This window comes from Strongylocentrotus purpuratus, unplaced genomic scaffold (assembly GCF_000002235.5).
Source record: "Strongylocentrotus purpuratus isolate Spur 01 unplaced genomic scaffold, Spur_5.0 spur5_scaffold_5, whole genome shotgun sequence".
In the NCBI taxonomy this organism is placed as follows: domain Eukaryota; kingdom Metazoa; phylum Echinodermata; class Echinoidea; order Camarodonta; family Strongylocentrotidae; genus Strongylocentrotus; species Strongylocentrotus purpuratus.
The window spans coordinates 8,824,537-8,946,432 of record NW_022145611.1 but is presented as its reverse complement, the minus strand read 5'-3'; the positions used below and the strand labels follow the sequence as shown (position 1 = coordinate 8,946,432).

The following is a 121,896-nucleotide window of genomic DNA, read 5'->3' as shown; positions in this document are numbered from 1 at the left end:
AATCGAGCTCTGATAGGTGCAAAGCGCATGCGTAAACGTCGCGCTACCACCGTGACCTCATGATGCTACGCTATAGGCATATCCACGCTCTAGCTTTCATTGGGTAGAGATTTACTGCGTTCTGATTGGCTTAAAGTTTTCCTCGATGACGACATAATGGTTGGTATAGGTGCGCGTTGATGGTCTCTTTAGACAACAAACCGTTGCGCTTTGTGTTCAGTTTTGATCTAGCTTCCGAGTGCACATGTTGCTTCTTCTGAAGTGCTTTCGAAACTTTTTTCATTGAATCAGCGAATTCAATCACTTTCTTCAAGAGAGATTTCTTCCGAGATTTCTACTTTGTTATCAGGTAATTCAGTCAAAATTCCCTCTTTTCCACACACTAATCAGGGGCGGATCTAGCTTTTTGCTAAGGGGGGGGGGGTTGACCAAAATAATGACGATGCAGAGCATCGTCCACGAGCCGCGAAGCGGCGAGCCGATTTTTTGGGGGGTGTTTATTTGAACCCCGTAAGTGATGTTTTCCTGGCATCTATTAACACAATGGAGACCATAAAAAGCAGTGCATGATAACGTCTTTTTAAATCAAGTAACAGTTAAATACACAGTTATATCCAGAGTTATCATGTGTTTGGTTAAGTTACCAGATGAGTTGAAAATCTTCTCACAATATTTGCACTTGAAAGGGTTTCTCTCCAGCGTGCGTTCTTTTTTCTTTCTTTTTTTTTTCACTTCGGCGGTGGCCCGTGTCCTCAAAAAAGCTGATGGGGGGGGGGGGGGCAAGGGACTCTGTGACATTTGTTCGCCCAACCCCCCCCCCCCCCCAAAAAAAAAAGAAATAATAATAATAATAATAATAATAATAATAATAATAATAATAATAAAAATAATAATAATAATAATAATAATAATAATAATAAATGAAATAAATACATAGAAATAGAATAAAATAAAATTACAAGTTTAAAAAAAAAAGATAAGATTTAAAAAAATGGTCCCCGGATTTTTTTTTTTGGGGGGGGGTTGCAACCCCCCCAACCCCCCCTCTAGATCCGCTTCTGCTAATGGATTGGAATAAACTGTATAGTAATATATAGTAACCATAAAATTCAAATTCTCATAAATTTTATATCATAGGTGTTGTATGAATTTTATCCAAAGGCCAATGTTACGCGAATTTAATGATATACCTACTTCAAGTTTAAATCCAGTATGACTGGTAGGCCTAAGCCAAATTAAGAAAAATTATGTACGGACAAAAAATCAAAGAAATATGGATGAAATAAATGTGATGGAATATTTGAGAACCGTTGCTTAAAAAAATAAAGATTCATTCCAGAACTGAATAATTATGAATTTGTTCGTAGATAAATCGTACAGTCTCTGACAATGGTAGACATCGGTATGTCAGCTCAGAGAAAGCGGAGGGCTCAACGGATGGCAAATCGCCGTCAAAGACTAGCCCTAGGACCAGTGTCCGACCACGGGGATGAGATCCTTCAAGCCATTGAGATAGTCAAAGCCGTACTGGTCAAAGCTAAGCAAGAAGCCCAAGCTTACCCCGGCGGAGATTTCCCCGAGGAGTCGAAAGACCAGCAAACCGACTCTTCTGCAATCTCAACGTCCATCCCAAAACAGAGGTGCAGCAAATATTTCTCTCTTTTCCCCCCTTCCAAACATGTAAATCTGGAATTCAATTTGTTTATGATACATACATGAAGTACCGTCGAGTAGAAGTGTTGTAATTAATTATAATGATGCCCACAATATTTGAAAGCCATCATGCCTATTGATGAGTAAAAAGATCTCAATACATTTTTACATGAAATGAATTCGGTGATCATGCACTTAAGGATCTTCAAGTGCCTTAGTATCCACCCTTTACACATTTATATTCATTTTAAAAGTGAAACCTTTTGATTTTGGTGGCATTTATTTATAACCTTTAAGTTTAAAATTTCTTGTCCCTTTTATTCAAAACAGTTATACTCTTGAGCCAGAGATATCGGCCCATCAGAACAAGAGTGTTGATGACGAGGTCATCCACATGCTGCAACCTAAGGTCTCATGTCAGGCTCTCAAACTCGATGAGCTCGTGACCTTTGACATGGGATGGACTGTAAAGGTATGAAAGTCAAAGTTCTTTTTGTTTGTAATAGAAAAGTTGCATCATGATCCGTGATGGCCTAAAGAGAGAGATAGATGGGGAGATTTCCTAGCAAGAACCGATATATCCACTGAAACATTGGATGGACTTATAGTTAGTTTTTAAGTCCTTATTAAAGAATCCCTAAGAAGTTATAGAGTGCAAGCTAAAAGATTTTGGAAAACAATATTAATTTTCATCCCTTCTCAGCGATGTTGGAAAACTGATGACAAACTCATGGAATATACTGCTCTCTTATATAAAGTTTTGATAATAAAGAAGCTTGCTTTAAATTTCAATATACTTTTTTCGTTTCACAGAGCATCATTACGCTCAAAGAAATTGGAAGGGGCAGCTATGGTCGGGTTGTGATAGCACGTCATCGTTCCACAGGCGTTCCTCTTGCCATCAAAGAGCCGTCATGGTCAGACGACTTCGCTTCGCCTGGTGAAATGGTTGAAAACCTCAAGGCTACCAGGACCAGAGCAACAAAGGAGGCAATGATCCAACAGTTGATGTCAGGCAGCCCTTACTTTCCCAAGTTCTGGGGTACCCTTGATCTCGGTAACGAACTCTGCCAGGCCGTCGAGTTCGTGGGGTGTAAGAAGACGGGTACCGGCTACCCTCTCCACGAACCGCCATCGCTGTCGATGTGCAACGTTGTCAAGATCGCAGAGGACATCGTCAAGGGCATGATGGAGTTCCATGATCACGGACTTCTCCATAATGACCTCAAGAATGACAACGTGCTCCTGGAAAAACACGGCAAGCGATACAAAGCCGTCATCATCGACTTCGGGATGGCAAGTACGATCACCGCCCCAGCGAAAATGGTCGGAGTTGCCAAAGAACTCAAAATGGCGTATGTACATGGAGGAGAGGCAGACTATATAGCACCCAGGTTGTTTTGGATGAGCAGCCAACATCCATCGCTTCAGATGTGTTTTCAGTCGGCCGTATCCTCTCCGATAGGGGAGAGATATTTGGAGGTAAAAACGAATTTCATACTTAGTGTAAATTCGTAATTATAGTTATCTTTTTCATAAAAAGAGATGGGTTTACAAAAAAAAGCATATGCAGTATTCTAATCCTTTGTAAGAAAGCTGCTCAGTCTGAATAAATTTCCTCACAGTTCTTTTTCTATAAAATTTCAAGATGGCGCTGTATTGTAGGGGCTGCAAGCACATCCAGCTTTGATGTTCATATCTAAATTATGTTAATAATTAAGCAGGATATGAAGTATAGAAACAGTGGCAAAATATAATGTAACGCCTCTTTTTTTTTTCTTCTATTTTCTATTTCTTTCTTTCTGCAGGTCACCGTTCTCCCGCGGTTCGAGAACTGTCCAAGCTAGGAGCTCAGTGCATGGCTGATAATCCCGACCATCGCCCAAGCCTCGATACCATCCAAAGTCAAATCACCAAACTCCATCGGCCCAGTAGATGGAGGCGTGTCAAGCGATGGGTTGCTAAGAAACTGCATCTACGTCGAAAGTAATCTGGAAATAAAAAAAAAATTTCGGACAAATAATTTATTGTAGCTTTCATTGAAATAAATCATATCATTTTACAAAAAAATATTTGTGAGTCTGAGATAGGGAGTGAAAATAGATATACAGAGAAAGAGAGAGAGAGAGAGAGAGAGAGAAAGAATGAGATAACAAGCTTGTTTCCAAATTCTAAAACTTATTAATTAAAGAGGTGAGAAACAATTTTTTTAAATCAATAAACATTAAATTTTGTCTAATTTTCTCAAATGTGGGATTGCCCAGCGAGGGATTTTCACCTCCTTGTGATATATATTTTATGTCTTATTGAGTAAAATTAGAATCACAATATTTACTTATAATTGGAGAGTAACACAATACATAAAATAAGACAAATAAATATCAGAACGTTAATCGTAATATGATAATGATACATAAATACAGCGGAATGCAGGCAGCCAACTAAAGGTATTTTATTTCAAACCTCCATTCAGCAAAGACGGGTTACCAGTTAGTATTCTTCTTTGGCTTTACGGTATTCAAGATCTTTAGTTCTAGCTCTATAAGCTTTAGAACCTTGAAAACTGGGGAATTCTTTTTGAAATTTGCACATATAAATATAATATTTAATCAGAAGAAACAAATATGTTAGATTTATCTTGGTCATGACCCCTATATGTTTGTCACATAGTTATAGACATGTATAATCAGAAGCACTGTATTTGTCAATCGAGATATTTGCCTTGATTTAATTGGTTTTAAATCAAGGGGGAACATTACCCTATCGACCCTCCAATAATCAATTACCCTGGGTATTTCTACCCGAAATTCCATTCAATATGCCAATCGAGCTCTGATAGGTGCAAAGCGCATGCGTAAAAGTCGCGCTACCACTGTGACCTCATGATGCTACGCTAGGCATACATCCACACTCTAGCTTTCACTTGGTAGAGATTTACTGCGTTCTGATTGGCTTAAAGTTTTCCTCGATGACGACATAATGGTTGGTATGGGTGCGCGTTGAATGGTCTCTTTAGACAACAAACCGTTGCGCTTTGTGTTCAGTTTTGATCTAGCTTCCGAGTGCACATGTTGCTTCTTCTGAAGTGCTTTCGAAACTTTCTTCATTGAATCAGCGAATTCAATCACTTTCTTCAAAAGAGATTTCTCCCGAGATTTCTACTTTGTTATCAGGTAATTCAGTTAAAAATCCCTCTTTTCTACACACTAATGGATTGGAATAAACTGAATAGTATTAGGCCTATATAGTTACACAAAAATTCAAATTCTCATAAATTTTATATCATAAGTGTTGTACGTATTTTATCCAAAGGCCAATGTTACGCGAATTTAATGATATACCTACTTCAAGTTTAAATCCAGTATGACTGGTAGGCCTTAGCCAAATTAAGAAAAAATTATGTACGGACAAAAAAATCGAAGAAATATGGATTAAATAAATGTGATCGAATATTTGAGAACCGTTGCTTTAAAAGAATTAACATTCATTCCAGAACTAAATATTAATTTGTTCGTAGATAAATCGTAAAGTCTCTGACAATGGTAGACATCGGTATGTCAGCTCAGAGAAAGCGGAGGGCTCAACGCATGGCAAATCGCCGTCAAAGACTAGCCCTGGGACCAGTGTCCGACCACGGGGATGAGATCCTTCAAGCCATTGAGATAGTCAAAGCCGTACTGGTCAAAGCTAAGCAAGAAGCCCAAGCTTACCCCGGCGGAGATTTCCCCGAGGAGTCGAAAGACCAGCAAACCGACTCTTCTGCAATCTCAACGTTCATCCCAAAACAGAGGTGCAACAAATATTTCTCTCTTCCCCCCCCCCCCCTCCAAACATTAAATCTGGAATTCAATTTGTTTACGATACATAAATGAAGTACCGTCGAGTAGAAGTGTTGTAATTAAGTATAATGATGCCCACAATATTTGAAAGCCATCATGCATATTGATGAGTAAAAAGATCTCAATACATTTTTACATGAAATGAATTCGATGATCATGCACTTAAGGATCTTCAAGTGCCTTAGTATCCACCCTTAACACACTTATATTCATTTTAAAAGTGAAACCTTTTGATTTTGGTGGCATTTATTTATAACCTTTAAGTTTAAAGTTTCTTGTCCCTTTTATTCAAAACAGTTATACTCTTGAGCCAGAGATATCGGCCCATCAGAACAAGAGTGTTGATAAGGAGGTTATCCACATGCTGCAACCTAAGGTCTCATGTCAGGCTCTCAAACTCGATGAGCTCGTGACCTTTGACTTGGGATGGACTGTAAAGGTATGAAAGTCAAATTTCTTCTTTTGTAATAGAAAAGTTGCATCATGATCCGTGATGGCCTAAAGAGAGAGATAGAGGGGGAGATTTCTTAGCAAGAACCGATATATCCACTGAAACATTGGATGGACTTATAGTTTTTAAGTCCTTATTAAAGAATCCCTCAGAAGTTTTAGAGTGCAAGCTAAAAGATTTTGGAAAACAATATTAATTTTCATCCCTTCTCAGCGATGTTGGAAAACTGATGACCAACTCATGGAATTTACTGCTCTATTATATAAAGTTTTGATCATAAGAAGCTTGCTTTAAATTTCAATACACTTTTTTCTTTTCACAGAGCATCATTACGCTCAAAGAAATTGGAAGGGGCAGCTATGGTCGCGTTGTGATAGCACGTCATCGTTCCACAGGCGTTCCTCTTGCCATCAAAGAGCCGTCATGGTCTGACGACTTCGCCTCGCCTGGTGAAATGGTTGAAAACCTCAAGGCAACCAGGACCAGAGCAACAAAGGAGGCAATGATCCAACAGTTGATATCAGGCAGCCCTTACTTTCCCAAGTTCTGGGGTACCCTTGATCTCGGTAACGAACTCTGCCAGGCCGTCGAGTTCGTGGGGTGTAAGAAGACGGGTACCGGCTACCCTCTCCACGAACCGCCATCGCTGTCGATTTGCAACGTTGTCAAGATCGCAGAGGACATCGTCAAGGGCATGATGGAGTTCCATGATCACGGACTTCTTCATAATGACCTCAAGAATGACAACGTGCTCCTGGAAAAACGCGGCAAGCGATACAACGCCGTCATCATCGACTTCGGGATGGCAAGTACGATCACCGCCCCACTGAAAATGGTCGGAGTTACCAAAGAACTCAAAATGGCGTATGTACATGGAGGAGAGGCAGACTATATAGCACCTGAGGTTGTTTTGGATGAGCAGCCAACATCTATCGCTTCAGATGTGTTTTCAGTCGGCCGTATCCTCTCCGATATGGGAGAGATATTTGCAGGTAAAACCGAATTTCATACTTACTGTAAGTTCGTAATTATACTTATCTTTTTCATAAAAAGAGATAGGTTTACGAAAAAATTCATATGCATTATTCTAATCCTTTGTAAGAAAGCTGATCATTCTGAATACATTTCTTCACAGTTCTTTTTCTATAAAATTTCAAGATGGCGCTGTGTCATATAGGGCTGCAAGCACATCCAGCTTTGATGTTCATATCTAAATTATGTTAATAATTAAGCAGTATATGAAGTATAGAAACAGTGGCAAAATATACTGTAACGCCTCTTTTCTTTACTATTTTCTATTTCTTTCTTTCTGCAGGTCACCGTTCTCCCGCGGTTCGAGAACTGTCCAAGCTAGGAGCTCAGTGCATGGCTGATAATCCTGACCGTCGCCCTAGTCTCGAAACCATCCAAAGTCAAATCACCAAACTCCATCGGCCCAGTAGATGGAGACGTGTCAAGCGATGGGTTGCTAAGAAACTGCATCTACGTCGAAAGTGATCTGGAAATAAAAACATTTTGGAAAAATAATTTATTGCAGCTTTCATTGAAATAAATCATATCATTAAACACAAAATATTTGTATGTGCATTTGTTTTTCAAAAATACTTCTCTTGATGAACGATAATTATATAAAGACAGAGAAAATAGAGATAGGGTAAAGGCAGAAAGAGAGACTTGAAGTGAGAGATTTTGTTTGTTTGTTTTGTAGCATTTGTTTATTTATTCATTCAGTACAAAATATATTGAAAAAAACATACAGCTTCATTGATTTACATAACATTTCAAAATATAAAGAAAATTGTACATCCCTCAAAAAATACATAAGATAGTTTAATACACAGTACATGTTTTCAAATTAATTATACTGAATTAATATTATAAATCAAAGCCTTACGCACAGACAGACACACCACACACGCTCACATACTCAGACACACATACAAACTTACATATCCCCCCCCCTTCATTCCAAAGCTCAACAAATCCCCCTCCCTTCCCGAGCATTCACATTTACACATATTTTGTTGGAAATCCTGTCTTTTCCTTTTCCTTATGACCAAATTATACTAAACTTAATTTGAAAATCGATATACAGAGTGAGAGAGAGAGAGAGAGAGAGAGAGAGTGAGAGAGAGACAGAGAGAGGGGGAGAGAGTGAGAGAGGGAGAGAGAGAGAGAGAGAGAGAGAGAACAAGCTTGTTTCCAAATTCTAAAACCCTATTTATTAAACACTTATTTCAAAAGTGATTTACAATGTTGCATTGCACCATTTTTAGGCTTTATAGATAAACAATGACAATGGAGTCCATAATATCGTACATATGCCAATTATGATATTTAAGACTATTGTATTACTTAAAAATAAATATTGGTGTCATAAATAAATTCCTTGTCATAGAGAACTCTTGAAAAGTCGTATTATCTATGTTTTCAGGCTTCCTGGATTGAGATTAGCAACATTATTGCACATTGCACATATGCTAATTTGATGATTATGCTAATATGGCTATTAAAAAAGTTGCCCAAGGTTGCCAAGCTCTCAACCAAGCTGAATTTACTCCAATACCCATCTAGAACACAAATAAATAAAAAAACCTTGTACTTAACAAGTTTTTCGGGTCTGAAAAATTTCTACAGGACTACAGAGAGACTTGGAGTGAGAGATAGAGAGTGAAAATAGATATACAGAGAGAGAGAAAGAGAGAGAGAGAGAGAGAGCACAAGCTTGTTTCCAAATTCGAAAACTTGTTTATTAAAGAGGTGAGATACAATTTTTTTTTAATCAATGAAAATTTGTCTAATTTCCTCAAATGTAGGATTGCCTTCCGAGGGATCTTAACCCCTTGTGATATAATTTTATGTCTTATTGAGTCAAAACAGAATCACAATATTTACAAATAATCGGAGAGTATCACAATACATAAAATAAGACAAATAAATATCAGAACGTTAATCAAAAATGATAATGAAACATATGATACAGCAGGAATGCATCTGGCCACAAAGTTTGTTTTTTTATTTCAAACCTCCATTTAGCAAAAATGAGTTACCAGTTAGTATTCGTCTTTGGCTTTACGGTATTCAAGATCTTTAGTTGTAGCACTATGAGCTTTAGAACCTTGAAAACTGGGGAATTCTTTTTGAAAGTTGCCCATATAATTATAATATTTAATCAGAAGAAACAAATATGTTAGATTTATCTTGGTCATGACCCCTGAGATTGAATTATTTTCTGGCCTTTGGGCGGGATGCATGCACAGTAGGTGCGTGGTAGATGCAAGGCGAGGACAATTTAGGCCTGATGGATTTCCTTTTTAGGCACATTTTTGGCGAGGGTAGCTGTTGTCGTTTGCACGATTACCAACCATCATCTTTCTACAAATAAAGATAACATTATTACAAGATGAATTTCATTTGTCATCAAAATATACTAAATATCATGTTATGTCCGAGCCGTAACCAACTAACCAAACTGTTTTTTAATTTTGCTGGAGAGCGAAGCAAGCGAGGAAAAAAACTATAAAAATGTTATTTTGTCATCATAGATCAGACCTTACAATCATGTCAGATTACATTCGGGCATCTCGCTGCCCGAAACAATCATTTTACGATCATTCAGACACATCGCTGCCCAAATACGAGGTGAGGGTTACCCGAATAACATATTTTGCTAGTTGAGCCTAGCTGTGCACCCCCCCCCACCCCCACCCACCCCCGCCGGCGAACCCCTAAGTTACAGGATGACAGTGAAAAGTATCAAAATAAATCATTCAATTTTATTCTAGGCCTATAGTTTTTTTAAGCCTTCTTTGACATAATTATAAATAAGTCAGCAAATTCCATTATTCTAGGTAAAAGACAATCCCAGCGCATTGTAGTTGATAAAGTAAGTATTAGAAAGTAAGAAATTACGGTACAGAACAAGAATTTTTTTTTTACAATTTATCTGATCAAACTGAGCTAAATGCTATATATATATGTAGGTCATAACCCGCGCCCCCTTAATGACGCGCATCTACTTCATAGCGCGTCATGGCAACCCAAAAGTTTGTTATCAATTACGCGCCAAATTTGATGCAGGGTTTTATTTCTCAAACTTGCGATTTCCTGCGAAACGTTTATTTACATTCCTCTTTGTTGTCTATTCCACATCGAACGAATCTGCCGACATGCCAAAAACACGGAAACAGTTGGATCTGAACACCTGTACGGTGGACGAACTGGAATCCGTCGACGGGGTGACGAGATCATTGGCAAAACGGATCGCCGATTATAGAAGCCGAGCAGGATACTTTAACAACATCAACGAGTTGGGCAAAGTGCGAGGAGTAGGTGATCACACGTTGTCAATTATTTCTAAACACGTCTACATTCTTCCCTCTTCGCCGAGATCCCGTCGTTCAAGTCTTGCATCGTCAAGGGCCAACTCGCCTCAACGTAGACGATCTCGGAGAAACGCTTCACGGGTGTCGTTCAGCAGTTCTCCAAGCCCGATTCGCCGCAAGTCGCCCAAGCAAGAAGTTGCTCCACCGATCCGGAGGTCGGAGCGCGTTTTATCAAGGTCGACTCTCTCCCGGAGATCGTCACAAAGCTCGCCTTCTCGTCGGAGCTCTCCCCGCCATACGTCACCAAAACGCCAAGCTAGTAAGCAAAATCGTTCGACCAAAAAGAATTCAAAATCTAGATATAGAAGTGGGCCAGTTTTCGTGGACTCCGCACAAAATGTCAGCATCGATATCGGCAAACTTGCGAAAGAAGGCTGCAATCTGACTCTGCATAACGGTGCTGTCGACGGGCAGTTGTGTCACCTCATGACCATTAACGTCAAGGAACTGGATGGTCCTGGTCCAAGTATTGGTTTATCAATACCAGCTCCTGGTCGAGCCATTACCGAACAACAACGATCTTCCTCTCCAGAACGTCTTAGCCGAGCGTCATCCGTTGTCGACGAGAACGTCAGGGAATACATGGTGATGCGTGAAACCAAGAGAGCGACCGAAAATTTCTCTGAGGAACCGGGAATCGCAGAGGAACTTCCTAGGCTTACGACAAAGAAATTTCCAGGACTTTCTCAGAAAAAGATAAGTCCTCGAAAAGATCAGAAAAATTGGAATAGCAGCGGGGACAATCGCAGAAGGTCCAGATCTAGAACTCGAACTGTGTCTCGGTCTGTATCTCGATCTGCGTCGCCGCAGAAAGGCAGTCTCCGAATATCGAGATCTAGAAGTGGAAGTCGAAAGCGTTCTGCACCTCGATCACGAAGACGAAACGAGTCAAAGGCGAATGAACGTCTGTCCCGATCTGACATCGAGAACTGGTTGCAAGAGGGGGCGGCACCACTTCGGATTGACAGAGGTGGGTTTAAAAAAATGATTTTGCAATCACGTTGTTACGTTTGAAACAGAGCTTAATTTGGGCATCGGGTCACTGATATGGATTTAAAAAATCTTGCTTTATGCCGTTTATGGTTTAGTCTAGATCTAGGCCTATGTTAATTGAGTTTCTTGCTGTGACTTTCTCAAAATGTGTGAAAGTGTAATTTAACAGACGATACATCAGGGACGTTTTTAGAACACCTTCAATGAAGGGGGATCCTTAGCTTACGGTGTAAAAAACAATTTCCCAAGGAGCCATCAAAATAATGGTTGGTCCTCACAGAATTGATGATTCGAAGATATGGGGCAAATTCTGGTCGCATCTTTTAAAAGTTAACAACGGATGAGTTGATAGAATATTCAAACGGAGGGGATGTTTGATCAACCCCAGTTAAGACCCGCGGTTATGATTGTCTTAATATATTTACTATCTATTCTTTGGTTCTGTCACATCGTAGGAGAGGTAAATGGACCCTTGGCGTCTTCTACACCAAGACGCAGAAGAGAACGACGAAGTCAATCTCCAACCAGAAGACGAGATGTCGCTGGTCCATCGAGGATTGAAGACGATGGACGGAATGAGCCAGTAGTCCTAAACAGGTCCGGGGCTAAACAGGTTCGTCAACCCGCCGTTCAAGATCCTCGTCGATCTCGGAAAGAAGACGAGGAGCAGTTTACGGGAAGAAGGAAAAGAAATCGTGATAGCGGGTCGCCACGACGAAAGTTGGATTTGGATGACGATGTCGGCAACGCTCGTGGTCAGCAACATGATACCGTAGTCATTGACCAGGGAATCCAAACCACGGATAGAGATCGTAGTCGTTCTCGCGGTCGCCAGTCCTCTACTCGACCAGCTAAAGATGAAGGCGGAGACGAGCTGGCACGTCGACAACGCAGTCGTGAGCCACGTCATCGAGATTCGCATCGTCGTCGAAGGCACGAAGAGACGGCTTCGTACGCTATGGGATCATGGTGTTCAATCGCATGAAAATAAAATGTATTCGAAGTAGACTATGATCATTAGTAGCTGGAAAACTAACTGCACTGATTTTGGCAAGTTCAAGGGATTTAATTTTCGGGGCTCATGCGGTTCTAAAAAGTTTGTAAGTGATCTCCAACTTCCTGTTATCTCCATGATGCGTATAAATATAGGCCTATAATTATATTCATATTAATCATGAAGAAATATTTATTTGTTTTTAACAGTGGTTTAATGATAAACACATCGTTTGAAATCGAAAGGAATATATATCGCTTTCAGCAAATGGTATGACATTTAAAAACACCCATGACGTTAAGTAGTAATTCACTTTGTCCAAAATTGCCTTTGGTTAAGTCGAAATAAAGAGAATACATAATCTTGGAATACTTAATCATTGGATCGGGGGCGTCTATTCCGCGGCAGCTGCGCCCTATAATGTCGGAATATCTGTGAATCCTTTATGAATTGAAAGGCTCCTGTTATTTCACCACGCCCTCCCCCCTCCCGGTCCACTTTGAATGCGGATTGACGCCCCTGTTTTTTACAGTTAATCTCCATTTTAACTCTTTCCTTTGATTTATTGGTATTCATGATTTACAAGCAGTGGACTTATTTTTTGTTCTCAAAATGGGGAAGCCGCTAAAACATGTGAAATGGGAAGGATTTGCAAGTGGTTTGTCAAGAAGAAATTGAGAAGAAAATTGCCCAAAGGAAATGTACAGTTGCGTCAATTACTACAGACATTGACGACACGCTTTTGAAAAAGAAAAAAAAGGGGGGGGGGGGACTTTGGATTTACTGACATGAAACTCACCCCACCCCCTCTTTTTTTCTAGCGACATTCCTGCTATAAAACGATTTACGTGCGTGCACTTCAAAATTTTCCCATTTCATAGGCGGTTCCAGGGGATCAGAGGGCTAGTGGCCCCAATATTATGAAAATGAACATCGTATACGCCGAGTTAAAATGTGCTAACTTACGGATTGGAGCTAATTCTTTTGGTTATGTCTGGAAAAAAATACTGAATTCAAATCACATTCCAGTTAAGAAAAATCATGCCGAAATGGTCTAATGATCTCCCCCCCCCCCCCCCCTATCCAGCAGAGAGACGATGAGAGGGTCGGCGGGATTTAAAATCATATTATTATAATAAGGCCATCTAGAGAAGTTATTCTTCTCCGCATTTGTTTTGAAAAATTATGAATACATAATCAACTGGAACGCGCATGGAATATTCAAGAGTGGAAAATAAAAGAAATATAACAAATTTGCTTTTAATCAATACTTGACTTAACAATTAATTATCAATTTGCGTTAAATAATTTGAAATTTTAAAACATATCATTTTTGGAACTTTATTTTACTTGATAACTTGAATTAAAACTCCGAAGCATGGATTTTAAAAAGATATACAATTCAAAATTTCATTTAAGTAATACGTGTACAAATAAAATATAACTTGACTTGCATGGTGATGGTATTGTTTTCTTCCATTTTTCAGACCAAATAATATGCTGTGAAACACTTTTTATGTGAGTGCGGAAACAGAGAAGGTAAAAAAGGAGGAAAGTGAGGGAGAAGGAGGCTGGAGAGAGAGAGAGAGAGCGGGTCATATGTGTGGGTGTGCGTTCAAAGTTCTGTAAAAATGTTCAATTGAATTTTCCTTTTTAATGATAAATATTCCTAATACGCGCAGTTGGTGTAATTTGATCATTCCATTGCAGCTGGTGTAATTTGATCATTCCATTTCGGAATAATTTTTTAATCAAATTTGTGTTGATCAATTCACTCTAATGACATCAAGGTGATCAAATATTCTAGCAATTTCAAATAATCAAAGGCTTTGTGTATATTGATATAAAGATGGTTGTGCCACATATAACAGATCTAGCTTTCAATTCTTCTGATAAGTTTAAGACGAAAGTTTTACTTTGCCTTTGGTCAAAGCCATTCTCCGGCTTTTGTAGTTTCAATTAAACTAGACAAATATATGCGACTGCGTCTCCTATATGCCTCGGCTCTTAATGCAGTATAGGAAACTCGACCCCCCCCCCCCCTAATAACAACAAAAATGTGCTCTTACACGCCCCCCCCCTATTCAGAGGCTGGCTGAGTCGTTGCGAAATTTTCGGCGCAATTTTCACATTTTAAAACATCCCCCTTGAAAAAATCCTGCGCCAGCCACTGAGTCCATTTGTCCCTTATAAATCGTGTAGATCAACGACCAATATCTTTGTGCCTTCGTTTATAATATCTGAACTCTAGACTTATTTGTAAATCAATTATGAAAGATAAACGGTGATGATTCATATTGTACATCAGGGGCGGATCATGCCGGCGGCAGGGGAGGGGGGGGGGGGGCCAATTCGTGAGAAAGTATTTAGCGGTTAAACAGCCGGCCGATAAGTCGGGGTAGTGAGCACCAATTTTTTTTGGGGGTCCTCGAAAATCTGAAAAATCGCACCCCTCCCCCTATAAGCATATTGTTTGACTGTTCAGGGTTTGCTCCATCGACCCTCACCTTCCTCGTGACATGTTTGAAATGGAGGGGAAAAATACCATAATACCGTAATATCAAAAATCAGTGGCGTTGCTTAAGGGGGAGGCACGGGGGGCGGGGGGGGGGGGGCTATCAATCAATCAAAATAATCAATCAAAAAATGCTCTTCAAAATGCTCTTCATAAGGACCGCTATTTATAATTTGAGAAAAGGGTCATATTCTTAAGGACCGCTGTTCATAATCGAAGAAGAGGGTCGCTATTCATAATACAAAACCGGGGTCGTTAGTCATAGTGGTCCCTAATCATACGAAAAGAGGGACGCTAGTCATTCTATACGTTTTATGACTATCGACCCCATTTTTTATTATGAATAGCTGTCCTTATGAGAAGTGACCCCCAAATAATCGGGTTTGATATTCGTAGGCATGAAGAAGGATAGCATGCCTACGAATATCAACCCCGATTTCGCATTATGAATAGCGGTCCTTAAGAGTAATGACCTTCGATGTGAATCGTGGATAGCGACCCTCATCTCACGTTATGAATAGCGGTCCTTACGAATAACGGTTCCATACGCCTTTATGAATAGTGAACCCCTTTCCGTTTTATGAACAGCGGTCCTTCAGGTATGGGAGGTTTCACGTTATGAATAACGGTCCTTATGACTAGCGAGGTTACCGCGATTGACTAGGCCGGAGGAATATTTTAAATGTTAAAGTGAAAAAGACACACAAATATAATCTCTTCCAGTCTCTTTACCCATTTGACTTCTACATTTTTTTCTCATCACAATTTCTTTTTGTTCCCTGCTGTACGCTACATCAAGGGCGCAGATCGGATCATCCCAAACATTTTTTGATAATCGTTTAATGGACCTCTTTTGAACAGATTTCATTTAAGATTTATCCTGTTGTCCCCACTTAACTGAGTCATATAATATTATAATCTTTGAGGACGTTTTCGAGCAGTCCATCTAATAGTCTCACGTTCTTTTTTTATTTTCCCTCATCTCTCCCCTCGCTCTCACCTCTTTATTAGTATTTGTTTGCCATTCGATAGGGGGAGGGGTCGTGCCCCACCCCTTAGATACGCCAATGACTCACACACTGTAAAAAAGAATTTGTTCATTGGTAATTTTTACGTATTTTTTCCATGTAGAATTTACTTGAAAACATTAGTTTTGCCACTTACGCACTAAATTTAAGTCTTGCTAACTCAAACTTTCAATTTAGTAGAACATACGTGGAATATTTAAGTAAAATCAAATAGATAAGAACTTTAAGTAATTTCAGCTTGTATTAATTTAGTAATTTTAACTCAAAATCAGAAATTATACGTATTACTCAAACAATTTATGTTGATTATTCTTATCTTTTTAAAGTAAGGACCGATGCAGTGCGTAACAGAAATATTTACATAATTTATGAATATTCATTAAGACCAAATTAAACTCTTTTTTAATTTTTTTTTTTTTTTTTTTTGTGGTTGAATGAAAATTTAAGGACTTTAAAACATTTACTAATTCATTTAACATGGCTAAGCAAAGACAAGACAATTTTAATTGTTACCCAGTTCAAAAACTTGATATTTCAGGAAATTGTCAACCAATTTTCCTTTTAAGATGCTGCGATCAAGTATATATATAATTTGGAGCCTTTCAATATGTGTCGAATTGAAGCGTATGTAATAGTTTGTGATGGTGGTAGATATATATATATTATATACGGTTAAATCTTAAATAGAAGTAGTGTTAGTGATTAGTGATTAATCTTAAATAGAAGTAGTGAATGATTAGTGGATGTTACTTGTTAGATTAGATGGGTACCAAATCGTGCAATATGTAATCCTATCATAGCTTTTTTTTAATTATCTAAAATGATTACAATACTTAAATTATTTACGTTAATGTAACTCGATTTAACTGAGTAAAAATTTATTCAGCAAAATAAGTAAATTCTACTTAAGATGCCGTAGGTAATATTTACTTAATAAAAATAAGGCAATTCTTTTCCTCAATTTTATTGAGTTATTTCGACTATCATTGTTTTACAGTGCACTATAGACTCTGATCATGTCTCACAAGGCATTGGTGATAAATGGTTATGATATCAAATATTAAAGTAAACATCATACTGAATTCAAGCATTTATTCCAGGTATAATCATGTGCAGAGGCGTTGTTTGAACAGTTGGAAGGGACTGTATGTATGTCTGTGTGGGCAAGGGAGGTGTATAGGGTATTGGACCAGGGGGGTGTTTCACAAAGATCCTAAGTTGAACTTATCTCTAAGTTGGACTTAACAATTATGGAAAGCTGCTAGCATCTTTGAAAATATTTTGTAAAAGCTATTTTAAAAGGCATAAATTGTTGATTCAAATCATGCACATTTGCTATTATCATGGGAGATTTCATGTTCTTGATGTGGAATTTATGAAAAGTCTAAAATACTTGAATTTTTGCTTTTGAATATATTTTATTTTAAGGCTACAAATGGCTCTCCATAGTTCTTAAGTCCGACTTAAAATCTTTGTGGAACACTTCCCAGGACCCTGTATAATTAAACAAAAACTACCTTTTAATAATCATATTTCCTTCAATCTTAGTAACCTATGATTATTATCATGTCACAGATAGGTACAATCCATAGTAAGACTATGTTTAATTGCATCAATATTGGAGATACATTAAATTCTAAGATTGATAGTAAATCGATTTTTATAATTCAATCATTGTTTGAACGCAACCTCTAACGCTAGAGGCCCGGATTTTTCCAATAATTATATCAATAAACTAATTTAACAAGCAGTGTATATACCCCCCCCCCCCCCGGTTTTTAAAAAAAATCTCCGACAAAAGTTTATGGGATTTGCGAGCAGAATTTCACGCGGGATGTGACATACCCACCCAACACCCTATAACTACGCCGCTGAGCAAAGATAAGATCTGGATATCCAAATAAATCCGTTAACATTAATTGCTCTGTGGACAAATTGCTCATCATGGCGGTTAAAATAGCATTGGCTGTGGGATTATTCTTTGTAGTCTGTGTGCTACCTGGTGAGTGATAGCAAAGTTTCATTGATCAAGAATAATTGTATAAAATGGCTTTTTGAAATGAAATATCTATACAGTCAACTTTATTATTGAATCACTAATTCGTTCGGTTTAAATGTTCTATGGAAAACAACGGCAAAAGAAAAACTTAAACGATTGCTATGCACTCTACGCTGTGAAATTTAGCAGAATTGTATTAAAGTAGCAATCCCTGAAAGTAGGGGGCAAACCCGAACATCCCAGTAGACCGACATCTCACGAGACAGACGGCCCAAGAGATCGACAGCTTACGATACCGACAGTCAAAATGGCCGACATTCGCAAGAGGCCGACAACGGCGGTCTTTCAAACCTACAATTTAATTGTCAGAAAGCTCACGGACCGACCATGACCAAAATGTTGGTCTCGTGGGTCGTCTTTCTCGTGGGCTTTGTTATTTTCTCTCTTAAAAAAGAAACTCTTGTAAGTTTCTCCCAAATAATGTTCATGTTAGTTACTTAGCGTTTTTAGTAGGTACTTCAATTTGTTTGATGCAGCTCTAACAGCATCCCAGGTAGTTCCCGATGGTCTGGTTTACACCGAAGTCAAGAAGACACTGGTCCGAGGAGTGCAGGGTCTTCTCACATGTCGCTTCTATGGAGTCCCATTGGCAGTCTACTGGAGAAGGGGCCTTGATCCTGACGATCTCACCACCATGGTGGTATGGTATGATGGAGAAGTATCAGGTCCAAGATTCGATGATGGGAGGTGCGACGTCGACGACAATTATTCCTTGATCATCAACAATGTCTCGACGGCAGATGCTGGGAGGATATACTGCACAATTTCTAACTACAATGGCATTTTGATTGATAACTACACTGATATTGCGATCACAGGTAGGTTCCCGAGACAAAGCAAAGCAAAGCATAATAATTTTAACTCACAGGGCAATATAGTTTAAAGCACTTTTGCTTTCTTTACATTATATTTCGATCATTCGAGTCTTCTGTGATTTAATCGGAATATGTTTTATGCATATCACGATATTATTTTTCCAAGGAGCTACTATTTTTATACTTAATATCATAATAGAGAAGTTAGCGCTTAAAAACTTCGGTGGAAAGCGGTTTAAAAGCACCATTTTATTATTATTATTGATTGAAAAAGATAAGTATATAATAGGGATTGTCTTATGAAATCACCGTATTTTTTAATTACTTAAAGAAATCTCCGTCATCATCACCATCGTCATCATCATGAAATTGACACGAAAATGGAGTTATGACGTTTCAAGTCATCTTTAATATTGTCTCATCATCGGCTTTTGCAGATACTTTTCAGAATGAATACAATACATTATTTTAAGCGTAATACATTTAAGCGTATAAATACAGTTTTTTTTATACTAAAATTCTCTTTGAACAAGATACTGCAATCACGACAGACCCACGAGTCACTTTAAAGATGCGTCAAGCCACTCATAGTATCCTGCAATGCACTGTTTACATCAAGGCCAGAGGAGTCTCTTGGAAAAAAGGAACTACTTTTTCAGCAAACGAAAGTCTTGTTGTCCTCGAAAACAACAAAGATGTTGTTGAAAGAAGTGGAACAGGATACGACGAAGGCTTGTACAACATCACCGAAGATTACTCGCTGGTTATCAAGGAGGTACAGGTCCACTACGAAGGTCTTTACATTTGTGAGGTGACCGACTTTGACACTGGGATATCTTTTCGGAATCAGTCATTTGTCAATGTGGTTGGTAAGCAGCATTTTACATCTGAAATAGATCCATGTATTTTCGAACTCTATCGGTTGAACCAGGTAGTAATGATTTCTGCATTCCTCAATTAAAGTAATTACATGCAGTATGCATAGTTTATACCAGATATTTATGACAAGCCCAAAACACTTCACACTTTCATGATCATGCAGTATTCTCCGGGTTTATATTTTGTTCAGACGAAACCTGCTGTTTAGTGGGATTGGATCAATTGATGGATCGATTGATAGAGAGAGAGAAAGAGAGAAAGTGAGAGGCGAATTTAAAATGAGAGATGAAGAAACAAATAATTTAGAGGCCGAAGTGGTTTGTGAGTAAAATTGTGGTCGAAAGAGAGAAAGAGAGCGTGAGCTTGTGTGCAACTGTGTGAGTGTTAAAGAGAGAAAAGGTGAAGGAGTGTGAAAGAAAGAATTCTGTCATATTCCTGTTAGAGGAACAACTTTTTAAATATCCAGTTTCATTTATATATGGAACATAAATCCTGAAATAACTATTAAAGTAAAATGGAAATATATTATTGAACTCATTTGAGGTCTTGATAGAAGAGATGAAAAAGAAATTCAAATTATAACAAGCGCCTTTTTGCTTGTTTGTATTTCAAATTTAGCTCAGCCACTGAAACCGTTTCCAACGATCCAGGAATGTCTGAATACCGACCAATACGACTCAAACTACTGCACCCTCGTCTCTGAATCCGGCATGACTCTTACATGTGAAGTCATGAAGTACTACCCAACTGTGCATCTAATATTTCTGCATGGATCCAGAATAGTAGAGCCATTAGACACACGAGAATGGAATAACACAGACGGGACAAAAACGAAAACACTCACGATTGCTGCAAGAGGAAGCAAAGAACTGTATACCTGCGTAGCTTCCAATATTCCTGGAACTTCTGATAATAAATCTACATCTGTCCTACTCCATGATGAAGACAAATTCAAATCCGGTGTTCTGATGATAATACTAATTCGTAAGTGATTTCAGATATGAAACATGTAGATTAAGAATTATTGTGAAGAAAACCGAGAAAATATTTATAAAATTATGCAATGATATGAATAAATCGCAATCCCTTGCCCACTCAAAAATAGGTTAGTTTTAAAATGAGTACCGGTAATTGTGTTTCTTATTGTTACATTCTCTTTTGTTCAGCGTTTGCTGCACTCATCTCTTCAGTGGCCTGTGTCATTTGGAAAAAGAAACACAGTAAGTTACTTTATATCATGATATGTTACATGGTGCAAACTACAAGTAATTTGAAAATAATACTAAATAATTTTAAAATGTCCAGATTATCTTAATCTAAAATTCATGTGGGTGATATCAAAGTTTGTAGTCCTATGTAGTAATCGGTTAACATGGTAAAATTGAGTAGCTTTGGATTTACTAGCACTGTAAAATAACCGAAAGGTGCAGTCGTACATTTTTTAATGCGTGAAAATTGGTTTAAAGTGCATTAAGTGCTTACATTACATACTCTGTACTAATTTACTAATTATGTCACGTATACCTTTTCCAGTTAACTATTCTCCCGTCCCACGAAGTGCTCCACACCTGGAACTGGAAGGTAAAGGTAAACAAGAATTTAACACACACACACACAACAAAAATAATCATGATTTATGTATCACTGTAAGCAAAAGTAAACTATAGATGCATATTGGATTATAATAAATTGAATAATAATTAAACGTTCTTAAGTAGCGCATATCATATTATGATGTTACATTCCGATGTGCTTCCAAATAGGTTAGGATATAACTACCCTTGTTTTAGCTCTGGCAGCCGCAATCAGCACACGTGTATTTCAAGGAATAAATCCTGCCAGGTATCCATGTAATAACTGGGTGGAGAGATGGGCTATTTGGACAGGCAAAACTTTACTCAACTAAACGAAATTCACAGGATAATTAAAATGCACACCTTTAGATACCGCGTGTTATTTCTGTGGTTTAAAGATCTTTCTTTAACAAATACTCGGCTATCATGCATCTTCGACTAAAGTTTATTTGACAGAATATCATCGAGTTTTAGAGGTTTTGCTATATGCTATCTGGATATACATAATATTATGTAGAAGAAATTGGTATAATGAAACATCAATGTGATCTTGGACGACACCGATTTATGGCAAACGTCATTTTACCCTAAGTCAATAAATTTGATTTTAGTATTATGTTAAAGATGATGAAAAAAGAATGTGAATCAAAAACACCTTGAACAGTGATTTCTAATAAATTTTCTAGTTGACCTTCAAAATTAATGAAACATCAGCGTGATCTTGGACAATACCAATTCCTGGAAAATGTAATTTTCAGTGAAGTCGGTGAAGTAGATTTATTATTAATAGTTATTTAAATGAGGATGAAAAAATGATGTAAATCTGCGACATTTGGAACAACGATTTCTATCTTAAATCTTCCATGACTTTCAGCTGTCGATGTAGAGGACATAACTGAAAGGGAATTGCAAGTACTTGAAGAGCTTGTGGACGTGGAATTGATGAAGCACTACCGGAGGATTTATGATGCGATCGAAACTAAATCTTTTGAGGCTGAGAAAATTATCCATGAAAACAGGAGTGCTCTCTTTGATACTCACCGAATGCTCACTGATTGGCAGCAGAGACCAGCATCTACATATAGTCAATACATGGGAGTGGTTAAAGAAGCCTCCATTGTATCAAATGAGTCAGGTAACACAGGAAAGTCCGCGTCAACAGTGATCTGTTTATTTCAGCAAAAAAAAAATCACTATCTTGGTCCTAATTCATGCGGAAGTGGGGGGGGGGGGAGGGTGTTCTAGGGCGATGCAGGTTTCTCTTTGTCGTTTCTTCTTCACTAATGTATACATTTTATGAATTGATTTTGATATGATATTGAATTCAAGTTATTAACTGTAACGCTGTTTGGTGGACTTTCAAAAGTATATGTAAGTTTTTTAAAACCTTTTTCTTTGAATGTCTAAAAGAAATCACGTTGCTTTTCATGTGGTTTAAGAACTGATTACTGTCTGTTCAAAAGTAGAATAGCCAATGATATGTTCTTGAAAAGTCCACATTTATTTTACAAGGATACTTAAGAATTTGTTTCATAATGTATTCCCTTCCATTTTTTGCTGTTCCTGTAGGTGGTATGAGTTTATATCAATAATACTCACGTGATCCCTTAGAAGACCACAACCATAGGAGAAAAATCTTACATTTAGTTCATTTTACAAAGGTTTTTGATGAACACGAAAACATGATTACGTCTACATAAAAGTTTCTTCAAACTAAAAATAATATATGACTAATTGCAATACCCTTTTTTTTTTAAAGCTGATGGTCTGATTCAATTGTCTGATTACGAAATTTCGGTTTGTTCTTATCTCCAAATTTGTATTACAATGGTCAGATCATGCCTTAGATCACACATGGCCTTATAACGAGGAACTCAAATCGATCTCACGTCATCTCACTCCCGAATCTATGACGAAAATATGCCAGAAACTAAAAATTGGTAGCAAATATAATGATAATAATGACGAAGGGAAAAGGTTTGACAGTCTACGGGAATGGAGAAACAAGGTCGCAGAGAAAAGTGTAAAGAAGAAACACGAGCAACTTTCCTCAGCATTGGAATCCAACAACCTTAAAGGTATATAATGCTTTCCTAAAGCATGCGTTATGTTCTTACTTTTCATAACTACTAAATCAACTTAAACAAATAATTGTTGCGGATTTTTACAGTGTGGAAAATACCCTCTGAATTAGATCATTTTATAATGGATGAATAGTTCTGTTACATCAGGCCCATTCCTTAAGGGATGACTACTTGTTATACTATTACTTCTTTAAAATATTTATTGATTGATTGCAAATGGAGTAAAAATGTTAATCTATTAGGGTAAGACCTATGAAGCAATTTCATTTCCTATAGTTTGATGCTTCAAATAGGCACTAGGTTGGACAAATTTTTGTCATGGAAGTGTATTTTTTAATGATAAACCTATTGTATGTGCGTAATGTTTGGACATTAAATTATTACATTTTATATTTTCTTATTCCAAGGCTTGCTGCCGCCATTGAAGGGACAGTTTATATACAAAGCCGAGCTCGTGGATATGGCTTTGCAGATTTTCATGCATGATCTTCTACCAATCGCTGAAGCACTGGGTATCCACTTCACAAAACTGATTACGTATAGGCCAGCATTCGATCCATCACACTTTGAAATAGGTACCACCGACTTACTTTCAAAGCTTCTGATAAAAATCAAGGCTGACACGTCCAAAGGCCTTGAAAAGGGGACCACGCGACCTCTGTTCTGCACTAAAATGAGTAAACTCCAATACCGAAACGTCGCTACTCTTGAAACGTGTGGTAAGATAAAAACTTATTCCATCTTCTGAATTGTGGGACTGTATCAGCTAATCAAAATTTGTGTAAAAGAAAATATTATGGTGAAATGTATTGATAAAAACCATGGCAACGAATATCAAGGCTGATTGGTTTAAAGACTTAATACCAAGTAACATTTATACATGTATTTAATTTTGGGGCATTTTGCATTTTGTTACTGTAGTGAAAGGTTTAATAAGAATTAGTCATCGCACACGTGTATTACCGTTTCCACACGACTCGTTGTAAAATGCGAAATTATGAAGACCATGCCGATCATCCTGATCATCCCCGATCTGAATAATATCAAATCGCGTCATTATAAATCGCTGCCAAAATCCAGCAATTTGGCAAATTAAATAATACATGCACCACGACTGTACTGCGATGCTTCTACGTCAAAAGCGCTGCTGACTCGCTGCCACTTCGATTACACCTAGACCAATATAAACCAAGCGGTCGTTTGTTCATACTACGTTGCCGCTAATACGACGTAGATGACCATACTACGTTATGACACAGACCTAGAAGACTGTAGGACGATGTCGCTACGCTGGTGCTGACCAGTATACGCTTCTAGTATACGCTTCTAGTATACGCTTTTTGTACGATTTGTGGTGATGTCTCTATAAATCGGGGGGTGTTCAAGCATTTCAAGTGTTCAAGTGTTCAAGCATTTCTTCATTTCTTTCCCAACTTCGAAGGTAAACAGACCTGATGCTCGAAATAGTTGCCGATGGTGCTGTGTTTTTATTACAACCACAGATATCTCCCCACGATGCTACCACACTGTTTGTACGATAATGGATTTCCCACTACGTTCTTAATAAGACTTTCCCAGCTATGGTCACGATCGAAAAAGCTAGAGGGCGTATCCAGTTAAAAATATATGTATTTATCTGTTTTAATATTGAAGTGTACGAGATGAGCTATGGGGAACTATTTCGCATCGCAGAAGCAATGACGCAAAACACAAGAGAAAAGAATACTGTTGAAGGTAAGAAGTTGTTTGATTGAAAAAATTCGTTTTTTGTTTAATTTTGTTGGTTTGACCTTGGCAAATGTTCAATTCTGTTCGCAAACACATTTTGTTGGCAACTGAAATCTTGTAAATATTAAAAAGGTTAACAAAAGCCTTTTCAATGTGTGCAAAGTTGGATGAAACTAAAAGGAAACTGAACGTACAGTTAAATGACGTGTTGGTGAATTTGCCAGCAGATTCTAATTTGAAAATGATATATGTTAGTTATCAAGATAGATATTGGGCAATCGTTTCAAGGATTATTACTCGGTGATTTCAAAGCAAATATAATCCCTACAGATATACAAGAGGGTGCATCGCAGTTTGATGAACCTGCTGCTGCGTCAGAGATCGGCCCTAGCGAGGAAGAAAGTTCTCTTGGCGCCCCATCAACTTTACCTCAAGGTGAAGACATGGAAGAGCCCGACATTGAGAAGGCTGAGAGGGTTCCGGTACAGCTGAAAGAGCCGAAGGATGAAGAATCAAAGATGGAGCTGCCCGCCGAATTAAATAACCTTCGACGTGTTCTCGAACTAACAGATGAAGACATAGCTAATGGTCTCGATCTTGAAGCATCCGACCCAGTGACCGCATACATGCTGTTGAGGCTATGGAAAGAGAAGCCACGCCAGACCGTTTTCAACTATCGTGCAACTTTAGCTCGTGAACTTCGAAGAAACGAGATGCCTGGCATAGCAGACGAAGTCATTGCAGGTCCGTCAATATTTCTTGAGAAATTGTACAAATAATAATAGTATTGGTGTCGTGTCGAGGAACAGAAGGACGTTAACTTTGGAAAATAAGTGCGCCCTTCCGGTTCCCACTGCCATTAGCTTTTAAGTTGAAAAGAATTTCTCCTGGCATGATTTCCTTTATATTTGCATCTATCAAAATGTGATGATAATGACATTGGTTTCTTTTTTGACAGGCAATTACATCAAGGAACAGAACAATTTTGAATTCGTTCAGAGCACAATTCAGAGATTGAATCAAGATCAACTGGAAGACCTTGGGGAGCTTCTCAAGCTGAGTAAAGGAAAGGAAGACTGGCACAAGACGACACCGTTGAATGTGATCTCCAAACAAATCTTTGACTGGGTGGCACACTGGACAAAGGAAATGAAAGGTTCGTCGAAAGCAACATTGAAAGAAGATTTAGCCGAGGTATTTTCCATAAAAACGACATCCAAGGGCAAGGAACACAGGGATCTGAATGATAGCCTTGTAGAGCATGGCTTTCTAGGCCTAGCACGTGAAGTTATGATCATAGAGCAACAACTCGCTTGGTTGTAAATACTCTATACTTAGAGCTGTGCATGTTTTAATCCAACCGAATGATGTTATTCATTTATAGAACTATTTCCAATGGTAAACGGTGTCAAAAGTAAATTTAAAAAAAGCCAACTTCTACATGCACTGAATTTTGTTTCATACATACCAAGATCATGAGTTTTCTTAATACAATCATGAGACACAAGTTATAAATCTTCTGGGCTTTGCATAATCCAAGACGTCACTTAACATTATGTAAAGATCAAGCATTCTAAAGCAAGTAATTCCCAAACGAAGTTATCCTTTTTTTAAACTGTCGGCATGATTGCGGAAAGAGAAACACGATCCCAACTCTGTTGTCAGTTTTCTGTTGTCTTGTGTTGGTCAATGGCAAAGCTAGTTTGGAGTTGGTTTGACGGTGTGACTGAGAAAGTTAATAAGTAAATGTACCTTGAGCTTTAGGATTGTGCCTGGATTCCGCTAGACTGAAAGAATTCAGATATTAAATGTTGATATATTAATGTACATATTTTACATTTGTGTGACTTTCTTAAGATTACGTTGTGATTTAACATTGCTACGCATAGCTCATTGTAATCTCTTGTACACTTTTGTGTTTTCAAGTTCATTTATATTCTCACATGGTGTCCCAAACTGGATTGTACTTAGGACGAATCTGATAAAATGTATTTTCAATTCGTTTTTAAAAGAAATATATTCTGTCAGTAATTCGCTATCGTAATTAAACTACAACTGGATTCAATCTCATTCTCTCATGAATTAGTTCCTGTGAATCGATGAACTCATGTTAAACTGGACTTTTATCATGATAATACTGTACTTTAATTTATAACAGAACATGTATTAGGAAATAATTTAAGTTCCAAATGAACACAATTTTCAATAACTTTGTTAAAATGAATGAAGCATCGTAAGAATTCAGTATTTTCTGGGTTATAGACTATTGAAAGAAAAAGTAATTTTTCAGATATTTCCTTAGACACTAAATAATTCTGTCGGAAGCGACAGTTACGAAGTTTATTGCCCACATAGGCCTACTTGTAGACTGTGTAATAGAGAATACAATCACACATTATATTTTACATTATATTTCTTGTATCAACACATTCAAATGCAAACCAATCTTTCTTGTAAATATGTTAACAGTGTGTAATTATCGAGATCTTTATGCATGTTTATATGATAACTTCAAATGTCAAAATGATTATCTCACCATTCCCACATCATGATCATGATGGAAATAAATCATATGCCTTTAAATATATCTTGATGAACATGACATTTTCATCATTTTTTATAAATATCTGTAAGGCAGTGCAACCAAATTCCCCGTGAAGAGTCTACTTTTAGTTTACACCCAAGATCTTTTTCTTTGATTATCACATAAAGGTATCCCAAAGGGCGCCATTTTTTCCCGCACCTGAGCGACATAGAGATTTTTTTTTCTTCCCTTAAAAATAAAATCTGAGAAGCCCTCGTATTGTACGACGGGTTTTTCAGGATGGTGCCGAATACGAGTGGACCGGATTTAGTAACCTGGCATGATATCATAATAATAATAGTAATACAGTAAAACCTGTCTAAAGCGACCGCCCAAGGGAAACAAAAATGTTGTCTTTTAAACAGGTGGTCATTAAAGCAGGTTTGACTGTTTTGAAATAAAAAAAAACACAAAAATGCAGGGAAACCAACAAAAAAGGCGAATTAATTATTTAGAATACAAATTATTAGGCCTACCAAGACAGGTGGTCTTTCTATACAGTTGGTCGTTATTAAAAGCAGGTTTGACTGTATAACTAGATACATGTGGTACTTAAAAAAAAAAAAAGTTAAAATCAAAATCGTCTGGTAATAAAATAGAATGCAGGCAATAATGTCATCGAAATATTTAGTATCAGAACTCGGTCAGGTTTTTTGGGCTGTAAAGAAGTTTCAATTTGAAATTATTTTACAACCAGTAACTTAATGCGTGTTAGAATGTGGGGTGCATGTGTGTGTGAGTGTGCGTGCGTGTGTGTATGTGCAATGGCCTGCTACCCCAAACCTGCCCAGAGAAATACAACCTGTACAACGCAAGAAGGGAGAAGGGAATCTGCTTGTGGCCCACTCCCTGTCTTACAGATCACATGAGGACCAGCAGGATTCTCAAAATCATATTCTTAGGAGTACATTGAGGAGAAAATATATGTTTGTTTTTCCATCATACACCATTCACGCAGCAGTATCTAACAATAAACAATTAAAAAAATATACACACATGCTGCAATCTCTTCAATTGATCAAAATGTTTTTATTACAAAAAATATTAACATATAATACAGGCTTCAAGCAATGTACAAGAAAGGCATAAAGTTGAGTTGGTTACTATGACATTAACAAGCTGCTAGCTATCACACATCTTGATTTAAATAACACCTTCCAAAATACTATCAATATCATCTCACATAATATTATATAACACATTCAAATATTAGATGGATAATAGTCTTCCACATAACAGTCTAAATATGTGGATTAATGATGTAAAATGCAAAACGATATTATAGCAATGGAAATTAGATTAAAATTTAGATATGTAACAATTACAATGGAGTATTACTTCATGGTCATTAATATAATACTGAGGCATGAGTATAATTATCCAGCCTCTTAAAAATCTTAAAAAGAAGTTCAAACACCATCAACTTGCCACGGGTGTTGGACTATTACAAATGTACAGCCGGCCTGGATAATTCTTACTAATGCACTAACTGATGTATATCATTTGTATGGTCATATTGTCCGTTTGGAGCCAGAAGTGCTTTAACTCTATCTTGAAATATCATGAGTTAATGCCCTTTTAGCTCCAAACTGATGATGTAATGTCTACTGGAATAATATTACTTTTTTTGAATTCACAATACCACATATGAATGTCAAATTTGATCCATAGAATACTATCTCTCATCTGTATTAGAAATGAATTGAAAAGAGATGAGAATTGAGGGACAGATTTTTGAATACTATTATCTCTGTTTAATTTGTTTCAGGATAACTTTCCAATATTGGAATAATACCATGAGATTTTTGGGTGATCGTATTAGGACTGAATATATCTCCTGTTGAGAAACAGAAGGGCATTATCTCTATGTTAAAGAATATGACTTAACGTCCTTCTTGCTCTGAGCAGTCAACAAAACACAATCACAAACATTTTTTTAAAATTACCTACGGTACAGGTATTAATTTTCTAGCACTCTGGAAGTGCATAGGGCTGTTCTAATGCAATACGGTATGTGCCATTACAACAACAAAAAAACATAATATTTTACTGATATCTGTTGAGAGCCAGATAGGCGATAACTCCTTGTTGAAGCATGAGTTAATGCCCTTCAGGCCCTCAGCAGATTAATACTTTCATTATATGGTGTGAAGGGCAACTTCATACCTATTAAAAGGTGAAAAACATTTAAACAAGTTCTTACACCACACATTCACTGTTTTAAGGGCCAATATAACAAGGTATTGAAACTGAATTATTTGAAAATGATCTCTATTGCAAAGATTAGCTATTGCTACATGGGAAAAGCCTCACACAAATTTGTGACTCTTGGGGAAAGAGAAAATGGTTTATAGAAAATAAACAGATTGTGTTCAAATTGAATTTGATAATTCACATATTGGTTTAAAAACTTTTGTGAAATATACGAATGTACTAGCTACTGCTATGGGAACAATATTAGTTTTAAATATACATTTGAATAGACCAATTACATCATTATCGGCTCTCAAAGAGAGTACTTAACATACAAAAATGCAACTGTTATTATTATTATTATTCAAAATCAACAATTAATAAATATATTAATGAATCATTTACATCATTATTGGCAATCAAACAGGGTTGTATTTCACAAAAAGAAAAATTTCATGAAAGAAAATGCAATGGCTTGGTGTTTTTGTCTTTTTCACAAAAAAAGAACTCTTGTTTCAAGGTTTGTAAAACAATAATGTTCTGTTTTCTAAAATTCAAAATATTTCTTGAAATGCATAAATATGATACCTAATCAAGAACATAAGAGTATTATACAATTCACTCCTAGATCCTAATCAGTGGCTTGGTCATACGCAGTCACATGTGCTTCTTTTACTAAGACTATCCCATGTTTTTTCATTAAAAAGTGTGCAATAGTTTCCAGTACTATCCAACGATTTTTAAGTTTTAGGAGTTTCATTGTATAATACAAACGATGCATGTTTTCATTCCTTAATTACAATGTCTATCCGCTCTTGTCAGGCTGTTAAAGCACCTCAACTCGAGTGCAGATAGATCATATAATGAACTCATTTGCTTGCATAATTTGTATACTAATAAATATGCAATCAGACTTTTTTTGTAACAAATTACAATTTGAAAACAATTCAAATTCTTAATAAGGATGTATTTTAGTCCTTACAGATTTATTTTGCTCCCTTTCTTCCTATTTTAGAGTAAACTTATCTCACAATTCCTATTAATCTGTTTATAATGAATATGGATTAATTTCAAACAAACTTTTAATATCTGTCACTCCTATATTAATTAACAAAATCAAGCATGTGCTTTTATTCCTATAGATCATAGCATTACAAAGTACTTTCAACATTATATATATATATATATATATGATTCAAAACGGTAAAAATATATGTTGACAACAAAGGCATAGTGAAAACCTGTCACAAATACTAGTTTCAGTAATATTACACATAAAATAAAAATGTCAAATGTTATTCTTTGTGAAAGCCTAAATTACGTTAAAAGTTCAGTACTTGATAATATACTCAAATCAGTTTCTGAAATAAATATAAAGACATATAATTATTGCAATCAACTTCTCCAACATGATGAACAATTTGGCATAAAAAAACGAGTTGTAAAATGAGGATATAATTGTGCGAATATATCTTACAGTGATAAAATTGATCATCTAATGATTTTGATCAAATGATATAATAATAATAATAATTTGATACTGACAAAAAATGAAGTTGGAATGTTGCTCGACCAAGCCATTACTTGGCAAATATGAACATTTTTGTACAAATTTGACCTTCTGATCGTACAATCCTAAGCATATTTTCGAACTGGTACTCGATGCTGTAAAAAGATAGTGCACACAAAATTGAACTTTTGTAAAATCAATTTTCTACATGCTTTGGTCTATACTATTATTATGAAAACCCACAATTATCTAAATACATGTAGTAGATAAATGTATTTCCTAAGAACTGACATCACAGAACTGAAATATTCATGAGAAATTTTTGATATTTTCAGTCTGTGTCTTGTGTGCAGCCAGTAGAAGTAATATAGTCACTTTGAATGGTATGGTATCCTTAAAGAGACATACAATATCACAGGGGAAAAAGGGGGAAATTCTTCTTGATGAAAACAATGTTAGAAAAGAAGGAGATGATGATGGTGGTGATGATGATGATGATAATGATGGATAGAACATGGATGATAGTGATGATGATAACGATGCTGATGAAGATGATGATGATGATGGTGATGTTGATGATAACAACGATAAACATGGTAATTAAATGCCCAACTGGCATAGAACTGCTTTTAAAAATCTGATCAGAAACCCATGGACATCACACATTACATTGTTTCATCAATAGAAATATAAAGTCTTGTAGAAGAAATAGAAATGTGATCACTTGCAGGAGAATACTAAGAAATTGCACTCATCTATATGGAAATATAATCAATGTCTATAGTAATGTGAGTGCATGGAATACTCCATCTGATAAAAGCTTCTCATTTTTAAAGCTGGATTTCTGAAACATGGACAAGTTGAAACTCACAAGCTCTAACTATTTCTTTCCTATGACTAAATCCTCTTATGTGAGGTGTCTGCATAAATTTGCAAAGACAAGTCTCTCAGATTATTCTCATTTTGGAATTAAAATTACCATTTTTTCTTATAACACCATTGGCAAATCTTGAAAGAAGGGATTTATTCAAACAGATGATGGAAATTAAAAGTTTCATCAACCCACACATAATCCCAAACTTTAGAACATGCAAAGCCTCTTTCGCACGCGACATAGTAAACTGCCTTGAGTAAAAGCTGTGGTAAAATAAAAACAAACTAATGTAAAGGCTCGTTAACATATGACATGGTAAACTGCCGCAAAAACCTCCACGTTTTTTAACGTTTAAATAAACTACCAATGACAACAAAGGTCCCGTGCGTATTCACTGAGTTTTGTGTTCAAGATACTTTAATGTGACGTGTATATCACTCAGCGTCATCGTCAAAAACTACCACGGTTTATCCGCACATATCTGAACAGGGCCTTTATGGTAAATCTCAACTGTCTAAGTACAGATAAATATAGTCGTCAGACTTAATGTTTGGAATTCTGTCTACCGGTACACTGATCTACAGGTTTATTCTCATTATGTCTCTTCAAATAAAAAAAGGTTGCATTCGTATTTGAAAGAACTAAACATTTATTCCTCAATACATCAAGGAAGAACAAATACACTGTAGATAATGAAATAATAAGATATATCTTTAAAAAACCATATTCACATATTGAGTTATAAGAAAATTAAAATTAAATGTGAACACATCTTCATCACCTAGGCAACCAGACATCCTCCACCTGTGAGGACCTGTTTGGTACGATTGCTTCCTCCGGCTCTATTGGCTCTATCGACTCAGTCTTGGGTGAGGGGTGACATACCCGTGTAACAAAGTCTGACCCTTCTAGTACCACCTGAGTTGATATAAGGGGAGAGGGGGGCTTGGACGAGACCAGAGTAGGTCCATGGGCAGGGGAGGGGGGTTTATGGGCGGGGGAGAAACCATTGATACTAGTGTTTGAGGTTGTGGGTATTGTTTTATGAAAGGCAGCACTCCGCCCTGGACTGCAGAGGGCGTAACGCTCTGCCATGTTTGCTAGTGGTTCTCTTCGGGGGCTGAAGTCCGATCTGCAATACGACGACCCCCTGTTCGTGCTCATGTGTGAGCAGTACCCTGACTCCAAAGCGGTAGAGCTGTTCTCCACATTGAGCGGCTCGAGTTCATGGGATTCCCCACTTTGTAGGGTGGACGAATGAAAGGACATGCTGACTTCTGATTCCTCAACCCCGACGTTGCCGCAGGAGTTGGCGTACTTGAAGTGAGCACTGAAGCAACAGCAGCAGCAGCAGCAACAGCAGCATATGCGATCCAGACAGTAGCAGATACAAGAAGGCACGGGAATCTGGCCCACGTTGCCCTCTGGTCCAATCACGCGACACAGGGACTGGAAGAAGAGCGTGGAGTAGAGCCAGCTGATGATCATGATCAACATCAAGAACGTGCCCATCTGAGTGTAGGAGAGGATGCTCGCAGGCATCATCAAAGCACCTGCCACAAAGGTTGTCAGGGCAGCCATGCTGATGGCCGATCCCATGTGAGCAAGGGAGTACACGACGCGAGATTCGCGATCTGGCTCTGGTGCGATGCGATATGCCACCCCGTAGTGCACCGTGAAGTCGATCGAGAGACCCACTGATACGGAGAGGATGACAGACTCCAGGATGTTGAGTTGCCATCCAAGGAGGACTAGGGCACCAATGGTCACACAAATAGTGCCAGATATGGACAGAATGGCAAATAGGCTGATCACAAAGTTTTGTGTTGTAAGGAACATGACCACCATTGCGATGATGATGGAGAGACCTAGAGAGAGGGGTGTCCCTCTCGCCAGGTTGTCTTGAAGATTGTAGAAGTCCAGATAGCTGATAAACCACCCCTCTCCTAGACCTGGTGGAGCTGTCTTCAGAACAGGCTTCATCCAGCTCTCAAGCTTGGTCCAGAACTCTTTCATTTCTTCGTAAGAATGCGAGAAAGCGTAGGAACTGTCAAATTCAATGATCACTGCCTTCACAGCATTGTCTTGGCTACCGAATCTTGGTCCAGGTTTCCACTTGTCAAAGTATGACGGAGAGAACTGATGCAGTTCCGTTACTGCAGTCTGTAGGCACTGATTGAAAACTGATCTAGAGTAGGGGAAGCGAGACCCCTTGCAGCAGGGAGCATTGTTCATACCCGTCCCCACATCTATGCAACTCCTACTATCCATCCACTCACTAAACGTCTCTATAAAACAGTTTTCAATCTTTAAACTAGGTGTTGAAGAAAAAAACGTTTGATTTCTGAGTAATTTGCAGAATCTCAGAAGCCAGAGCTGTGATTTTGGTGACGCCATGTCAAAGTCAGGGTTAAGGACTAGGTTTCCAATGTCGTCAGGGTCTAATGGGTTTCCGCTGTCTATAGGCTCCACACCCCAAACCACTGTAATTGGGAGGTGGGCGTAGAGTGAACCACGATTCACTTTTTCGAACCAAAAGAGGTCTTTGAACACAAAGTCGTAGCGCTCAAATGGATGCATAGACCTGAAGAGCTGGAACTCGGGGAGGGTGGGGAGCTGAAGGCGTGGATCTAAAAAGATAAGGCAAAAGCCACCAAGCATGACGATGCCAAGCAGCAGTAACCACAGTAAACGGGGTTTAATGACAACACATGGCAAAATCTTTTGGAAAAATACTCGCGCCCAATCACTGAACCATTCCGTGCACCTTCTATAAATATCTACCAAATGATTGAAGAAAGATTTTTGCGTTTTGAATTTTTTCTCATGCTTCTGTGAACTGCAGTCTGTTAAGTCTTTGAAGTATATGTCCTCGATAACGACAGCTGCTGGAAGCCATGTGATGCTTAACACAAAGTGTAACAAAATAGCTGTGCCTGCATACAGACCAAAGCACTTGATGGCGGTAATGTTGCTGATGGTGTTGGCATAGAATGCTGAAGCAGTCGTCAAACTGGTGACGAACATAGACAAGGCTGCATGCCTGAGCGTCTCCATGACGACGATCACGCGAGGTGCGTTTGGGCGGTCCTTTCGCGACTGCTTCCAGATATCGCAGAAGACAAACGCGTCATCTGCGCCGATCCCCACGAGAAGAATGACGCTGGTGAGGTTCATGAAAGGGAAGAAGGGTATCCTAAAGACTGCAAAGTAGACAAAGTAGGCACAGATGAGGGACATTCCCATGCTAAGGACGGTCATGACAGTGACAAACAAGGATCCTATGTACATCCACATCAACAGCACCACAAACACAACTCCCAGGCAGGGATAGATGGCATCAGTCGTTAGGTACTCGCTGAATAAATCTTGCTTAATCCCAAAATACAATCCGGAGATTTTTGTTGTCTGGTCCCGTACGTCACCTGCTTTGAATTCATCATCATAGATAGCCCTGACGTCATTTCCTGCGTACACCGGCAGCACCGACAGGGCATAGGTCACTCGCTCGTTGTTAGGCCTCTCCACGCACATAAAGTCCACGTCGACCAGGTAGTGGAGTATGTGATACACCGCGTCAAATCTCGTGCACTTCCCCGGCACGTTCGCGCAGCTGTTGCTGAGAGATGCGCCCCCGTGGGAGCAGTCGTGGCGCAACTCTCTCGTCCGGTAAAAATGGGAGCACGTCCTTAGCAACTGCAGCGTTGCTCTCACGTCAGCGTTTGTGATGTTGAAGCAATTTGACTTGTTGTTGAGGAGGGCGACATAGTTTGGGAGAGACCAACTAGGGCAGCAGGCATTGGTGACATTGCTGGTATAGCAAGCCTTCATGAACTGGACGTGAGATCGGATGGTCTGTAGCTCCAGTCGGCACATGGAGTGAAGGGCCTCGGCATTGAAGAGGTTCTCTCCCTGGAGGGGTTCAAATACCATCCGTGCATAGAGTTTCTCTGGAACGACAAAAGAGAGAAAAAAAGGGAGTGAAAATTCCTAAAAGTCTGAAAGATATGAGTCACATTGTACAGTAGAATTATTCAGAATTCAAAATGTACTATTGTTCCTTCAGTAATATACCGTACACGTATTGAGTCATGTATGCTACTCTACATAAAATTTCAAATCACTCAGCAAATATATCATACAATAATAGGTATACGCAGTTCTATTGAAAGAATATATTGAATCTTTCCTTTATCTTGCCAAACCTATATTAAAAAGTAAGAAAATGTCCTGCACCAATTTTCTGGCGAAGAACAATAACAAGCTCTTTTATTACATAAGACATATATTTTACAGAGTTTTTATATATATATATATATATATATATATATATATATATAGTAATTTTCTTTCCAACCACCTATAGACCAGTGTCTTGTCATATCTTTTGCTGATATTGTTGTTGCATGAATACAGTCTTTTATCTGGTTTTCATGCTAGTTCTTCTGCTATCTTTTTTTCATATCAACATTTTTATACGGTCTGTCTCCGTTATAAGAATTTAGCAACCCTTAAGGAAAGCAACATTACCCAAATAATTACAGAACCAATCATATCATCTTGTAATTGGCACTACTCACAAAGGTAAGTTTTAATAATGTTTCATTCTTGCTACCTGAAAATACACTATTGCACTACTGGCATGAAGCTCCTCTCAAAGCTAAGACAAGTAATTTGAGATCTTGAATTTTAAATCTTAAAGGGAAATCATTATTCAGGAATTAGTTGTATTTAAAAAAGCCATAGATGCAATCAACATAGGTGCTGAGAACAAAAATTTAGGGGATGGCTGAAGGCAAAACAAATTTCCATGACTACAGATGTTTTCTATCTGTCAAGACTCTCTTAATGATTAGAATTTGGTTGCTATGGGAACCCCTCCAGAGGCAAGCAAATTTAACCTGCTTAGAAGGGAAGATGACCTATTTACCAGGAACATTAAGACAAGGAGTTTTCAGATTAAAAGATAAAGTTCATCAACAAGATGCTTTGGAATTGTAAAAGAAAATGTTTCCAAGAAAGTGGGTATGGTTATTTATGTAATACATAAAAATAATTGAGTACTGCAAGGTTTTGTTATTGAAATGATAATGAATTAAATCGATCTTGGTGAAAATGACATACACTAAAAAGAACTACGAACAGATATGGGTATAATAACATCCATTGCTTCAAGACCAGGTCTACAGTTTTTTCAAATTTTCTGTAAACTATACTAATACACATTCCAAATATATGACTACCGGTATGTTTTTAGTCATATTTGAAATATAAGGACATTTCTAGAGCAATCCCATTCATGTGATATTGCGACTATGATGTTCTCCAACACAGAAATTACAAAAAATATGAAAGCTCACAAATTATATTTCATCTTGAACAGCCCTTCTCTTTAAATTAAAAGTTGGAGGATTCTCAATGTGTAATGATGGATGATAATGAGGTCGATAAAAATGCAGTTAATGCCCTAGACAAACATTTCATTACTGATTCAATTGTATGTTAATTCATGATATAAACATCAAAGGGATTTCCCCTAAACTCTTAAGTGGCTTAAGTGGCTGTGACAATGCTATATATATGCAATACGCAGTCACTTGGAAATGTAGTTTGATACGTAAAGTGATACTGCCACATCAGAAAAGAGGTGTGGCATATTTCCTGTGCAAAATTTGATATCATTGACTATCTCATGTGCTTAGATACATTCTATCAAGTGTTATGTATTATTATCATTGTACTACTTTGCTGGTTTATTTCAACCATGGTAATTGCACCACATAAGAATTTTCTATACACAGAAATTAATATTAATACTGTACCATATTTGTAGTTTTTAAAATCAATATTCTCTGATTCTCTGACCCTGTTGGGGTATATTTTCAATGTAGTAACATTTTTAAAGGACAAAGAAAAGCTATTTAGCTCAGTCGACCAGATACATGTTTATTTGTTTACATGTTTTCGTAAAAGCTATCATATTTCTAGAAGAAATCAAAACATAGAAATACAAGTAAAAAAAATTAGACTCTTAATTTAGTTCATTGCGTGACACTTGTTCAACTTTTTGCGCCAAGCCTGTTTTAATTGATCATTTACACTGAATACTCTCTCTCAGCGTATAGACTCATCAGACAATTAAATTTTTCAAGGACGGTCCAACACATCACTCTCTCTCAACGCACATTCCTTTGATGAATCTCACAGGTATTTGAAGCGGTTCCTACCGAGCAAAAGGCGTGAAAATTCCACAATAATCATCAACCTAGCCCGATACCCGCTTCTCTCTGTCCTTGACCGTCCCACGAAACAATGCACGTGTCTCTGTTCTCACGTTCTAACACATCTGGAGTAGCACCATAAGGCTCATATTCAAACAAACAACCTCCTTTAAACTTTACATTTGGTTAATCTTTTATCAAAACTCACAGCGAAATGCCTATTTGCATAACCCAAATCGAACATGATGGGGAGGGGGAGGGGGGGGGGGGGGGGGGGGATCGATACTGCACGGTGTGTGCATGCTCATGATATGGGGGGCTATCAGCACGATGAGCAAATATTCCATGGTTAGCTTAAAAGCCATGAAATGTCTTTTTTTTCCAGAGTAAAAATGTATAAGAAGCAATTGTTCTGTATTATCTCATTTTTATTTTGCATGTATTAATCTTTCTGCATGAATATGAGAACTGATACAATGCAAAAATGGAAAAAATTGTACCCTCAACAAGCAAATAATGTCTGATCAAAAGTGAAAGAAGCTAAGAACTGGGATACAAGATTGTCTATATCTTTAAATGAATAAAACAAAATCTACTTTCATCTATAAAGTCTTTATTGACAGGTAAGATTATATATATATATATATATATATATATATATATATATATATATAAATTGAGTACGGTAGCTTAAGTTTCCATTATGTAATATGAATAATGCATTTTATATTTTGTTTTGTTTTGTTTTTCTCCTGCAGTAACCATGACATTTCATATTAAGGAATTATCTAGTACTCCACAATTAAGGTTAAGAGAAATGGAGATCAAGAAAGGGAAATCCTACCCTTTTAAGAGATTTGGGTAATCCTCTGGATAAGATTATTGGAACTTAGTTGGTTTGAGAATGACTGAACGTTTCTGACTTAAAAAGAATTCTAAATTCATAAGAATTTGTGTTTTTGTATTGATACCTGTACTTGTCAAGACAACTTATTATCATTGGAAGTAATGGTGAAAGTCATAAGAATATATATTCAATTTATTATGATTTATGTCTTTTCTTGTAAATTCACTTGAAATCCAATGCTTAGAGAATTGAAAAGGGATGCAAAAACAGAAGAAAACAAAATGGAATTTTTAAAAATGGCCTCCAATCTCCATTCTTTTCTGTCCCTTTTTGCTCATTCATTCTTCACTTCAAATTTTGTTTAAATTGAGGCAGCTTAAATTTACAACTATTTGTGATATTGAAATCAGAAGGAGTCTGAAGAATCCAAGGGTGATAGTGAGCACTAAAAAAAAATAGGTTTTTTGTTTTCCCCTCAACCACGCCCCCCCTTGAGTAAAAAAAAAAAAAGAGGATTCGCAGGGGAAAAAATGGCATCTAACAACATTCCCCCTTTCAAGTAAGAAAATTGGGAAAAAAATAGGGCAAAATAGGGATGAATAGAGAAAATAAGAGGGAAATCGGGAAAAACAGGATAAACAAAAGGAAGAAAAAAAATTGGTAAAAAAAAATTAAAAAAATAAAAAATAAAAAAAAAATCAAAAAAAATCAGGAAACCGATTTAAATCAGGTTTTTATCAGGCCTGAGAATCACATTTTGGAGCTTATCAGAACTATGATGCATGGGCTGCTATTATCAAGGTATGGTTAGAAATATAGAATGGTAATCATCTTGAGTTTCATTCATGAAGTGCAAGATGGGAAATAGAGAGACTAACGGATACACCGTCTCCAAAATAAAAAATAGGACAGAGACATATAAGAAGCTGAACTGGTTCAACACAAATTACGAAGAAACAAAATTAGGTTAAGAAGGATAAGGAGGGAAAAGAGATGGAAGGAGTAGTTGAAATAAGAGCGGAAGGAAGAAATAAACAAAAACAAGGGGTAAAGAATACAGCATAAGAAACAAATAGAGAGTATAAGAATAATAAGAGGAAAGGAGAAAGAAAAATAATGGTTAGAGCACACCTTGGTCATCATTATTTTCCTTCCTGTGAAATTGGAAAATCATGCTCAATTCCTGTTGCTATGGTAACCACATCCAGTAGATAGCGGTCAAACATATTGTAGGTAATTGATGATTGCTGGATACTCAGCTGTGCTATCTGTGTCTATTTAGTGCTATGGCTTTCTCTTTCACTTCCCCTTCCCTTGTCACCCATTAAAAAAATCTATATCATCCTCTCCTTCACTATCTTCATCTCCTTTTATCTCTTTTTCTCTCCCTTCCTACTCTCCGCAATTTCCTTTCCCTCTTCTTACCCCCCCCCCTTTCCTTCCTTCATCCCCCTCCCCCTCTCTTTCTCTCTCTCTCTCTCTCTCCCTCTCTCTCTCTCCTCTTCTCTCCTATCTCTCTTGCTCTCCATGTCTGACCGTGTGTCTAAATATATATCCTCTGTTCCGAGCCAGAAGGGTGTTAACTCTGTGTTAGAGTATATGTATTAACCCCTTTCTGGCACCCAACAGACAATATCTTCCTTTATCCCTTCTTTTCTCCAGTTCTCTGATTCCCCCACCCCTTTCTCTCCCTCTCTGTGTCTGTCTCTCTCTCTCTCTCTCTGTCTCTCTCTCCCTTTCTCTGTCCATTCACATCTCTCTCCCATCGCCCCCCTCTCTCTCTCTATTTATATATCTATTTTGTCTCTCCTCTCCCTTCCGTTCAGTTGCATATCATCATTCCAATTCTCCCCTATTTCAATGGATGTCTCTCTGGAGAGATATGGAATCACCTGGCAAGGCGATGGACTATGTTGCTTCCATTTATCCTCAAGTTGAAGGACATTCCTGACGGTGCCTGGGGTCCAACACAATTCTATTATTTTTACCCTGACCTATCGATGATTGCCAAAGACGTCACTAAGAAGAAGCAACATCGTCTGATGATAGGAGATGCAGAGCAAATAATCAGACGTCTTCCTAATCACGCTTAATCCACTGACTTTTGAATACTCCCCTCCCCATACGCTTACTACAAGGACCATTCGGTTCCCGGAGGCAAGGGGTTAACTCTCATTCAGAATGCATTTACGGGAATCTCGATTAATGAAAATTCAATAGCGTATAAAATTTGACATTTCGATTTTGTTGCAAATAGGATTAAAGTCTTAGAATATGGGAATTAAAAAAAGTGGAAATATGATCTCGAGGCCACGATTCATGTTGGTATTTAGTATAGAAAAAATGTCATTGATCAGTCCTAAGTACAATATTGAATGACAGAAGGAGAAAAAACTGGCATGTGGACGAGGGCCACATAGAAGAGGAGCATCATGGATAGCATTGGTTTTCTCAGCTAATGCAAGGCTACATGTGTTTGAAAACATTTGAATTAGTTTTGAGAACATTTGTAGATGAACTGAATAAGTGATGCAGTTCAATATCAAAGTATAAAGATAAAGGCCCCTGATGTTTCCATGAAAGCAAGGAAATTTGAATTTGCTGTTGTGTACTCGAAAAATGCGATCAATGTGTACCATGAGAGAGAAATTACTTACTGGGTGTCCCACACAGAGGGCCTATGGTGGCGGTGGAGGGTGCGAGGTTGCCCCCCTCATTCCATGAAAGCTCACCCCCATCCAGTACCCCTTTCTCCTCATCATCATAGCTCAAGGTCGACTCCTCGTCGGCCGACTGCGACTGGTTCTGATCGCTGGCCACGGAGGGGCTTGGGGGTCTGGTCAAGCCCGGGTGGGGAATCCCCGGTGGCTCCTTGACCACCTCTGCTGGGGGTCTACCTCCGAGCTTGACGGGGTGCGTGGAGAGGGGCAGACCCGCCCCTGTCTGGTTCATCATGTTACTCCAGGCTATGGAACGCTCACTGATGGTGGTGCCGCGAGGTTCAAACCCCTGCAAGAAGGCAAAGAAAACATTGAAATGATCGATTAAATTGCGAAACCGTGGTAGTGATTTCTAAAGCACTTGGGAAGCACACTTAAGAATTTATATCATCATATATTTAATATACAAAAAGGAAATATCATTGAACAATGCATATACAAAGTATATACAAAAGTATCCCTTTTCATTCATATGAAAGGCAAATAGGTAAAATCAATAATCAGTGAAATAATTCTGATCAATGAACATTTTGTCTGAAAAGCATGCAATTTAAAAAAGCCACGTCTTATTCATTTAATATTTGAAGGAGATGACAAAATATAGTTTTAAAATATAATGCAATGGCAAACAAAATCCCCTAAAGTGCCTGTTAAACTATACTTACCCCCCCCCCCTTCCAAAAAAAAAGGACCTTAAAAATTATCTATGTATTATTTGTAGCATGTTTTGATATTCTAAATCAAATTGATATATCAGTTGATTTAATATTACATTAAAAACAAATGCTCATCTCAGAAAGAAGAAGTCGTTGCAAGTACACACTGAGTAGAAAGCAACTCTTTCTTAATAGAAAGTACAATGAACTGCTACAACCTTTTATGGGGCACTGAGTCAGGGTGATTAGACTTTCAAAGAGGAAGTCAACATTGAAACATAGTAAACAACTTTTAATGCAAGCTCAATTTAAGATGCAGTTTTGACAGACACTGTAAGTCCAAATCGAGTGTGAATTTCACCTTCCAAATCCACTTAAATGATCGCTTTCGCTTCGACCACCTCCTAAAGTGGGTCAATTGGTGTGAAAACTTTACAAGCATGAAGCTGAAAATCACTTAGCAGATTTTGTAATGGGATAAAGACTATCTCGCCTTATCGGCCTTGGAGAGAATATTGCATTATCTGCTGTCATAAACAGTCGATAAAATTAATGTGGGTGGGAGGTTGAATATAGCCGTATTGTAGCCCTGTTCAGACGGAACGACAACTATATGAAATGTGTAAAAAGAAACGTTGTGTAAAACATCATTGTATTACAAAAGGGAAGGATACTAGACATGCTAGACACAATTGTATAAAGAAATTTCATACACAAAAAGTACTTTTCAAGAGGTTAGTTGACATTACAGCTGGCCAATCATCGGTGCGCACTCACGATAAGCCCCGCCCAGTTATACAGTTCATACAATACAACATTCACATAAGAACAGGACCCCAATATTTTAATTATCATTTTTTTTTCAAATTATGTTCAAACACAAGTTTTGCTAAATATCCACTATAGAAATTAATTACTGATCACACCGCTATGTGGGATTTATACAGCCATAAGATGAATTTTGTAGTCTGAACAGGGGTTACTTTACACGAAATCGACACCTTACTATCGCTGAAATATTGGATTGGAATGGGGAATTGTGAGTCATACAGTTGAACGACTTTTAAAATCCAAATGTAACCAGACTTGGACGCGTCAAAGCCGGCTTTCGATCTAATCCTACATGACAAACAAGGCAATTCTAGTCAAAACCAATATTGGTAAGCAGCCAGGCCATTCAACTGAAAGTATAACCAACTATACTTCCACATTTTTTATGCTGGGAGGTTGAAATGCAGTGTACCGGTAGGTGTTTTAGGCACAACCAACAACCTCTTTCATTCTCCGCCCCCTCCATTCCAACAATGATGAATATATAGACAAAAAATATTTACAAATAATAAAGTTTACATCATATCATAAAATAAAGCCTTATATTTCATCGTATTTTTACTTTGATGCAATGGATATTGTACATAACAGCCAGATCATTATGTTACAAGCAAAAGGGCATTTGAACACAAATTGTTATGACAGCAATAAATATATGCCCATTCATATAGCACAGCTACAAATACACTCTTACTCTACTGTGCTTTATAATAAAAGGTATTATGATGATCAAATTTAAATTTTTCACTTTTGTAAAAAATGGATAAAGAAATTTAGCAAAGTTCAGGTGTTTATGCCCTTTCCCTGTTAAAAATACAGACTTTAATGTGTGGCCTGGATATATATATATAGTCAGAGAAAGATTGTTTCTTTGAAATTGATGGTTCTAGAAATATACACTTGCTAGCTGTGCATCCATTTGCACACTATTGCCGGGCAGGCACACAACAAGATCACGCGAGCATTTTTGTCTTTCTCTAGTACGGATTAAATAAGAGAGGGAAACAAGATAGCAATAACAACAAAATAAATGTTTACTAGGAGCACAAGGATAATTGATTGTAACATTTCAGTGAATGGTTCCCCGTAGGCTGGAGATACACACTAAACTTGGTATTACAGGAAGCGTAAACATGTTTAATGACTGGAAAATAATGTCAGGTATTTCATCATAGACCAGCTAGGGTTCGCTATTCCGGAAACGACAGAATAACCACTAGGAAGACTCATCGGGCGATGCAATCAATCACGCTCTAAAAATACATTTAATTTTTTTGTTGTCTGCTGCAGGGCCTTTTCTCCAAGAGTGGAGAGAACCTGAAAATAGAAACTCTTACTCGGACGTATAGGGAAAGAAGTGTATAATTTAATCTGGTGTTGTGGTCTAGTGGATAAGTCACCGGACTGTAGATCACAAGGTACAGGGTTCAAATCCCAGCCCGTCACTAACGTCCTATGGCAAGACATTAACTTACATTTGCCACTCTCTACCCAGGTTTACAAGGGTACCTGATATGTTTGAGCGCTAGTTACTTTGGCAGCTCGGCAATGACCAGGGTAATATTGAAAATGATAGCAATGGATGTTATAACATATTCTTGCAGTTACCACAACAATGCCGGACTAAACAACAGAACAAAACAATCTAATAAACAGTAGGCTTTAAAGGAACTTCTGAATCGCCTTACAGCCTGTTAATTTAATTACAGTGCAGTTATAACTATTTTTGGTCACCATAGTGGCAACAAATTCCCCTACCCTCAAAAGGAATGAAAAATGTAATGAATAATTTTCTTGGTCGACTGGTTTCTCATCAGTGGGTTGCATTACAATTACTTACCATTCATACCATTTGTATTCATTAAAATTTTAATCACCAGCTGGGGAACACAAAGCTGTAAAGAGTAATTTTCATGGGTTTGTTAGAGATTCAGGAAGATTAAAGATGAGTTTTTTTTTAAATAAAAAAAAAACACAGAGATGATTAGAACTGCAATGGGAAATGAGCAATAAATTCTGATAGATCAAATAATGACACACCGATGTCACCCTTTGTTGATGACATCAACAAATGGTAACCATGAAAGCAAAGGTCGTTTGACCTTTTCAAAACCTTTTAATTTTGTTTAATCTCATAATTTTTTCATGTAAAGCAACATTGAGTGCTTGTCTTGATGGCTTTGTCTGGAAAGGGTGTGTTGGGAAGGCAAGAGCAGAATAATAAGAGAGGGAGAGAAAGGAAAGGAGGGAGGGAAGGAGGGAGGGAGGGAAGGAGGGAGGGAAGGAGGGAGGGAAGGAGGGAGGGAAGGAGGGAGGGAAGGAGGGAGGGAAGGAAGAAGAGGGAAGAGAGGGAAGAGACACTGTGAGATGCAGAGCCAAGTGAGAGATGGAGGAATTCATACAGAGAGCAGAGTAACAGCAAAGTGGAGGTTGTTAAAGAGAACAGATACAGAGATGGAGAGAGAGGGAGAGAGAGAGGGAGGGAGAGAGAGGGAGGGAGAGAGTTATTGGGTGAGGGAGAGAGAGAGAGAGAGAAAAGTGTAACACAGAAAGTGAGAGAGAAAAAGAGAGAGAATGATTGAGTATTAAAGTGACAGTGAGAGAGAGAGAGAAGAGCAAAAGAGAAAGTGACAAAGAAAAGATGAGAGAGAGATGGAGAGAGAGAGAGGGGGGGGGGGAAGGAATCAAGAAACTTGCTGACAACATGAGTAATTGCAACATGAGTAATTCTTTAACCAGGAGGATCGATGAATAAACTGCCATCTCTAGGCAACTCGACAGCAAACATCAAACCTGAAAGAACATTGTGGCAGTATTCAAATGCATAATTCATCTCATCAAACACCACATAACAGCATGCAGAAAATAACAGAGAGCACCACAATGGGAATGTTGTATGAAAATTTTCAAGTTAAGTGTATTCCTGCAAAGGATACAAAACTAGATGGAATTCGACTGCGCGCAGTCGAAAATGATGCCTCCGTCATAGAGCAATTTTACAAACCGAAACGGAAGAAATTTTTCAAATTCAAGTTCAATTGTAATCCATTAACATGTTCTCAGAATATCGTGATTACAAGCAATTTCTCATAAACATATATGACCCTTTGATCTTTGACCTCATGACCCTAAAATCTACTCAGTTCATTGGCTCTGCAAGATTTCCTGAGTTAAATAGTAATCCATCTGTCAGTTCTAATGAGAATGCGTCCACAAGCTATTTTTGCATACATAATGAGCCCATGACCTTTGATCTTATGAACCATTCATTGGCTCTGCAAGATACATAAATGATCTAAGTTTGGCAGGAATCCATCAATCTGTTCTAATGATAATACGATCACAAGCTATTTTTGCATACATAATGAGCCGCATGACCTTGACCTTTACCTCATGACCCCAAAATCTAATCAGTTCATCAGCTCTGCAAGTAACATACATGACCAAAGTTTGGCAGGAATCCATCAATCGGTTGTTCAGATAACGCGATCACGAGCTATTTTTGCATACATAATGTGCGCTGTGACCTTTGACCTCGTGACCCCAAAATCTAATCAGTTCATTGGCTTTGCAAGATACATACATGACCAAAGTTTGGCAGGAATCCATCAATCGGTTGTTCAGATAACGCGATCACAAGCTGTTTTTGCATACATAATGAGCCCTGTGACCTTTGACCTTTGACCTACGTGCTCCAAAATGTAATCAGATTGTTTTCCTATAGTGATACACACTATCACTAAGTTTGAAGTTTAAATCTCCAGTGGTTCTTGAGATATCATGATAACAATCTCAATGTATATGTGCTTATGATGGGATAAGCACATATCTTTTGAAACAAGTTATAGGAAATATAATAACCCCACTAGTGCATATTTTTAATCTCTCTCTGACGACAGGTACATTTCCAGAAGCATTTAAGATTGCTAAGGTTGTTCCGATATACAAAAAGGATGACTCTTCCCAAGTCTCAAACTATCGCCCTGTTTCTATTCTCTCGAGTTTGTCCAAAGTATTGGAAAGACTTATATACAATAGGCTATATTGTTTTCTAACAGAAAATGACTTACTGAATCAGGATCAATATGGTTTCAGGAAATACCACTCAACCGATTTAGCCCTTGCACAATTATATGATAAGGTTTCGAATGCTTTGGCGTCTCGAAAGCATGTTATTGGTGTATTCATGGACTTAAGCAAAGCATTTGACACTCTTGATCACAAGGTACTATCAAGCAAACTTCATTATTACGGAGTAAGAGGAGTTGCTCTTGACTGGTTTAATGATTATTTGTCAGGTAGAAAGCAATATGTAAGCTACGAATCTGTAGATTCATCATTATTGCCTATGAAATGTGGTGTCCCACAAGGATCGATACTCGGTCCTTTATTGTTTCTACTGTATGTTAATGATATCTCGAACTCAACTACATCATTACAATATATTATATTTGCTGATGATACTAATGTGTTTTGCTCCAATTCCGATTTTCGATCACTTCAGAGAATTCTGAACACCGAGCTACCTAAGCTGTCTTTGTGGTTTAGGAGCAACAAATTGTCTCTGAATCTGAAAAAAACTAATTATATTCATTTTCAAAGCAGGAAAAATGCAACTGATAAACCTATACCTGAAATAGTCTTGGATGGTGAATATTTGGAGAAAAAACAAAATACTAAATTTCTTGGAACTATCATCAATGAAAATCTGAAATGGAGTGATCATGTACATTACGTTTCAAAGAGAGTGTCACGCACTGTTGGTTTACTGTATAAGTTAAAACATTATGTGCCTTTGAATATTCTATATATGCTATACAATTCCTTGATTCTTCCTTACATGTCTTATTGCAATATACTGTGGGCAGACTCAAAAGTATATACTGATAAAATGCTACTTTTACAAAAGAAAGCGATTCGTGTGTGTACCAATGCTGGATATCGCGATCACACTGATCCCCTATTCGCGAGGTTAAAAACTCTGAAAGTAACTGATATTAACTTTTTACAAAAAGCACTGTTCATGTTCCGTCTACATAATGATTCCCTACCTTCCCACTTCCCACCAATGTTTTGTTTGAATAGAAATATTCATACATACCCAACCAGACAATCAAATAAATACCATTTATGTAATCCTAAAACAACAATGGCTATGAAATCTATAAGACATTCTGGTCCGGATATTTGGAACTCACTGTCCGTTGACATCCGTAACTTGAAGTCAGTATATACTTTCAAGAAAAGTGTGAAATCAATTTTATTGAGCAAATATTGACAAATTTCTTAAATGAACACATGATATCATATATGTTTGTCAGCATTTCCTTGATATAGCAGGAAAATCCCCCTCCCATGCACCCTCTATCCAATTTTTTTTTTTGGTTGCAAGTCACTGTTTATTTTTTGTTATTTTCCCCCAATTATGTTCTGTAATTTACTTTACTTTACAATCGTTATGATTTTAAATGTTTCTGGGCTGCAAGCGTATCAAGCTGTCACGCTTAGGCTGTAGCCCTTCTGTATCATCACCTCTTCGAGCGTATGTATCTATGATTTACTGAATGTGGAAATGTAATTTAACTTATGTTTTATACTCATGTAAAGACATTGTCACATTATTGTTATAACCTATGATGATTCAGTAACCAATAAATATTTCAACTATATTTCAACTATAATGTATGGAATTTCATAAGTTGACCTCTGTGACCCTTGACCTTTGACATACGTGCTCCAAAATCTAATCAGATCGTCTTCCTATGGTGATACATACTATCCTTAAGTTTTAAGTTTAAATCTCAAATGGTTCTTGAGATATCGCGCTAACAAACTCAATACAAGGAATTTCATAAGTTGACCTCTGTGACCTGTGACCTTTGACCTACGTACTCCAAAATCTAATCAGATCGTCTTCCTATGGTGATAAATACTATTCCCGAGTCTTAAGTTTAAATCTTAAATGGTTCTTGAGATATTGTGATAACGGTCAAACGGGACGGACGGACGGACGTACGGACGTACGGACGTACGGACGGACAACCCGAAAACATGATGCCTCCGGCACCACCTTCGGTGGCGGAGGCATAAAAATAAAAGCCCTTTGAATTAATAGTCAAAGCCATCTACCAGTAGATGGAGAACTTCAATGGTTTTTTGTAAACAGGAAAAGTATGGATTATAGTCCTGACGTAATTGTGTAATCCATCTCGAGAAAGGCGATATGTCAGGGTAAGAGTCGTCAAATTTGAGGAGACTGGATATCTAATAGATGAAAAGTATGTTTTGAAGACGGCAAGTGGAAAAGGATGGAAGCAATTCAGGTTATCGCGTATCTAAAAAGTTACTAGTGTCATATGTCTTTTAAAACCTCATGACAAAAAAAAAAGAGATTTCGTAACTTTTATCTTCATTTATAGTTCAGCATAGATAAATGCAGAGGAAATAAAGTTCAAGTTTGTTCCAATGTCATACTATATTTTGACAATTGTAATAAATTGGTTGTTATTGGTAAAATTAACAAAATGAAAGGTTCTATTGATGCGCAAATTTCACACTTGAATGAGCATCAATTATTCTTCCAGCCCATCCCTCATGAAACCTAACTTAATCCATAAAAACAAGTTATATAAGCAATCATCATCAAGTTGTGGCGTATAGCAAGACATCACGCAAGCACTTCTGACTTTTGTCTGACCCTATAAATGTTTAATTCACTCAATCGGATTAATTTCAGTGATGCAATGATTACAGGCTCGTTTGTCAATGAAGCACCAGTACTCGATACGTTATCTTTAAAATGAAATTCAGCGCATGGTTAAGTCTGAATGGCCAAGCTGTTTAATCATTCATTGGTGTTATTATTCAATTTGTAATTAATTCTTTTGGATAAATTGTCATCACCCGGCCCCTGGGAGATATAAAAAGGTGGAGACAAATTGCAATGCTCTAAAAAGTACCTGATATTTCCGATGCCCTTTTCACCCCTAATGCATTATATTTTTATTGTCATTTATTATTTCCTAAGCCATGGATAGAGTTACACAATAACTGATGAGTAAAATAGTGACTGTAAAGGCCCGGTCACACAGGGAGGACGCATGGGGAACGCACGGCCAGCGCATTGGAAATTTGCAATTTTGGCCAGTGCGTTGTCGTGCGCCCAACTTTTGTCGAAGCTACAGCGAGCTGACACCAAATGCATAGCGTGTTGCTAGCGCGCTGAGTGCATACAGGGCACATACAGTGCGCATACAGACCGTACACAGAGCGCACATGATGTTAACTTCCATGAATGCATAGCGTGTTGCTAGCGCGCTGGACGAATGGTCCACGCATGCACCGCGTTCTACGACGCACGGCCAGCGCATTGGAAATCGGAAAAGAACGTGTGCCTAACTTCTGTCATAATTTTGGAAAAGCTAGCGAGCTGACACAAAATGCACGGCGTGTAGCTAGCGCGCTGTGCGTATACAGGGCGTGTGCTCCGCGTATGTCTGGCGCTGGTCTAGCGCGCTCCACGCATGTCTGGCGCTGGTCTAGCGCGCTCCACGCATGTCTGGCGTGCCTTTGGCGTGTATATTCATGTGTCGAGCTCAGCGCACGTTTTTGAGCATGCTCAAAAAATCCCGACGCACTCAGCGAATGACGACGCATGCATAGCGCTGGTCCAGCGTTGGTCCAGCGCGCTCGACGAACGAGTAACGAATGATGACGCACGCATAGCGAACGACAACGCACTGGCCCAAATTGCAAATTTCCAATGCGCTGGCCGTGCGTTCCCCATGCGTCCTCCCTGTGTGACCGGGCCTTAAATGAGGAGAAAATGATAATTTGACCTTATTTTCAACCCTACTTATTATCATATGAATGTCCAGTGAAAACAATTTCTTTGGAGCAATCATAAACACTGAGTACTTTGGCAAACATTGTATTCTGGCCATCTCCATATCATCTGTTGAGAGCCAGAAGGGTGTTAAAGATGAAGTTGAGTTATGGTCATGAGATTGCATTGTGAAAGAAACATTGTGGAATCCACCTGAAAAGGTTGATCATCTAGCATATAAGAATTTGTGTTTATTGCAAGGTTCTGGAATCATCAAAATGATAAGAAATTTGACCAAGTCTTGGTAAAGTTACAAACACTGTACACAGAAAGATGTATATGGACTACACAAACACGCGGCGTAAATATCCTACCCTGGACTTTTACAATGTCACATGACATATTTAGAATATGAAGGCATTTGAAGAGCCATGCTTTTCAGGGAACATGTCTTATCTGATGTTATTCCACACTTGCATAATAAGAATGATAACGCTCACAAATTATTTTTCACCTCTTCCCAGAACTCAACCTTCTCATAACCTTCTCTTTTACTCTGTAATAATGTATATGAGGTAACACCCTTCTGGCTCCAAACTGACGATGCACTCTCTTGTGGTACTTCTTACAACTATAGTCCAAAGGCTGATACAAACTAATTTATGGGTTTAGTCTACATAGCAGATTAAACAAAAGCAGAATGACAATAGCAGCAGCCCATTGACATGACAATTTATATCTTCCGTTTGGCTCCAGAAGGCCAATGAGGTATCGACAACAACAAAGTTTCGACCGTCTTTACCCTGGTGTAAAATTATCTGTAATTAAGGCTGTATGCACGGCGAACGCAAATGAAATTTTTCCATTATCTTAATAGGTCGTAAATATTATACGGTATGAGATATTCATTATTCTGTTTTGTACTTTTATGGGCCATTAAGCCGACTTTAGTTTGAAATAAGCACTGTAAGTTGGAGTTTGCACTGTAAAAGTTCATGTATAACAATCCTCCATGACTTGGTGGAACCAAAGGAGTTAAAGCCCATCTGTACTAGTTTAAAGGAGGGATTAGACCTCCCTGCAAAGTCACTGGACAGGTGGTTATCTCTCAATCAACATAAGAAAGAGGATCATGGGGGACCAATGGTCACCGATTAGGCATTGTTTGCTATAAAGAGGGCGCAAGTAGCTATAAGTAGTGCAGTGGGGCTTTAAATGGTACCTTTAATCTTCCTCAACTAAGTGCAATACAACTTTGGGGGAAAGGGCAGAGAAAGGTAACTCTTGCCCCGCATCCTCCCCTCCCCCCCCCCCCCATCTCATTAGGGTAACTCCTCCCAGCTCCTCCTCATAAATACATCCATCGCCTGAAAAAAAGGGAGAAATTAACAAGAAACAAGAACATCTTGCGAAGAAAAATTCATTATTCCGTTGAACGCCCAGAGGGGCCTTATCTTGGAGCTAGAATGCCATTACCGTTTGAAACGCGAGTCAAATAGAATTAGCTTCTGATGTTCGAGGCCCCCGCAAGTAAAAGGAAAAATGGGCGGATGTGAATTTTGTTCGATGAGGATTCGATTTCAGTTAAATTAGCGTTCTTGTATGGAGTATACAAGATGAACAACCCCTCAAACTGAACCCAATAGTGGAATGGCTGCAGCTGTATAATTAATTACCAGTGGGTAAACGACAGTGATGAATTGATGGTATTGAGAAGGCATCTTCTGTTGATCACCAGAAGGGCTTTAAATGAATGTGGCAATTTATATAATTCTTGTTGAGAGCTATAAGTTTTAAGAACTGTTTGGTCTAAAGTGAGATACACATTTTAAAAGCTCATTATTGGCTAATTTTATCTTGTAATCAAATGCCACAATCTCAGTAACTTATAACAGTTATTGCTACTTGTTTTTGTAACAGGTTTTATGAAACAGAACCATGTCGGTTGACACCACGTGAAAACAGACTGATGTGACCACAGTGTGCTGTATCTTGTGGTTGGCAACACATCATGAGAGAATCAATATCGATGGTTATAGACAGCAGATGGAGAAGGAACAGTTTGAAGGAAACTTTAGATTGCTAAATTGTATCCTTTCTAGAAAAACCTCCTCTTTTCGGACAAGCTTTGAATTTATGGCTCAATAATGAATCTCTACTAGATGCATTGTTAATAGCCCGATGTCTGATGGTAAATGTGATGTAGGATATAGAGAGCTGAATACATTTGCAAAACAAGTTATAGAGCATCTTTTCTACTGCGTTTCAACATTTCTAGGCCCCTTACAAAAAACAGCAGCAGAGCTCATTTGTGTGCTTCAATCACAGAAGCTAATAAGAAATACAAATCGAGATTACTTGTAATGTATAGCTACATGTTGCCTGGGTGTGCCTCAAGCTTCGAGGCACCTCCAAAGGGATTCACACTGCAGTTCCCAGGGATGCCAGTTAGAATTGATCAGAGGGCCTGAAAATCACCTAGAATGGGCTCTTTTGAATACAAAAAAAGCCTAAACTATGGTCTGAAAATAACTCGCCAGGGCCTGAAAACTGGCATCCCTGAGTTCCATTCAGACAGTTGACTGCTGGGATAAAACTGCCACAGCAAAATACTGTAATTATTAATAACAAGAAAAGCTACATTTATACATGTACTGTGAATACATCCATCTAAGGAGGTGCTCAAGGTACCTACAAAACACACATGTTTACCCTTGCTTTAATTATGAGCTAACAGGCAGTTGAGAAAACCACCTCCCTTCTTTAAATCACCATAAACACACAATTGAAAATTCTGTTTCAATATTAGCCTTTTCTTCTTTTCAAGTACGGGCGAGCACTCTCTAATATCTTCCATCATGAAAGCTAAGTTGTCAACTTGACTTCTCATAAACTTCTAGATAAACTTTGTATCAAGTCCAAAAGCGACACTTCCTTTCTAGAGCAAAGTGTTTTGACTTCTTCTCTTAAGCATACTCTCAAAATGGCAAACAATATCAAATGACAACCGATTGCCGTCTATTTCCCTTCTTTCTCCTGTTGAATTTGAACTCATCACAGACAGTGTGGCTGGTGTCATATTTCACTTGCGTATCCTCCTTGCCGCCCAACAAACAAATCCTACAAGAAAATTGCCCCGACGCCAAGTATGCCAAATATTCAGAAGCTGGGTATATTTGGATGACGATGTGGAGTTCTTCGGCCCTGCGATGGTGACGTGGGTAAAAACGACGGGTGAAACGATGGGCACATGTTGCTAGTTTTATGGATATCATACTTGCTTGAGGAGTATAGGATATTGATTGGGTATTACAAAATTACAAAGATATTTTTCTCACAAAATCTTGTTCTTCATGTACCAAATGGTTTTTGTTTGATGACAAAAAAGAAGTAAAGATGCCCAATATCAAACTACAGTTGCAGATATATGTCTGATGAATTTCCCTATTATTAAATAATTTTCTTGAATGATTTTGACAAGACTGATGGTGCTTTCTAAAAACCTACGCTAACATAGCAGCAAAAGTTACAAATAAAAATATGCTAATTAACCTGTAATTTACTATGATAAAATTGATGATAAGTTGTGATGTTGGAATGAAAAATGAAATTTTCTTCAAGAGCTAAGTTTTAGATAGCTGCAAGTGGTAATATCCAAAAGAAAAATGCAGAACTATGCTATAAAAGTAATCAGAGAAGCATTCATGAAATTATCAGTTTCCTCAAGATAAATTTACTGAATGATGGAGAAAGGGATGAGAGACAGAATGTCCACAGAAAGAAGAGAACCAACTGGAGAGAACAAGAGAAGGATAAAATGAAAGAACGGTGAAAGGAGTATGAAATATGTGGAAGCCTAGATGAGTGCTGTTTTAAATCTCTCCTCTATGTCTCAACACTAATTCATCAACATAACTCAGATGAAATATGATAAAAATGGACGACCCAGTTTCTATGAAAGTTTTCTAATCCCTCTCTCTCTCTCTCTCTCTCTCTCTCTGTCTCTGTCTCTCTCTCGCTCTCCCTCTCGCTCTCACACACAGCCATCTCCTTTGTCTCCATCTCTTCCTCATTGTCTATGTCTCTGCCCCTCTCACTCTTTACACATCCATCTTTCTCATTAATTCTCCTCCTTTTTCTCTTTCTCCTTCCTGTCCCTTTCTCTCCATCTCCCTGTGTGTGTTTCTTCCTCTCTCTCTATCTCTCTATCAATTATGATTTATAGATCATTATTCTATAAGGGGAAATTATTCACACATAATTTAAACTGCCATCTGATAATCTATCTGTCCAAAAGGAAATACATTTGATACATTCAGTGAAATAAATAGACCATGAGATTAGATTCTACCATGTCACATTCATGATTTTATGACAAGCTTAAATGCATGAATTGGACGAATGTGGCTACTGGAGCATTCATGAATGTACAAGCATTACCGGTAATTGGAAATTGCAAATGAAGATTTGACAAATTGTTTTTTGAATTTATGCATTTCAACTTATTTTTTCCTCTTCAGACTCACACCAAAAATACATTTCGCATCAATGTGGGTACTGTAGTGAAAAAAAGAAAATTGGGTAAAGCGAACTACATGATGGCTCAGTGGTAGAGCAGTGGTCTCGTAACCCAGAGGTCCAGGGTTCGAAACCAGGATGCAATCGTGCCCATTGGTAAGATTTGAATTCTCATTACCAAGTCCCTCGGAGAGGACTTAAAGCTGTTAGTCCCCTGGTTGCTTACTTAAAAGTATATACAAGATTTCTTAGCAGCCAGGTTAAGCAATCCTCAAGCAATAACTTTATCACTCAAAAATATGTGTGACACCATAAAATAAAATGCAAAATTTAATTTCTTCTCGAAAAGAAGTATCAAAGAACTTCTTTTTCCTCTATTATCCCTTTCCACAAACTGCAGCATGTAAATGCCTATTACTAGCAAAATGACAGATACGATTCCATCCATGAATTACTCTTCAACAGTCTATGCTCGATGCTCAAATTTCCTTTGGGACAAAATCTCCATGTAAAAAAGCCTATCGAACTACATCATCATGAAAAATCTCTAAGAAACACATTCACCGACATTACCTGGGGCCATCGAAATCAGGTACGTCGTCTAGGTCAAAAGATCATTCGCTACGGAAAACACATTTAAACGTTTGACAAATACACTCTCCGCTTTATTACACCGCGCTGTTGTTCAGTGCAAATAAAGCGGATGTGCTGTCGCCATGGAAACGGAAATTGCCAGAAGTTTGATACCCGCATGCTTGAGTGTTGGCCTACTCTATGAAACCATTTTGGGCTCTCTTGATAGCCCCCTCTCCTTTCTTTTGCTTTCTCACGATACGACAGTAACCTTTAAAAAGCAAAGTTTACCGATGCCAGGACAAACATGTATATCTGGCACATCGAATCATGACGGTCTTAGCCGCACTGCTCTAAATTAAGAGCAAGCATGTAATTTTAATGTCAATCGCGATAACTGCAATTAAGTTTTCAGTGGACAGTGCCATGTACAATTTTTTTATTGTTCAATGTACGCCTTCTCGTTTAAAGATGTTATTGAGTAATGGTCATGCGATTTGACTTAAAAAACAACAACTGACTACAAGTTATTATGAAGGGTTGATTATGTAGCAAATGGCAATATTGTGAATTATACATTTTTTGAATCATTCAAATTTCCACAAGACTGACTAAATCTCCACTAAATCTTGCTCAAAACCACAAAAAAAAACTTCACAAATATTTAGAATTTGGTTGAAAATTTTAAATTATTTTTAATACTATTTCAATATTTGACAGCTTTTTCAAGAACAACCCTTTTCATATGGCATTTCTACTAAGATATTCTTCCAAATGAGAATAAAAAAGAAGAAGAGTCGTCACAAATTATTCTTAGCCTCGATAAAAGGTTATTTGATACACAGTAAACTAGCTGAGAGTGTATGCACATCTTAAGAATGATCTTCCGTCACCATTAAAGATCTCACATGCCTCCCCGGTGTTTGTTGCCGCTCTATTGATTTGCTTTTTCGAGCTCATCTGTTGGAGGGGTTGAATTACAACTCTGATTTCCCGAAATAGACTTTACTCGAGATCTTAAAACGGTGGTCTTAAGGTGAACTTGATATCCTGTGTACGGCCACAAGTTGTTATGAATGCAGAGGGGAAGAGGAAGAGAAAGACAATGAATGACAGAGACCAGGAAACAGGCAGAGAGGGAGACAGAGAGAGAGAGAGAGAGACAGACACAGAGACATACAGACAGACAGATAAAAACATAAAGAGAGAGAAGGAAGAGAGAAAGAAAGAGGATAAAGAAAGAAAAAATAGGTAAGAAAGAAAGAGGAGAAAGAAAAAAAAAGAAAGGGGAGAAGAAAGGGGAGGGGAAAAAAAGGAAGAAAAAAGAAGAAAAAAAGGAAGAAAAAAGAAAGAAAAAAAAAAGAAAAAAAAAAAAGGAAGAAAAAAGAAAGAAAAAAGGAAAAAAGGAAGAAAAAAGAAAGAAAAAAGGAAAAAGGAAAAAAGGAAAAAAGGAAAAAAGGAAGAAAGAAAGAGAAAGAGAAAATAAGGTATAGAAATTTGAGGTAGAGAGAGACAAAGATCCACATGGTTATTTCGTATCTCACACATTTCATCTATGTTATTCATGTATTACTTCCTTAGTGTAAATTTATGTCAACTCATTTCTTCTATGCACTCTGTTTCTTTCTTAATTATATTGTTCATGTACTCTGTATGCAATTTACATCTTATTATAGTCTAATTTTTTCACGTACACTCTCAGCGCCTCAAGCTTTTTTTTTTGCGAAATGGATATGGCGCTTTACAAATAGTCATTATTGTTATTATATACATAGAGGGGAAAGGGGAGGTAAAAGAGGAAGAAAATGAGAGAAAAAGAGGGAGGGAGAGAGAGGGAGAGAGAGAGAGAGAGAGAGAGAGAGAGAGAAAGAGGGAGAGAGAGAGAGAGGGAGAGAGAGAGAGGGGGGGGGGGGGGGGGGGGAGAAAGAGAGAGGGAGAGAGAGATGGGTGGGGGGCACTACTAATAATATACCATATATCCTGCAAAAAATTGCTATTCTTGCTTCTAAGTCATCACAAAACGTGGTCCATCTTTTACAAGTAAAATAAATAGGATCCAGATGTATGGCGATCACAAAAAACTAACACATCAAAACACAAAAAATTCAGTGTTCAATGTGTCTCTGACTCGGGCCATAGCTAATAATTCACAGGACCAATGTGAAAAACAGGTTTGGCTGATATTGTCATCTTGTATAAATATTTTAAAATAAATAAATAAAAAATAAAATCAATTCATTGCTATCTAAGCAAGATGTGAATATAGCATATAGCACTGGGGGGCGTTTCACAAAACTTGTCATCGGTGACAAATGACAGTTTTTGTTATAAGCTACTGAAATCCTTGCTTCTCATTGGTTATCAGCAGATTTGTCACTGGTTTTTGTCATTTGTCATTGAAAAAAGGCTTTGGGAAACAGGGTCTAGATCTCTCTCTTATGCACTACTTCATCTGGTGAGAGGCAGACAGGCGTTGGCTTTTGAGACAGAATCAATCCCTTTCTGGCTCTCAACAGATTACATTTCTATCATTCATATTGGCAAAGGCACTGTGTGGTATTGAGTACGCCTAAACTTGGATAAACATTTATAGATTTCTTTAATCAGGTTAACTTGAAATAACCCTAGTATCATGCTGAGAGAAAATATTCCTAAGGTTATGACCCTTCTCTGTATTCAATCGGAATTATGAACAAAATGAATAATTAAAGATCTTCGAATCAAAATTACTTTTTATATATCTGTATAATGTTTTGAATAGTTTGAAGACAACTTGTACAATTCACCTACTAAACGGTGAACTCAAAAACACCTGACATGCCTTTAATCCTCCCAGATCTGACAGGGCTTTACCGATCATGTGAGATTTTTTAATAATGTATTACCTTCAATTGGCAACATGAAAAGGACATGTCAGTCTTAATTCCACCCTTGACTGCTGTGACATGCAATCTAATACTCGGCAGATGAAATACTGGGCTAAATGGCAGGTGTAATATTGGCCCCTTATTCTTTCTGCAATGTGTCAGGACATGTACATTGTATGCTAACGAAAGGTGTTTTGATGAATAAAGATCATGCAGTAAATCCTACAAGATGGAAAGGTGTAGGCTGTTTATAATTTTAATGAGAGCTTAAGCATAAATCCCGCTCACACTTGATGAAGTAAGCGGCTTTTAAAAGGAGCATGTAGGGGCAAATACAATGACATAAGCATTATTCACTTCCAAGTTTTGCACCTTATAACATGGAAATATAAAGCAAGTTTGATTTATAGGGGCCATTGTTGCACCCAGCTTTTCCACCACCACTATCATTCATTTACACATAACACAGTTTTATTTGGCCACCACAATCATTTTCATGTGATTTAGTGTGAATGTGGCATACTAAAAATACAACATTATATCATGACTTCCCTCAATTCATGCCCCATTTTTTTTCTGCAACACCCAAGACCTAATTTGTGGACCCGAGTGGAAATTTGATAACTGATCAAAGATATTGTATCAGTAGTCATTATGTATGATATCTAATTGGATGGAGGAAGCAAAATGTTCTCATTCTAAATTGTACACATTTTAAAATATTTTTTACAGGAACACTATGTAAATAGAAGAGTTTGCCAACAATACTTTTAACATTGAAACAGTTTTCTTCAAAATTTAGAGTTTCACAGGAAATGTTCTGCAAAAATCAATATTCGGTATCAAATCTGACTTTCTTGTTATGAAATTAGAGCTGACAGGAGCTGTAATAGTAATTTGCTGTCACTTTTTACATCCAATCTGCCTCTACATATCAGGAGACACACACAAAATTATGTGCAAAGTAGAAATGTAGGTCTCAGGTAAATGTCCGTTGTCCGCAATAAAGCCGTTATAAAAGCAAGGGCTTTATTGCAAAAGTCTTCTTTACAAGCAGGTGGGAGTCGGATAGAGTGACTAGACAGTTACCGTGGCAACCCATCCACTCTCTTCACCAATTATCCAATATTCATGTCTTCAAAAAAAATATAACCTCGACCACCTTCTCCTTCTATAAAGCCTTTTCACCCAATATACTCTACTTATCAACTATCTAATATTCAAGTTTGATATAAGATATATAATCTTACAAACCCGACTTCTCCGTTGAGGCATATTCACATGATACGCTCTATCTATTCAACGACTAGTTAACATTTATGTCTTCGTAACAGATCTAATATGACCACCTCCCTCCTTCTTTGCCTTTAATGCCTAACCACATAATACACTCTATTTACCAACTATCTAATATTTATCTCTTTATAGAAGATCTTAATCTCACCCACCCCCTCCTTCTCCTTTTAGGCATAATCACACAATACACTCTATTTACCAACTATCCAATATCTCTGCCTTCATCAAAAGATCTCATCTTGCCTCTTACCCACCCCCTCCTTCGTCTCCTTAAGGGGATTACAGATCTTAATATCATCGCCAGAGAAAAGACACTCAAGTTATCTTTAGAAAGCACAAGATTACCATCAAAATAGAGAGATTTTGTTTCATAATTTCACTCAAAAATATGTTCTGGATAATTTCTTTTCAGATAAGGCCAAGCATTACTTCAATGCAAGACTTTTATTGCAACCTTGCATGTTAGTTTCTGGTATTATCACACAAGCAGGAAATGCTCCAGAACATTGATGCAAAGAAAAGATAAGATGACCTACATAAGGGGAAATAGATGAAAATTTCACATGGAAGTTAACAAAAAATGACATATATCTAAATAACCTACTTCAGAAGTTTGAGTGGAGCGATGGAACGGAAAGATAATAAATAATGACCATGGGGGAAATGGGCAGAAATTCTACATGCAACTTTAACAAAGATGACATTTCAAAAAGGCCTACAACATCACAGTACAATTAGTGCCATAGATTGGTATAATGTAGGTGCGATTTGTTTGGCATACTTTTCACTTACTCAGAAATGCACTATGGTGGAATATTGCATTTCTTTCACACTTTTCCTGCTTTGTTCAACTAATGGAACAAACGGTGGGCTGCCACTGTCTTTTATCTCATGTACAGTATAAATATGCCAACGAGACAATAATGCAATCTAGCGTTTCGATGAATAGCAAATAAAGCATTAAAAAAAGGTACAAATATCAAAGGTAATGCACGTGGAGAATGGGTTTTTTTTAAAGCAAAAACATTAAAAAAAAAAAAATTTAAAAAGCAATTCTGTTTGCCTCACTGCTTCCCTCTTTGGTTCATACGAGAACTTTCTGTTGTTAAATGTCATTACTCATCATGAGGACAAGTTACACCACATCATGGTTTTTAAAGGGAAGCGGAAATGTGGCTGATAAGCAAGATAAGTCAACATGAATAAGTTTAACCAGAGGGAGAATGACAGCATTTATGACGCCTTGATGACAGTAGCACTGCATTCAATATCTTACACTCATCAACTTCAATCCCCGACCTTACATTAAACCTTGCCTTAACCCTACACTTGCTTGAAACCCTATTGCAACAATAACCTGAACTTTATCTTGAATACATAAACCTGGAGCAATGCTGCAGGAGCAATATCAGATAATCGCACAAACACTACTCCCTTAGATTGTTTAATTCATTTTTAGCTTTTAATACCACATTCCTTTGATTACTATGCATAATGCTTCTAACTACAAAGTATTGTATGTTTAAAGCCAGATAGGCATTAGGTCATATCCCCTAACACAGAGAAAACACCCTTCTGGCTCTCAACAGACTAAACATTTATATCTCAAATCCCCATCCCTAACCTTGGATAGCATCGCTCAACCATCACACCTACCGTCATAATCATCCACTTCTAAATTAACACCATGATCTGATTGCACCACCACCTCCCAGAGGGCGGTGCCCCTTTAAATCAAAAGGTCCGGCCGGTAACTAACCGAGGAGGTGGGGGAGAAGCGGCAAGATCACAGCATGCCCACACACGCGGCCAGACAATAGGTCGTCGGCGGGTCTAATCTATAGGTTGTGCAAAGCCTGAGAGATTGACGTCACGGCAAGCGCCCCCCTGCGCGCCGTAATCAGTTTAAGGGACGGGGGCTAAGGGCGGGCTTACATCTCATTACACTTAATAAGGAAAGATAATCTCCTGACTGTCCATGATGCCATCAAAGAGACGGGATTGGCGCCGTGGTCGGGGGGGATGCGGCAGGAAATGAAAGGTGGGTTATATCACGAAAGCTAACATGTCGTGAACCAATAAACCAAAAGGGTTTCCTGACCGTCAACGATCTTGATGATCACGCAGGAGTCGTGAGGAGGCAACCAAAGATCAAGGTTAGAGAGCATGTAATATATCTTAGAAAAACGGAACTGGTGAAGAAGTGTTCCCTTAAAGGTACTATTCAGCATTTTAACATGGTCTGAAAAGAAGTTGAATTGTATATCATTATGGCTTTAGATTCCTCTTAAACAGCTTTAAAATAGCTGTGCGAAAATTTTAAAAACTAACTTTATTTTCATTATTGCAAAGGTGATAATGTGATTGGACAATTTTATCAAAATTTGATCCTTGGAAACATTCAGAGTAATAACTATTATCAATTACAAAACGCTAAAATACAGCCCCGGCATAGCACATGAAGCTCTCCAAACACTGCTGAGATGTGTGACAAAACAACATTAACTCATAAAATTATCTATAGACAATTTAATTATTTGAGGTGATAATAACTCAATTTAGGTTTAACATTTAGTAATAGCTTAGTAATTAAGTATTATATTATTTTAACACCAGTAGAAATATGCACTTGGGTTCAATGAAAAAGATATAATGTAGACAGACAATACACAATAGTGAATGCACCACGACACATTAAATGAACTATAAAGCAGCAATAAAGTGCTACAACTAAATTTTTCACAACTGGGTTAATTAATGCCCTGAATTGTGGAAAGATAATTCTATGGCCTAATTTTAGGGGCGGGTGGGACTTATGTTATCCAGACATTGCCTGAGGCAATCTTATTCCGAGCCTGTCAAATTGTGCACCCCAGTAGCAAATGAGGGATTTGAAAAATGGTCATTTGCGCTACCCAAATCACATGCTTATCCTAGGAAGTGGAGTGAAGAATCGGGGAGGATTTGGGGAGGGGAAGTCGGCAAAGTGCAATGGAGAGATGATACAGAGAGAGAGAGAGAGAGAGAGAGAGAGACAGTTGGAAAGTGTTTGAGATAAAGACAGAGGAAGAGGGAAATGAGGAAAAGAAACATATAATATATTGAAATAACATGGAAAAAAGATAAAATGACAGATAGACTGAGAATGAAGTAGATACAGACAGAGAGATTGATTGATGAACTGAATTCAGAGATAAAAATAAGAAGAGAAAGTGAGAGGGTAAAAAGGAGAAAGACAAACACTCACAAAGACTGACTAAATACATATAGAGAGAGATAAGGAATATATCTGAAATTTAAGGAGAAAATGAGGAGGGGCAGAGAAAGATTAATATTACAACATACAATACAGGGACATGTCATTGCTCTTCAGTGTCATGTCCCTTTAAATGGGCATTTTTGGTTCAAAGCCACTACAAGGACATTATATTCATTTAATGATGTTTCACACTGGAGGCAGGTATTTCAAGTTACCTTGAATAAATCAAGAAATATTTGCTGGTACCCAAAACACATCCATCACAAATCATACCCAAAGTGTTATGAAAGCCTTGCCATAAAAAACTATGAATATTTATATTTACAGGTGACCGCTATGTTGTGTGTGCATTTCAGAAATTCACTTTGAAAATTACTTAATCTACTAAGGTAGCTAAGCGAAATGTAAGCTGCATGAAAAGACGCATCAGGAATGCAAAATGCATAAATGTTGAAAATCTGAATTTTCATCACATAGAGTTAGAATCACATTTTTAGGGTATGGAGCTGGTAAATACATGTACTATCTTAAGTATGCTTAATGGTACCTAAACTCTCATTGAGATATATGTAACAAACAAAACAAGTTTTCTATTATCTCTGAATTCATGTTCATCAATCAATCTCAAAAACAAAAAAAACTATTAATTATCTAACATCAATAACTATTTCGCCTTTTGCGTTCTGGAAACATCTTTAAGTGCTTTTATTAATGGTTTGTCACATCGGTTGATGCATTGTTTTATGTTCAGATATCTAATATTCTAATTCTAATTGTCAGATTCTGTACATCATTTTACTTCTACGACTTCCAGACCTCTTGACTACCTTTAACAAACCCCATCATCCATCCCCCATTGGCTCATCCAACCTCCCCCGCACAAAGCTGCGAGGGTAGTAATGCGGAGAAGAGACACGATGCTTCCACCGGTATCGGGGTGTGTAGTCAGCTTTGCGTGGTGCCAATTTAGAGAGGGATGCTCGGAATACCTCCTGGCAGCCTACCCCGTCAAGAATCAAGAGTGCCAACACTTACCGGTGAAAACAAATCAAAGCTGGGTATTTTTAAGGGTACTCTTCTTGGAGAAGTACCATCACTTCTTACTTTTTCTATTGCTTTTACAAGTTTTCTTGGATATGCCAATGACGAATTAAGATAGTTAAAAAGCAATAAATCATGATTTGTCATCTGACCTTTTCATCAATTCTTTCAATTATATATGATTACAATTACTTGAGCATTAAAAGTACAAGAAGCCAAGCTAAAATCCTCAACAACTTGTGATCATGTGAATACACAGTGATTAATCCCTTCTATGACCATATTCATACCGCATAGTATGTAGAGAGTTTTTCTTTTTTCAGACTAATCGACAGTGTCATTCTCACTTTTAAAGTTGATGTTTATTGATTTTAAAAACTAACTTAATTTCATTATTGCAAAGTTGAAACGTTGATTCGACAAGGTTATCAAAATTCAATGCTTGGAAACATTCGAAATAATGATTATTATAAATTATAAAACGCTTAAATACAGCCCCGTCATAGCACCTGAAGAGCTCCCCGAACGCTGCTGAGATGCGTGAGATCACAGTATGGACATGACTTGCACAAGCAGACGATGTCCCATGACATCTCACACATTTTCAGTGCCTGTGTTTTCATCTTTTCTTGAGTTCTTTCTCTTACTCCACTACCGTCAGGCTAAATGTATAATCTATTGCCTCACTCTTAACCCCGCACATGGTTTTATTTTGATGACAAATGCAGCGATACAAAAATAAAGGAATTTGTCGCTTGTAAACAAATAAGACGCCATTGAATATTCAGCTGGACACACCGCGGTATGTTCGGCGTTTCAAGAGGGAACAAATGCCGTCCTCAACATCGTTCCGGGGGTTTTCAATTCGAAAGTCTGGTTTCTTTGACTGTTAATTAACCCCTATCCTGTGTATTTACAAGCAAAAGATTTTAGTTATCGGAATCGGGTCATATCCCCTTTTGAATGGTTTGACATGCCATCACATTTATATACACTAAACTCATTATAATTTGACAAATAAAAGCTTTGCAATTATGTTCATTCTCTATGGGATGTCGTCTGCTTGGGCAGTATTGGTCCATATAGTGACGTCATTAAAACATCTTTATTTTTCCGGCGAATCTCTCGTATATCCCAGCTGCTATGCCGGTGGTTGTATTTGTATTTTTATAAATCACCCGATATGTAGTTGACCTAAAACTTGTACGATGGCCATCTGTTAGCTTACCAGTTTCTAGTCATACATTAGTTGACATATTTGTGATTTTCTTTGAAGTTCAACTTTAAAAAGATTGAAAAATACCTCCCTCTTCAGATATAACTACTTATAGCTTAATTTAAAGTAGTGTAATCTATTCCAACTTTTAGATGTTATCGAATAACTTTCCGAAGTTAGTTTTGAAAGATATAAATATTGAGAAGAATGTAGTAATTCAACATGTTTTCCATTTTGTATAAAACAGTAACAGCCTATCTAAAATGCTTTCTGAAAATTTCCAGCTTTTACTATCCATGCACTTGTTCCTTTGTGGAGGATTCATTGGTAAAGGATTGGTAAGGATGAGGAAGGAGTCTGTCTCATTTTTCCTGTCGTAAGGAATCAAATCTTGCTCGAAGCCCCATCCTAAATAGGATATGGCATGCCAGATGCAGCAATAAATTCTTCCTACTTGTTTCCCCTCACCGTGCCTCAACTATCTTCATCGTTTTATTTCCTAAATCAATTTCCTATCTAGCAATTCCGCTCGTTTTCCGCCTGTCTCACGGGTTTTTCACTGTCGTGATCTGTAAACGATTTCCTGGTTGTTTGAGTCCTAATATATTCACATGAAACATTTTTCAGTTTCATTCAAAAATCGCATTCAGTCACTGTGTTCTTGCTGTTGAGAACTTAAATTCCTTCACCATTTCCATAAATACCTCCTGTTACTTCTGCTTTATTACATATTGCTATCAATCATTCCAACTTTTATTGCATTCTAACTCACCTACTAGTATTATGTTATATGGATTACACTTTGTAGTGTTTAAGTAAAGTGCTTTTCATTTCTCCCCTTCTCATTTTTCCTTCTCATTTTTCCTTTTATTTTCTTTGGGTAAGTTCTTCCACTAGATTTCTCCTTAATGTCATATACATGTATTCATTTGTCTTCCTTCTCTCCCCCTCTCCTCTTCCATTCACATTACTTATAGGTTTTTTTTACATTATTTAAAAATGCTACAATCTGTATAAATCTTCCACAATAAAAATCCACTTATCCATATACATCAAAAGTATTTACCTCTATCAGATTCTCTTAAAGATTACATTTGTAATTTTCCCTCCATTTCCACAATTCATACATCATTCTTATAACTATTCATGATGTATCATTCGATCGACAGCTCTGAAATTAGTTGTGGCCATTAGAACATTAAAAATTAGACTCTATCTTGAGTTAAATCTTGAATGGCATTGAGGAAATATGCAATCTAGGTTATCTTGGGTAGATGTCAACCTTGTGCTAAAAGTGTACTGGGGGTGGCTGTATACAGTGGCATGTCTAGTTCACTAAATGAGGGGAGGGGGGAGGGAGGGGGGGAGGGGGGGGGCAGTCATTAATATTTAAGATCTTGTTATATGCAACCCCCTCTCCTCTGTCACCAAGTTAATAGACACACATGAGTAATTACATTATCTAGATCTAAAGTAGATGTTGAAATAGCACTAATGAGCAAGGCCATTACTTGACTTGATATAGTGGGAGAGAGAGATTGAGAGAGAGAGTGAATGAGAGATAGAAAGAGAAAGAGAGAGAGAGAGAGATATATATATATATATATATATATATATATATATATATATATATATAATTGCAGACAATGATGGATTTTACCACCCTCCCTCCACTTTTTTTAATTTTTTTTTACAGAAACAGGTTTTCTGGTGTGGATATTGACAGGGTGCTACAAAATGTAGATGTAGACGCATCCCCTGGGTGGGGGTGGGAAGGGGTCATTAAGATTTGCAGATTATCTTAGAGTATCCTTCCTCCCCAATCTTGCAAGAATAAAAATCAAATTTTCCCTTTACCCCTCTCCAATTTTGGAGAGATTGAATTATTTATTTGCCTACTGACTGCTTCTCTCCAGCGCAAGACCAAATTTGTTACAATTTTCTGTTTTGGCTTAAGGTATTGTAGATTCAAACACATTTGTCTTCATAATATTTTAATGGGGGGGGGGGCATCAAACATCTCAAAACAACCCCATCCATCTTGAAGCGACCCCTGGCTATACCAACCAGTTAGTGTGTCCTCTAATGGGAGAGAAAGTGGCTCGGTGGCTGCACTAATCTAGATCAAAAGATTATCTTCACGGTAGAACCTTTTAATGAAGATTTAAAAAACTGTCAGCACTCACCATCTATGAGCCGGTATCACAGGATTCATAATGAATAATGCAAGAGGTCAGTCATTGTTGGTCTGGATAAAAGATGAATAATTTTCACTATTCTTCTCTATTAAACCAATGTGGTGTTGTTGTTTTTCTTCACCTTGCCCTTTTCAGGTTTTTCTATTCACCTTTGTGTCTCTGTCATTTGCAAAAATATCTATCTTCACTTTCTTAATCCTCTTTACTTTTGTGCATGATACATCTCTTATTTACTTTCACTTTCACCTTCACTTTCTCTATCTTTGACATTGAGTGCCTGAATTTATTTATTGAGCTCTCTAGCTTTCATTTCTTTCATTCTCCTTTTTCTTTTCCTATAATTCTCTAAATCATAACGTCTTAATAACTCTTTTTTCTGATTCATCTTTCTACCCAATATTTTTACACCTTGTATCTTTATATCTAGACTATGGAAACAATATCATATCATTTTATATAGTCTATTTTAAAACTCCCCTCACCCCCATCTCTGTGTCTTTCTCTCTGTCTGTCTCTCTGTCTGTCTCTCTGTCTGTCTCTCTGCCTGTCTCTCTGTCTGTCTCTCAGCCTGTCTGTTTGTCTGTCTGTCTGTCTGTCTGTCTCTGTCTCTCTGTCTCTCTCTCTCTCTCTCTCTCTCTCTCTCCCATTTACATATGTTTATTAACCCCATTCCTTCTCTTCCTCCCTCTCTTTACTCCTTCCCTGATCTATCTATCGATCTTTATTTGCTCCATGCTTCATCATCTCCTATCCTCCATCTATCTATCCATCCATCCATCCATCTCTTCTCATCCCCTTCCTCCCTTATCTATTTAATTTCATCTGTCTATCTATCTCTCCTTACTCCTTCCTCATCTTCTATCCTCCTTCACCATCTATTCATCCATCTCTCCTTACTCCTTCTTTGTCTCCTATTTCCCTTCATCATCTATCCATCCATCATTCCTCATCCCTTATCCCCCTCCTTCAACATCCATCCATCTATCTATCTCTTCTTAAGTAAACCAGACACACTTGAGGAGATAACCATATTGATTAGGTCTTCCCCAGGTCAGTTCCGGAAAGCGGAGTGGACAGTTGCTAATTTCGCCCAGTATCCGTCCCGAAGGTCCCCTGGCACGATTGGTGTTGCATAAAACACGCCCGGTCAAGACGTCACATGCTGTATGACAGTGATGACCATTACTGGACCTGCTTTGACCATTATCTCATGTCCACATTAGTTTCCTTGATACTCTCTAAGTGCCTGTAACTCTTCTTAAATGTGTGTACATTATAAGCATGCATGTATCCATTACTTCATTTTCTGCTCACAGCACTGCAGATTGGAGCAAAATCGATCTACTGGTGTCTTGCTGTCTCCTGAGAGCCAGCAGTGTTCTGCATCAATCTCCAAGTATACACAACATTCTGGGGCCCGTTTCTCCAAACTATCATAAGTCTAAGTACGTGGACATCCCATAAAAACGCATGATGTTAGAATTAACGTGCATTGCAAGGGGATGTCCCCAAATTCAGACATACGACAGTTTTGAGAATCTGGCCCCTGGTTCCCAAAAAGGTATCGCATTGGAGATATAAAAATCTCCAAGCCTCTTCATTAAAACGGTCGTTCATTGAAAACGTTACTATTGTTTCCTCAACCCTTTTATGAAAGAGTATCATCTTTCTCCATCTTAAAGTCACCATGAGATTTTGTATTTTTCTAAATACCCCCCCCCCCTTCTCTCTCTCCCCCTCCCTCCCTCTTCCTTCATCTTGCTCCATCAAAGATGATCATAATAGTTATTTGTTCTAGAATAATCACAAAGCCTGTCAGCACTTTGGATATCAATATACATTACTCCAATAAACACTTCACATATTCTGAAGAAAGCCTCAAAGGTGTAAACTCTGCATTAAATTATACAAAAATATGCCTTTTCTTTTGGACAATATTTACATGCACAGGTACTTCTTCCATATCCACTCCGATCCAAATTTAACTCCAGTCCGTCTTCCCTTTTTCTTAATCTTAAACATTGTTTACAGCTGGTCTAAGCAGTCCCTGTAAGGAAAGTCCCCAAAAGGCCAATCAAATTGTTTCGCTGTTGCAGAGACGATATCACTAATCTATTTTTTTATTTAAAAGAACTAAATATTTCTAAAACAGGTAACATAAGAAAGTCGTGGAGCACACTTGCTAATTATATGGAAGCGCACACTTATATCCAAGAAAGGCAATATTGCAGGACACAAAAGTAACTAAACCTAAATGAAAGCCTGACTCTACCAGAAGAAAAAGAAGAAAGAAAAACACCAGGTTTTTCACTACTCTTAAACATTTTCAGCATCTCTCCATCCATCTCGTATCTCCTCATCCGCATCACAGATGATGCGATCCAAGACCAGTCTTTTCTGACCATCTCATTTTCTCCTCCAGGTCAAATGTCCTAAAGAGACTGGACAGTTGCTAATTTTTCCGCAATAATCTGTCCGATCTACTTTAAGATTGAGGAGTTCAAATCCTTTTTCAAGGAGGAAATCATGGCAGCTCAAGTAATGATTTTAAATAATGATGAGGGTGACTGGAAATCGCATTATCTGTTTGACATTGACCCCTATAGGTAATCACAGTGCCAGAGGTCCCAGCCACCTTCACTAGATGTGTGCAAGTCAGATTCTGTGTGTGTTAGATATTCTTTCATTCGTTTAAATTACTCGCAAGTGTTTTCACAATTTGACAAAAGCAAAGACTGTATTGTATAGTTTTATAGAATCATAAAATACATGTTCTGTTTAGATTTTTGTAACTAGTCCAGCATGTATGCATTAGAGAAGACAGAGATGTGGAAGACTTCAGGAATGATCTCAAGAAACAGACTAAACATAATACAGAAATTACGTAATTTAAAACAAAATGAAGCTTTGCTACTAGGATACCATTAAAAAATTATAATAGTAGAGAGAAGCAATGCAAACTTAATAAAATATAAGGAGAGAAAATGCTTCTGATCATGAGAAACTTAACAAAATCAGAGAGAAAACAAAATAGGAAAACAAGGTAGAAAAGAAATACAGATCAATAAAACAGAGAAATGTCAGATGAAGTACAAGTACAAGAGATGAGGAGCATTATAGAGCAGAGGGAGAACATGGGAAAGGGGGAAAGAAGGAGAGAGACAGAGAGACAGAGAGAGACAGAGAGAGAGAGAGAGAGAGAGAGAGACAGACAGAGAGAGACAGAGAGAGAGAGAGAGAGAGAGAGGTAGACAAAACACAGCTCTTTGATAACTCCTTGGTAAGACAAACAGACAGTATGGCAGAGTGATTACAAAAAAATACAGCAGAAAATTGATAATAAAGACAGATGCCGTAAGACCAGACCAGACCGCCACTCCAAATAAAGAACAGGTGATTTTTGTGTTGACCCATGTCATTAAAAAGCTCTCATCTGCATCTCTAAAATGAGAGAGAGAGGAAGAATCTGATACCTGGACATCACCTAGGAGATAAGATCAGATAAGCCACTGACCTCTAGCAAATGACCACTAGGTCATTCACACGAGAGAAAATGTATGCACAAAATTCAGAAATATAAACATTATTTAATACAAAAAATAGCTTGTAAGATTATTTGTAAGAAAGTCATAAACAGAAACACCACATAAAGAATCATTTTACAGTGAAAGGGGCTTACACACGGGATAAGGATGTTATGTCGAAAAGAAATAAGTTTTTTTTTTTTGGGGGGGGGGGGGAGCATTAATTTTATTTCAACTCATGTCATGGGCATTGCTAAAGAGTACAACGTGACACCCAATATATGTCATAATAGTTTATGCTCATGAAAATCCCTGTTTAGTTTATTTTACAGACTTCTTTTGACATGATATTCACAAAGGTGATGGACCCTGATTCTATAACGGAGATTTTATTCAAACTAATGCTTAAGCTTTTGTTATGCCCTACATCGGTGCATTACACAATGTTCAGATGATAACAACATATTACTTATCATATACTTATATCCTTTAAAAAAATTCATACAATAATTTCTCTGGTCTGAAGGGGGGCAAATGACCAGTATCATCATCGGAAACACACCACAGGCCATGGACGTTATGACGTCTGAAGGAGGAATCTCCCGTGATCATCACGGTATCTTTAATTCAGCGACGCGACGGCATCAGCGACTAATTCGTTACCTGCAGCTGGTTTTCCCTGTGGTCAATAGCACGCACAGATTTTTTTTGTTAGATGCCTGGCAAAAGGGTGCTAATGCAAGTTTTTGTTGATTGTTTCATTCTTTTAGAATTGTGCAATCTTTAAGAGAGAAGAAATACCGAGGTATTGTGGTCTAGTGCATAAGTCTACTGACTGAAGAGTACAAGGCATAGGGTTTGAATCCCAGCCTGGCACTAATGTCTTTTGGCAACAGATCAATCAACATTTGCCACTCTCCACCCAGGTGGATATGAGTATGTGATATATGCTTGAACGCTATTCACTTTGGAGGCTCAGCTATAACTGGAGTAATAACGTCTAAAATCCATGGGTATCACAGCCTGATTGATATTAGAGTTATATTAGTAGCCATCATTATTTAATATTAGCAATAACCTATCATCATTAACAGTTTAGATAATGCACATATCAAATTAAGCCTATGATGTTTAGATGTGTTCAAAGAAAAGTGACAACTGTGAAATGCATTTCTTGTCATTTACAGTCATTTTCTGTCTGTGCCTCTGTTTGCATTTTTCTGCCTGGTCAGAAATGGCCTCACTTATTAGTGCTATTTCAACATCTACTATAGATGTCTGTTCAGAGCCAAAAAGGCATAAACTCTTTGTAAAACGATATGAGTCAATGCCCTTCTGGCTCCAAATAGATGACATCTTCCTTTCTTTTTGATAGGTATCCTTTCTTTTTCTCTTTCCTTTTTCTCCACCTCTCTATTCCTTTAACCTCACACTTCTGATCTTTCCCGGAGTCACCTCCAATTCAGATCGCTTATGTCTCCGGGGGCCCAACACGAACTGGGCGACTGGAGGATCGGGGGAGCGGGGTGAACAAGTGAGTTTGTCTTTGGGTGATTTGGATGCTCTAGATAGGTATGCATGGCAGAGATCATATTGGTCAGGTAGATATCGATAGAAGGTCAGGGAGAAGAAAAAAAAACCTGTCACTTTTCCGGCAAATGATTATGACAGCTTCATCACTGCAGACGCGATTCAGTGAATGATGGGCAAATTGGCAACCCAAAGTTGAATGACTCTTACAGGCCGAACTTGAGATAATTGCTTTTGGAAGTAATTAACCTACAGAGTAGCCTATGTACACACCGAGCTACGTAAGAATTCAAAATAAAAAGGAGATATTTGTGCATGTACCGGAACCAATATGCAAACCCCATTCTCAATGGAAAAACAAGATGGATTACCAAGCAATAAAAGATTTGTTTCCATTTTCTGCCCACAAGTACATTCAAATGGTTAAGGGAATCAAAAACAAAATGTTTGGCAAAAATAATTAATTGCCCTTTCGTCAAGAAATTTGCAAACAAATTTACAATAAAATATACTTTTGTATTTTAAAGAGAGCTTCAAAATAGCTAACAAGAATTAATATCACTATCTATATATCTTTTCTTCAATTATTGCATGCAATATAAACATTTTGATATGAATCTTACTCATTAAAACAATTGTGCACAAATCAAATACTAACGGAGAAGGCCTCCTCGTCTCCCCCTCAATTATATTTTTATCTTCTATCTTCCTTCCCTTGCAAATTAGAACGCAGATTAAATCCTTACAGGCAAGATATCAAAGAAATTATCACATGTGATTCCAATAGGGAACTTGACCTTTGGATAGATAAAGTCAACTGCGTGGGCTCTATGATAACTTTCTTTCTTTCGCATTACAGTCAGCACCTACTTAAAAGGTGATAGTTGTTGATTTGACATATGAAAATAAATCAAAATGTTTGATATATATATATACAGTTTGGCTCGGGGGACAGAGGGAGGGGGTTAACACTGACCTTTCAAATAGGGTATTCCTGGTTCAAGTCTAATCCTAATGAATTAATTCTCTTCTTAGTCCTATTGATAGGATTTGAAGCTGGAAGTAGCCAGAAGGTTTGTGTGTTTTCTTAGATCTCTGCAACATCAGCTTCAATTAGAATCAAATAATAATTTAAGCCAATCACTAAATTCATGCATTAAAATGAAGGTACACATTAGTTTAATATCCAAAGGAGCATGATACAATTTATGAATACCGATTGAGAAATTCTGTGTCTCATTGAGGTACATGTTTGACCAGTTAAGAAATCCATCTCAAGATCATTTTTCTTTTCTACTTAAAAGTCAGTGTGATATATTATTTCCATACAAATGTTCGAGAGCTGTCAACCTCAGGGGCTCAGATTTCAGATCTAGATTATTGAAATAAACTTTACTTCATTTGTAAAATGATCAGGCAAAAACCTGAGAAAATTTATCAGTGTTTCTGAAGGGAAAAGCATTCATTTACATATCATTTAATAACACCTCTTTTCTTTTCATTGATATGTTCAAAAGTTGACAATTTCATGAGCTCTAGTTTACAAATCTAGAACATTACAGCACACTTTAATGCATTCATAAAGCATCATAGCAAATGAAAACCTGTGCAAACAGATGATGCTACAGCTCCATAGAAAAGCGTACGAGACATCGTGGGCGAAAGCCGGGCCTCTGCTTTATCATCTTGAAATGTTAAGAAAATACCTGCAATTAGGCGAGCAAACTGAGAAGCCTCGCTCTTTAATCGCAATCATCTCAGGCATGCCCGGATTAATAAACACTGTCGCACCCAGGGCTGACAAACTAATTCCATTATGCAATAGTCTCTATAGCTCCGGAGACGACCGACCGAAGACGAGACCGAGAGGGACATATGAGGAGAAATGGAAGTGATGAGAAACAGTTTCATGTTTTGTTGAAGATGAAGAGATAGAGCACATGTTAGGGTAATTTAAATACATAACCATCTTCATTGGTTAGGGGGCAGTGGTGGATTTTTCTGGGGGGGGGGGGGCACAATTGATCTGTTGACCCATTTTAAAAATCGGCCTGGGATACCTTAAGTAATTATAAAAATAATGTGCCCCCTATTTTTTCCAGGTTAAGATATTTTCAGTGTAAATTGCATCTGCACAATGAAATTACTTTTCTTTTCTTGTCAATAGATTATCCACCCCCCCCCCCCCCCAATTTTTTAAAGAATCTTTGATCTGCCCTATTTAGAGATAATACTGATTCACAAAGCTGAGCCACATGCAAAATCACATGAATTTCACACACAAAAAAAAGTATCGGATCTTACAGTAATCTATGTATTCATCAAAAACACATCTATTTTCAAAGTAATCTTTGTGAAAGTCGTGGAAGGGTACCCTGTCTCGACACAGACAAAAAAATCATCCTACTTGCTAGAAGTAGTACAGTACTAGCTTGGCCTTTACTAGATCGAAGCCTTGTGTGTCACAAACACCTATTAAACGCCACTAATGAGGCCGTTATTTCAATTTGCAGTTAATGTCATTAATGAGGTCAATATTCCAAGTATTATTTAACGATGGTATGAAGGCTGCGTTTATTGTGTGGGTTAGAAGAAACTAATGAGGTCTATAATTCAAGTTTAATCTAAACAGCTCTGGGGTGCCGGAAAGAGGGAGCTAAATAGAGCATGTTTTTTTCTAGAGCTGCCTGCTTGGGCACCATGCTCATAAAGAGACAAAGGAAACTAACATTGCAGAAAGGAAAGTTACTATTCAATGTTCTTTTAAGGAACTTTTTGAGTTCTGAAAACACATTAAGATTTGCCCAAAAGGTTTCAGTAAGCAAATTTACATGGAGGGCAACAGGGATTGCTACAATTTTCTCTCTGGTTATGGATTTTTTGTTGTTCTTCTTCTTCATATTAGCATCAAAAAGAATTCTTGTTACATTGCTTATTCAAAATGAAAATCACTTTTTATCAGAAAACAAAATGTCAGTCATTTTTCTGCAGAATATCACAAATGCTTTTTTATAGATTCCAAGCAAAATATGTCATTGATGAAACTTGCTCAGGTCTATTTAAAAAAGTCAAACAGTACCTTTAAATTTTAAGCCCTTCATCTGGAAGCCTAGTTTAAGATATTTTCAAATTTTGTCTTCAATGGAGGTTCCACAGGAGCGGATCTTCAAAATTGAAGTTACATCACACTTGCCCTTCTGCCCTCTCCTTCTGTTGTCCACTTTTGCAGTCCAGTTACAGACTGCACAAGATCCCTTGACAGTCAAAAGGGCATTAACCTTCCGTCAAAGTGATAGAGGTTAATGCCCTTCTGGCTCTAAATAGATAATGTGATCTCTCCTCCTCCCCCTCCCCTCCCCCTCCTCTTCCCACATCCCCAGGTGCCTTGCGCTCATCAACCTATTATCGTTTCTGGCAGCACACTTTCACCGACTTCAAAAGGATGTACGATAGGGCTTGTTCAAAATTTGAATTCGCATCACACAGGCACTGCACTCTTTCCCAGTCCCTTCCCTCCGGGAGGATTCTAACCCCTCGATCAAAATCTGGAAAACCGGTTACCTACCGCGATGGGGTCCGAGAAGTCGGGCGTCTCAAAGAAGAGCGCGGCCACCACGGTGCATGCCGTAACCACGGCAACGATGAGGAGGATGACAATGATGGAGTAGCGATTGAGCAGCATGGCATACCTGGACAGTGGGAGGGGTATGAGACACATAGGGAGAGAGAGAGAGGAATAGAGAGAAGATAAAGTAAGGTGTCAAGAGAAGGGGAGAAAGAAATAGAAAAATAGAAAGAGGAGAAAAGGTAGAGAGAGAGAGAGAGAGAGAGAGAAAGAAAGAGAGATAGAGAGAGAGAGAAAGAGAAAGAGAGAGAGAGAGAGAGAGAGAGAGAAAGAGGAAGAGCAAGAGAAAGATAGAGAGAGAAAGAGAAAGAGACAGAGAGAATAGGAAAAGAGATGGAAAAGAAAGAAAGGAGAAATTGAGGATGAGACATACAGGGAGGGAAAAAGAAAGAGAAGCGACAGAAAGAGAGTGGAAAGAGAGAGAGAGAGAGAGAGAGAGAGAGAGAGAGAGAGAGAGAGAGAGGGGGGAAGCGAGAGGGGGAAAGAGAGAAAAAAAATACATATTTAATTTCCTTATTACATCGATTCAAGGCAAACAAAGGCCATTGTTCATCATATCAAAATAGATTGCCTTTGTCACTTCATACAAACAATCCATTGTAATGAATCATTTCTGCACACCAGCTTCTAATGGCTTGATGAGACATGACGTCATGATGCTATCAAATGATGTCAAATAATCAATAGTATATGACATCAACAATATGCAAGGCTAATACTTCATTGTTCATAAGGCAGTCTGTAACTTGTTTGTCTTTGGGAATACACTTCTTACTTTGATTAGAACATTTATATTTGACATAGGGAGGTGCAAATGACCTTCCTATACATGCCTTAATTGGAGCAGTCGTCATTAACATTGACGTCACTAAACATACAGTCTATCATGAAATATATACAAATTAACAAACAAAAATTGCATTGCTCATTTCTCAGGTCAGATGTCAGCCCATCAATTTTAATACCAAAGAGGATTCTTGTAAAACACCCACTAAAATATATGTCATGATAAAATTAAGATTGTTATATTTTAGTTGGGAGTACTCCCAATGCAATACACCTGTTAAAGACATCTATCTATATCCAGTTTCTTGGCACTATTTTCTCACCTGCAGGCAAAGTGTTCATGTTCCTAAATCAGACTTAAACTTGCCAATCATGGGTGGTTGTTTCACTTTTACACAGAAATTTGGGTAAGAAGGGGTCAATGTTTATAACTTTATGAAACTTTGATGGTGGAAGATAGCTTTGATTTGCAAGATGGTGACAAACAAGTTTACCTCAATAATATTTTGCACTAAGTCACAATTTTTAGAGTGATGGAGATTAAGCAAGAGTGCTGCAATTAAAAAAAAAATGTAATTAAAATTGATGCATATTAAGTGTCTAGTCCAGTTAAAGGTTATAAATAAGAAGAGTCTTATTTAATATGCATTTATAAAATTTCAATCAATCTATAAAGATTAATGACATTTCAAAAGATCTCTTGTGATATCAAGTAGAGTTTGTTTACTTCAAGGAGATTTTGCACCCGAGAATAGTTTACTGGGTGACATAAATACTTTGTGAATGCTGTTACTAAAAGTAAAAGGATTGAAACTTTGACAGACTGAGATGAACTTTCATTCTAGAAGAATAAAAGTTTCATGCTAGTTTACTATGTAATAGTGTCTTCTTGTATGGAATATAGAAGACATACTTTACAGCATTACAATCTGTGCAAGTTTATTATCATCTGGAAAATAGGAAGTCATTTTATACAGCCTAGATGAATTACAATCTTTTCACAAGAATTAAGATGAACATGTTTACGAGAAGAAAAATATTGCACCGGAGGGCAGCTCTCACAAAATCACACTGGAAGACAGTTTCCCAGGCAATGTAGGTTAAGCGAGAATATTACTAACGAGGAATGGAATTGAAATTAATGCATGGGGGTGTCGGCTCCCTTTAATGGGGGTTTGGGGAAACAAGGTGGACCTGGAAATAGGATGGGCAGGACAGGTGAAGGAGAGGTCATAAAGGCCTGTGTACCCATTTGAAGGGGGTGTGCTGGAGAATACATTACAGGGTTGTTTTCGGGTTATCAGGGAACTGGGTTGAGCACTACGCCACGTTCGGTTCGATGGACGTCACTGCTGCAGTGTCAGAGGCATTGTTGTTTGTTGTTGATGATGATGCTGATGGTGATGGTGGTGGTGATGGTGGTGGTGATGGTGATAATGATGGTGGTGGCAATAGGGGCTGTAAAAATGGTGAAATGATGTTGGTTGCAAGTATGAGGATGATAATGGTGATGACAATGATAATAAGAATGGTGTTGATAGTGATGATGACAATAAGTATGATGATGATGATGATGATAAGGATGAGGACGAGCACTTAGAAACTTGTTGTATTGAGTGCTAAAAGAAATGTAATCTATTATTTATCATTATAATGTATCATGACGATGATGACAATGAAAGTACTAGTAATAGTGGTGGTGGTGGCAATGTCATGATGATTGTGTTGGTGATAAGGTCAGACGTGATTTTAAGGTGGTGATATTAATGGTGGTGACAGTACAGAATATAGGATGTAACATATGAAAACACAATCAACCAGCACAATCTAAATTGATCAAAGTACATTAAATCTGTCGCCTTTTTAATCACTGGTAATTATAAAGCAAATACCATTTCAAACTACTCAACAAAACTTCCTTTAACGCAAAAATCCAAGACAGCAACAGTTTTTATGTTTCATATCAAATCTACAACAGTAGGAGTGATGGGCTTATCCAGGCCCGTGTACCGCAGCAAGAATTTCAAAAGATGACCGAAATAGATCCGGGATGCCATTTGAATAGCTCTGCCAGCGAACAGATGTGCAATGGGCACGGGGATAAAGTAAAATATAGATTGCGGAAACAAGCTCGCCACAGAAGATGGATTGAACTCCATTATAACTTAAATAGGTTCGGAAAGAGAAAGGCAGAAATTAGGTGACAGAGACAAAGACAGAGACAGAAAGATAAAGACACAGAGAGAGAAAGAAAGAGATTAAGAAAGAGGGAAATAGAGAGAGAGAGAGAGAGAGAGAGAGAGGAAGAGAGAAAGAGAGAGAGAGAGAGAGAGAAAGAGACAGAGAGAGAGAGAGAGAGAGAGAGAGAGAAAGAGAGACTTCTCTGTAGATTACAAGATGTATTAATGTCCCAAAGAGAATGTAAGCTGTAAGTGTAATTTTTGTTTTTTAATGCCAAGCATGATTCAAGCAATAAATCTAAGGGAGGGGGGGGGGGGGAATGACATTAAGTTGGGTATTGGAGCTATATTTCAGGCTTCATAAAACAATTTCATGTCTTCTCATTTTTGGTCCAAGTGGATATTTCAATTTCAAATAAACTGTATTCAACACAACAATTTCGAAGTGCTTTAAACAGTATCTAATTGCTTAAAGATTAACAGAAGGACAATGGCCGGTAGAACACTTTCAAACTCATTTTTTTTGCTTTGATTGCAATTCTACTCGAGTATGCAGCATACGATACCCATTTTGCAACTTGGCTGAAGCATGCCTTAAAGGCATCGTTTAACAATGTTAAATCTGAGATGCATGGCCCTACCTGTTATCAGTGTCTGTGATATGGTGTAATATTGAAGCCCTAAAAGAATTGCGCTTCAAAACGATCATGAAGTGCCTCAAAAAAGTAAAAATCTTTGAGTGACCGGTTTTACCATACGCATTTTTTCCAATAGACTGTAGTGTTATAACAGGAAAACAAATTCTGAAATTTCTAATTCCAATCATAGATATCATGATAATCAGACAGGCCATTAGCTTGTAAAAGTCATGGGATACATACATGTATGACCTAAAGGTTTATAATTATAATTGCAGCATGAGCCAAAACCCAGGATATTTTTTAGAATCTGAGGCAAAGTTACCCAATCCCTTTAAGTCAGATATCGACTTTATAATTTACATCCGGCATGGACATTTGGCATTCGTGAAGCATACTACCTGCACATGCTGATGAATACATTAATGCAGGAATGAGGAATGTATTTATGAGATATTTGATTGGTATTCCAAGGACAGAGTAAGATGCTGCAGCAACCACAAAATTAGTTTTTCCTGAAGTGTGGCAAGTTCTTTTAATAATTCAGAGCAATAATAAAGATGAACAATAAATAGTCCATTCGGAGCTAGAAGTGCATTAATTAACGCATATACTTTGACACAGAGTAAACTCCTTCCTGGCTCTGAACAGATGAAATATTCTCACGGAACTCAAGAAAATTTTAAATGGATACCGAGGACTACAATGAAGTGATATCTGTCAAACAATTTCAAAAGAAGATGAATTATAGCTGGGCAGTAAGCCAAGGGTGGAGAATATATATGTATGTATAGTGATTGCATTGCCACTTATTACTGTGCAGAGTCAATGGAACATTAAAGTGTGTATTGACACAGAGTTAATTAAAGATGAAGTTGAATTCTGGTCATGCGACTGCATTGTGAAAAAAAAATGTGTGGAATTGATCAGAAAAGGTTGATCATCTAGCATATAAGAATTTGTGTGTATTGCAAGGTTCTGGAATCATCAAAATGATAAGAAATTTGGCCTACAAGCACTGTACACAAAAAGATGTATATGGGACTACACGAACACGTGGCGAAAAAAATCTGTCCCGATTTTTACGATGTTACATGCCATATTTAGAAAATGAAGGCATTTGAAGAGCCATGCTTTTCAGGGAACATGGCTAATCTGATGTTCTTCCACATTTGCATTAGAACAATGATAACGCTCACAAATTATTTTTCACCTCTTCCCAGAACTCAACCTTCTCTTTAATGCCCTTCTGGCTCTCAGAATACAAATCGTAATTTTTTTGAAAAAACACATTTCTGAGCAGGTGGTTTAAGTCATATTATTGAGATTATTTTTATATTTTGCTGGAACACATCATATTGTCTGTTTGGGGCCAGAAGTGTATTAACTCATATACTTTGTTACAGATGATATAAGGGACTTTTAGATTTGCACGACGAGAACGTGGACTGTTCGTGTGACATCCTTTTAAGGCGATGTGACGTCACTGCCAGTGCCTTAAAAGGACGTCACATTGCCTTTAAAGGATGTCACACATCGCAGTCCACGTTCTCGTCGTGCAAATCCAAAAGTCCCTAATGATGCTGTTGGGAGATGATGAGGACTTAAAGCCCCACTGTCCTACTTGTAGCTACTTGCTCCCTCTATATAGAAAACTTCCCCAATCGGTGCCTGTTGGTCCCCCATCATCCTCTTTTTCTTATGTTAGTTGAGAGCTGAGTTAATGAGATAGCCGTCTGTCAGTGACCTCGCTGTGTGGTCTAATCCCTTCTGGCCCAGTAGTATTGACAGTCTTTCAGTTTATCAATGTAGGAAAGACAAATAATATAAGTTTCAAATGAAACGATGAAAAAAAGAAGAATAACATCAACATTCGAAATGAAGCAGAGCTCGACTACCTATGTAAGAATAAAATTGACTAAATTGATTGGTTCAATTCAATCAAACAATATTTATTAAAAAGGAATTCTGGTAAAGTTCACTGACATTAACGCTGCTAGACATATTGTCTGTTTGGAACCAGAAGGACATTAACTCCTGCACTTTAACACAGACTTAACCCCCCTCTGGGTCTAAACAGAAAATATATGCTGCTAGACATAGAAGTGCACTTCAGGGTTAGATATGAAACTAGGTTAAGCAAATCAGCACAAAAGCATTTTGATCTGCAGTATTACATTACCTAAATGGCTTTAATTGGTGTAACATATCTCCATGGCCTCAAAATATTTGTAGTTTCCAATTTAATTTCACCCATTCCCTCATGGCTACTAAGATGGTACACTGTAGGCCAATTTAAATTGTAGAAAAACCAATTAAAAAAACGATTAGTTTTTAAAACTATGTTTAATGCACTACTGGAAAAACCCATTAAAAACATATGTGTTTGCTAATTCTGGTTTTTGGTTTCTGGCTTTTGCTCCATTTGTTGCTGCTCTACTATCATCTGTTGAGAGCCAGATGAGCGTTAACTATGTGTTAAAGGATATGAGTTAACATCCTTCTGGCGCTCAGCAGATGACAACATTTGCTGAGCACCAGAAGGGTATTGATTAATTCCTACAGAGACAATGTATAATAAGCGCTGTGAAACAACAGTTAGTTCGTAAGAGCGCTATATAAATGACTTTATTGTATTGTATTGTATTGTATTGTATTGTAACAATGGCACATATATAAAGTTAGCCTGATAGAATTCTTACAGAGACAATGTATGATAACAATAGCACATATATAATTTTGCCTGTTTTGTTTCTATTTTGTTTTTTGTTTTGTGTTAGCAAACATACCCTCCAAAATCGGTAGGATTTATATACAAAGCACGTGAAAATTTTGTTCATAAAGCAAATTATGAGTCAATTTTCAGAGAACAAAATTTGGACAACAATGGATCATTCAACAATCAATATGACTGGTGGCGCTACTCACATTCAACTTCAATTTCCATTTATATCTAATTCTCCACTCACATTCAACAACGATTACGCTCAGGGCTCTTTTCACATTCAAATACCATGCCGCTTGGGGCTCTATTCACATTTGAATAGAATTCTGCTTGGGGCTCTACACTTGCTTTGTACTCACATTATTCTGCATGGAGAACTGACAAGTCTGCTAGGGGCACTATTCACATTTGTCTTAACTAGTCATCAATTTGACCTAATTATAACGCACATAATGCTTCATACTGTGCTGCAGGACATTCTCTGAGATGGGGAAAACACATGAAAAACTCTCGACGACAAGGAAACAAGCCAAATCGTCGCTCCTCCCTTTCCCCTAGCCTTGTGATTCGCACAACATGTTAACTTAATTCATTATCGCTGAATCAATATTGGAGCAATTTCGTTTCACGCTTCGTCAGCTCTCCAGAAACGTTCTGTTAACCGTCTTTAACGTGGTGCGACATTAAAACGTCTCCTACACCGTTCGAAAGAAGAAAATCACTTTCACGCCTCACATGCTCCTTCTTTTTCGGGGTGATGAACAGGACGGGTGTTGTTGGAGCCATAACTGCCAATTCTCCGCACATTGGATAAAATAAAGGAATGAACCTTGAGAGGGTTGTACCGTTCTAAACAAGGCCCTAATGAATCCTGATTTGATTTGAAGGATGTAAGGTGTAAATGAAGTCATGAGGTGCGTGGGACGGACCATGGATGGGGACTGAGCAATGGACAAGTGTCAAAGAGAGAGAAAGAGAGTAAGAGAGAGAGAGAGAGAGAGAGAGAGAGAGATAGACAGAGTGGGGAAAGAAGTAGGAAAAGAGAAAAAGAGAAAAAATAGAGAGAAGGAGAAAAAATGAAGAGGGAGAGAGAAAGGTGAGAAACAAACAAAGAGGAAGAAAGGGAAAACAATTAGAGAAAGAAAAACCAATAGTGGAGGAGAAAGAGAAAGAGAAAACAGTGAGAGAGAGAGAGAGAGAGAGAGAGAGAGAGAGAGAGAGAGAGAAATAAAGATCGAAAGAGAGATAAGTTAGTCAAAGCAAGATCAATTGCAAAGTGGATGGGAGTGGGGAAAATTGCTTGGTAAACAGCAAGAGATGGGGAAACAGAATACATAGATTTCATTGTGAAAACAAGTTTAATAGTGGATGTTAAATCAGTTTAATGTGTGGGTGTATTTCACAGAAAGACCAGAGAAAGAGAAACAAACTTGGACACAAACGATTCAACGAGTAGATCCGCGATATTAATAGAGAAATTTCCCAATCTGACTACACATTAAGGGACAGGCACAATTATCAGTTTCCACCGAAATCCTCAACTCCCGGAGTCCTAATCATCATCAGAACAACTGCTCACCGTCGAACAAGATATGGACAAACCTGTTTCTCCTAATAGTCCCTTCCTGAAACATCCTCAAGGCACACAATTCGGCATTCCATTAAAATTAGCAATTATCTCTGATGAGAGCGTCTCGGATTCCGTCAGCTGACGAGGTTTGATGCCACAAACATGACGCACACTCTCATATATATCTCAGGATAATTGCATTTGCATAGATTTCTTGGAGAACATATATCGTTGGGACTATTTAAGCTCTCTATCTGGAAGTGATATCTTGAGGAATTGATATGATTCCAGCCCTACGGAAGATGCTCTTGGGTATGATATGACCACGAAATAGAATAACGATTCGGTTGTAGGAATTGGGTATCAGTTCTGGTTAATAGACAACCAGTACATCTTTACTATCTTGTACAAGCTTGGGGCTTTATCGCTTTCATATATCTCCCTCTCTAAATTTCTTGTGATGATAAATTGATACTAGCCGACTACGAGTAAACAATAACAGGCTCATTTGTTAAACAGATATTTTCATTGGAGACATACTTAAAGGTAATACAAAGTTTTGGGAAATTTTGAAAATTCGGTGGATAGTGATTCTTTCCAATTTGGATGTATTTGGATGCCCCTGTGGATGTATTATAAGCACTAGAAAAATTAGCCTCTAAAACACTTCTGCTTTCGAGAAAAATTGAATATAAAAATTTACCGGTGCTCCCGGTAAATTTGATATATTTCAAATAGCGCCTACGGCCGTACAATGGTAGCTGCGACCATAAAATCTCAGAATATGTAGATGTGATATAACTTCCAAACGAGAATAGCAAATTGGTCGATTTAAGTCAAGAAACATTGTTTCATAGCTTAATTAATATCTTGACCTTGAGAGGGAGCTATACAACAAAAAGAGTGTATTATTTACAATTTCATAACTTTAGACTTGATTTCAACCGCGACAACGATCACTGAATATTATAGGATCGCATATGTTTCCAATTGTTCATTTGAACCAAATTCATGACCCCATACCAAAACTTTGTATTACCTTTAATAGCTATCTAAAATCCTGAACATGAGGGCATCCATTATAATGTAGGTTAACCTCCAATCAGACGATATTGATATCATATGATATCATATGTTGGAGGCTAATCTGTTGAGAGCAAAAAGGCCTTTTCTCTATTTGGAATGATATAACTTATCATCCTTCTTGCTCTGAAAAAAATGACAAAATCAACCCTCAAGAACATTGTTTCATCCCTCTTAAATTTCTTAAAATAGAAACTGTCCCCACTTGACCTCATGCTGTGAATACTTTCCTTAGGCCTGTCTTCATCAGCTCAAGTCTGCCAAATAACCCGCTATTTTAACTATCCGGATTGCAAATTAACCAGTTATTTCGCGTTTCCATCAGCCTGTAGTTGCAATTAGCGGGATATTCGGTCAAGAAAATATCTCGAGAAATCTTGGTCTTGTTTAAAAAAAATCCTGCTATTTGGGAAGTAGCGGGCTAATTTGCGCCCGTCTGAGCTAGTTTGTGATGAGCATATCGGTCTGGTGAAGTAACAATTTTGAGCTTCGGGATAATATCCTGAATCTGAAAATAACGGGTTATTTGGCAAACTTGAGCTGATGAGGACAGGCTTAACGACTTATCGCATGGACTATTACCTGGACCTCATCTCTCTCTACTGAATTCCAAGGCTTCTTTTTTTCTTTCCCGATATAAACGAGACCCAAACATTTGGCCTAAAAATAGCCAATCATAAGTGGTTTCAAGAAATTTGACACTGGGTGATGCAGCAATCATGGCATAATGCATCATCAAGGTCTGTTTGTTAGATAATGTAATTTAATTTCTCTCTCTATATATAAAACAAAACTGCCATCGTTGGTTTAAGGTTCTGCAACCCTTCAACGACGTTAGAGTCAAATTGTGTATCTGATGTGATGTATTCTTGCTTTGGTGGTGGCAAGATCTAAATACGGAGATTGATGTAAAATTAGAACAATTAAGTTACTCTGTATTGAAAGAGAAAGACAGGCAGCAAAAAAAGGCTGAAGAAAAAAGCAAAAAACTATTCCAAGAGAGAGAGAGAGAGAGAGAGAGAGAGAGTGAGGGAGAGAAAAGAAAATATATCTGTTCAGAGTCAGAAGGGCAATACTCTCTAAAAAAAAATCAAGTGATCACGGACGTCACTCCTCTGGAGAGTGAAAATGTAGTGAAAATAGAGTGAACATTCACTCTTTTCTTCTTAGAGAGCACTCCAAAATCAATCGATTTTCACTCCTAAACAAGTGATCACGGACGTCACTCCCAAGAAAGTGAAAATAGAGTGAAAATTCACTCTTTTTTTTTTTAAGAGAGTAAGTCTACGTATTAAAAGCATACAAGCTTTAACATCCTTCTGGCTCTCAGCAGACAACACCACTGTCATCTTATTTTCTTACTGATGGATCATCGAAACCCATCTGTATATACTCCAGTCACACAAACAAGAAAGACATTAGACTAACAAAAGACTGAACAAAAAAAGTTTAAAAAACTATCCTGAAATGACCAAGATTTTGTCAATTATTGATTGGGAGTCGATTAGGAGGTGTTTGAATGGAGGTATTAGTGACAATAATGGTGGGCGAGAACAACCCTGATGTGTTAAATGACCAACAGGGACATCTCACAGGGCTGTGCATTAATGATCTATATAAGGTTCCTACTGCATCTAGCTTTATTACACATCTGACAGGCCTCTATATCATTTACCTTTTAAGTGATATGGCCATATACATGTACATGGAAGGCGATCATGAAGCAGTTTATTTCTCTTTTTCTAAATGAAATGACCATATTCTAAATACGGAATAAGTATAAAGGTGGGTAAATGAATAGATATCTCTTCCCACATCTCAAAATACAAACAATCCCCGATACCCCTTCCTGAGGCATCAAACGCCATAACTTATCCTCACTCTACTTGGCTTTATCCACCCTAGATTTCTTGCAAAATCCCAAATCCATTTTCCGTCAATATAGATGAATAAATGCATGCCTGGCTGGGTAAAGAGATGAATATTCTCTCAACCTGGTATAAGGACCAATATTCTACTGTGTATCAACTGGGATTGAGAGGAATATTGTGTGTTTTTGGAGGAAAAACATGTTTTCTGAAATATGAGTGATGAATCTTATCAGTGATCAATATTAGCACATTCTCATAAATGCCATAACTTATCCCCACTCTGTTAAACTTCATCCACCCTAGATTTCTTGCAAAATCCCAAATCCATTTTCTGTCACTGTGGATGAATAAATGCGTGCATCCATGGCTGGGAATAGAATATAGGAGATGAATATTCTCTCACCCAGGCAAAGAAGTAATATTCTACTGTGTATCAACTGGGATTTGAAGCGAATATTGTGTTTTGGAGGAAAAAATACTGTTTCTGAAATATGAGTGATGAATATTATCAATACGAAGCGGGCAGTGCATTTATCATTGCCTAAAGATTACCTACTTTTATCTGTATGAAAGAGTTTGAATTGACAAAAATATATTATATTGTATGCTTTGTGATAAAGGAGGTGGATGACTGTGCAATGTTATTTCAATATCTCATGGCTTGCAAAAAGTACCTGGATGACCAAGATATGTTATTTCAATATCTCATGGATTGCAAAAAGTACCTGGATGACTGATCAATCTTATTTCAATATCTCATTGCTTGTAAAAAGTACCTGGATGACTGATCAATGTCATTTCAATATCTCATCGATTGCAAAAAAGTGCGTGGATGACTGAGTTATGTTATTTCAATATCTCATGAATTGCAAAAAAGTGCCCAGATGACTGATCAATGTTGTTTCAATATGCATGTATCCATTCACAAAGGGCTGGATGTTTATATGTACCACATGTTTTGCAAAATGTTAACAGAAGGTAGTAAAATCAATGTCCTTTTTTTATCCTGCAATATAAGCTACTGTTACAATATATCAAGTATTAGTAGGGCATAATTAAAAATAAATTGAATGTTTTATCTTTATCATCGCTTTTGTGTGATATATATATATACCCTTATATCCCACTCAAGGCTATTCAATATAGTATATACCTATAATCAATCTTGTCAGAGTGAAATTTGACGAAATCAGAGAACAAAGCTAAAAATATATTTGGTGTTTCTTTTTATAAAAAGAGCAGATAATTTTTATATTTCAGAATCCTCTTTCGGAATAAAATCTAGCACAAGAAACCTTTTCAAATGCCACATTCATCCCAAGTGGATTTCTAACATGATCCTAAAGAAGGCAATGAACCTACTTTCGAGCCAACTTGTTCATGCACATTACTTATGCTTCAAAGCGTTGATCAAATTTCCAGCTGAAAGGTTAGGTCTATAGAAATTATGTACAGATGCATTTTTCTCATATTCCAGTGTTTTCGTCGGAAGTCGCTAAGCAACTATGGTCAATTTACAGGTGCTAACAATGCTGAATGGAGAATGTGCATACATTGTGTGCTGGCAAGCCTGGATCAAATGACTGGGGTAATGAATATACCTGTCTATAAAGACCAACCAAGGGAGACAAGAAAAGTGGTCTTTATAGGCAGGTGGTCTTGATGTGCAGGTTCCTTTAGTACATGTTTCAATGAGAAACCATTTTCAAGGGAAACAAAAATGTCATCTTTGGAGACAGGTGGTCACTAAAGCAGGCTTGACTGTACCAGTAAAGCGTTCCATTTATTTTACAGGTGCCAATAATGCTGAGCAAACTGCAACAGCTTTTGCATCCTACTGTGTACTCATCTAATATCTGGGTGGAGAGATAACTAGGTTCTTATTTCTCTCCTGGGTATGGAGTGGCAAATGTACAGTAATGTCATACCAAAGGCCACCAATGACTCAGGAGGGATGTAAACTCACACCAGTTGATCCAGTCTGGTGAATTATTATCCCCTTGACCATGACATTCTACTTCATCATTAAAAGGCCTGTCTTCATCAGCTCGAGTTTGCCAAATAACCCGCTTTTTTCAGACTCGGGATGTTATCCCAAAGCTCGAAATTGCGTCTTCACCAGACGGATACGCTAATCACAATCTAGCTTGGACGGGCGCAAATTAGCCCACTACTTCACAAATAGTGGGACATTTTTAGATACAAGACGAGAATTTCTTGGGATATTTTCTCTACCAAATATCCCGCCAATTGCAACTGCGGGCTGATGAGGACGCAAATTAGCTGGATAATTTGCGATCGGATAGTTAAAAATAGCTGGTTATCTGGCAAACTCGAGCTGATGATGACAAGCCTAATGATAGAATACCAGTAGGTGAATTTAGTGTTCAATCAAACTATTGATACTTCCACGTTCAAAACACTAATATTTTCCTCTCTTCCAAATCCTCTTTCCCACAGTTCAGGGTCACCCAAAGATCACATTATCATCAAGATTATTATGATTAATCTTTCATGGTCATGAGCCTCTAGCATATGGATTTTGTATGATCCGTATTCATGATTGGGTTCCATACGAATGTGCAATTGATGACGTCTGAGGGTTTCGGTTCTGCTCCTACATAATTCTGTTTTTAATGAGCCTAGATCAAGCAGTAATCCATAATGTGATATTTTAAGTCACCTCAAGCTGCCATTTAATCACTTTCATTTCCTTTTTATCCCCCTTTTCATGAATTTTGAAACCTATGAAAGCATTTTGTAATTAAATATACATTAAAAAAATCAGAATATGCTTTACAAATCTCAAATGGTATAATTTCAGGGAATAATTTTCCTGGTATCGCATCGCAATTTGCTATGCATTTTTGCATGACTGCTATACAAAATATCTTTTGTGTAGCAGTTTTCTTCCATAGAAATGTACAGAATTTCATTTGAAATATTTATCCATCGCCTGAAACTGCTAATCAAAAAATTTGAGGAAAATTATTCCCTGAATTTGAAATGAATCCATTTGCAAATGTCACATTAGCATAATATGTTTCAACCAAAATGATAAATATCTTAATAGGAATGTGTTTGAAGAGAATTATTTATGTTTTCCTTCTAAATATGTATTACAGGTAAGTGTTCTGTACATTTTAAAATGGACGTACATGACCTAAACATATCCTTCTGATCTTCATCCGGTGATATATTTATATATATATATATATATATATATATATATATATATATGTCAACTCAATGTACCAGAGGGGGGTCCGCATTCAAGAAGCAAAGGATTATGGCTTCTACTTCATTGTCAATACTACACACAAAAGTCAAACAGATGAAGAACTGCATACTCTTTCGTTCTCCACTGCAGAAATCATTCCCACAAACATCTGAGAGAACAATCATCTGTGTAAGCTCTCCTCTTCTTTTCCATGATGTGTTTTATTTTTATCGCGCTTAAAGAGAAGGTTGAGTTCTGGGAAGAGGTGAAAAAATGATTTGAGCATTACCATTGTATTATGCAAGTGTGGAAGAACATCAGATAAAAAATGTTCTCTGAAAAGCATGGCACTTCAAATGCCTTAATATTCTAAATATGACATGTAACATCATACAAATCCGTCCCTGGCACATGTTTGTGTAGTCCCATATGCATCTTTCTGTGTACAGTGTCTCTAACTTTACTAAGACTGGGCCAAATTTCGTATCATTTTGATGATTCCAGAACCTTGCAGTACAATTCAATACTTATATGCCTGATGATCAACCTTTTCTGATCGATTCCACAACATTTCTTTCACAATGCAATCGTATGACCAGAACTCAACTCTGTTTTTAATGTTGGAATGACGTCCCAACGCAAAGCGAGATGATGAGTTCTCACCCCCATCAGGGTCGCTCCTATAGCTCCTAGCTCCTAGCTGTTGATGATATTTCATTTTGAATGCCATAATCTGTTTTGCAGAAGTATAATACCCACTACCTCATCATCAAGTCTTTTGGTGAGAATTAGAAGGGCCCTAAGTTACTTTTCTTTCCTAAGAGAAAATTGCTTTAGGGTATTTTAATCATGTAAATAAACACATGTATCTCTGTTTTCTTTTTTGTCTGGAAATGCATTTGGAATGGAAAAACATACTAATGAATGGCTAAATACTTCAATAATTCTTATTTCATTTTGAGCCCTTCTTATGTGTATAAGTTGTACCCATTAGGGACCCTAAATACATGTAGGTGGTTCCTATAGCACTAAGGCCCCTTCTAATTTTGTAGCAAAATCCCAATAAACATTAAAAGGGTAAATGATTTCAGACCCTTCTTATTCAAGACAAAATTGCACAAAACATAATAGTTCATTCTTTTATAGCGCATTTCAGGACCGAATGCCCTCTCAAAGCGCTTTACAATGTACAATGTACGTCAAAAAGTCGAGTTTTCAGCGCTCTCTCAAAACATATATTAACTCCTCCATTTTTAAAATTAACTCTTCATTGATTCAGGAAAAAAAAATGGAAATATATAGAGGCTGCAACCTAAAAAGTATAAACATGACTCAATATCATCAAAAATGGATTTAAAGCCTTTCAAACTCCCACCTTCCTTCCATTGGTATTTCAATCTATTTCCCGACTCCTAATGCTCTTTGCCGGCTACTACGTACCTACCTACGTACGAGGTCTTTCTCTTGGTAATTCACACTGCAGTCTGAGAGGTAAGCACTCACAACAGAATGGAAATGCATAATATCATACTTATTGAAAGTATGATTAAAAAGGGTTACAGGGGATTGCAATCGTCACGACGACTGCACTTTCTCGAGTCAACGTCCTTCGATTCCAAACGGGCGACAAAGACTCCATCTCTTTGCCGAAGCGATTGAAGAGACACATAATCTTCCGCCTAATGGTGATAGAATCTTTGTTCTGCGACACGAAATGGATCGAAATGGATCGCCGTTTCACGTTCCTCAAGAATACATACTGTATACTTGTCCACATCAGGTAGAAGCCATTTAAATGCAAGTAATATGACTACAACGAGGGTTCACAACATGATTTTGCTATTAACGTGGCCAAGGTGTCATTTCATCCAGACATGTTTTGCCTCCAGAGAGCAAGTTGGGGTGTAACTTGTATCGTTTTAGACAGAGTGAATGCCCCTTGGGCTCTTCAGATACTTTGATATGTCATCAAAACTTATGTCTGAAGTAAAAGAGATTTAATCCCATTTAAAAGTTCTCTCTGCATGAGGTCATCAACCCCTGAAAATTTGAGTTTTCTTTGCTCCAAACTTATTATCAAACTCACTTTTTGACAATGTCTAGTTTGGGTTAAAGTAATGATACTTGATCACCAATAAGATCTTTCCCACGATTTCTATCCTAACGTAATCATTAATCTTTTCCTTTTATAATCTATTCTTTTAAAAAGCACTTTCAAATTTTTCCCAGAGCTAGACAACTGGTTAACTCAACCTCCATTTTTTTTTATTAAAGATCAGTGACCAGTCAGATCTATGCCTTCTATGAAAGTTCACAGGCACCTACCTTCGCAGGCTTTTTCAAATAGTGTTCTCCAATTCCCAGAACAACTGGACACTTCTTGATATCTTGAATCCTAATGGTGGTTGCTTAGTGATTTATATCAGCCAACCATAGATGCAGTAGGGAGGATTCTTTCATTTAGTCTCCTTACTCAAATTGATGATTTATGATTATCAACTGAAACGCAGAGCAAAGATTGCATTTTTGTTGATTGGAATTCGTTCTCTATTTCTGAATGTTAAAAACTTGAGATCAAATTGGGCAATATTTGTTTTCACATTTTCTCGCAGCTCTTTACAATGCTAGTGCTACTTATTCACAGGTGAAACTTAACCACTGATTTTCCACTTTTACAGCGATTGATCGGTCAGCTGACCACTCTCCCGATGCTATTGAAGAACACAGGCACCTGGACAGATAGTATTTTCCCATCCCCTCAACAACTGGACATCTAGTACTTCTCATCTTGACCATACTAATGGTCAGTCACCGAGCAACCTACATCGACCTGAGATGGGGGAGTGGAATTTCTTCAAGGAAAAAAAGAAGAAATGCCCTAAGCACCCTAAAAGGTGTGGAGAGAATACTGATGAAATCAATAAAAACCAGAGGGTAAAATAAGAGGACTGCTTGGTATCGGGCATCATGTATGCTTCTTAGAAAATTTTCAATTGATTTCTAAGGGGGCAAGGAAAGAGCTCATTTTTCATCCTTAAATGCTCTTTAATAACCTGGAGGACATCCTGCAAAATGTGAATTATTTTCAAGGCAACAAAAGCGCAGAAAAGTGGAGTTATGGATTTTTTTTTCATTTTCAAATGAATTTCTGCAGCCTTTACCTAAAATCCATTGATTCAAAAGATTGTACAAAAAATGGCATTTCCTCATGAATTATTCAAATCCTTTCACACCAGATGACTACGTTGAAAATGTGGGGTTTTGGACAGACCTTAGCATTTTGCTCACTCTCCAAATCTGTTTACCAACTTTCTCTTTCATCATACGTGACTCTTCTTTTTTAATTGACTGCAAAGTCGAGTTACGTCCCTACAACTATTAAAGAGATAGAATGGACATCTTAGCATTATAAAGGTAAGGATGTAATTCCTCCATTACCCAAATGAGAATGCAGGTCTCCCCATAGAGAAAATTAGTAGCCACAAGCAAGCCACGCAAGCAAGCCACGCAAGCAAGCCACCCACGTACAACGATAGTAAGAGTCCGATAATGAGTTAGAGCCATTACTTACAACAAAGTAGGGCACAAAGTTTAGACCCCTTTTTAGAGAAAATGTGTGTTATTTGTTTGGAGAACTCGCATGTAAGGTTCTGCATTGCACAGACCTCTAACTCTATCAAAGGACCTACTTGTAGCTTTTTCATCGATTTGGGGAACTCTCTGATTCTTTTATCATTGACTTGGGAAAGGGAAGTTTCCTCCTTTCATTGATATTGTCCATTTGGAGCCAGAAGGGTGTTATCTTGTATGCTTTAACGTACAGTGAACAACAGACTGCCCCTGACAGGCGTTGTGTTTGGTCGAGTCAAGATTGATTGCTATCGAAGCAGGAGAAGAAAGAAAGTAATATTTATCATCTGTTGAGAGACAGAAGGGCATTAACTTATATACACTAACATGATTAATGTCCTTCTGCCTCTCAAGAAACGATATCTTCTATCCATATCTAACACCCATGCAACAGTTGGGATGCTTCACCAGGTTGCCATCCTAGGTTCTACAGAATTTTTGAAGAACAGAATCCCTCACTTCATCCCAGAGAGTTTTCCTAGTAATACAAAGTTTTGGGAATTTTTGAAAATTGGATGGTGGTGATTCTTTTCAATTTTGATATATTTGGATGCCCCTGTGGATGTTATATAAGCTCTAGAAAATTTAGCCCCTAAAACACTTCTGCTTTTGAGAAAAATTGAATATAAAAATTTACCGGTGCTCCCGGTAAATTCTGATAAATTTCAAATAGCGCCATACGGCCGTACAATGGTAGCTGCGACCATGAAAATGTCATAATATGTAGTTGTGATATATGATTTCCAAACGGGAATAGCTAATCAGTCGATTTTAGTCAAGAAACATTGTTTTATAGCTTAATTAATATATTGACCTTGAGAGGAAGCTATATAACATAAAGAGTTTATTATTTATAATTTCATAACTTTAGAATCGATTTCAACCGCGACAACGATCACTGAATATTGTAGGGTCGCATATGCTTCCAATATTTTGAACCAAATGCATGACCCCATACCAAAACTTTGTATTACCTTTAACTACACTCATCTGTTTAGAGCCCGAAGGGCATTAAACTTATGTAAAACTGAAAGTATAGAATTTAACACCCTTCTAGCTCTCCGAGAAAGACTTCCTCTTTTATATAGTGGCTATCGGGCACAGTGTCTCCATCTGCATCACTACCCTTTCGGCTAGTCACCCTAAGGTGTCATAGTAGAAGAAACATGTGTTACTTGTCAGAGTAACCTAATTTTCATGGATAACAAGACATGAAACATTCACAGTGTGATTGATGATCTCAATTAGGTAAAATTATACTCTGAGGAAAACACTATATATTATGTTCCAGACTTCGATGGAATCATTGTGTTAATTCCTTAAAGTTTCAGGCAATTAGGAGAAGTGTGCATTCCTATACACGCACACCAAGGAATAATGGTTGCATGTATATGTATCGTCTGCTAAATGGATTCGTTTTAATGTATCAGCCACGTAGAAGAAGGGTCTACGAACGTATGTAATTGAGCAAAAGGGGGAGTGAGAAAAGCAGACGGACAGACAAATTAATTCAGTGTGAGTAGATAAAGAGGAAAGCTGCATTCAACCATCAATGTTTCAAAACCGATTAAAAGTGCTTGAAACCAATATGTTGCCATCAAAATGACAGGTGAGGGATAGAAAGAGATTGAGAGAGAGATAGAGAGAGAGAGACAGACAGAGAGGAAAACTGTGTGAAGTGCAGAACAATGAGAAATCAGAAATAAATTAGAAAATTACAAATAATTAGGAGGTTTCTTTTGTTTTTTAATTCAGGTAAAAAACAAATTGTGCTGCAGAATGAAGAAAAAAAATCATTCTTCAACTTCCATCGCCCTTTTCTGTCCTCCAAATGACACTAGGGACTTTTAGAATTGCGTGGACTGATATGTGTGACGTCCATTCAAGGCAGTGCATTAAAAGGACGTCGACCATAGCAATCCACATTGTCTTCGTGCAAATCTAAAAGTCCCTATTTTGACTGCTGAGAGCCAGAAGGGTGTTAAGGATGTGAAACAAATCCCATTCGTATCCCAGCAGACCATTCCATCTAAAAATTTGTTCTGCAATGCATCCATGGACTTGTGGCACCTGCATGCATTACCCATTGTAAGCTAATATGGCTACTGGCTCATACTCCACATTCATGAGTATTCATGAGATGTTTTCTAATCGATGTTCGCAAGGACAGTGGTTTGTGTCTCATGCACCGCCGCAAGGTTTCTTTGGCTTTGGCACAAGAGGGGAATTAGTGCAGAGGAAGCGATGAGTAAACTTGACGATGATGACAAGAGTCCATGGTTTTTCATCCTTAAATGAGCAAATCACAAAATAATGCCCGGATTAAAGGTGGTTGGAGATGAGAAGAGAAAGTGGACATACTGTGGGTCTTTTTTAGTGTAAAATTTTGTCTGTTTGGAGCCAGAAGGTCTAATCAAAAGAAATATCTTAGTAAAGGTATTCAGACAATACATGCAGTATAGAGACAATTGTCTAAGAAACTTTTGAGAAACCTACTATTATGAGTTTATGTTACTTGTATATCCTTAAATGAGAAAAAACAAAAGAAGTTTTTGATTAAAAGTATTCAGAATTAGAGACACTAGTCAGGTTTACTTGCATTAAATCCAATATATGTCTTGATTTACCTTTAAAATAATGATCAAAGAGACTGTTCTTTTCAAAAGTATTTGAAATTTAGTAGAGTAACTTGTCAGGGGACCTTTTATCAAACCATATCACAGGTGTGTGATTTATCTTTCAATAACCAAATCAAAGAAATACTCAGATTAAAGATATACAGAGAGTTATATACAAAGCTGTCAGGTTCAGTATCAACTCAAATAAAGAACCAAGATAATTTCCTAATTTGTAAAAAAATTAAATAATCTACAACATTTGTTTTTATTACAACACCCAAATTATAATACTCTCAAATTAGCCATGTTTTTATGAATATGCAACTTAGTTCAGAGCCAAAACATGAATAACTACATTTGATTAATTTAAATGATTTGCGGTTCTCTATGAAGAAAAAAAGGCCTCCAAGTTTGGACACAGATCAGACAAAAAAGGGAGTTTTTGACTAAACTGTTACTCCCAGACAGTTTGAGGATGTTTCATGGTGTGTGACGTTCCTGACACACCCATCAAGGAAATCCATCACTGCACTGTCTTGCTGTTCCTCTTTCCCCTAGCTCATCGTTAGTTCTCTCTTTGACATGAAAATATGACATAAAGCGCCCGCAGACAAAGGAAAGAACTCAATTCAGAGCAAATAATTGAAATGAAAGAACCCTGAAGACATTTTCAATCTGGATGGGTGCTTCATACTTTATGTGCAGAGTCTCACATGAACTTGATCGCAAGGACTGTCAAATGATAAACTCAATTACCAGCAATTTCAATACCCTTGTATATCCCATAGAAACCATGTTCAGATTAGTTTGATGAAGCAGCACTGTTGTCAATGGATAATTATATATAAAAAGCTATGGAAATTGCCTCAGGTTGATTTCATGAAAGGTTTTTGTGATCAAGTTTATGTAGCATATGTTCTCTTGGGATACAAATAGCATCAGAAAGCACTTATTTACTCATTTCATTATTAAAGTAAGAGAAAGTTTTAGCAAAAAGTCAGCACAGAAACAACGACATGCTGAAATATACATATCTTACATATTTTCAATGTATGAAGGAGTGAAGACAAAAAAATTAAGAAAAGCAATCCTAATTACTGTTTGTTCAGATCCAGAAGGGTGTTAACTCTGTGTTAAAGTACATGAGGTACAACACCTTTCATGCTCCCAATTGATGATATGTCCATATGGAAATCATCTTTTAAAAGCATACCTTTACATGTAGTCAATTAAAATGTAATAAATTCATAATTGATTTAGTCTAATCAATTACAGTTATACTACATTGTTAAAAGAGTGATGCAGTAGACTTTAAGGAAAGGGATTTATCTTCCCCATGAACGGATGTCATGACTAAAATACAGGGGATGCCCCTGTCAAATGACACATACACTCTTGCTAATTCTCGCTACCCCAAATAGCGATTCTGCCGAGATCCGGGGAAAATCCTGAAAACGCGCATTGCATTATGGGATAGCTTTTCGACATTACAGCTTCCTGTGCAGGCGTTCGTGATCACAACCCTCTCTTTCACGGTAGAGTTTAACGGCCTTTTGAGCTAAAGTCACTAATTCTGCCCGAAGCTTTCCATTGCATATTATAATCTGTATAAATTACACTGATTGGCATCGATTTTAGCGTGCGTGAAAACTCTGCACAGCGAACACAGGCGCTAGCGCCAGCGGGATGGGACTCTATACCGGAAGTTGTAGTGACGACCCGAGAGAGTGAAAATTACCTCGTCTCGCGAATTTCGAGATTTTCGTACCTATTTAGGGTAGCGAGAATTGGTGGCTTGCCTCTAGGACCCTAGCATGCAGGTGGTCTCTTCATGCAGACTGTACTTGTAATATTGACCAGGAAATGAGGGTTGTATGACCCCTGCTCCAGCAATGATAGCGCTGTGGTAATTTCCTACACTAAGCAAATTCTCAACTTGAACCCTGCTGGATCCAATACTAACCCTTAACTTAATCCTAAACCTAATCCTAACCCTAAACCTAATCCCAACTCTTAACCTTACCTATCCCTCACCGTAACCCTAATCCTAACCATAACCTTAATCCTAACCCTAAAAGCCCACTGCAACCCCAAACCTAACCAGATAATTTTGATGAAGTAAATCTCAGAGCAACTGTTGTGGAGCAAAATGTCTGATCACCAAAATTAGTGATTCACAAAAATGATCATCTTCTGCAGAGTATAGGCCCATAGGGGCATCTCTCTTATAGCTCCATGGTCTATGTCAAGGCATATATGAGTTAAAATCCTCATGGCTCTCGGCTGAAAATATCCAGTCTATAATGCACAGATTCTAATTTTTAGTTTTATTTGAAATTTTGAACATTGAAATTTGAGACAATAAGCATATTTATTATCAGTTGTCAAAATGTCAAGAATTAGATTCTAAAAAGTATACTATCCGAGTGAAGACTACAGCCTAAAGAGTTTACACCTTCAGTGATTTTCTAATTATGGTATACCATCATGCTAAAACTACTTTTAATTTTAATCATTCTCTATAGTAAAGTGTCTTTGGACTTTGAAAGGTGAAGCATAGAAATTTTTATGCTTTAATAGACTAGCACGGATGGGCCAAGTTCACTTTGAATGAGGAGATATACAATCCTTTTTTCTTTTTTTCTAGCACAGATACTGTGTCAAGATTACAGGGGAAGAAAATATTTGTTGAGGAAGTTTGAGAAATACGATCGGTCGTAAACTTGACAGAAATATGTCAATGGGCCTAAATTGCAAGATCATTATCAACAACACTAATACAGGTTCAACTGATTCAGGTTCACTGTAAACCAGTTGAGCCATTAAGGCTCCTCGAGCATCAAATTCCGGGTTTGCCACCAAATTTTTCATCTCGTTTGCAGCCCACAGGAAACTTGAATGGAGAATCACTTCCGACTGTCTTGTCTTGCGGGGGCGGGGTAACCTGGCTGTCACCGGTCCTGAGACATTACTGAAATGCTCATGTCAATTTTCTACATCCTCCATCCTTCATCATAGAAGACATTGAAGATGTCATGCCTTGCATCTCTTTCCGGTAGTTACGCATTCTCATGACGTGTCATACATACAGGTTCATGAATTGGGGGAAGGGAGGGAGGGAGGGGAAAGGGAGAGAGGGAGGGAAAGGGGAAATGGGAGAGGGAGGAGAAGGGGAGGGGAGAGGGAGGAGAAGGGGAATGGAGAGGGGGAGGGGCATATCCTGGGGATTCATGAGTCCAGATGATGATGTTCCGTGCATCGTTATCACATGTCAGCAATAAAGGAGGAAGGGGGTGGGGTGGGATCGAGATGATGAGAATGAGTTAAGAACATACTTATACTTCATGTTAATCATCTATCACCCTTTCTCTCTCCTTCCCTCCCTCTTTCTATTTTTTCTCTTTCCAACCATCTCTCCCTCTTTCTCATTTTCTCTTAATCTCTCTCTCTCTCTCTCTTTCTCTTCCTTTCTATTTCTTTCTCTCACACTCTGCAATTAGGTGGATTCATAAATTATTGTGAAATCAAAGGATTTTGATTTATTTGTATTTAATTTGTGAAGAGGATAGCTTCATCACAGGCATTATTTAGATGCTGCTGTAACACAATACCTCAAGATCATATTTTTGTATTTGGTTTGCTCATTACTGGAAGTCTGCCAGATATATGCGCAGATGAACAATGCATAATCAAAACACCATTAAAAATATAAAGAACACCAACATCTGCATCATGCTGGCCGAAGATCCTTCAAATACATATTGTTCTAGAAAAACGTCTGTATCATCTTGCACTTGTATTCATCAACTACACAAATAGTGTGCATTGCGCACATACCGATTCAGTCAAGGGCATCGCAGGAACATTTTCAGAAGGGGAAAAGGAGAATGGGAGAAGGAAAAGAGGAAGGATGATATTCATGATATAACATTTGTTGACAAAACTCGCTGGCTTTCAAATCAACATATATATATATATATATATATATATATATATATATATATATATATATATCCCTATTTGTAGGCCCAAAGTCTGTGACATCACAGGTACATTTTTAATTAAGAGAAGAAGGTGATGTCCAACTAAAATTTGCCATAAAAGAAAATTGCTGAGAACTTTTCAGACCAACATAATCCAATTAGGCAACTTCGAAAGTCTATGGCATCTCAGTTGGGGGAGAGATATGGACCACACTTTCTTAGAAAAAATAACAAAATCATTTTTTTTCATCTGATATGCCCAATTGATCCCCAAATAACAAGTGAGATATGTGAGGAGATTGACACCCTTATTCATGTGACACCCTTAGTCTTGTCTGTCGCAGTGACACATGCATTATCATGGATGGACGGAGCGTGTTCCCCTGCATCCTGATGTCTGGAGTTTAATGCATGGGGATGTTTGGGTACCACTCAGGAGCTTGACAAGCTAAATGACTGACTGACGGTGAGGGTCGGGGGTCGTGAGAAGAATATGAAGGAGAAATAGCCCTGTCATCCAGGGGACAGGGACTTGATGGAGGGAATTCTAACTGAAGATATCCTAAACAGTGTGTACAGAGATGATTAACCTGCCTTCCTTCCTTCCTGTGAGAATTGGGATAAGGAATAAGGAATATTGGAATAAGGATGAATTAAGGAGTCCCTATAACTTCCAAAAAGTGCCCCTTACATCCCCTAAAGTGCCCCATAAAATCAATTTTCATGACTGAGATGCAATTTTTTCCAAACTGGAAGGAAAAACATGAATACATCCCCACACAATTTGGATGTGAGTGTGTGAGAGGATTGTTTTCATTCCTGTGAGAAAACATGTGCTCCCAGAAATCTCCTAAAGGTGCCCCAAAAAATCTATAAAGTGCCCCAACATCCAATAAAATGCACTGTAAAATTAATTTCTGTGACTGCCCTGCAAATTTCTGAGTTGTCGTTCAGTCAAATATTTGAGAAATTAGAACTCAAGACATCTGGTTGGAAGTATATGGAGTGTATGGAAGTTGCGTTTTTCAAAGATTCCTTGAGGAATTTATTAATAAGGTATTGATAGTAGTTGTATCAATATTTTGAAGGGAAAAAAAACATCCAAAGAAAAACATTTTGTCCTTAACTGTAGTAAAAGATTGCACACAAACATGCCCACCCACGCATTTTTTCTTTTGATTCTGCTGGAAGTTTCATTGTAATGTGTGTTCTTTGTTTTTCTTTTTCTCTCACACAAGGGTGAGATATATTCTCTTTGTTTATCTAAGAAGATAATGATGTGTATCCAATCTGATTAAATATACAAGTCTTATGTCACGTCCAGAGGATCATGTTCCTATCATATTGCAGAATGGAAGAATTCTATCATATTCTTGGCATCACGTTGAGCCCAGCAGGAAATGTGAAGTGAAGTCACGTAGCTAATGTTATAACAGACCAGGGGAAATATCGAGTATCAAAGCTCGCAGAAAAATAGCAGATCATTTTCAAGTGCATTTCGGTTTCTTATCAATTGGGTCCGATTGCTGTCAGGGAAGGGATAATGTGTACTTTTTATCTTTCAACGCTTCCCGGCTCTTCACTCGGAGCATCTTTCATTTTGGAATGAATTTCTTCCACTCGCTGGCCCTTCCTTTTCTCTGTCTCTTCTACCTATACTCCCCTTCTGTTCCTTTTTGATGTCTAGTCTCACCCACTGTCTTACTTTCATTTTCTGTTATTTTTCATAATTATCTCTAAATGTCAATTCAATAATTCAATAATTTCAATAATTCAATAAACCATCCATTATGACCTATAAAATACCTGAACTTTTTTCCTGCTGCTTCTTGTGTTTGGTCTAGGTACATGTATTTGTATCCGCCCTCATTTTTGTTTTCACTTTTCACTTTTGTTGCCTCTGAAATTGTTTACCTCTTATGATCCTGGTTATGTACTCTTCTTTATCCTTAATTAATCTCTCTTTTTATCTTTTCATATCTTTCTCTTTCTCTTTCATTTTCTCTTTCTCTTTCTCTTTCTCTTTCTCTCTCTCTCTCTTTTTCTCTTTCTCTCTCTCCCTCTCTCTTTCCCATTCTATCTCATTCTTATTCAAGTTCTAACCAACAATGCATCATCATACATTGTAATGAAATAGGGTCAAAATAATGACTCCATCTATCTGTCTATCAATCTATCTTACTACATTCCTCTCTCTCTCTCTCTCTCTCTCTCTCTCTGCATCTCTCCTTTCCCCTCCCTTTCTATCCCATTCTATTTTCAACCACAGACTTCATCTACCTCACTATCGCCAACCTCCTTCGTGACTGGGTTCATTTGACATTCTATACCCTGTATCATCAGACACTGTAGTTCTAGTAGCGCAGGATCAAAATAATGATTTTATGAATTAACGCTTCCCACGCATTGTAAAGGATCCATCGGCAATGTTAGATTAGAAATTGCGAGACGCACAAATGTCGCTACAGCTTCACTTTCGAACTTCTACTAAACTTTGGCACTAAGTGGATTTGGCAACCGGATAAAAGAAATATACATAATAATGTTAAATTGTGTAGCAATGGAATCGAACCTTTTACACTATGACCTAAACTGCTAAATGTTACTTAAAATCAAGAAGTTCCCATATTCAAAATCGTTGTACATTCTGATAGGCCTAATGGAATTACCTGTACATTTAAAAATAACTGGCTTGAATCTGAATTGTTTGTATTACACTGGATTTTGTTTAGATCACCAAAACATTTCTACTTGCTAGAAATCATATTGACAAAGAAATAAATAAATAAACACACTGTACTTCACCTATCCTTAACATTCTGACAACAATACACCCTAACCCACCAAAATATAATTGTGTTTGCCCAAAATAGAACAAACATGGTGATTTCATAAACATCCAAGGTTACTTCAACAAGAATCTACTTCATATCACAGTGATGTCAAAAAGGGCTCGCCAAGTCAATTTCTTAATTCTGGTACGCGATCGATCAATACGAATCAGGCCCACGCATCGTCTCAATGTCGACGTGTTCATGTTACGCGCCACGCTTGCCTAGTTTGGCTTCCTGGGTGAGAATTCGACGACGGCACGATAAATATCAATCGGTCGTGATAAAAATATTTCAAGGACAATTAATCCGGGATGATATGCTTGCTACGGCTTAATTAACCCGTAGCAGAGTTGTTGTTGACGTTTCTTATTTATATCTTCCCCTTTCTCCATCTCCATCGATCTCTCTGTCTGTCTGTCTGTCTATCTGTCTCTCTCTCTCTTTCTCTTTGTGTCTGTCTTTCTCTCTCTCTCTCTCTCTCTCTCTCCATTCGTCTCTCTTTCTCTCCTCTAACCTCACCATCCCTCTCTCTTTCTAAAACCTCCCCCTCTATCCTTCCATCCCTTTTTTTCTCTCTCTCTCTCTGGTTCTCTCTCGCTCACTATTCCTCACTCTCCTCTCCCTCTCTTTCATCTCCCTCTCTACTTTGCACTCTTTCTCTCCTTCTCTCCCTTTCTTCCCATCTCCCTCTTTTCCTACACAGATTCCTAATCTATCTTCCTTTTCCCTACTTTTTCTTCTAGGTCCTCCTTTATTCCCTCTCTATCTCTATCTCTCTCTCTCTCTCTCTCTCTCTCTCTCTATCTCTATCTCTATCTCTATCTCTATCTCTATCTCTATCTCTATCTCTATCTCTATCTCTATCTCTATCTCTATCTCTATCTCTATCTCTATCTCTATCTCTATCTCTATCTCTATCTCTATCTCTATCTCTATCTCTATCTCTATCTCTATCTCTATCTCTATCTCTATCTCTATCTCTATCTCTATCTCTATCTCTATCTCTATCTCTATCTCTATCTCTATCTCTATCTCTATCTCTTTCTCTTTCTCTTTCTCTCTCAAACACTTCAACCAATCATCATTTCAACCAATCATCACTGCACAGCAATACAGCTCATTCTAACTGTGCATGCAAGGAAATGATTTCAAACATGAAATGCAACCCAAACTTATTAGTCTTTGTTTTCTCCATATAATTCAGATTTTGAATTCAATGGGAAAATTACCATTTCGATCACTACGAATATCAAATGGCAATTCACAACTGAGTAATGAGGAACTGATATGACTGCACAGTATACATTAAGCAAGAATATCAATACTGATAACAAAATCACAATAGGGGGAAAAAATTCATGAAAACACTTGAGATCCAATAAATGACTCGTAAGCGGAAAAACACACTTATTCAGCTCCTAATTGATCTTGGCAGAAAGCCCATTCAATTTACTGGTCATGAGTTTTAATTCGAACTTTTCGATGTTTTCCTTGAGAAGGGAGATACATCAAAGAAACATTGTATTTCACTCGATTGCATTGATTTTTTTTAATCAAACTCTGATTTGTACCGAGGGACTTGGATGTGATTTTGAATAAATAATAATAAATAACAATTTCGCTTGAACCATACCAGTACAATTCAACTACATGAGACTTGAGAGGAATGGAGAATAGAACTGACAGAAACAGTTGACAGTCTTGTTGGCATGCCTTGATTACATTCTCCAGAATCACGTCACACATCCTAGTTCATTCATAAACTATTTGCAGAAGAAAAAAGGAGTTACACTTTAAATAATTGAATAATTTGCCTTTCTCAGCTAGGGTATTTGGAAATGAAGCCATTTAGTCAGTGTTATCACAATTTTTTTCATACAAGAAATCCAATCACACAATTCGAGCTCCGCATGGCACTCAACTTGAACCCTCGTGTGTACACATGTCTGTAATTTCATCTCTGCTCTTAAGACCCCCTCCCCCCCCCCCCAACCAAACCTCCTGCCCGCTTCAACATCATCTGGCATGTCACTTCATTTATTCTTGTCATCTTCCTAGCGACGGTTTACATCTGTGTGTCCCACGTACCTACGTCACCGCGCTAGATTCTCCCATTCTCGGGCGTCTCGTTCAATCAAATCGCACGCACTCCATCTTGATTTACGCAACTTTCACGGAAGAAAATGTAGGAGCAAAACTTTGGTTGGAGGTCAGTAGCGGCATTAGCAGCCGATAGAAATTCCATTCAAACGTTAACAATTTGGTGGGTGACGTCAGAGGAGCAGGATGGGATGGGAGGGGGGGGGAGGGATACCGGCTTGGTTCCGGGGACATATGTCATGCGGGGAGGGAAAACCAATATGGGTGCCGGGTCAACATTTGGTATTTTATGACTGTTTGCATACACGGCTATGTGTCAACAACAGTTTAGTGCCGAGCTCCATCCATCCATCGAAGATGAGGAGTGAGTTTACTTACTGATAGTGGTCTATAGGCTAGTAGGCTACTGGGGGGTGTTTCACAAAGACTAAGATTGACTTAAGTTTGACTTGAACTATGGAAGGCAATTTATGCCCTTAAAAAGTCTTGAACAAGATGTAAAATTAGAGGAAAAAACCCTAGAAATTATGATCTTTAGATAACGTTTTTCCCTTCAATAGTAAACCATAAGCAAATGGGAATTCTGTAGATTCGTGACGTCCCTTGATAGATCAATGGTGAGAGCAACCAGTGGCATGAATGGCCTGCCATAGTTAAAGTCCAACTTAAGTCGATCTTAATCTTTGTGAAACACCCCCTAGTCTCCTTGATTTTAAGAACAGGATAAGTTCAGGGCTGGAGCAGATGGGATAGGGTTAGGGTTAGTTATTTGTGTCAAACATTCAAAATGCATCTATTAAATGATTGAGTTTCATTCAAATGCTAAACTTAGAACCTTGAGTAGAATATCAACAATGTGAGCTTTCCTTGTGATTTAGTTGATAATTAACAACGAGATAATAATAATTAAAAAAACCTTTTAAGTTTTCAAAAAATGTTCATTGAAAGAAGACTAGGAGTATGAAAGAAAAGTACTATAATACCGCACCTAAAGTTAGCTACCACCCCTTCATCTCTGTCAAATCTTTTCACAGTATTTTGAAGTAAACATCTTTTCAAACGTTCCGCACGTCCAAAAGATGACACTCAATCACACTGACTGCCTTCAAGATGAACTTGCTTTTACTAGAATTTTCCCCTTAACGCAATTATGAATTTAGAAATTATATTTCAATATGGCAAAAAGGTAATTGAGTTATCTGGCAATGTCCCAACTCCTAACGGATAGTTCTGTGATTATATTTCAACATCCAAAACACTGTCAATGCGAATGCTTTTATTGATCAATCGTTATTTAAAGAACCTTTCAATTACTTTTCAGGTGAAACTCTTCCCGTTTCAAATGACTCTAATATGTAACTTTACATTTTGGTCCCAATACTTTGTACCTCTAGTTCCAGGAGAACTTCGGGGAAAACCCATAAGTTTTGATAATCAAGAGTCTATATTCCTTAAACGGTTGGTGTTTTGGTTAGATATATGGATAACATTTACATTGAGCTGCTAATCTCATCAGTGGAAAGAAAAGAGAGGTCTGTAGTAGGTCCATGCTGAAACGCACTCTAACAGAATCTATATATACACAAACAAGCATGTCAGTCAAGGTCCATTCAGACTCTAGGCAGTATACCCCTTAAAAAAAATCACAACAGTAAATAATAATGACATTAGCTATATTTATATTATATTATACATATCCATCCCAGGTGGTGCTCAAGGTGCCTATACAGTACTTTAATTATGATGGCTTTTTGCCACACACAACCCAGGTGATGTAAATGGGTACCTGGCAGGAATTAATTCCTTGAAATGCTGGAGCGCTGTATAAAGGGCAGCTAGGCTAAAGCCGGGGTAATAATAAATCCGCCTCGGAATAGAATTATCTAGGTAGACGGTGCTATAGAAATGCCTATTATTATTATTATTTAGAAAAATATAATATAAAGGATATGAATGCTGGACTTGGACTTGATGTGAATCACAGACCAGTTATATGTCTCCATTAAACCAAGACGTTTCTATGCATAGGGGACATTGTTTCGTAAAGAGCTTTGTGTTTTGACCCTTTAACATTGCCATCTTTTTCAACACAGAATTGAGCCACAGTACTCTTTCATGACAATTAAAGCTTCAAGTCTGAAAGTGGCTTTAAAGCAAAAGAAGCCACAGCGAACAGGCGGCAAGCCACCTTGACACCCTGCTGATGGCGACAAGTTCATAAAAGTGGCGATGGAAAACAAACTCCAGCGTATAATGTGCCTCGTCACTGAAGCCAACTCTGGTGTATCTGGTAACGCAATCATCCAGGATCGAATGTTGCTTGAGCATTATAGATTGAAAGGATCATGATACACATACAGGAAGTAGTTATGAAGCGACAGATGAGAATCGGATCCTTGCGCTGGAGAGCTTTCAGAATAATTCTGTGAACATATGGATCTTTGTAAAATGTTATAGAAAGTCTGTCTGGAAAAGAGATAAAGTAATGGATTGATTGTTTCCATGTGATGTTTCTTTGTAATGTATATTATAAAGTAAGAAGGGAAATTAAATCAGGGGCAAATCCATGAATTTTTAAACAGGGAGTAGGAAAACAATCCTCAAACGGTTTACAAAAAAAATCGAGAGGCAAAATATAAGTTATTCATATTTACCTGTGGAAGGGGGATGCTACCATGCCCCCCTCCCCCCGATCTGTATTTTTTTTTTAATCAAAGGGTAATGTAGTGTACATGTACATAACATCAAGCAGTGTACACAGAATGATGCCTTTTGCTTCATGAGAAGTCTGCATGCTTAAAAAGTTACAGGAATTAAAATTTACCTGAAAGATTGACAAAACAGATAGAGATGATGATGATAGGACTTACCCAAAGCAGAACCTGTGTTTGAAGTTGGCCCCCCATTCCTTGACAGGCGTTGATGGAGGAGTGGACTCCTGCTGGTGACCAGGGCTATAGTGAACCCTCGGAGAATCTGTTCCCTTCATCTTATCTCTCTCTCTCCTGTCTCCTCAATCGATCCAAGATGGCTTCCACCACCGATGGCGGGGTGAGCAGAGACTACCTCCGAGCCTCTCAGCTGGTCTCTCGCGGAACCTATTCCTCCCTCAGTCGGAGGTCTGGACAAATTCGGAAGGGTGACGCAGCAATGTGTCACTTTTTCCCTTCTGACAATAGGAGCCTGCGGGACGACGACTTCAACGACGGAGAGAGTGCTTGGTGGTGGCAGTTGATGCGACACATCTTGCTGAAAACTCGCACTGCTACTTTTTTTTCTCGCCGACTGACTGCGCCAGGTCGCTCGACTGCCCTGTCAAGACGCCGCCGATGACGGTGTTGGCCCCTCGTTAAACACCTGATAGGAGATTTAATGAGAGAGGGAGGGGGTGAGATCGATTGATGTGTTGATGGCAATGAGATTTAACATAGCTGATCATTCATGTGGGCTGAAGTGAGGAGTAGGTAAGACAATACAGCAGACGCCTTCACACCTTTTAGTTGAAGCCTCCTTATAACAACATCAAAATACATCATCAAGGTGTGGTAATGTCAGGTTGTCACACTAGGGAATGCAATTTAGCATGGGTGACATTGAGGTTAACAGGTGTATCGCTACTGCAAAGAGTGTTGTATGGGAGGGGGCTATACATCCTGAACTGAAAATTTCCGTCTGTAAATCCTTAGTTTTGTCTAAAAATTTGACAAGGGAAACTATTGTTTGTAAAATACAATAAACCTCTTTTACTAGTTTGTTACAAAATATTGCTGTTCATTTTGCAGGCAAAGTCCTATATTATGGCCTTTGCCTACAGATTTTATATATATATGTAGGCCTGTTCTCTATAAGACCTCTGACAATGTTTGTTCTTTAAACGGAAAAGGCATCTGCAAATTCATTTCAATGTTTTATGTACCCTACCCTCTAAATTCAAAAATATCTTCCAGTAGTAAAACCCTTGGACAGCCCAGAAGAACTCTTGGACTTCATGGAGATGAGAAAAATAAAGGAGGAGAATATGACAAATTCTTGTTTCCTAAAAGTGTTTGAAACTCACTAATGATATCAAATGCCCCCTGAAACTGACTATGTGGGTCACATATCAAATGATTAGATGAATTAAATGAGACTCTTTCAGAGAGTAATTTCATCAAGTCAGTGAGGCATTTAATTGCATTTAATTACGAGGTTCATTGAGTATCCAGCGATGCACAAACACACAGTAACAATTTAATACGGGTAGATTAATACAATTTACAACAATTAATGAGTTACTAGTTCTATACTGTTTCCTTCATCATTTATGAAGAACCTGCTAATGGAAGAAATATCATCCTGTTAATCGTATCAATATTTGTATTGTCTGCCGGGAGCCATGCAGAAGATCATTAATTAATTCATTTCGTCAAAAAATTTAGAGAAAGACACATCCGGCTCTCAGCAAAAGAATGTTCAACTTAAAAACTTAGAAATTGTAAAATGAGCTATAGACAGACACATTGGTACTGTTGTATCAATTTTTTAAAAGAATTGTTATGTGCAGTTTTAAAAGAGAAAGAAATGTAAGGATTTGTCTCTAAAAAATCCTTAGAAATCCTTCTTCATATGGATTACTGTTAAAGAAAACTAAATTAAAGCTTAACCATATTTGAGAGAGATGTATTTTCCACATTTTTGGGTAATGGTTGAATAGGGGATGAATATTATCTTTGTGCACATGAAGTATGAATGCAAACTATGATAATGCATAAATACAGTATACACTGGAATGGCTTACTGTTTCCTGCTCCCCTAGAACGGGTCCCCATTCAAATGTTGCACGTATGTAAAATTATTCCACATATATCAACTGTGCCTGCTCCCAGGGAAGCGATGAACACAAACTCAGAGAATCCGTTCACATCCATGCATACTCATCTACTTGTTACTTGTTAATTGTACTGCTACAGGAAAAAAAATACATGGGGGCTCGGGGCGAATTCGCCCCCGAAAGTCATAAAAGAGCCCCTAAAAATTTGCATAGAGTTCAATGCAAAACAAATCAAACAGTGTTATTTTCATGCAAGCAAGCTTGAAAAGTAGCCCCCCAAATATTTTTTTTCCATGTACTGCTAGCTGGTCCTTATTTACACAATCTGAGTGACAATATTCTTTCTGTTGATAATCGATCGACATCCTCCTGGCTCTGACATCCCAGGGAAGCAATGAACTCAGAGAATCTGCAGCCTTTTCACACACAGCTAAAATTCATTGTTTCCAGAGATGATTAGAATCACTCAACAGTTTTAAACATGTTTATAGAAAAATTTTCCCCGTGTGAACATCATTTATACGATGTTGGGATAGATACGAAGTCGCGATGCATACGCCCCTAAAAGCAGGCTGCCGATACGAAGTTCGTATCTAAAGAGCTTGACATTTTGTGTGTGAAAGGTTTTTCGTGTTCAAACGTGTTTAAACTGGATGGAGCGACCGCTCTGTTTGATATGACCTGACCTTCAATGCGCAATGGCACTACTGCGCATTTTACGAGCAGTAGTTAATCATGAAACGATTAACGATCGCAACAAAATTTCTGTGTGTGAAAGGCTCGTGATTAGTTTAAACACGTTTCAAACACGTTTATACTAATCATGTTTATAGAATTTTAGCTGTGTGTGAAAAGGCTGCAGGTCACATCCATGCATATATATACTCATCTACGTGTTGATTCTACTGCTAGTTTTTATTTTCACAAAGTTGAGGGACAATATTGTCTCTGTTGAGAGCCAGATGGGCATTAACTCTGCGTTAAATACGAGTTGTCGTCCTTCTGCTTGTGACTGCTTCCAGGGATGTGATAAATACAAACTCAGAGAATGTCCTTATTGAGTGACAATATTTTGTTTGGTGAGAGCCAGAGAGGGATTAACTCTGTGTTAGATACAAGTTGATGCCCTGTTGGCTCTGACCTCCTATACTCTTTTCACACTGGTTTTGCTTAACCCCGTACTTTGCTTAGCCCCGTACTATCCTTAACCCCGGACTATTTTTTTTGGCTTTTCACACACGCTGTTTTTAGTCCCGTACTAGCGCCTATTCCGGAATAAGAAAATTCACGCTGTTCTCACTGCAATTCGTTAACCCCGGATATCATGAATGTTATGATTGGACATACTTCGCATCTGGCCAGCTGCGATACGCTCCATTACGTAGTACCGGACTATTTTTTGTTTCTGTTCTCATTCAATTGCTTGGCACCGCAATTGCGGGGTAGCAGGAGTTAGCACCACAATTGCGGGGTTAGCCCTGCTATTTTGCAGGGTTAGTTAACCCCGTACTATAGGTGGGGTTAGCCAACTTTAGCCCACTTTGGTAAAAGCCAGTCTGAACAGAAAGTGGAATAGGCTTAACCCCGTACTATAGGTGGGGCTAAGAACCCCCCTTAACCCCACCTATAGTACGGGGTTAAGCAAAATATTGCCAGTATGAAAACAGTATTAGTGAAGTGATGAGCACAATCATCAAGAGATTTCAGTGATTTAGACTTTTTTACCATCTAACCTTGATGATCACGAGTCTAGATTTTTCTAGTTGCAATAACCCACTTCAATAAAGCAGAGGCCATACAAAAAAAAAAAAAATATTTAACCATCTCACTTGCGGCAACCAGTCGATAGTTTAAATCCCAGCTCGGCACTAATGCCTTCTAGGAAGATATTAGTCTACGTTTGCCAGTAAATGGGTACCTGGCAACTGCTGGGGTAATCGTAATTGCAGGGCCCACAGGAAGAGCAGTATTAATACTTATTTATGACCAAGTTTGATATTGATTATTATTAATTATTCCTTGAACGTGGACAGAACCACATACCCCAAAGCAAAGGAACAATATAAATATGTTCACACTTCACACACCAATCCTTCTTGCAGCCCACACACAAACTGAACGTGATCCAATGCACAACATGGCAACAATTATATAAACAGATTGCACTTGTATTTGATGTACGGTTCAAATGCTATCTACTCCTGATTCAGAGCCCAGATTGATCACGTTTCCTTGCGATCAATCCTGGTCCCAATTGCAGGTCGGGCCAGCTAGAGTTCAGATGCATTTCCATTTCCAGGAATGATTTTATCAAACCGAACATGTGATCTGACTCTTGAGCGTAAAAAGTCAGGTGGGAGGTGAGCTCGAGTTACGGCCGCCGGACAGATTGGCCATACTGTCCCCGGCGGTGGATGAAGATGAAAAATAGAGAATTCTATCTGACCAGATGATCCAATCTGTCATGCCGAATGCACTTATGAAATAATATTCTTGGAAGCAAGCTGAAAACATAGTCTGTTGAGAGCCAGAAGGGTATTAACTCTACACAAATAATACAGTTAATGCCCTTCTGGAAGTCATCGATTTATCATGCCGACTGCACTTATGAAAGCTTACTTTTTGAAGGAAGCTGGAAATATCGCCTGCTGAGAGCCAGAAGGGCTTTAACTCTCTGTAAAATGATAAGCGTTGACTTCCTTCTGGCACTCAGCAATCTGTCATGCCAACTGCACTCACACAAAAAGAAAATTGTGAAAAGCAAACTCAATACATCACCTGATGAAGAGGTACAAAGTCATTAACTTGCCTCATCAAATATGAGAGTGAATGCTCTTCTCGATCTCAATTTCAGACAATATCTTCATTCTTTCAGCTCCTCAAAGGAAAGAGGAAGACAGCTATAGATGAGGAAAGGAAGAGATGGCAAAAGACGCCTCATCTATTGAAAGTATATAGTGCAAACAGGCTTTTCTTTTGCTACAACATCAATCCTCCTTCGTACAAATCAGAGCGATACCGCTTTCCCCCCCCCTTTTTCCCCGAGCATGAGTGGCGCGGCCAATTCGCATGGAAGCTGATACACATTATTCACAGATGGATAGAATCACGGCAATATGGGCTCAATTCCAGAGCATTAGACCAGTGACAGTTCACCGGATAATTTGTCCTGGCAATGCGTAAACTTCGCACGTGACGTTTTTATTGAGATGCATCCAAGCGTGTTGGAATATACAGGGGTGGCGCAACATTTGGGGGATCACCTTGGTAAATGACAGCATGAACGGTACACCAAGAGTAACGGTCATGGCTATAATGATGTGAAAAGGATCTACAAATGGAACAATGTGTTTTTGTTTTTCACCTTGATCTTTCCTTTTTTAGTTTTCATTTTTACCAAACATTTTCACACTTGGTGTATTCTTAGTAAGAAAGTAAGAAAATAAAGTAAGTACAAGGGGAAGTGATTTCATAGACTTTTTAAGTTTAAATATGATAATGTATACATCAAGATTGTTAAAACCCTATTTTTGTAGTTTTTAAATACCTTGATTTGAAGTACATGTACTTTAGGAAGGGGGTACATTTTGCATGAAGGGGCGAAGTCAGACATTCATTCACTATACATCTATAACTTATGTGACAAAGGAGATGCACAATGACAGAGGATTATGCATACATCTGAATCCATCGGAACACAGCTGAAGCTTATTCTGAAATTAATTTCCATTTTCAGATACACATGGAACTACTGTATTCTTAAGAACTGCTTCTAGGAACAGGGCAGGCAGGAGGCGGGGTCACAAATTTCAAACTAAACCTCACAACTCCCGATGACGCTGGGATTACGTCGGACTACGTAGGATTACGCATACATCCGAGATCTGCTGAATGCGGCTGGAGCTAATTATGACTCGAATCATTTGTCTGTAGACCTTGGCTGTTTTCTTTTAATGAATCTCATTTGATTGGCCTCCCATAGTGCAATAATGCAAACTTTAATTCAACAGGCCAAGAATAGAGTGTCGGATGTACACAGTCGATCACAGCCTTCATCTTGAAGGGTGGGGGGAAGGGGGTAGTATCGAAAGTTGGATTGTGACAAGAGGTGGGGAAGGAGGAGGGGAAGGAGGAGGGGAAGGAGGAGGGGAAGGAGGAGGGGAAGGAGGAGGGGAAGGAGGAGGGGAAGGAGGAGGGGAAGGAGGAGGGGAAGGAGGAGCAGGAGGAGGAGGAGAAGGAGGGGAAGGAGGAGGGGAAGGAGGTGGGGAAGGAGGAGGGGAAGGAGGAGGGGAAGGAGGAGGGGAAGGAGGAGGGGAAGGAGGAGCAGGAAGAGGAGGAGGAGGAGGAGGGGAAGGAGGAGGGGAAGGAGGAGGGGAAGGAGGAGGGGAAGGAGGAGGGGAAGGAGGAGGAGAAGGAGGAGGGGAAGGAGGAGGAGAAGGAGGAGGGGAAGGAGGAGGGGGAGGAGGGGAAGGAGGAGGAGGGGAAGGAGGAGGGGAAGGAGGAGGAGAAAGAGGAGGGGAAGGAGGAGGGGAAGAAGGAGGGGAAGGAGGAGGGGAAGGAGGAGGGGAAGGAGGAGGAGAAGGAGGAGGGGAAGGAGGAGGAGGAGGAGGGGAAGGAGGAGGGGAAGGAGGAGGAGAAAGAGGAGGGGAAGGAGGAGGGGAAGAAGGAGAGAAGGAGGAGGGGAAGGAGGAGGAGAAGGAGGAGGGGAAGGAGGAGGGGAAGGAGGAGGAGAAGGAGGAGGGGAAGTAGGAGGGGAAGGAGGAGCAGGAGGAGCAGGAGGAGGAGGAGGGGAAGGAGGAGGGGAAGGAGAAGGGGAAGGAGGAGGGGAAGGAGGAGGAGAAGGAGGAGGGGAAGTAGGAGGGGAAGGAGGAGCAGGAGGAGCAGGAGGAGGAGGAGGGGAAGGAGGAGGGGAAGGAGAAGGGGAAGAGGAGGGGAAGGGGAGGGGAAGGGGGAGGGGTTAAGGACCAACTGAGGCGATGAGTTTCCCCCACTCTATGAAAGCCAGTACAGGTTTCTCCTGCTCTATAAAACGTGTAGGATGGAGTATGCATTATCTAACCTTTTTTCTGTCTCCTTACTTTGTATATACATTTTAAATAAGTTAACAGACAAAACATAACGCATGAATGTGGTATATTTGAAAATTGACCATGCCACTCACAATATCAGTCAATGTAAATGGTACGAGTGTAATATGTCTATATCCCACTAGATATCAACATTTTTATTAAGTTGACAGACAGAACATAACACATGAATGTGGTGTATTGGATAATTTGATCATGACAGCCACAGTATCACAATGGTATGTGTCAAAAGGTAACATTAATGTACCTAACCACATGGATATCCTGAACATATTAAACCAAACTGCTGTTTCCAGGATCGCAACATATTAAACCAAGTTGTTGTTTCTAGGGATCGCACAAGTGGAATGATAAATCGCCTCAAATGATGAGCCAGAAAAACAGGAAAAAATTCTTGATCAAAAAGTTCAAAGCAAGTGATTGATTATTTCATCTTTTACAGACAAGAACTTGTTTTGTATGCAAACTGTGTGATTGTTGAGGCCTACAGAGTAATATTATTGGATCCTGTATCACGGCTGAATTTGCAGCTTATAGTGGGAACACACTTCTGCGGTTATCCAGCGCCCAACGATGCATGAAATGGCTTGTGGCCAGGATACCAGGTCCCCTATTCATAAAACATTGATATAGCTGTCAACTAACTACGTTAGCTATAGCCTATTAAAGTAATTAGTTGAAAATGAGCCTTGTCACGTTTTGGGCCCTGGTGATAATGGGAACAAGCCTCTCCTCATCTGTCTATCTATCTATCTCACACCAAGCAGGGTAGGATGGTCTTACTAAAAGAAACTACCAGAAAGTGGAAACAACCTTAGCTTCATTCAAACTGCCCTCAACCCATGTGTCACAGATATCGATTGAAAGTGGGATGGTGGCAATCCTTTTTCTCCTCTGTTTATCCTGTGCCTAACTGGGCAAACACACAGGAGTGGCCATATAGGAGATGCCACATGGAAGTAGGAATGAGCCCCTCTTTCATGTACCCTGTGCCCAACTGAGCACGTACCCAGAAGCGACCCACAAGCAACAGCTACCACATGACAGTTAAAACGAGCCCGCAGCCTGTCCTCCTTCTTTGGTCATCTCCCGCCGAACAGCACATGCTTAAGAGTGGCCCATGGAAAAGCTACCAAATGAAGGATTTTTTTTTAAAAGCCTCTCCTTCATTAATCCTGCGCCAAACCATGCACATGGACAGGAGTGGCCCACGGGAGAGACGTATACCCAATGAAAGTGGGAACATGCCCATTCTCCTCCTCCGTTCATCCTGAATCCAACAGCTGAAGTGAGATGTCGCCGGACACATGTCAACAGGCCGCACAGCCCTGGAACTCGCGGAATGCGCTGCCCAACCGAATGGCGTCACGCAGGAAATAGATAACGTCCAAAACGTACACAAGGGAAGAACGGCTGGACGTGGGCATCTCGGCCGGGCTTGCCAATCAAGAATTTTGATCTTTGGAATCTTGATCTTCGTTAGAGAGAACGCTTCGTTTATTTTAAGGTAATTTTCTGCTTTGATAAGGATGCAGAGAAACTATATGGACCCTGGAGAGATCAACTGAAAGATGAAAGCTACTATCAAAAATATGTCCTCTCATTCACGTTATTATTCCAGAATAATGACTACCAGTAATATCTTATCCTAATCTTTGTTACAGAAAAGAGTTTAAGAGTAATTTTCTGTTTAGAAAAAGGGTAAATGAAAACATGGACCCTTTAAAAACCATCAAAAATTTGAAAGCTATCCTGCCCCAAATTCAATGTCAAATTAATGAGAGATTAGGAAAGGAATTACATAAGTGATTACAAAAAATAATGACCCATAAATAAAGCTTGTAGACTCCTCATCTTTCTTTTTTTCACCTAATCACATTAAAATCTTCTACTATGGTCTGTTTTTAGAGAAAGAGAGGAGTGAATTTCTGTGGGAAAAGTCAAATGATTTGCCAATTACCTCTCTGCATCCAGCCTCTAAAAAGGGATAGTACATGCAAAGCCTTATCAAATGAATCAAGCTTTATATGGCTACCGGTAATATAATATTTCTTACATTTAATGTGGAAACCATTCAACCACTTAACATTTAGATATTTATCAAAATTAACTCTTCCCCAACCCACACATGAATGTCCTCAGGTCTCCTTCAGGCCATGCTCTAAGCATTCATGAGTGGAACAATGTCCAAGCCGTAGCCCGATAGTGTTTGCTGTGTGCAAGATTTGCAGATGCGCTATTAAAACGGGGATCCCACTGAGATATAGGTGGGAGTGAAATATGACGCATTCAAAATAGAGGAGCTCCCGAAGGAACATCTTCAAAGCCTCCAGATTATCGTAATCGAATATAGGTCTAAGAATAGGCCTCCTACAACAGCCTTGAGAGTGATGAAAATAGTTGATGAAACAAGCTATCAAATATCTTGATGAAATATGAGCTTGAAGATAACATTGAGTACTGATCACGCGATAATATTATGACAGAAACTGTCTGGAAACAATTGAGAAAAGAGGATGATGTTAAAATATAAGTATCTGTATTCTGTGAGGTTTTGGCATGACTAAAATAAAAAGAAAACAAACCCATTTTTTTTTTAAAATTCACTTGCACTGTACAAAGACATGGGTAGACACATGTGGAATAAAAGATTGTTCCAAACTTTTTTTTCAACTTCTGGTCATTCTTATCATATTCCGAATAAGAGGGTATATGAAGATTAATCCTTTACAGGGGACATTACTAGTATGATATTCTTCAACCTGATATATTCTTCAACCTAGGTAATATTCTAACTCAAAAATGATTTTTCATCTTTACTAGAACTCATCCTCTTAAAATCCCCATATGAAAAAAATCACTGATTCATGCACTTTGAATGAAAGGATATCGCTTTTTTAATTTCAATGGCATTTCTCCTATTAAAATAAATCCAAAATATCAATACAGGGAGGTTTGACATTTACGCACCAATTCATCATCAAATGAAAATTCAATAATTATGTGACTCGTCCTTGGTATTGATCATGCTCATCGTTATTCACCATTGTCTTGTATATTCAAGCAGTTTAAGGATTCCAAATAAGCCAAATTGATGGTAGGCATACACACATAAATCTGTCTTTTCATTTTCACAGATGACTTTTGTTTTGTCATTTGATTCCTTTCTCATGTGGCCTCTTCACATCCAGGAATCAAAACGTTTCAATAATAAGTTAATTAAATTAAGCACCATGAGCACCGTAAGGTGGACCTGTGTGCTATACAAGTAGCCACTATTATTATTATTATTATTATTGAATTGATGATAGACATGTGAATTTTTCTCTTTACCTTCATATGTGCTGCGTTTTTTTTGTGGTCATTTTACTTCTCTTTCATCAACCCTGTTTGCATCTGTGAATTAATGTTTTTACCCATGTTTTAAAGGTAATACAAAGTTTTGGTATGGGTCATGAATTTGGTTCAAATGAACATATTGGAAGCATATGCGATCCTGCAATATTCAGTGATCGTTATCCCGGTTGAAATCGAGTCTAAAGTTATGAAATTGTAAATAATTAACTCTTTATGTTGTATACCTCCCTCTCATGGTCAATATATTAAGTTAGCTATAAAACAATGTTTCTTTACTAAATTCGCCCGATTGGCTATTGCCATTTGGAAATTATATATCGCAGCTGCATATTCTGAGATTTTCATGGTCGTAACACCATAGTACGGCCGTAGGCGCTATTTGAAATATATCAAAATTTACCGGGAGCCCCAGTAAATTTTTATATTCAATTTTTCTCGAAAGCAGAAGTGTTTTAGGGGATTACATTTTCTAGTGCTTATAAAACATCCACAGGGGCATCCAAATATATCAAAATTGTAAAGAATCACTATCCACCCAATTTTCAAAATTTCCCCAAACTTTGTATTACCTTTAACCAAGTTACAACAATGATACGTTGATGATGCACAATTTGATCACCAGGTCCTCTTCACAGTCACAAATTTTCAATAACCAGTACCGGTAACTCTTTATATTCATAGATAATAAATGTTTTGTCCTTTGATTGCCTTGGCCTGTTCACATCTACAAAATGAATGTCTTGATATATGATATTAAACGCTTTAAATGGATGATACATTAGAACATTCACCGAGTAAACATCACTCATAGATGACTATTGTTTTGTTATTAGTTCTCCTGACTCTGTTCATATCCACAAATTAATGTTTCCATATCTGGCAGTGGTAACAAAATTAAGTTGATGAGACACACTCAAATACCCCTTTATACCTTTTACAGATGACATTTTGTTTTTTATTCTCTCAGCCCTGTCCACCCCCCAAAAATGGAATATTGTTTATCATTTTCAGTGAATAAGTTTTCTGAGACATGTTCATGATTGAAGGAAATATATTGCGATTAGGTATTGAGAATGCAATGTTGCATCTAAGTATCAATGGAACTTCAAAGTTTCTTCACCTATTCTATGATACATGCTCTAGCAACAACTGTTTTGTGTTTCATTTCCTATACTAATCAAATTAAATTTCCTTTAGAACCTATTCTTAAAAGCTGATCTTTGACATAGTCCCTACTAATATTGTACAAGGTTTTGATGGCATAACATTTTGTATGAACATGGTTATACAAAATGCTCCTAAAGAGCACAAGCGTTGACCGTGAGCTTTCCCTCATGTATTATTTGTGTGATAGTCAATTTTCTCAGTGATTGTGCCTGTGTCACGATCCCTGGTAAAGAAAATGCCCAACAGGAATACTTTCAAACACGAACTAACGAGCCAGCTCGGGTCATTACAGGGAGCCTGCTATTCAGTCATTATTCTTTCCAAAATTAATCAGACTACACATTTTATGATCTCATAAGAGGCATTTATGAACCTTTTTTTTTTAAGTGCTGAAAATGCAATAACCTACCATCAAGGCCTAAAAGAGGCCAACAAGCAATATTGCTTTGCTGTTAATTATAAATCTGTATGACACTTCATTTTTGTGTGAAATGACCTAAATACATCTTTCATCAAAATGTAGCTTTAGTACTGTTGATTAAGAACATGAATAAAGTTGTTATGAAGAAGTGTTTTGACAGCATTTCACTGCCAATTACAAACAGGTCAAGTACTGCGAGGGAAGGTGAATAGGAATAAATATTGAAAAGCATTTTCTCCAAAAATACAAGGAATGGTGCACACTCTCTTCATATACATGTACATAGTCTGTTTGGAACATAAGGGTGTTAGCTCTGTGTAAACGGATATGACTTTAACACCCTTCTGGCTCCAAATGGATGATATTAATCATGATGAATAAAAGAAATGTATATGTTCTGCTCATTCCAAGGAAAAACATCAAGAACACTATTTCAATTTTGTTTCTCCTCAGAATATCATTATTCAGTTAGATATGGAAAGCGACAGAAATCTCTGAACAATAAGGCCATTTTAAAAAATATACATGTTTAGCGTCCCTGCCCGCTTCCTTTTGGGGGGGGGCCGCCTCCTATTTTTTTTTTTTTTTTTGAAGGAAAAAAACATGAAAAACAGTGCTCAAAGTTATCTATTTCTGATTTTTTTTTTAAATGTCGGCGGCCATTTTGAAAAATAGACCAACTGTCCGAGAAAATGTACCGAGCGGCCATTTTGGGCGGCCACTTTGAAATAAAAAAAAAAAAAGAGGGCTTCCTCCTTCCTATTTTTCAAAAAAACAGGACGCTAAACATGTTTTTTTTTTTATTTGGCCTAATGCATTTCTTGTGAATAACTCCAGTTGTTCCCCTTGCACTGTGCTATATATAGCTCCAGGTGAGGTATTTAGTTGATTGAGATAAAAATTGATTTTAG

The 121,896-nt window shown here is 37.9% G+C and overlaps 4 protein-coding genes across 4 annotated transcripts; 3 read left to right on the top strand and 1 right to left on the bottom strand.

The window, feature by feature from the left end:
* Positions 1-1,389: 1,389 nt before the first annotated feature.
* On the top strand, positions 1,390-3,643 carry LOC105443073 (serine/threonine-protein kinase cot-1-like). Its single transcript, XM_030998548.1, has 4 exons — positions 1,390-1,640; positions 1,984-2,125; positions 2,467-2,953; positions 3,462-3,643. Exons 1-4 carry the CDS (start codon positions 1,390-1,392, stop codon positions 3,641-3,643), a joined length of 1,062 nt encoding a protein of 353 aa, XP_030854408.1.
* A 1,549-nt stretch (positions 3,644-5,192) lies between these two features.
* Positions 5,193-7,440, top strand: LOC115929499 (cyclin-dependent kinase 1-like). The gene is made up of 4 exons (XM_030998543.1): positions 5,193-5,443; positions 5,790-5,931; positions 6,266-6,935; positions 7,259-7,440. Exons 1-4 carry the CDS (start codon positions 5,193-5,195, stop codon positions 7,438-7,440), a joined length of 1,245 nt encoding a protein of 414 aa, XP_030854403.1.
* A 2,522-nt stretch (positions 7,441-9,962) lies between these two features.
* On the top strand, positions 9,963-12,475 carry LOC100894019 (serine/arginine repetitive matrix protein 2). Its single transcript, XM_030999693.1, has 2 exons — positions 9,963-11,298; positions 11,777-12,475. Exons 1-2 carry the CDS (start codon positions 10,113-10,115, stop codon positions 12,304-12,306), a joined length of 1,716 nt encoding a protein of 571 aa, XP_030855553.1. The 5' UTR covers positions 9,963-10,112; the 3' UTR covers positions 12,307-12,475.
* A 19,351-nt stretch (positions 12,476-31,826) lies between these two features.
* Positions 31,827-76,962, bottom strand: LOC580689 (protein dispatched homolog 1-like). The gene is made up of 3 exons (XM_030998542.1): positions 76,846-76,962; positions 41,884-42,235; positions 31,827-36,108 (listed from the first exon to the last, which is right to left on the bottom strand). Exons 1-3 carry the CDS (start codon positions 76,960-76,962, stop codon positions 32,936-32,938), a joined length of 3,642 nt encoding a protein of 1,213 aa, XP_030854402.1. The 3' UTR covers positions 31,827-32,935.
* Positions 76,963-121,896: the final 44,934 nt, after the last annotated feature.

Coding starts and splice junctions, on each gene's coding strand:
- LOC580689 (XM_030998542.1), bottom strand. CDS start 76,962: ATGCTGCTCAATCGCTACTCCATCATTGTCATCCTCCTCATCGTTGCC. Junction 42,236..76,845: donor ACTTCTCGGACCCCATCGCG/GTAGGTAACCGG, acceptor GCCTTCTTGCAG/GGGTTTGAACCTCGCGGCAC. Junction 36,109..41,883: donor CCCTCTGTGTGGGACACCCA/GTAAGTAATTTC, acceptor TTGTCGTTCCAG/AGAAACTCTATGCACGGATG.
- LOC100894019 (XM_030999693.1), top strand. CDS start 10,113: ATGCCAAAAACACGGAAACAGTTGGATCTGAACACCTGTACGGTGGAC. Junction 11,299..11,776: donor ACCACTTCGGATTGACAGAG/GTGGGTTTAAAA, acceptor GTCACATCGTAG/GAGAGGTAAATGGACCCTTG.
- LOC115929499 (XM_030998543.1), top strand. CDS start 5,193: ATGGTAGACATCGGTATGTCAGCTCAGAGAAAGCGGAGGGCTCAACGC. Junction 5,444..5,789: donor ACGTTCATCCCAAAACAGAG/GTGCAACAAATA, acceptor TATTCAAAACAG/TTATACTCTTGAGCCAGAGA. Junction 6,936..7,258: donor TATGGGAGAGATATTTGCAG/GTAAAACCGAAT, acceptor TTCTTTCTGCAG/GTCACCGTTCTCCCGCGGTT.
- LOC105443073 (XM_030998548.1), top strand. CDS start 1,390: ATGGTAGACATCGGTATGTCAGCTCAGAGAAAGCGGAGGGCTCAACGG. Junction 1,641..1,983: donor ACGTCCATCCCAAAACAGAG/GTGCAGCAAATA, acceptor TATTCAAAACAG/TTATACTCTTGAGCCAGAGA. Junction 2,126..2,466: donor ACATGGGATGGACTGTAAAG/GTATGAAAGTCA, acceptor TTCGTTTCACAG/AGCATCATTACGCTCAAAGA.